Raw genomic sequence first — 144,179 nt, 5'->3', positions numbered from 1 at the left:
TTGAGCACCGAGGTCAGGTCGGACTTGGCCACCTCCATCTCCACCGACACCTGCCCGGCCTGCAGCGTGGCCAGCAACTCGGCCCAAAGCGACCTAGTGTCCAGCCACACTGGAGAGGAAGCAGTAACTGTCATCTCCAGAATGCCCAGACACCTACATTCTTAAGAACGTAACTAAGAACTAAAACACAACATATCCTCCTGTCTTCACATTAAGTAGCTAAGGCAGAATTTAAAACTGGAACACAAAGCAAAAGGAAAAACGAATTACAATTAAGAATACGGGTTACTTCATAACATAGTCCTCCAGGTAATTTGGACGTTTGCGTACCCTCACTGGTTGTTTACGTATGGTTGTCTCCACTTGAATTGCGCGTGCATCTTGTATCTCAGCCTCCCCAGCCTCTTCATGAGTTTCTCCATTTGCACCAAAAGTAGACGCTTGAGAAACAACATCCATCTTTCTCTTATCACCCAAAAAAAGGAACTAGAACACCCTTCCACCTCTTCACTTCTGGCACACTCACTATTTCTCTGCTACAGAGCCACATTTCTCACATTCCACTTCTCCCCTCCTTCAATCTCAATTTGAAACTTTCCCACCTTCTTCACACGAAAAGGTCCTCTAAATCTCGAAACACCCCCCTTGACTCTGCCCGACTTCACCTTGACCCAATCTCCCACATTCAATTTATGAGTATGCTGCGGGATCACAACCTTGTCACCACTTGAAACCTTGTCACCACCTGAAACAACCCACTCTTGAAGCCACGAGGGAATCAGTTTCGACCCTATTGATCGTCCCCTCATCACTTGAAAAGGAGACTTTCTTGTAACACTGTGAATTGTGGAACGATAGGCTCGCACCACATCAACCATCATTTTCCTCACACAACAATGATTGGCAAGAGCTAACTGTACTGTCCCTTTCATTAATCTGTTGATTCTTTCTACAATTCCATTACCTTGAGGATAATACAGGGATGTTCTGGAATGCCTCACCCCACAATTCTTTAAAAATGAACACATCTCATTTGAAGTTAACTGTGTACCACTATCAGTAATCAGAACCATGGGAATACCTTCCTCCAGAAAAATTTCCTCCAAAACCTTGACGGTCATGTTTGTGGTCACATCACGCACAAATCTAACCACCAACCATCTTGAATGCACATCCACTACAACTACCGCAAAACGCATCTGAAGCGGAAGTTCCAACAATGGACCAATAAAATCTAAACAAATAGTGTGCCAGGGCTTCCCAGGATCTTCAATGTGTCCTTCCACCTTGCCCACTCCAACTTCCAGCCTCTGTTCACTCTCCTTACACAGTCTACACTGTTCCACCCAACTCTTAACTTGACCATCTAAACCAGGCCACCAAAAAAACTCTTTCAACCTCCTGCTCGTCATCCCTTGACCCAAATGGTCCTCATGTGCCAGTGAAAATAATTTGAATCTTAACCCAACGGGTGGAACAAAACTTTTCCCTTGCATCAATACGCTGTCTCCACAACAAGACAATTCGTCCAACACACCAAGAAACGGTCTTACCGACAATGGAAGAGAACTCTCTCTTCTAGCCCCCAAAGATACTGGTATGAAGACATGCTTAAGACAATCGTCCGCAGCCATCTCACTCTTCCATTCTTCCTGCGTAAACATACCTAAACCCCACTCAACCACATCACAAATGGAGGCCACAGCATCATCAGTATCACTACTCTTTACCGATTGAGCATCAACTCTCTCCCAGTCAAGAGACAATCTTGACAGGCAATCAGCCTGGATATTTATCCAACCTTGGACATACTCAACGCGATACAAATACTCCTGTAACCTCGCAGAAAGTCTGGCCAACCTCGCTGACCCTTTACCCACACCTCCAGCAGACATTATCTTTATCAAAGGCTTGTGATCACTCCTCAATGTGAACTCCAATCCCCACAAATACGTTCTGAAATATTCTGTACCCCAGACAGCAGCTAAGGCCTTGCGTTCTATTACTGAATAATTGCATTCTGTCTGAGTCAAAGTTTGAGACGCAAATGCAACAGTTTTCTCCTGACTCCCATGCATTTGTGATAACACAGCTCATAAACCAGTACCACTGGCATCTACCGTCAAAATAGAACGCAGCTCACGGTCAAAAGCAGATAGAATACCTGCATCACAAATTTCATTTTTGATTTTGTCAAAGCAACTCATTTGCTTACTGGTCCAACAAAATTTACTTCCTTTCCTCAACAATTTCCGTAAATCTTCAATCTTACTTCGATCTTTATCAGCTGGTGCCAACCTAATGGCCTCTAATAGACTTCTTTTTGGTTTGATACTCCCCTTAGAAATAGAGTACCCTAAGTAGTCAATTTCCTCCACCAGAAAAGTGCATTTCTCTGTTTAAACTCAACCCTGCCTCACCAATGATCTTAAGAACTTTACTGAGTGAGATATTATGTTCATCAACCGTTTCACCCATAAACAAGTATATCATCCTGAAAGAATAATACATCTTTAACATCACCAAAAATCTTAGCCATCATACGTTGAAACACACTCGCAGTGGATGCCAGACCAAAAGGCATACAGGTAAATTGGAAGGTGCCTTCCGGAGTGACAAACACCGCAATGTGCTTGGATTCCGGATGAAGTCTAATCTGAGCGCACTCTCCCTGACGAACGGCCAAAGCGTCAACCGGTCTTGATCACCGGCACCGATCCGAACTGCTGGCATTGACGAGCTGCCAGTTCGGATTTTAATTGCCGGCATCGACAGGCGCACTCTCCTCGCGGAGAGGAGGACCCCGGAAGCATCAACCGGTCCTAGCTTCTGGCATCGTTTTGGTCAGTTGTTCATGGCTGTCTTCTCTCCCTAGGCTCAGCGGTGAGGAGGAGGCAGGTTACGTCAGAGCACTTTCATTGGATGTACAAGCCTTTTTTTTGGAGAGGTTGCGATACAAGATGTACGCGCAATTCAAGTGGAGACAGCCATACGTAAACAACCAGTGAGGGTATGCAAACGTCCAAATTACCTGGAGGACTATGTTATGAAGTAACCCGTATTCTTAATTGTAGTTTGTTTTTCCTTTGGCTTTATGTTCCAGTTTTCAATTCTGTCTTAGCTACTTAATGTGAAGACAGGAGGATATGTTGTGTTTTAGTTCTTAGTTACGTTCTTAAGAATGTAGGTGTCTGGGCATTCTGGAGATGAGTTACCGCTTCCCTCCAGTGTGGCTGGACGCTAGGTCGCTTTGTCGAATAAACTTGCATTTGAACCTTATACTGCAAAGGATATTTGTTTCTTACTCACCACAGGAAACCTACCAAACCTGTGCATTTTTAAAAACTGGACACCTAGGGGAATCCAGGATGAGGTGACTTGTTACCCAGAATCCTTTGCAAACCTCAAAATGTGGCCAAACAAACACTTTTTCAACACATTTCGGTGACAGAAAGTTCTGGAATCTGAGCGGAGCCACAAATTTCCTTCCACCCAGGGTTCCCCTAAGTCTCCCGATAAAAATGGTACCTCGCTTGTGTGGGTAGGCCTGGTGCCCGTGAAAGGAAATGCCCCAAAACACTATGTGGACACATCAAAATTATCAAATACAAAACTACCTGTTTTTGCGGGGTGGGGGGGACCTGCGTATTTGGTCCTGGGCTCAGCAGGACCTACCAAACCCAAACATTTCTGAAAACTAGACACCTGGGGCAGTGCTTAATTTGTAAATAAAAAGGTGCCGGTGCTCTAAGCCCTTCTCTTAAACACGCGACTGCTACAATCAAATGTGTGAACACAGAATACTGCGGCAGCGTAATCCTGAAGCCATCTCAGACCTCTTCAATCCATTTAAGTCACTCCCTGCCCCTTCAGCTCACACCTGCAGCTTTCTGCTTTCTCCCTTTTTGACGCTTTTTAGTTTTTTTCTTCCTTTGCCTTTTCCAAACGTGTCTTTTGCTCGCAGCAAATGCTTGAGGCAGAAGCCTATGCTCCGGCCCTCAAAAATAAGTGCCGGTGCTCAGCACCGGAAACAACAAGCACAAATTAAGCACTGACCTGGGGGACTCCAGGGAGGTATGACTTGCGTGGCTCCCCTAGTATTTTCTTAGCCAGAATCCTCAGCAAACTTAAAATGTAGCTTAAAAATCAATTTTTTTCCACTTTTCTGTGTGGGATCACCGCACCGGGACACATTTCCTATCACCAAACGTTCCCCTCAGTCTCCCAGTAAAAATTATACCTCACTTGTGTAGGTGGGCCAAGTGCCTGTGACAGGGAAGAGCCAAAAACATGTTGAAATTGACGGGGAACCAAAGCGGGTCCAAAAGGGCAGTTTGAAAAAAATAAATGTTTAGGCTTACAAGTGGAGCAGAATTTTTATTGGTATAGATGCGACAATGCTGGGTGGTAGGAATTTTGTGAGTTCCTGCAGATTCCGGAAGGTTCCATCACCAAAATGGGGGAGAATGTGTGATTTCCGGCAAAGTTGGAGGTTTGCAGGGCATTGTGGGTAAGAAAATGGTGTGGGGTGCATGTGAAGCACACCACTCTGGACTCACGCAGATGTTTAGTTTTCAGATGTGTCTAGGTCTTGTAGCTTTTTCTACATGGGAGCGTCCCAAAGTCCAAAAAGTGCAGCCCTCAATATTCCAACTGGGACGATTTTGAGAGTTAGACAAGCTCTCAAGGCCCAAATGTAAAACCAAAATCAAAAATAATCAAATGTCCTCTTGCTTGCCGTGGGATAAGATGTTTTAGTGTGCAGGGGAGAGCTGAAAGAGTGTTACCCCTTTAGTTGGGGTGAGGGTATAACCATACCCATACTGGTTGGTAGCCACCACCTCACTATGTTTTTTTTTTTACTTCCCTAGCATCTGGTAGGCTTTGCGCCACCCCCCTCCCCCTGGGAGTGAATCAGGGGTAATTGCCCCATATTACCACCGGTGGGCAAAACAACTTAGGCCCCATTTATTTGGGGTGGGGGATTCCTCACCTTATGAAGAGTCCCAAAGCAGTACCGCACTCGTAGGCGGGTGCCTGAATGGTCACACCAAGAAATCCTGCAGCACAGAAGGTGCTATCCCTCCTAACTTCCGAATCCAAGCAATAATGCTTTGCGGGGAGGGAAGCCCAAGTTGCGGCCTTACAGATCTCAGCAACCGGGACACCTCTTGCCAGGCTGAAGTGGCAGACTTAGCCCTGGTGGAATGGGCCCTAATACCAACAGGAGGAACCTTCTTTGCCAAAGAATAACAGAGTTTAATGCAAAGAATGACTCACCCGGGCAGTGTTCTCTTGTGGACTGCCATTCCTTTCCTCTTCCCTACATAGCCAATGAAGAGTTGATCGTCCACTCGAAACTCTCTGGTCCTTTCAATATAAAAGCTTAAAGCCCTCCTTGGGTCAAGTCGATGCAGTCTCTCCTCCTCTTTCGATGAATGGGGAGGAGAGTAAAAGGACGAGAGTGTTATGGATTGCCCCATATGAAATGGAGTAACTACCTTTAGTAGGAAAGCGGCCCTGGTTCTCAGCACCACCTTGTCTGCATGAAAGGATGTGAAAGGGGGTTTTACACTAAGAGCCTGTAGCTCACTCACACGCCTAGCAGACGTGAACCCATCAGAAATGTGAGAACTAAATTCAAATCCCACTGAGGCATAGCAAACGGAGTGGGAGGAAACTTGTTATTTAACCCTTTAAGGAACCTAAGAACTATAGGGGACTTAAATAAGGGAGGTTGATCAGGAAGGCAAAGAAAAGCCGACAGCGCTGATAAATAGCCTTTCACTGTTGCAACTGCGCAACCCTTCTGTGCCAATGAAAGTGCAAAAAGCTAAACATCAGATAAATGGGCCTTTAAGGGATCAATTTATCTCTCTCCACACCAAGTAACAAATTTCGCCCATCTACCGGCATAGACAGTCTTGGTGAAGTGCTGCCTGGCCGATAAAATAACGTCCACCACTTCTGGTGGGAGAGAAAATGAATTCAGATTGCCCCGTTCAATCGCAAAAAGAACAGATGATGGACGGAATGCAGAGCAAATCAAAAGAGGAAGACCTGGTCTGGCAGTTCGGGCTGGGCTGTTCCCATGGGGAACAGGGTCAAGACTGATTTGTATATGGCTGGGTCCAAACTGGAATGGCATGGGGGGCAAAAAAATTATGGATTTAGGCCCAGATCTCTGTACTGTGGGTGAATGTTTGACATTGTTCAGCATTCCGTCCATCACTTGTTCTTTTTGTATTTGTCGCCCTAGGTGGGAAGGGTATGCCCAGACGTGGGTCCCGTGCTTCCCATGCCACTGGATTCAAGCTAGCCTGGCTGATGAGGGGTGAAACCCCGAAACCGGTCCCAGGATGCTTGTTTCCTGTCCAGGGAAGACCTGGCCTGGCAGCTCGGGCTGGACTGTTCCCATGGGGAACAGGGTCAAGACTGATTTGTATATGGCTGGGTCCAAACTGGAATCGCATGGGCAGCAAAAAAACGATGGATTTAGGCCCAGATCTCTGTACTGGGGGTGAATGTATGACATTGTTCAGCATTCCGTCCATCACTTGTTCTTTTTGTATCCGTTCAATCTCCAGGCATGTAAGTGCAGGCTCTGGAGGTGGGGGTGTAGAACCTGCCCCTGCGATTGCGAGAGGAGGTCTTCCCTGTGAGGGAGACGGAGCGGGGGGCACAGAGAGAGTTGGAGAAGATCCGAATACCATACCCTCCTTGGCCAATCCGGAGCTATTAAGATGACTTTGGCTCGGTCTTGGCGAATTTTCCTCAGAACCCGAGGAATTAAAGGTATGGGGGGAAAAGCATAAAGCAACTGGTCGCACCAGGATATCTGAAACGCGTCCCCCAACGTTCCTTGCACCGGATACTGGAGGCTGCAGAACAACGGGCAGTGCGTATTCTCCCGAGTGGCAAAAAGATCTACCCGCGGGATTCCCCACATCTGGAAGATTTGGCGGACTAGATCTGGATGAAGACGCCACTCGTGATCGGTCGAGAAGTGCCGACTGAGACTGTCCGCACGCACATTCAAGACTCCGGCCAGATGGTTCGCTACCAAGCAAATCTGATGGTCCCTTGCCCAGGACCAAAGCCGCAGAGCTTCTCTGCAGAGAGGGTACGACCCTACTCCTCCCTGCTTGTTTATATACCACATTGCGGTAGTGTTGTCCGTCAGGACCTGAACCAACTGACCACGAAGGGAAGGGAGAAAGGCCTTGAGAGCCAGACATATCGCCCGCAATTCCAACAGATTTATGTGAAACATCTGTTCTACTGGAGACCAATGACCTTTGACCTCCAGGTCCCCCAGATGAGCTCCCCACCTAGAGTGGAAGCATCCGTTATCACTGTGGTCACTGGGGGAGGCAGCGAGAACGGGCTTCCCTGGGAAAGATTGCCGTCCGCAACCCACCATCTTAGATCCACTGCAGCGTCTCTGGAGATCTTTACCGATCCCTCGAGATCTCCTTTGTGCTGAGACCACTGCTTTTGGAGGCACCACTGAAGAGCCCTCATGTGCCAGCGAGCATGAGTGACCAACAGAATGCAAGAAGCGAACAGACCGAGCAGACGAAGGACCTTGAGGACTGGAATGACCGCTCCACTTTGAAACATTGGAACCAGCGCCTGAATGTCCTGGATCCGCTGAGGCGGAGGAAAGGCACGATTCAATGTTGTGTCCAGTACTGCCCCTATGAACAGGAGGCGCTGAGAGGACTCCAGGTGAGATTTGGGCACATTCACCGAAAAACCCAGGTCGAACAACAACTGGGTTGTCGACTGCAGGTGACACAGCACAAGCTCCGGAGACTTGGCTTTGATCAACCAATTGTCTAGGTAAGGAAATACCGCTATCCCCTTCCTTCTGAGCTCTGCTGCAACCACCGCCATCACCTTTGTGAAGACTCGAGGTGCTGAAGTAAGACCAAACGGAAGGTCCGCAAACTGATAGTGCTGCGATCCCACCACAAACCGGAGATACTTCCTGTGCGACTTGAGTATCGGGATATGAAAGTAAGCATCCTGCAAGTCGACAGACACCTTCCAATCTCCTTCGTTCAACGCCAAAAGCACCTGAGCTAGGGTCAGCATCTTGAACTTTTCCTGTTTGAGGTACCAATTCAAAATCCTCATGTCCAGGATCGGTCTCAACCGACCATGCTTTTTGGGGATCAGGAAGTATCTTGAGTAACAACCCTGACCCCTCTCCTGCTCTGGAACCAACTCCACTGCACCCTTTGAAAGGAGGATTAGAACCTCCTGTTCTAGTAACAGGAGGTGCTCTTCTGTACAGTAGGATGGGCGGGGCGGGATGGGGGGTGGAAACTCCCAAAAGGGAAGGGCATAGCCTTTCCCCACAATACTGGTGACCCAGGAGTCCGATGTTATTGCCTCTCACATGTGGAGAAAGTTCATTAACCTCCCCCCTACAGGAGTGGTATGTAAAGGAATTGGTGGATGACTAAGGCTGCTTCCCATGCTGCACCCCTCCAGAGGAAGAGGAAGAGGCAGAGTGCTGCTGGGTGGCTCCTCTGGTTCAGACCCTACCCCTCCCCCTGTATGACCTATAGGGGAGGGAAGTGGCAGCCTGCTGCTGAAATCTGCCCCGAAAGGAGGAGGATGAGCCACGACCAAACCCCCTAAATCTTCTGAACAGTCTAGAAGAAGCAGAAGAGGAGGCTTGCAAGCCTAACGATTTCGCTGTGGCTCTACTCTCCTTAAATCTTTCAAGGGCTGAGTCCGCCTTGGATCCAAAAAGTTTATCCCCTTCAAAGGGAAGATCCAGCAGGGCTGACTGGACATCAGATGAAAATCCAGAAGAACGAAGCCAAGCCTGTCTCCTTGTAGCAACAGCAGTGCCCATAGCTCTGGCCACAGAATCAGTCGTGTCCAGCCCTGACTGGATTACTTGTGTTGCCGCAGCCTGAGCATCTGAAACCAGGCTCAACACCTCCTGAGACACCTCCGAATGGGACGACTTTATCTCTTCCATAAGGGCGTAGATGTACCTGCCCAAAATGCATGTGGCATTAGTAGACTTGAGAGCCATACTGCAAGATGAAAATGCTTTCTTGGAAGACTGATCCATCTTTTTTGAGTCCCTGTCAGAAGGCACCCCCGGAAAAGAGTCTGGGGCAGTGCGAGATGAACATGAAGCCTGTACAACCAGGCTCTCTGGCGTCAGGTGCCTAGACAAAAAGCCTGGATCCGCAGGAGCCACACGATACCTGTGCCACTGTTCTATTAACGGCCGAAGATGACACCGGCTTTTTCCAGAGCTCTAAAATTGGGTCCAACAGAGCCTCATTAAATGGCAGAAGTGGCTCTGCAACTGTCGAAGCAGGATGTAACACCTCCGTCAATATATTGGGTTTAGATTCAGACACCGGCAAGGGAAGGTCCAAAAAGTCAGCTGCTTTTCTTATTACAGAGTGGAAAGAAGCAGCCTCCTCTGTATATTCTCCAGGAGATGTTAAGTCCCACTCTGGAGAGGTGTCTAAACCACTTGCCGTATCTAAACCCTGGAGATCTCCCAGAGGTTCTTCAATCTCCCCTTCCTCCAGGGTCTGCTTTCGATACTCCTGCTCCTCAAGGAGGCGAAGAGCAAGCTTCCTCGAATGAAGTCTGGCTTCAATCCTCGTCGTCGACAGGGCGTCAGCCGTCGTCGATGCTTGACGCCGATCCTCTGATCCATCTGACGCCAGATCTATCGGCGCCGTGGACTTCTTCGGCGCCGTGGACTTCTTTGGCGCTGACCGAGGCAAAGGATGAACAGGAGAAGAACTCTCCTGCGCCGGAACAGCAGATCTAATCGGCGTCGCAAATTGTGAAGTCGACGCCAAAGGTACCGGCGCCGAACCAGCACCTCCCAAAGGAAGGAAGGGCATGAAAGGTGCCGGACGTAAAGGAGCCGGAGCACCCATATTGAAGGCCAATGGCCCCGAAGGACCAGCCGGTCTACCACCTGGAGCCATTTGTTGGAAAATGGCAAACATTGCATTTAGAAATGCAGAACTGTCAGCCCCTGGAGCCGGGAAAGCCGGATACTGCGGAGCCTGAGCTCGAGGTGACAACGGCGCCGGCCCCGGCGTCTGAGAAGCAGGTGAGAACTCCTGGTGTTGAGGAACCTCAAAAACAGATGGTGGAGTCATAGGCGAAGTCGGCGAGGCTGGTGAAGTCGGTGATGCAGGAGGCGTCTGCGGCTGAGGAGTGATGGTGGGACTAACCACCCATGTCTTTCGGTGCCAACCGCTCCCTACTCGACCGGCACCGAGATTCACGACGGCGCGGGAGTCACGGTGATGCCGGTGGGACTTTGGTGAAGATGACTTGCGCCGATGCCGCTTCTCTTTCTTTTTGGATTTCGCCAAAAAGAGTTTCGCCTCGCGCTCCTTCAACGCCTTTGGGTTCATACGTTGACAGGAGTCACATTTCTCCACGTCGTGGTCGGAGCTGAGACACCACAAGCAGTCTACATGTGGGTCTGTCACCGACATCTTGCCTCCGCACTCCCTGCAGGGCTTAAATCCCGACTTTCGCTGAGACATCTTTTTTCCTTTTGAAAAAAGAAACAGTAACTGTAACTACGCAGAGTAGAAACAGTAGCCCCCTCGAAGAATAACCGTTGTTTGAAGGCACGGAAAAAAGGGAACTGACGTCAGCACGTCGGTGAGGACCTCTTATTGCCTGTATGACGTCAGACGGCGTCGCGTGGGCAATTGTGACGTCCTCGTCGACGTGCAGAAGCTAGGAAGAAAATTTCCGTCGAAAGCTGGCGCAAGGGGAAAATTCAATGAGTGAGGAATCCACAGGTAGTTGTATCCATCAGAACATGGCATTCAGAAATGCTGCCGGATCCGCTCCCGGAGTGGGGAAGGAAGGATACCGCTGTTCCTCCAGCGGTGTCGGTGCCAGATCCGGAACATCTGACTGCGCTCCAGGTGAGAAGTGAGGACTTCCCTGAGGCTCAACCACCTTGAAGACTGACGGCGCCGGAGAAGCCTGAGGACTCTGCAGTGGAGTCACCGTCAGACTCATCTCCCACGTCGCACGACGCCGACTGGATGGAGACCTCGACCGACCTCTATCCGAACGACGCCGGGAATGATGTCAACGCCGTTTCTTGTGCGATTCTGAGGATTTTCCGAAAGAAGGCCTCCGATGACTCCTGTCCTTCTTCGCCTTGGCCAAAAATAATTTGGCCTCCCTCTCCTTGAGCGCCTTTGGGTTCATTTTCTGGCAGGACCCGCACTCCTCCACGTCATGCTCAGAACTCAACCACCACAGGCCATCATTGTGTGGATCGGTCACAGACATGCGACTCCCGCACTCCCGACAAGGTTTAAAACCGGATTTCCTAGGGGAAGACATTGTAACAACAATCAACACCTTCGACAACAGTAGCCTTTCCCAAGAGCTAGGAGAAAACCGTTATGCTTCGAAGGCACGGAAAAAGGGAACTGACGTCAACACGCCGGCGAGGACCTTTTATTGCCACAATGATGACGGACGGAGTTGCATGGAGTCGGGCAATTGTGACACCTCGTCGACGTGCAGAGCTGGGAAGAAAATTTCCGTCAAATGCTGGCGCATTGGGAGAATTCATAAGGTGGGGAATCCACAGGTAGTTGTATCCATCAGAATGTAAGTTATGAAATGCAAGTATCAAAAAGATCTCTGCGACAAAAGCAGCAACTCTCTGAGCTGTAGTTCTGGGATCTGCATGGTACAGGTTCTTTGCAACAGCCATACTAACCCTCTGTGCTACATTTATGATGAGTTAAAACTGCCATTAGACAAAACTCTGTTCTCTCTCCAGCAGGAACGGTATTAACCAGGGTTATCTTGACATTTTTATTGTTGCCTGAAAACAGAAGGAACTTGTAGGTGCTTTTAAACGTTATTGCCAAGCAAAGTGCCAAGGGTCAATGACAGTTGCCCCGCAGTAGACCCAGCCACGGAAGTGGGATAGTATTTTTACAAGGACAAGTGGGGGAATGCTGGGTGGTAGACAATTTGTGGAGTCCTGTAGTTTCTAAAAGTCACATAAATGCAAGGAAAATGCACTAAATTAGGCAAAGTTTACGTTCTGCACAGCATTATGAGTACGAACATTATGCAGGATCTATGGGAGGGCACACCCTGGACTGCCCTGCATGTTTAGTTTTCACAAATGTCTTGGGTTGATAGGTCTCCCTGGGTGGCCTCCACGCCTGGGCAGAAATACCGCAGCTGCCCCCATTGCAAAATCAGGTCATTTTGTGACTGGTAATGGTGATATCATCACATTGTGGCAGATTTATAAGAAAGCGGCACTGCACCACCCATTTTTCTAGGACCCCCCCCAACGCCACCATGTGTGCGCCGTATTTAATATATGCGCACCATGGCAGTAGTTAGGGAACTAGCGTCATCATTTTTTACGCTACTTCAGCGCTTTGCAGGATTAGCGTAAAAAATGTGGATGCTAATCCTGCAAAATCCCATTCTAAACAATGGTGTGCCTCCTCTAAGCAGGTGTTATAAGTGCCGAAAAACAGCCAGTGGAACACCCCCTTTCCATAAATTATGCCTGGCGCAAGAATAATGTAGCACAAAGGGTTACAAAGTGGCGCAATGCAGGCAATGCCCCACTTTGTAAATATGGCACAGCATTTTGGGCCATCTAGTGCCACATTAGCATTAAAAACATGACGCTAATGTGGCGCAAGGAGGCGCTAGGTGCTCTTAAATCTGCCCCATTGTGTTTAGTGCCCTTTCATAGCCCATCTGCCGAAATATAAATCCATTATTTCCTATGGGATTTGGATGTTGGCAAATGGGATATCTGTCACCGTTGTGATGGAATAACTTGTCCACCATTATCTAAATCAGGCCACAAGAGTCTAAGGTATTTCCCCTCCCTCTCTCTTTGCACCCTCTTTCTTTATCATACTGCTGGCCTTCTTACTCTATCTTTTGCCTTCTCTCTTCTCCTTTTACCTCCCTCATTCCAGCCCCTTCCCTTCTCTTGCCCCTCATTCATTCACCTTCTTCCCTTGCCCTCCTTTTATGTTTTGCTGGTTCAAGCTCCCTTACATCCACCTTTTCCAACTTCCCCCACTGTGTCCTTCTGTTCAATTCTCAGACCTCCCAGTCTCTTGCCTTCTCTTGCTGGTTCTGTCAATCTTATACCCACCTCTTAACTTCCTCTTTCACTCTGCCCATTTCTTTCCTTGCTGGTTCTGCACTTCCTGCATTCACTTCTCCCCTTAGCCCTCCTCGCCTCCAAACGTTTACTTTCTCTCTTTGGTTCTGCCCCACTTACATCCACTTCCCCTTTCATGTACTCCTCCCACGCGGTTGTCACACGGCCAGTCTTTTACCAAAATGGTTGTATTTTTTAACACAAAGCTGGTAAAAAACAAATCTTGGAAACTTTAAAAAGCTGGTATTTTTTCCTCTTTAAAATATAAGGTTTAAATAGTAAGGTAAGCACAAGTCAGGACCAATTTATTTCCAAGCTACACTACAAATATAATGTATAGCTGATTATTAAAGCTAACAGAGGCAGAATTGGAATTTTTAAAGATGTACAGCTGATTTTTCACAAATTGTTATTCAAGTATTAGTTCATTGCTCGTATTTTTATCTAGAAATTGGGACAAACAGTTATACATCTATTATCCCTCCACTTTAAACTCAGCACTCTACTCTCAGTGAAGGTAGAGATGCCCAGTGTGATGCAAACCCATTCCCTTTCTGTTGTAAGTTCTTCGGGATACTACGTGGCTGCATTAACTTTACAACGGTGGACCTCTGAGGTCTCATTTTACAGGTAGGCCGCCCCAGCCCAGTGCAGCCCAGGGCACCTAAAACCTGAAGGAGGGGGACGGGGGAGTGAAGCCCTTTCAGGACAATGTTTGTTGTACACCTATGTGCTTGTGACTATAACGTGTGTTTTAGGACGCAGAATTTTGCCTCTCGCAATACCCTCACCTCCTATGCCCAGCGCTTAATTTGTGGCAGTGTTAGCCTGTGCTTGGCACCAGCACTTATTTGTAAACACAGCACGTATTCATGAGAATCCACCACATGATGGCGCTGTGTGTGTATTTGTAAGCAAAGTTAGACCTTTATCAATTATAAAACTCACCTGCAGTTTAAAAAGACATGTGGTTTGTGTCAGCTGCAGTGGATCCATGTGAAATGCCTTGGGCTCTGGTACTTACATTTTTACAAATTAAGCACTGCCAGCACTGCATGATACTATCTTGCCATCCAGGAGTCTCCTAATTCAGAACAACATAGAAGGAGATATTTCACAACATCCAGGCCACAATCAAAGTCCAAGAAATGGTAGGGCACACCATACTCGCACACTTCACCTGCATTTCCCAGATGAAAATATCACTAGTTGATGACATAACTTTCTTGGGTGTGCTGGCAAAAAAAGCAAAAAAAATAAACGGCCCAGTTTTAACTCAGACACTGGTTTCAGTCACACTAGACATTTTTCAACCTACAGCCTTTCTGATATCTTTGCTTTTTCTAGTTCTGGGACTCTTAGATTGCAAAAGATACGTTTCCAACTCCAGTCACTGCGAAAACAGTCATACCAAGACTTCGAGAGAAATATACATTGCCACAAGATCCTGACTTCCTCAGGTCTAACTTAAATTAGGTTTGGTGATTGCCACGTCAAATAGAGAGCTATGACCCTCCAGAAATATAGAGCAAAAGAATTGATATAACTGGTAGAAAAATGTGTGCCACTGCAGCAACCGCTCTAAAAATGTTAGTGTCACTGCCCACTTGAGATGATGGAACAGCAAAATATGGGTTAGGATGAGATCTTTTATGGATGATCTCTGTAAACACCAGTGGCAGGATTTCCTGGAAAGGCTTATTGAAGGTTCCTTGGTTGCCAGTCAGGTCAAAGGCACTGCTGTAAATGGCGCAGAGCTAGCAGCAACAAGATATTGGCATGGGGCTGTTCTGTGTAGATTATCATGGCTGAGACTAAGCATCAAAAAAGCAGATGCACAATAAAAAATAATGAATCTTCCTTTTTCTGGTGCAGCCCTATTTGGTCAACATATAGACCAAGAATTTTTGAGAATGAAGAATGATGAAGCCCTCAAAGCTATAGGGCCACAGGAGAGGCTTCTAGTGTAAGGTTCAGTCTCCTTTCTGGCCACACCAACAGCAGTAGCAAAGACTACATCAGCAAGGCAACATGTATTCTTATCAAAAGAAGTACTCAAAATTCAAACAAATACAGATGAGACAGTCCTCAAGGAAGAGGAAGAAAATAAGTTACTTACTTGTAACTGCAGTTATCCTGCATTGGTATCTTTCATAAGTTCACATGCTTGAATCATTCCCCGTCATCGAACTGGGATTCCCACTGTACTTTAGAAAAGAAGTATGTAAGATTCACATAGGCTGTAATGGCGGCAGCCATACACTGAATAGCCTATCTATGTGCTTTTGAAAAAAAGAACCAAACTTCACCCATGACCAATCAGGCATCAGCACCATTTAGAATACTCCCAGAGGGTTCTTCTCTTAGAATTTAAAGCACAAGAGTGGAGTACATACTGGGGTAAAAGGTGAGCCTCTAAGGCAAGGACAGTGGGTCAGATGTGAATCTATGAAATAGGCCAATACTGGATAACTGCAGTTAAAGGTAAGTAACTTAGGCCCAGATTTATGTTAAAGTGGCGCAGTGCAGTGCTCCTCCAAAAATAGCAGTGCAACGCTGTGCCACTTTAGAAACGCAGAGGGGCACCACATTTACTCGAATACGGCACACCCTGTGTATCCCCCTGCACTGGCACTGAATTAAGATACTTAGCACCAGCGCACGCATCCTTGCACCATAGTGCAAGGGTGTCTGCATTGAGGGGATAGATTGTTTATGTGCAGGAAGTTGTCCCTTCCTGCACTTAAACAATCTATAATGGCAATTTGGCACTTCTATGTGTGCTGTAAAATGCAGCACACAGAGAAGTACCAAAGCATCATTTTGAATGATTGTTTACATGCCGGGAGGTGTCTCGGCCTGCAAGTAAACAATCGTCCATGGCATTTTGCTTTTTCTATGTGTGCTGTAGAATCCAGAATGCAGAAAAAGCAAAAAACGAGAAGGAATAAAAAGCATTCCTCCTTGTTTTGCCATGCCAATACCACACCTGGGATGGTGTTAGTTTTTGGCCCTGCCTCAGGTTTACCACAACTCGTAAATCTGAGGCAGCGTCAAAAGCAATGGGTGTTGCGGTGGAATGCCCACCTCAACACCCGTTGCATGCCCCTCTGACGCAGAATACTGCATCTGAGGGGCGTACATTTACAAGGAAGCGTAATGCCACACAAATGTGGTGTTACACCTCCTTGTAGATATGGAGCAGTGCTTAGCGCCACCAGAGCACTACAAAAAGTGATGCTCCAGGTGTGCTAGGGCCACCCCCTCCGCAATCGAGAAAACATTATCGTAGCATGATCACAGCTTACCTTAAAAATAGGCTCACCTTACTGAAATAAATGGTGCAGCACCTCTTGTCCTACTGCCGAATTGTTGCGGTGTGCTGACTCAACACAGTAGTGCTGCATTTAGGAATGGATAGTCTTCCATGTTGCAGCCCTACATATCTTATCCAATGATATGCCTGTGAAAAGAGCAGTTGAGGTTGACATTTACCTCGTGGAATGTGCCTCAGAATTTTGTTCAGCAGTTTGCCTGCTTTAGAATGGTAGAACTGAATAGTTTGTGAAATCCATCTTGCCATCGTTGGTTTGCTTACAGGAGCTCCCTTAGCTCCTTGACTGTATGAGATTAACAATTGATCCGTTGTGCAAAACTGCTTTGTGCGGTGGAGATAAAATGTAAGACATTGTTTTATGTCTAGAGAATGCAGAGGTCTTTTCGCTGGGGTAGTTGGATTTGGATAGAATGTTTTTAGGATGATGGGTCCGTTGATATGAAAATGAGATGAAACTTTCAGTATGTACTTTGGATTTGTTCTGAGGAGTACAAAGTCCACGGTGAAATGTGGGAATGGTTCAGTTAAAGCTTGTATGTCACTGACTCTCCTGGTAGAGGTGAGAGAAAGGAGAATAGCGACCTTCCATGTGAGATATTGGAAGGTCACTATTCTCAAATGGAGATTTCATTAGCAGAGCAAGAACACGGTTGAGATTCCATTCTGAAGAAGGCCACACAGGAGGGAAAGTACGAAATAACCCTTTCGTAAACTGTTTGATGAGCCTGACAGAGCATAGCAAAGTCTTCTTAGCACCACGTCGGTACCTTGAGATCGCTGTCAGGTGGCCCGTTACAAATGATGCAAAGGCTAGTCTGGACTTGGCAACTGAGAGAAGATAAGGTATGACAATCAGGTGAAGGCTGGAAAGGATGCAGATTGTTTTTCTGCCACCAAACACAGAGGGGGTCATTCTGACCCTGGTGGTAAAATCCGCCAGGGCCAACGACCGCGGGAGCACCGCCAACAGGCTGGCGGTGCTCCCTTGGGCATTCTGACCGCGGCGGTACAGCCGCGGTCAGAAACGGAAAACCGGCGGTGTACCGCCGGTTTTCCGCTGCCCTGGGGAATCCTCCATGGCGGCGCAACTTGCTGCGCCGCCATGGGGATTCCGACCCCCATACCGCCATCCTGTTCCTGGCGGTTTTGGCCGCCAGGCACAGGATGGCGGTATGGGGTGTTGTGGGGCCCCCGTAACAGGGCCCCACCAAGATTTTCAGTGTCTGCCATGCAGACACTGAAAATCGCGACGGGTGCAACTGCACCGGTCGCACCCCTTCCACTCCGCCGGCTCCATTCGGAGCCGGCATCCTCATGGAAGGGTGTTTCCCGCTGGGCTGGCGGGCGGCCTTCTGGCAGTCGCCCGCCAGCCCAGCGGGAAACCCAGAATACCCGCGGCGGTCTTTTGACCGCGCAGCGGTATTCTGGCGGTCCCAGCCAGGCCGCCGGCTTCCGACGCCGGCCGGGGTCAGAATGACCCCCAGAATCTCTTCCTCTTCATTTTATAAGTCTTGTTAGTACTTTCGTCTCTAGCTCTAGAGAGTATCTCTACATTCTTGGTCGATATTCTCGTTTTTGAATTCAAAGAACTCATGAGCCAAGCGTGCAACTGGATAGAGCTGGTTCCAGATGTAATATCTGACCTTGGTTCCTCACCAGTAATGATCGCTTCTTGGGCAGTGGAATGGGCTTGGTCACAGATAAGAGAATCAGCTCCATGAACCAGAGTTGTCTGGGCAACCTTGGAGCTATTAAGAAGAGCTGACAGTCTTCCGTCTTCATTTTCCTGAGAACCCTGGGCATCAATGGAAAAGGGGAAGAAAGCATATGCAAAGATCCCAGACCATTGCAGCAAAAGGGCATTCCCCCACAAACCCGGGAGAGGGCATCAACTGGCATAAAACTGGCATTTGGTGTGCTCCCTTGTCGCAAAAAGATCTAAAGGTGGTCGACCCCAGGACGAGAAAATCTTGTTCTCCTCTTGCTGATCCAGCTCCCACTTGTGACAACTGTCTTTTATCCTGCTGAGAGTGTTTGCGAGAACATTGTTGACGCCAAACACGTATTCAACCCTAAGAGAAATGTTGTTCAATGTTAGCCAGACCCAGAGATGTAGAGCTTCCTGCAAAAGGGACACGGATCTTGTTCCTCCTTGTTTGTTTATATAATATATGCTGGTCCTGTTGTCCGTGCAAACCAGCACTGACGAACCCTCAGATTCGTGGAAGAAGGGCCTTCATTGTGAGAAAGACGGCTTTCAATTCCAAGAGATTGATGTGCAACGAAATTCATTTCTCAGGCCTCTTTCCTTGGATGCACGTGTCCTGTAAATGTCTGCCCCAGCCTTTGAGGGAAACATCTGTAGTAATGACGAAGTCCAGAACTGCAACTAGGAATATCAAACCCTCTGAAACGTGGTTACTGTGAACCGCTCCTGCAAATCCTCAATCATCCTTGGGGTAACAGTGATTAAGTCCTCGAAGGACCCTTGAGACTGGATCCACTGAAACTGGATTTCCTGCAGTGGTCTCAATCTCAGTCTTGCTAAAGGCACCAGCTATATTGCTGAAGAAATCATGCCCAGCAGTGACTTGAAGAGCCTCACAGAAACTGACTTTTTATGGAATATATTCAGAGCCATGCGGTTAATTTTAGCTGTCGGTCCTTTAAAAGATAGGCCTTGTTTTTAAATGTATTGATCATTTCACCTAAGAATATCATCTTGCGGGATGGGATGACAAATTACTTTTGGTAATTCACTGTTAGCCCCACATTGCGAAATAAGGTTAAACAGGCATTGGTCGCCAGAGACGTCAGCTGAAATGTTGGTGCTTTGAGCAGCCAATCGTCCAGATAAGGGAAGACTTGGAAGCCTCAGTTGCGCAGCTGCGCTGCCACCGGAGCAAGGTATTACGTAAAGATTCGTAAAGATCCAGCAATGTTATGTAATCTCCACTGTAGAGAAGGTGTAGGACGTCTGAGAGTGTTATCATCTGGAAAGACTGCTAGCACAGAAACTTGTTTAACTGCTGGGATCCAAAATTGGTCTCCATTCCCCAGCCTTTTTTCTCACCATGAAGAAGTGAAAGTAAAATCCTAGGCCTCTCTGATGAGCAGGAACTTTCTCTATTGCCCCTTTAGAAAGCATTAGAGCAACTTCTTGTTTCAATGAGTGAAGATGAGGTGGCTGCGCTTTATTCAGAGGGTACCTTGGGGATTTCTGCACAAACTACAAGATGTGAGCAGAAGATACTATGTCCAACACCCATTTGACTGATGTTATCTTCTTCCATTGATGTAAGTAATGGGAGATGTTTGCAGCAACTTGATTGCGCTGAGGGGAAGAAATTTAAGCCAGTACCCCATGGAAATCATTGTTTATGGCTGGTGTCCTGACCTCGGGAAGGGCGGTATCTGCCTGTCTCCTTGTTTGCTGTATGCAGCTTTAGGCAACTGCTGATAGGTTTGATAGCACGTAGACCTGAATTGTGATGGAGGCTGCTGTTCTCTCTTGTGGCAACCTCAGTAGGATATGGAACCTCTGCCCCTGACTCCTCAAAACATCACTCTTCTGTATTGCAGAGAACCAAGAGACTTAGTACTGTTAGTGTCTGTCTTGATAGCTAGTAAAGCATTGTAGATGTGCTTGCCAAATAAACTCTGTTGTAGGCCATCTCTAAAATTCTGGACTGAACCTCTGGTCTAAACGAGGTGGACTTCAGCCAGTTGCTTGTCTTCCAGGATGAGTTGAAGGTAAGCACTCATATCCAACCACATATGTCGGTCATAGCGACCTAAAATCGCTAAGGTATTCGCTGCCCGTACACTGACGGCTGACATAAGGAAGAATCTCTTTCCAATATTATCCAAACGTCTCTCCTCTCTGACCTTTGGGGTTGAGATCAGGGTGGACTGTTTCTTGGAGCACCTTTGAGCAGCTTGCGTGACCACCGAGTAAAGTTTGGATGACCAATCAAGCATTCTGGAGAGTACTCAGTAGCCTTATATTTTTTATCCAGACGAGGTGGTACTGGAGACACTGTTGCTGGATATTTCATAATTTCTAGTCCTTCATTGCACATGTCATCAATTATAGGAATGTATCTTTTGGATTTTCTGGCTTGTTATTTGAAGTCATGCAAAAAAAAATCTGTATGTGACACAGAGGTTCGCAAATGCAAACAAGTGGTGTAGGAAGCTGTCCTGGTGTGTGGTGAGCACCTAAGGTGTTATCACCCTACACCAGGTCCAGGTATCTACTATTAGTGAGGTGTAGTTAGTGTCTAGGAAGCCAGGCTCTCTAGGGGTATCTGTGGCTGAGCAGCCACAGCTTATTTAGCAGACATGCAAAGCTCATGCAATACCACTTATAGTCAGACAGCACTCACACACATGAAAGAACCATACAATGTTACAAAAATAAAGGTACTTTATTTTAGTGACGCAAATACTAAAATACTATGTAGGCAATACTCTAGTAACAGGTGAGTAAACACACTATTAAATACATATTAGTTGTCAGGAATGAGCATAGTAAGCAATAGAAAACAGTACAATAACAATAGACAATAGTGACCCTAGGGGGAGCCCAAACGATATACTAGAAAAAATGGAAAGTGAATAATGGACCCCCACCCAGGTAAGTGGAATCTATAAAGGGAAGCTGGAGGAACTAGGAACCCCAAAACGTAAGTGCCAGAGTGTCCCCCAACAACCAGGAGAGAAGACGTAACTACCTGTTTTTTCGCAAACCCACAGAGAAACTTTGTGAAAGGATTGTGCAAGACCCAAGCAAGACTGCAAGAAACAGAAGATGGATCCAGACAGAAGAAGACGTGCAAATGAAGGGGACGAAGTCCAGTTCCAGTTGGAGTGTCCGGGTGGGGCAGAAGCCACTACCCACCCTTCTGGAGTTGCAGGACCAGATCCTTGGTGAGGACCAGGAGTCGGCTACGCAGCACAGGAGCAGAGGAAGAGTTCCAGAAGAGATGCATTCGATGTCCCACGTCGAAAGAAGAGTTGCAGTCTGTCAGTGGTGTGGAAAAACCACCAACAAGCCTTGGCAAAGGCAAAAGTTCCAGAAGAGGATTTGCAGAGTTGCTGGGGACTAGGAAGGTCCAAGGGGACTCATCCCAAAGAGAGTCCCAGGCAGGCCCCAGCAGTAGTCGTGAATGCAGCCCCCACAGGCAACTCACAGGCTGCAGGCACAAGAGGTGCAGTGAAGCCCACTCAGCACACCTTGAAAGGAGTTCCACATCGCTGGAGCAGCCGGCAGGAGATCACGCGTTGCAGGGAAGAGTGCTGGAGGCCAGGGCTACATGGAGCCTGAAGATCCTGCAAGGAGAGGCAAAGACTCACCACCTCCAAAGGTGGACAGCTGGTAGAGTGAACTAAGGGTACCACTCAAGACCACCACCTGTGTTGCAGAACCCACACAGAGTTGCAGGAGAGAGGACCCATGCAGCCGGTCGTTGTTGCAGTTGGTGAGGGGGCCAGGAAACCTCCCCCGCATTTCTAAAAAAAAATGCCCCCAGGACTTGGCCCACCTGGGGGCTTTATAAGAACGAAACACGGAAGACTGCGCTTCTTTTTTTATTTTACAGCAGATCTGGCGATCTGAACGTAAAATCTAAAAAAATATATATTTTCAGCCCTGGAGCAGTCCCTTTAGGCCCCTACCACCAGAGCTAAGGGGTCAGGGTGTTTGTACCCTTGCCCCATTTTTATTTTTTAATATTTTTTTCTGCAGGCGAGTCCCAAGATGGCTGACAACACTTCTGTTGTTGAAGTGTTATCAGCCAATCAGATATCTGCACAAGATCAGGATAGTAACTAGGTCCTAACTGTAGCTACCTGGTGGTGAGGTGTTTTTTTAATAGGGAAGGAGTAGTGAAAACATGCTGCTAGATGACACGAAATGGGAGATGTAAACGTCAAGCGTGACGTGTAGGAGGGGTGGGAAGCGCACAGTGAGAGCCAATGACTTGTAGCAAAAGTCATTGATTTTGAGAGTCAGAAAGGCGGTGGGAAGATGACGGTGAGGACCGTATGGAGCAGAGACAGGCGCTGTTGCTGCAGTCAGAGGGTGTGAAGGCTGTCGCTGCACACGTAGGAGGGGTGAAAAGTTATATATCCAACGGCAGGGAGTGGGTATTTGCAGTGGTCCTGCAGAAGTTCCACAAATAGGTGCAGCAGGGGGGGTAGAGATTTGTACGTCTGAAGCAGTTAAGGATACAGGGGCAGAGAGGCAGAGGCGAGGGCAGGAGTTAAAAATACAAGGGCCGGCAGTATGTACATGTTTAACCTTTTACTGCTCTTGTGCGACCTATGCAGATCAAGCGGCAGAAAGTGCAGGTAGACGCTATCGCTGCTTCCTTGAAAACAATTACTCCAATTGACAAGAGGTATAGGCACACTATTTTAGTGCTCCCTTGGGAACTACAGACGAAGGGATAGGAAATTCTGATAAGCGCTATTATTGCTTCAGCAGGAGCTATAGTCAAAGCGGACGGTGCACGTCTTTCTGCCGAAGTAAAACAACTAGGGGCTAGCAGAAAGGGAGTGGCTATCGCCGCACCTGCTCGGCTGCAGAAAGCTTCAGGCGGAGGAGGATACCAAGAATATCGGAGGTACCGGGGCACCCGCTAACCTGCCCTTGCGAGTCCTGTGAGTATCTGCCTGTGGGGGAGGGGGGGGGGGGGGTTGGGGCTGGGGAGGGACTCACCCCATGAACCCTTGTCGTCGAGCTATTCACTCCCTTTCACACATTGTTTTGTTCTTTGTCCTACTGCTGTTGTTACCCCTGCCTCGTGTTATGAACCCGCTTTGGGTTCTGCGCCCTGTGTGCGTCATGTGTGCCATGTGATGTTTGCCAATCCCTGATTCAGTGCCATGGGTATGTTCTGATCACTGCTAGTGCTGTTTGTCCCCTTCGAGTGTTGTATATCCCCTGAACAATATGACAGTGTTTGCCTCTAGTAGTGGTGTTATCCGTGCCCGGTGCCAGGGTTGAGGATGCCCTCTCTGCTCTGTGCCAGGCTCCAGTCGTGTGTCCTGCGCCAGGGGCCCGTTCGTTACCCTGATGGGTTTATCCGTGCTCAGTCGAAGGGTTCAATTCTGTGCTCGGGGCAGTTATCTATGCTCTGTGCCCATGGGCGTAGGAAGTGTGGGGGACGCGGGGGATATGTCCCCCCCAGATTTTGGAGTGGGGGGGACACGGGGGACAAGGGTGGGGGGGGGGGAGGGGACAGAAGAATTTTCCCTTCTCTCCTGTATTTCGCAGGGCCATTAGCGCATGAAAGCGCTACCTATAATGGCCCTGCACTTGACCTGTGACCTGGCTCCAGGACACTTGCCCTCCTCCCTTTTGTTGTGCTGCAGCACACAAGGGATTCCTTCTCACCTTGCCACCACAGCCGCCTGCAGTCTGCACTTCTGAGAACAAAGGGAGAAGAGAGGCACTTTGTTGATTGCTGTCTGCATCCCGTCCCTCCTGAGCCCTACCCTTCCCTTCCCTTGAAAATCGAACCCTGAAGACAGCAGCAAGACTTCTGAAGATAAGGAGGTTTGGGTAATTAAATAAAGTATTGCCAAGTAACTCCCTTTCTTTTTAAATCCAGTGCTGTGTGGCAGAGTATCTCCCTTTCTAAAAACAGTATTGTTGAGTTACTGTGAGATGTGAGCAGGGCAGGCTTTAGCGCGCTAGTGGCACCCTGTGCGCAAAGGTTTGTTAGGGCCCCCCTTTCTGCTGCCTCTCTCTCACTCTCTTCTCTCCTCTGTCTCCAGCTTGCCTGCCCCAGTGCTAATTATTGTCCCCTAAGTTGACATCCTGCCCCCCCCCCCAACATTTCGGTCCCCTGTCTCTCCCTCAGCCTTCCTGGTATTTGTGAAAGCCTGCTCTGAAGGGCAAGGGCTGTCTGTAAATCTCATTTCCTGCCAATGGCCTGTGGATGCAAAGCCAGCACCGTGGCAGGTCACAGGCTTTACAGGACTTAACAGGCTGTGGTGGAACAGAGCCTGACACTGCTGGATAGACAGCGGAGAGACCAGCACACAGCATGGGTCCCAGGAAGAACCAGATGGCCTGAGAGATGGACAGGGCTAGGTAAGGCAGCAGGGCCAGCTCTAGGGCGATGCAACTGGTGCTGCTGCACTGGGTGCTGACTTAGGATGGGGGTGCTGTGTTTGCAAGTATATTGTGACTTTAAAAGCACCTGCTGGGTGTTCCTTGCCACCAACAGTTTCAGGCAACAATAAAAATCTCAAGATAATTCCGGTGATTAATGGTGTTCCTGGAGAGAGATTGAAGTTTTGTCTAGTCGGAGTTTTGACTCATCATAACGTACAGGGTTACTATGCCTGCTACAAAGAACGTCTACATGCAGATCACAAAGTGTATATAATGTGAATAGGTCAGTGAGTTACTGATTTTGTCCGATGCAGGAAAGTACCCTCTTTTTGGCATGGTTACCCCACTTTTTGCCTGTTGTCATTATGTTTTGACTGTGTTCACTGGGATCCTGCTAACCAGGACCCCAGTGCTCTCTCCCATTACATTTGGTTGTTTGGACCACACACACCCCACATTTGGCGTACTGGTGCCCCTTTTAATTCCCTAGTATATGGTACCCAGGTACCCAGGGCATTGGGGGATCAGGGGTGCCCCATGGGCTGCAGCATGCATTATGCCACCCATAGGAGCCCATGTAAACTGTGTCTGCAGGCCTGTCATTGTAGCCTGCTTGAAAAGGTGCTTGCACCCTTTCACTTCAGGCACTGCACCAAGTCACTGTAAGTCACCCCTATGGCAGGCCCTCCTAGCCCCAGAGGGCAGGGTGCAAGTACCTGTGTGTGAGGGCACCTCTGCAGGAGCAGAGGTGCCCCCACAAACTCAGCTCCATTTTCCTGGACCTCGTGAGCGCGGGGAAGCCATTTTACGCGTGTACTGGACATAGGTCAACACCAGCTCCATAATGGCAACTCCGAAACCTGGGTATGTTTGGTAACAAACATGTCAGAATCATACGCCAATCCTATTGTTAGTATTGATTGTATGATTCCATGCACTTTGGGGGCTCCTTAGAGGATCCCCAGCATTGCTCCTATCAGCTTTCTAGGATTTTCCGGGCAGCCCATGCTGCTGCCACCCCTCAGACAGCCCTCCTTCTGCTGCTTGAGCAGCTCATGCCCAGGAAGGCAGAACAAAGGATTTCCTTTGGAAGAGGGAGGCAACACCCTCTCCCTTTGGAAATAGGTGTTACAAGGCTTGGGAGGGGTAGCCTCGCCAAGCTACCGGTATGCTCTGGATTGCATATTTGGTGCCCTCCTTGCATAAACCAGTCTGTACCAGTTCAGGGACCTCAGCCCCTACTCTGGTGCCAAACTGGACAATGGAAATGGGCGTAACCACTCCCCTGTCCATCACCACCCCAGGGGTGGTGCCTGGAGCTCCTCCAGGTGGCCACTTGATTCTGCCATCTAGAACCCAAGGTGGGCAGAGGCCTCTGTGAGCATCTGAGTGGCCAGGTCAGGCAGGTGACATCACAGCCCCCTCCTAGGTGGTCACCCTGCTAGGTGACCAATCCCCCTTTCTGGGCCATTTAGGATTTCCCTCTTCGGTGGGTCCTCAGATTCAATGTGCAAGATTCCAGCAGGACTCCTCTGCAATGTTTAGTTTGACTTCTGGCCACTGGAACCGCAACTGGACTTCACAGGAACCTACAATCTGCAGCTCCAGCAACGACTTCGCCCTGCAACATTGTTTCTCTGGCTCCTTCCAGCAACTGCAACATTTGCCCGGCTGTGCTTCCTCTGATGGCAGCAAGTCTTCATTCTGCATGAGAAGAAAGAAGGAAAATTCCTTGGAGTGAAGGAGTCACTTAGCTGCATCCGCAGGCACCAACTGCAACAACGACAGGCTGCGTGGATCTCCTCTCCTCTTGAGCTGCGTGGATCCTGAATCAGGGGTGGTAGTCTGGAGTGGTCTCCTTGGTCATCTCTACCAGCTGTCCAACTTTGGAGTTGGTAGGTCCTTGCCTTACCATGCAGGACAGTACCCCCATGCACCGCGTCTCTTGCAGTTACCAAGGCCTGTTGTTATCTCCTCCAAGGGATCTTCAGGCTCCATGTGGCCCCAGCCCCCAGCACTCTTCTCTGTGAAGCACAGCCCTCAACGTGCTTCGCCTGCGACGTAGGACCTCTCTCCAGGTGTGCTGCGTGGGCCTCTCTGCAGCTCCTGGGCTCCTTGCCTGTAGGTCTTTTTTGGGGGCTGCCTCTCCTTCTCCAGACTCTCTGCCTTGCTGAGGGTCACCTGGGACTCCCCTCCATGGGTTGAGTCCCCCTGGACCTTGCTGGTCCCCGACAGCTCCACTTTTGTCCTACTGCGGCATTTGTCTTTGCCAAGGCTTGCTGGTGGGTTTTCCACACCACAGACACTGCAATTCTTCATTCGGCGTGGGACATCGACTGCATCACCTAGGAACTCTTCATCTGCTCCAGTGCTGCATTGCTGACCGTCTTCGTCTCCCCATCCACCAACTCCTGCATCCACAGATGGGCGGGTAGTGGCTCCTGTCACAACCTGACACTCCTACGTAAACTGGATTTGGTCCCCTTATTTCCCAGGTCTTCCTCTTCCAGGATCCACCTCTAGTTTTTTGCAGTCTTGCCTGCGTTTTGCAATATTCTTCTCTGAAGTCCTTTTGGTGGGTTGGGGAAAAACCAGTAACTTACCTCTTTTCTCATGGTCGCTGGGGGGCATTCTGTTACTTACCTTTGGGGTTTCCCAGTTCCCGCAGCTCTCCTCTACTGATTACACTTCCTTGCATGGGGACCCGGCTTTCGCATTCCACTTTTTAAGTATATGGTCTGGTCCCCTCTAGGCCTTCAGTGTTGCCTATTGCTTTTCACTGTTTTCTATTGCTTTTTATGCCAATTTCTGATTGCTACTGTACATATAACAGTGTGCTACTTACATCCTATTGGAGTATTGCCTATCTAGTTTTTTAGTGTTTGTGGTACTGTAATAAGGAACCTTTAATTTCGTAACACACGTTTCTTTCATGTGTGTAAGTGCTGTGTGACTACAGTGGTATTGCATGATCTTTGCATGTGTCGTAAATAAGTCTTGGCTGCTCATCCACAGCTACAGACACTGTCTACACTTCCCTAATAAGGGGATACCTGGACCTGGTATAAGGTGATAATACCATAGGTACTCACCACACACCAGGCCAGCTTCCTACATCAGAGAGCCCGCTCCTTTTTTGTCACCTGCAATTTATAAATTAAAACTGAATATAGAACAGTGAGCAATGAACTCATCAAAGAGCTGCATGCAAACATCAAGGTATAGATTAGAGCGCTATGATTTGCCCCCACTTTTTAATTAACTTAATGTTGCAAAACAAGTTAATTTGAGCGTAAATCAATTCTTAATATTAAAGAGAGTCCCCAACCATGGTGTTATGTTTTTAATTCAGAGTTTGCGCTTCTCTAGATAAAGCACTCAAACTATACCTGCTACCAGTATGGATGACCTATGACACCAACACCTTGTAGTCCTCTGTCTTATGTAACATTTCATATCCACTGATTTACACATATATGATGATTGTCTCTGCGTAATGTCTGTGTGATATAAAGTGCTTTGAAACCCTAGACTGGTATGAGGGCTGAATGATGGAACAACACATACGTATATCATGCATGCCTTAACATTGCGGTCTCAACAACGACCGCGTCTTTACTACTCATGCCCTTACAACAAATTGCTGTAAAAGAATGTTTGGTAAAGGAACATGCATGGTAAATTCTCCCCGCCCTGCCCCCTTACATCTGATACCATACTCCACCCTGCCCAATCACTTATAACTGCCCCTGCCCTAAACCCTAAACCTCCCGCCGTGAGCCCTAAAAGTAACCCTGCCCTGTCCTTAAAACTACCCAGCCCCCAGTATGAACCCTAAAACCTACCCTGAACTGCCCTAAAAACTACCTTGACGCCTCTGCCCCCCTGAACCCTAAAACCTACTCCGCTCTGTCCTAAATACTACATGACCCCCACCCTGTTCCCTAAAACCTACCCCACCATGCTAGCCCCATATCTGTGGTAATGGCAGCGTGGTCAATGCATTGCACTGCATTGATTGCCTTGTAAGGGATATTTCCCGGTATGAGTGGTGCTATAAAACGAATGAAATGCATCTGAGAGAGAGTTGTGATGGATTGTAGTGAGGGAATCCGTGGCGGAGGTGGTCACTGGGGGGCACCATCAAACAATGTCGCACAGGGCGCCACCAGCACTAAGGCCGGCCCTGTCAGACAGCACAGCAGTTCACAGGAAGGCGGCAGCACAGAGACTGCCACTTGACAATCAGACAAGGACCTAGCAGCAATCATAGGCCTTACTGACCTTCACAGGCAGGCGGGGGGCCAGAGACTGACACAGCCTGACTAGAAAGAAAGCTCCTAACAGGCAGCACAGTGCATTGCAGGCAGCACAGGAATCGACAGGAAGCACTGCGCCCATCAGGCAGTACATGCCTCTTAGGACTTCACACAGGCAAACAGCAGCACAGAGCTTGTTGCTGTCTAATAGGCAGCCAGGGGCCCAGCAGACAGGGAATTGATGGCCGCACAGGACTCGACCGGAGGCGACCGCCTCCTCCCAACGCCCCCCCCCCCCCACGGCAACCCTTCTGGGTGCAAACTTTGTGCAGGCGGCCCACCTGAAGGTTGTCCCTGTCCCCCCCAGAAATTTTGTGTCTCCTACGCCCCTGTCTGTGCCAATCTCCAGCCGTGGGTCGCGTGCCAGGGGGCCGTTCTGTGTCCTGCTGGTGATATCCGTGCCTTATGACTTGTGCCATGAGGCACTCCTGTGCCCGAGGATGTTATCTGTGCCAGACTCTTGCCGGGTCGCGTCCTGGGCCATGAATCTGTGCCCTGTGCCTTATCCCATGTGTAGGAGGGTGCCTGTTCCCTGAGGGCGTTATCTGCGCCCTGTGCTATTTGTCACCAATCGTTGGTCGCGATTCCTATGCCAGGAGTCAGTTGTATGCCCGATGAGTGTTTTCTGTTCCCTGTGCTGTTTGCCACCAAGCGTGTGTCCTGTTTTGGTTTCAGCGGTGTGCCCTACTGGTGTTATCTGTGCTTTGTTCTATTTACCAAAAACTTAGGGTCTCGTGTTAGAAGTCTATTGTGTGCTGACAGCATGATTATCAGTACCGTTCAGGTCTGTGTCCTGCTGGAGTCACCTGTGCCCTAAGCCTGGCTCCGGTCTTTTGACCTGGTCCAGAGGTCCGTTCTGTGTCCTGCTGATGATATCTGCCACTTAGCACTGATCCAGCTCCTTGGGACAGTTCTGTTTCTGGAGGTGTTTACCTGTGCCTTGTGCTATTTGCAAGTAATGCAGGATGCTGTGCCCCGAGAATGCTATCTGTACGAAGTGTCAGGCTTAAGTCCTGTGCATGGCTCATGTCTGTGTCCTGCTGGAGTCATCTGTCTTCTAAGCCTGGTTCCGGTCTTCAATAATGATCTAGAGGTCCGTTCTGTGTACTGCTGGTGCTATACATGCCCTGTGTCAGGCTTCAGTCCTGTGCGCCAGGGCTCAGGTCTGCCACCTGCTGGAGTTATCTGTCTCCTAAGCCTGGTTACAGTCTTGAAACCTGATGCAGAGGTCCGTTCTGTAGCCTGCAGGTGAAATCTGTACCCGGTGCGTGCCATTTGTCACTAATTCAGGGTCCTGTGCCAGGGGTCAGTTCTGTGCCCACGTGGTGCTAATGTGAATGTTACTGAACATCAGTCTTCGGTCTTGGCCGTTGTGCGAGGGCTCTGTGCTGTCGATGCTGTCTATGCCATGTTCTCATTGTCACCAGTCTTAGGTTCTCTGACTCTGTCTAGTATTTGTAGATTTTGTGAGGGGGGGGGGCAGAACATGCATTTACCCCTTCACTGCCAGGCCTTTTCCCCTCAGGTGCCAGGCCTTTTTTTGGCTATTTGGGGCAGTTCGCACTTAGGCCCTCAAAACTTTTTGTCCAGAAGAAGGCTTGTGGCTTTTTCCCTGAAAATGGCATCAACAAAGGGTTTGCAGTGCTAAAATCACCATCTTCCCAGAACAGAACAGGCAGACTTGAATCGGAAACCCCCATTTTTCAACACAATTTTGGCATTTTACTGGGACATACCCCATTTTTACTATTTTTTGTGCTTTCAGCCTCCTTCCAGTTAGTGACAGAAATGGGTATGAAACCAATGCTGGATCCCGGAAAGCTAAACATTTCTGAAAAGTAGACAAAATTCTGAATTCAGCAAGGGGTAATTTGTGTAGATCCTACAAGGGTTTCGTACAGAAAATAACAGCTGAAATGAAAAAATATTGAAATTGAGGTGAAAAAAACAGCCATTTTTCTCCACGTTTTAACTTTTTCCTGCAATGTCTGATTTTTGAAAGCAATATACTGTTATGTCTGCTGGACCCTTCTGGTTGCGGTGATATATAGGGCTTGTAGGTTCATCAAGAACCCTAGGTACCCAGAGCCAATAAATTAGCTGCACCTTGCAATGGGTTTTCATTCTATACCGGGTATACAGCAATTCATTTGCTGAAATATAAAGAGTGAAAAATAGGTATCAAGAAAACCTTTGTATTTCCAAAATGGGCACAAGATGAGGTGTTGAGAAGCAGTGGTTATTTGCACATCTCTGAATTCCGGGGTGCTCATACTAGCATGTGAATTACAGGGCATTTCTCAGATAGATGTCTTTTTTACACACTGTCTTACATTTGGAAGGGAAAAATGTAGCGAAAGACAAGGGGCAGTAACACTTGTTTTGCTATTCTGAGTTTCCCCCAAGTCTCCCGATAAAAATGGTACCTCACTTGCGTGGGTAGGCCTAATGCTTGCGACAGAAAACGCAACGTGGACACATCAAATTTTTACATTCAAATCTGAAGTGTTTTTTGCAAAGTGCCTAGCTGTAGATTTTGGCCTCCGCCTCAGCAGGCACCTAGGGAAATCTACCAAACCTGCACATTTTGGAAAGCTAGACACCTGGGGGAATCCAAGATGGGGTGGCTTGTGGGGCTCTCACCATGTTCTGTTACCCGGAAAACTTTGCAAACCTCAAAATTCTGCCAAAAAACACTTTTCCTCTCATTTCAGTGACAGAAAGTTCTGGAATCTAAGAGGAGCCACAAATTTCCTTCCACCCAGCGTTCCCCCAAGTCTCCTGATAAAAATGTTACCTCACTTGTGTGGGTAGGCCTAGCGCCCGCAACAGGAAATGCCCCAAAACACAACGTGGACACATCACATTTTCCCAAAGAAAACACAGCTGTTTTTTGCAAAGTGCCTAGCTGTGGATTATGGCCTCTAGCTCAGCCGGCGCCTAGGGAAACCTACCAAACCTGCGCTTTTTTGAAAACTAGACAACTAGGGGAATCCATGATGGGGTGACATGTGGGGCTCTCACCATGTTCTGTCACCCAGAATCCTTTGCAAACCTCAAATGTGGCCCAAAAACACTTTTTCCTCACATTTCGGTGATAGAAAGTTCTAGAATCTGAGAGGAGCCACAAATTTCCTTCCACCCAGCGTTCCCCCAAGTCTCCCGATAAAAATGGTACCTCACTTGTGTGGGTAGGCCTTGTGCTCACGACAGGAAATGCCCCAAAACACTATCTGGACACATCCAAATGATCAAATACTTAACTACCTGTTTTTACAGGGGGGCACCTGCGTTTTTTGGTCCTGGGCTCAACAGCCATCTAGGGAAACCTACCAAACCCAGACATTTCTGAAAACGAGACACCTGAGGGAGTCCAGGGAGGTGTGACTTGCGTGGATCCCCCAAGGATTTCTTACCCAGAATCCTCAGCAAACCTCAAATTTAGCTTTAAAAAATCACATTTTTCCCACATTTCTGTGTGGGATCACCGCACCAGGACACATTTCCTACCACCCAACGTTCCCCTCAGTCTCCTGGTAAAAATGATACCTCACTTGTGTATGTGGGCCAAGTGCCTATGACAGGGAAGAGGAAAAAACATGTCGAAATTGAGGGGGAACCAAAGCGGGTCCAAAAGGGCAGTTTGAAAAAAAACATTTTTAGGCTGACAAGTGCACCAGAATTTTTATCGATATAGATGAGACAATGTTGGGTGGTAGGAATTTTGTGGATTCCTGCAGATTCCGAAAGTTTCCATCACAAAAATGGGGAAAAATGCAAAGTTAGAGGTTTGCAGGGCATTGTGGGTAAGAAAATGGTGTAGGAAGCTAGCCTGGCTTGTAGTGGGTACCAGAGGTACTCACACCTTGTGCCAGGTCCAGTTATCCCTTATTAGTATATAAGAGGTGTTTCTAGCAGCTTAGGCTGATAGAAGGTAGCTATGGCAAAGCAGCTTAGGCTGAACTAGGAGACATGTAAAGCTCCTACTATACCACTGGTGTCATATGCACAATATCATAAGAAAACACAATACACAGAAGTACTAAAAATAAAGGTACTTTATTTTTATGACAATATGCCAAAAGTATCTCAGTGAGTACCCTCAGTATGAGGATAAGATATATACACAAGATATATGTACACAAACCAAAATTATGCAGATAATAGCCAAAGGAAGTAATGCAAGCAATGTAAAGTTACAGTAGATTGCAATAGGAGCACATAGGTATAGGGGCAACACAAACCATATACGCCAAAAGTGGAATGCGAACCACGAATGGACCCCAAACCTATGTGAGCTTGTAGAGGGTCGCTGGGACTGTAAGAAAACAGTGAGGGTTAGAAAAATAGCCCACCCCAAGACCCTGAAAGGTAGGTGTAAAGTGCACCTACTACCCCCAGAGAGCACAGAAGTCGTGATAGGGGGATTCTGCAAGGAGAACAAACACTAGCAATGCAACAACAGTGGATTTCCGGACATGAGTACCTGTAAGACAAGGGGACCAAGTCCAAGAGTCGCGACAGTGTCGAGAATGGGCAGGAGCCCAAGAAATGCCAGCTGAGGGTGCAAGGAAGCTGCCATCTGTTGGAAGAAGCTTGGTGTTCTGCAAGAACGAAGAGGACTAGGAACTTCCCCTTTGGAGGATGGATGTCCCACGTCGTGAAGAAGCTTGCAGAGGTGTTCCCACGCAGAAAGACCGCAAACAAGCCTTGCTAGCTGCAAGGGTCGCGGGTAGGGTTTTTGGATGCTGCTGTGGCCCAGGAGGGACCAGGATGTCGCCACTTGGATGAGGAGACAGAGGGGGTCCCAGCAAGTCAGGGAGCCCTCACAGAAGCAGGCAGCACCCGCAGAAGTACCTGAACAGGCACTTAGAAAAAAAGTGAACCAGAGTCCACCCGAAGTCACAAAAGGGAGTCCCACGACGCCGGAGGACAACTCAGAAGGTTGTGCACTGCAGGTTAGAGTGTCGGGGACCCAGGCTTGGCTGTGCACGAAGGAAATCCTGGAAGAGTGCACAGGAGCCGGAGCAGCTGCAAATCTCGCGGTACCCAGCAATGCAGTCTGACTTGAATCGGAAACCCCCATTTTTCAACACAATTTTGGCATTTTACTGGGACATACCCCATTTTTACTATTTTTTGTGCTTTCAGCCTCCTTCCAGTTAGTGACAGAAATGGGTGTGAAACCAATGCTGGATCCCGGAAAGCTAAACATTTCTGAAAAGTAGACAAAATTCTGAATTCAGCAAGGGGTAACTTGTATAGATCCTACAAGGGTTAAGTACAGAAAATAACAGCTGAAATGAAAAAATATTGAAATTGAGGTGAAAAAAACAGCCATTTTTCTACACGTTTTACTCTAACTTTTTCCTGCAATGTCCGATTTTTGAAAGCAATATACTGTTATGTCTGCTGGACCCTTCTGGTTGCGGTGATATATAGGGCTTGTAGGTTCATCAAGAACCCTAGGTACCCAGAGCCAATAAATTAGCTGCACCTTGTAATGGGTTTTCATTCTATACCGGGTATACAGCAATTCATTTGCTGAAATATAAAGAGTGAAAAATAGGTATCAAGAAAACCTTTGTATTTCCAAAATGGGCACAAGATCAGGTGTTGAGAAGCAGTGGTTATTTGCACATCTCTGAATTCCGGGGTGCTCATACTAGCATGTGAATTACAGGGCATTTCTCAGATAGATGTCTTTTTTACACACTGTCTTACATTTGGAAGGGAAAAATGTAGCGAAAGACAAGGGGCAGTAACACTTGTTTTGCTATTCTGAGTTTCCCCCAAGTCTCCCGATAAAAATGGTACCTCACTTGCGTGGGTAGGCATAATGCTCGCGACAGAAAACGCAACGTGGACACATCAAATTTTTACATTCAAATCTGAAGTGTTTTTTGCAAAGTGCCTAGCTGTAGATTTTGGCCTCCGCCTCAGCAGGCACCTAGGGAAATCTACCAAACCTGCACATTTTGGAAAGCTAGACACCTGGGGGAATCCAAGATGGGGTGGCTTGTGGGGCTCTCACCATGTTCTGTTACCCAGAATCCTTTGCAAACCTCAACATTCTGCCAAAAAACACTTTTCTTCTCATTTCAGTGACAGAAAGTTCTGGAATCTAAGAGGAGCCACAAATTTCCTTCCACCCAGCGTTCCCCCAAGTCTCCTGATAAAAATGTTACCTCACTTGTGTGGGTAGGCCTAGCGCCCGCAACAGGAAATGCCCCAAAACACAACGTGGACACATCACATTTTCCCAAAGAAAACACAGCTGTTTTTTGCAAAGTGCCTAGCTGTGGATTATGGCCTCTAGCTCAGCCGGCTCCTAGGGAAACCTACCAAACCTGCACATTTTTGAAAACTAGACAACTAGGGGAATCCATGATGGGGTGACTTGTGGGGCTCTCACCATGTTCTGTCACCCAGAATCCTTTGCAAACCTCAAATGTGGCCCAAAAACACTTTTTCCTCACATTTTCGTGATAGAAAGTTCTAGAGTCTGAGAGGAGCCACAAATTTCCATCCACCCAGCGTTCCCCCAAGTCTCCCGATAAAAATGGTACCTCACTTGTGTGGGTAGGCCTTGTGCACACGACAGGAAATGCCCCAAAACACTATCTGGACACATCCAAATTATCAAATACTTAACTACCTGTTTTTACAGGGGGGCACCTGCGTTTTTTGCTCCTAGGCTCAACAGCCATCTAGGGAAACCTACCAAACCCAGACATTTCTGAAAACGAGACACCTGAGGGAGTCCAGGGAGGTGTGACTTGCGTGGATACCCCAATGATTTCTTACCCAGAATCCTCAGCAAACCTCAAATTTAGCTTTAAAAAAATCACATTTTTCCCACATTTCTGTGTGGGATCACCGCACCAGGACAAATTTCCTACCACCCAACGTTCCCCTCAGTCTCCTGGTAAAAATGATACCTCACTTGTGTATGTGGGCCAAGTGCCTATGACAGGGAAGAGCAAAAAACATGTTGAAATTGAGGGGGAACCAAAGCGGGTCCAAAAGGGCAGTTTGAAAAAAAACATTTTTAGGCTGACAAGTGCACCAGAATTTTTATCGATATAGATGAGACAATGTTGGGTGGTAGGAATTTTGTGGATTCCTGCAGATTCCGAAAGTTTCAATCACAAAAATGGGGAAAAATGCAAAGTTAGAGGTTTGCAGGGCATTGTGGGTAAGAAAATGGTGTAGGAGGCTAGCCTGGCTTGTAGTGGGTACCAGAGGTACTTACACCTTGTGCCAGGTCCAGTTATCCCTTATTAGTGTATAAGAGGTGTTTCTAGCAGCTTAGGCTGATAGAAGGTAGCTATGGCAAAGCAGCTTAGGCTGAACTAGGAGACATGTAAAGCTCCTACTATACCACTGGTGTCATATGCACAATATCATAAGAAAACACAATACAAAGAAGTACTAAAAATAAAGGTACTTTATTTTTTTGACAATATGCCAAAAGTATCTCAGTGAGTACCCTCAGTATGAGGATAAGATATATACACAAGATATATGTACACAAACCAAAATTATGCAGATAATAGCAAAAGGAAGTAATGCAAGCAATGTAAAGTTACAGTAGATTGCAATAGGAGCACATAGGTATAGGGGCAACACAAACCATATACTCCAAAAGTGGAATGCGAACCACGAATGGACCCCAAACCTATGTGAGCTTGTAGAGGGTCGCTGGGACTGTAAGAAAACAGTGAGGGTTAGAAAAATAGCCCACCCCAAGACCCTGAAAGGTAGGTGTAAAGTGCACCTACTACCCCCAGAGAGCACAGAAGTCGTGATAGGGGGATTCTGCAAGGAGAACAAACACTAGCAATGCAACAACAGTGGATTTCCGGACCTGAGTACCTGTAAGACAAGGGGACCAAGTCCAAGAGTCGCGACAGTGTCGAGAATGGGCAGGAGCCCAAGAAATGCCAGCTGAGGGTGCAAGGAAGCTGCCACCTGTTGGAAGAAGCTTGGTGTTCTGCAAGAACGAAGAGGACTAGGAACTTCCCCTTTGGAGGATGGATGTCCCACGTCGTGAAGAAGCTTGCAGAGGTGTTCCCACACAGAAAGACTGCAAACAAGCCTTGCTAGCTGCAAGGGTCGCGGTTAGGGTTTTTGGATGCTGCTGTGGCCCAGGAGGGACCAGGATGTCGCCACTTGGATGAGGAGACAGAGGGGGTCCCAGCAAGTCAGGGAGCCCTCACAGAAGCAGGCAGCACCCGCAGAAGTACCTGAACAGGCACTTAGAAGAAAAGTGAACCAGAGTCCACCCGAAGTCACAAAAGGGAGTCCCACGACGCCGGAGGACAACTCAGAAGGTTGTGCACTGCAGGTTAGAGTGTCGGGGACCCAGGCTTGGCTGTGCACGAAGGAAATCCTGGAAGAGTGCACAGGAGCCGGAGCAGCTACAAATCTCGTGGTACCCAGCAATGCAGTCTAGCGTGGGGAGGCAAGGACCTACCTCCACCAAACTTGGACTGAAGAGTCACTGGACCGTGGGAGTCACTTGGACATAGTTGCTGAGATCCAGGGATCAAGCTTGTGGTGCTGAGAGGGGACCCAGAGGACCGGTGATGCAGTCTTGTGTTGCCTGCGGTTGCAGGGGGAAGATTCCGTCGACCCACGGGAGATTTCTTCAGAGCTCCTGGTGCAGAGAGGAGGCAGGCTACCCCCCAGAGCATGCACCACCTGGAAACAGTCGAGAAAGCCGTCAGGATGAAGCGATACAAGGTTGCTAGTAGTCGTCTCGCTACTTTGTTGCGGTTTTGCAGGCATCCTGAGCAGTCAGCGGTCGATCCTTTGGCAGAAGGTGAAGAGAGAGATGCAGAGGAACTCTGCTGAGCTCTTGCATTCGTTATCTGGTGAGATCCCCAAAGCAGAGACCCTAAATATCCAGGAAAGGAGGTTTGGCTACCTAGGAAGGAGGACTGGCTAGCAAGAGAGGTAAGAGCCTATCAGAAGGAGCCTCTGACGTCATCTGCTGGCACTGGCCACTCAGAGCAGTCCAGTGTGCCACAGACACCTCTGTTTTCAAGATGGCAGAGGTCTGGGACACACTAGAGGAGCTCTGGGCACCTCCCATGGGAGGTGCAGGTCAGGGGAGTGGTCACTCCCCTTTCCTTTGTCCAGTTTCGCGCCAGAGCAGCGCTTGGGGATCCCTGAACCGGTGTAGACTGGCTTATGCAGAGATGGGCACCATCTGTGCCCATCAAAGCATTTCCAGAGGCTGGGGGAGGCTACTCCTCCCCAGCCCTCACACCTATTTCCAAAGGGAGAGGGTGTTACACCCTCTCTCAGAGGAAGTCCTTTGTTCTGCCTTCCTGGGCCAGGGCTGCCTGGACCCCAGGAGGGCAGAAACCTGTCTGAGGGGCTGGCAGCAGCTGCAGTGGAGACCCCAGAAAGGCAGTTTGGCAGTACCCGGGTTCTGTGCTAGAGACCCAGGGGATCATGGAATTGTCCCTCCATGCCAGAATGGCATTGGGGTGACAATTCCATGATATTAGACATGTTACATGGCCATGTTCGGAGTTACCATTGTGACGCTGTACATAGGTAGTGACCTATGTACAGTGCACGCATGTAATGGTGTCCCTGAACTCACAAAGTCTGGGGAATTTGCCCTGAACGATGTGGGGGCTCCTTGGCTAGTGCCAGGATGCCCACACACTAAGTAACTTTGCACCCAACCTTCACCAGGTGAAGGTTAGACATATAGGTGACTTATAGGTTACTTAAGTGCAGTGGTAAATGGCTGTGAAATAACGTGGACGTTATTTCACTCAGGCTGCACTGGCAGGCCTGTGTAAGAATTGTCAGAGCTCCCTATGGGTGGCAAAAGAAATGCTGCAGCCCATAGGGATCTCCTGGAACCCCAATACCCTGGGTACCTCAGTACCATATACTAGGGAATTATATGGGTGTACCAGTATGCCAATGTGAATTGGTAAATTTAGTCACTAGCCTGTTAGTGACAAATTTGGAAAGCAGAGAGAGCATAACCACAGAGGTTCTGGTTAGCAGAGCCTCAGTGAGACAGTTAGGCATCACACAGGGACCCTGTCTGGCAGGGTCCCAGTGACACATAGACTAAAACAACATATATACAGTGAAATATGGGGGTAACATGCCAGGCAAGATGGTACTTTCCTACAATGGTGCGGGTGCATGTGAAGCACACCACCCTGGAATCAACCAGATGTTTAGTTTTCAGATGTGTCTAGGTCTTGTGGAGTTTTCTACATGGCAGGATCCCAAAGTCAAAAAAGTGCAGCCCTCACCATTCCAAGTGGGACGATTTTTAGAGTTACCAAGCTCTCATGGCCCAAATGTAAAACCAAAACCCCAAATTATCAAATGTCCTCTTGCTTGGGGTGGGGGCATAACCAGGCCCATACTGGTTGGTAGCCACCACCCAACATTTTTTTCCATTCCCTGCCATCTAATAGACTTTCTGCCCCCTCAGGGTGTGGATTGGGGGTAATTGCCCAATCTGCCCACTGGTGGGCAGAACAACTCTGGCCCCATTTGTCTGGGATGGGGGTATGGCCATTCCCCCACCGTCTTATTTTGAAAAAAAAATCTTCCTTGGGGGCAGATGGGCCTTCCAAAAATAGGCCGATCTGCCCCCAAGGGTGGCAGGTATGGCCAACAGTAATGTGACCCCATTGGGAGCGACCCTTGCCCAAGGGGCTGCCCCCCAAACAAAACACACACATACACTCACAGCAATCCCTGCTGTCTAGTGGTTTCTGCCCCCGTTGGGCCTAAAAATAATTTGAAAAAAACACTAAAGAGTATGAGGTTCACTTGTAATGAGGAGCTATCCCCAAGGGAGATTGTCCAGGGGCTCCTAGACCTCAATGGGTGTATGAATGAAGTGTGAGTGCTGTGGAGTGGTGATGGGGGGGGGGGTGTATTTCCTTTACGGACTAGGTGGTCTCACACACTATATAGTGTCATGCTTCATCATTTGACCATCTAGCCCCACCCAGGTAGAACAATGCCACCTGGGTGGACTCAACCTCACCGTTAAAGGAACGGGAGGGAGTGCGTAAATTATTATTATCTGGAATAAGCGGGATCCAGCTAAGCTAGTTAAAGATATAAAAACACCTAGGCAGTTAACGGTGTGCAGTCTACACTTTTAATAATGGTGTCTGCTGGTGTATTAAAAACAAGGATGGGACACCTGGGTGAGAACAAGGACTCACTGTGTCACCTATCTAAAAAATGGCCGACATGTTTCTGCCCTCTACAATGAGCCAAGGAAGGTCTGGGTGCATTCTTCAGGGCCTAGGATCCCTAAACGTCATGCAATGCAGAGACAAACATCCAACACTCAGTAAGAGAGTGGGTACAGAAAAGTGAGAAATGATGAGGCCTACCTGTGGCGAGGAACTACCTAACGTAGGCCCCAAGTCTAAAGGCTACTTGCCCCAGATTCCAGGAGGGGGAGTGTCCCCTTATAGTCACACTTACGTCAAAGGAGGCACTCAGGAACCGTGTGCCAGGATGATGCCAGCTCGCCCGCGGCACCGAACAGGTTAAAAAGTTGCGCAACGCAGCACAACAACTGAAGTTGTTGCACTGTGTTGCAGAAGGGAGAACACACAGGGCAGAACCATATCTCAAAGATATAATACTACTGCTTTCATCATCTGCAAAGAGACTCAACCAGGCTGCCTAGCACCATGCACACACCCTTGCACTATAGAGCTAAGGTGTGAGAGTGATGTCTAGCTAGCACAGGTTTTGTGCTCAAAGGGTACCCTTCTAGTACAAAAAAGTATCCTAAGACATACTTTAGATCTTTTCAAATAGTGTGGTTCTCATTATGACCATTGGCGGTCTACTGACCCCAAGGGCCACGGTGGCGGTATCACTGCAACAGGCTGGCGGTGACCGCTGCCACATTATGAGTGTGGCAGGTTGGCCTCTGCCAACCTGCTGCATCCCCGCTCAGACCGCCAGGGCGGTTAGACTTGCTGGGCCGAAGATGAGCATTCCCGACTCAGCGGTCCACAGAAGACCACCGGTGGTATTATGAGCCGCCTTTCCACTGGGGTTTTCGCAGCAGTAGCACCACCATGCTCAATAACTCCCCACCCACCCCTCCAGGTACAGCACCCCCCTCCCACCCTCCAGGAACAGAGCCTCCTCCCTGCATATATGCACACACACACAGACACCCACACGCATCCCGCATACACTCATTCATCAACACTTTCATACACACATTCACTCACATGCATCCATACTCGCTTTCACTTCAACACTCATACTCGCATTCACTTTAACATTCATACATGCAAACACACATGCAAACACGCATACACACACATTCATACACGCTTTCAAACACACATACACACTCGTATACACACATGCATACACACACTCTCACTTACATTCACACATGCAGACAACACCCACTCACACTCCCACCCCCTCCCCTATCAGATGCCTGACTTACTTTGTCCGGCAAGGAGGTCATCTGGCAGGGAAAGGGCGCTTCCACCTCCGGCAGCGCCGCACCATCAGGACACTGCCATGCCGTATTACTACTCTTAATATGGTGGGCGGAGTCCTACTGGCGCGGCGGGCCGGTGGTGAAAGCGCACATGTGCCTCCACCCACCAGCACGGCTACTGCTGGATTTCTGCCCGAAATGTGACAGAAATACAGCAGTACTCATAATGTGGTGGGCAGAAGACCACCAGCACTGGTGGTCTTCTGGCACCCGTGGCTTTGTCGGTCTTGCAAAAAGACTACCAAAGTCATAATTAGGGCCCATGTCTGCAAATTTGGAGAAATAAGTTGGCAATATACTATCAATCAAAAAGCTCTTTAATGCAAAGTACTTCCAAGCGCTAATTGCATTACTATATCGCTATTTTGCAGCCCAAATACAGTTCTGCCCTTCGCATGGCATTCAGGCCCCACTGTGTTGATACATCTGCCCCAAGGTGTTTTACCGTTCTACAGTATTGTCAACTGAATATATGTATTGTTTTTGGAAGTGACAACACTTAATAGACTGGTGGCAATCCTACCCTAGGGGCCTCTAACACCTCCTGTTGAACACACCAGAAATCTGGGGATCATGTTCGACTCCAAAGTCAGATTTAACAAACTGATAAAATCCCTCTCAATCCCTTGATCTGATAGAGATCTCTAGTTGCAGAGTCCTTGTAAAGAAATGGCTCCCTGTTGCAGTTACCCCCCACTTTTTGCCTGATACTGATGCTGACTTGACTGAGAAGTGTGCTGGGACCCTGTTAACCAGGCCCCACCACCAGTGTTCTTTCACCTAAAATGTACCATTGTCTCCACAATTGGCACAACCCTGGGACCCAGGTAAGTCCCTTGTAACTGGTACCCCTGGTACCAAGGGCCCTGATGCCAGGGAAGGTCTCTAAGGGCTGCAGCATGTCTTAAGCCACCCTAGGGACCCCTCACTCATCACAGACACACTGCTTGCCAGCTTGTGTGTGCTGGTGGGGAGAAAATGACTAAGTCGACATGGCACTCCCCTCAGGGTGCCATGCCAACCTCTCACTGCCTGTGGCATAGGTAAGTCACCCCTCTGGCAGGCCTTACAGCCCTAAGGCAGGGTGCACAATACCACAGGTGAGGGCATAGGTGCATGAGCACTATGCCCCTACAGTGTCTAAGCAAAACCTAAGACATTGTAAGTGCAGGGTAGCCATAAGAGTATATGGTCTGGGAGTCTGTCAAAAACTAACTTCACAGCTCCATAATGGCTACACTGAATACTGGGAAGTTTGGTATCAAACTTCTCAGAATAATAAACCCACACTGATGCCAGTGTTGGATTTATTAAAAAATGCACACAGAGGGCATCTTAGAGATGCCCCCTGTATTTTACCCAATTGTTCAGTGCAGGACTGACTGGTCTGTGCCAGCCTGCTGCTGAGAGACGAGTTTCTGACCCCATGTGGTGCGAGCCTTTGTGCTCTCTGGGGACAGAAACAAAGCCTGCTCTGGGTGGAGGTGCTTCACACCTCCCCCTGCAGGAACTGTAACACCTAGCAGTGAGCCTCAAAGGCTCAGGCTTCGTGTTACAATGCCCCAGGGCACTACAGCTAGTGGAGATGCCCACCCCCTGGACACAGCCCCCACTTTTGGCGGCAAGTCCAGGAGAGATAATGAGAAAAACAAGGAGGAGTCACTGGCCAGTCAGGACAGCCCCTAAGGTGTCCTGAGCTGAGGTGACTCTGACTTTTAGAAATCCTCCATCTTGCAGATGGAGGATTCCCCCAATAGGATTAGGGATGTCCCCCCTCCCCTCAGGGAGGAGGCACAAAGAGGGTGTAGCCACCCTCAGGGCTAGTAGCCATTGGCTACTAACCCCCCAGACCTAAACACACCCCTAAATCGAGTATTTACGGGCTCCCAGAACCCAGCAAGATAGATTCCTGCAACCTAAGAAGAAGAGGACTGCTGAACTGAAAAGCCTGCAGAGAAGACAGAGACACCAACTGCTTTGGCCCCAGCTCTACCGGCCTGTCTCCCCACTTCTAAAGACACTGCTCCAGCGACGCGTTCCCAGGGTCCAGGAACCTCTGAAGCCTCAGAGGACTACCCTGCATCTAGAAGGACCAAGAACTCCCGAGGACAGCGGCTCTGTTCCCCAAAGACTGCAACTTTGCAACAAAGAAGCAACTTTGAAACAACACACGTTTCCCGCCGGAAGCGTGAGACTTTGCACTCTGCACCCGACGCCCCCTGCTCGACTTTTGGAGAACAAACACCACATGGAGGACTCCCCGGCGACTACGAGACCGTGAGTAGCCAGAGTTGACCCCCCTGAGCCCCCACAGCGACGCCTGCAGAGGGAATCCCGAGGCTCCCCCTGACCGCGACTGCCTGCTTCAAAGACCCGACGCCTTGTAAAGACACTGCACCCGCAGCCCCCAGGGCCTGAAGGATCCGACCTCCAGTGCAGGAGCGACCCCCAGGTGGCCCTCTTCCTTGCCCAGGTGGTGGCTACCCCGAGGAGCCCCCCCCCCATTGTCTGCCTGCATCGCTGAAGAGACCCCTTGGTCTCCCATTGATTCCTATTGCGAACCCGACGCCTGTTTGCACACTGCACCTGGCCGCCCCCGTGCTGCTGAGGGTGTACTTTTTGTGTGGACCTGTGTCCCCCCCGGTGCCCTACAAAACCCTCTTGGTCTGCCCTCCGAAGACGCGGGTACTTACCTGCTGGCAGACTGGAACCAGGGCACCCCCTTCTCCATTGAAGCCTATGCGATTTGGGCACCACTTTGACCTCTACACCTGACCGGACTTGAGCTGCTGGTGTGGTAACTTTGGGGTTGCTCTGAACCCCCAACGGTGGGCTACCTTGGACCCAAACTTAAACCCCGTAGGTGGTTTACTTACCTGCAAAAACTAACAAACACTTACCTCCCCCAGGAACTGTTAAAATTGCTGTGTCTAGTTTTAAAATAGCTATATGTCATTTATGTGAAAACTGTATATGCTATTTTGCTCATTCAAACTTCCTAAAGTACCTACCTGAAATACCTTTCATTTAAAGTATTACTTGTAAATCTTGAACCTGTGGTTCTTAAAATAAACTAAGAAAATATATTTTTCTATACAAAAACCTATTGGCCTGGAATTGTCTCTGAGTGTGTGTTCCTCATTTATTGCCTGTGTGTGTACAACAAATGCTTAACACTACCCTCTGATAAGCCTACTGCTCGACCATACTACCACAAAATAAAGCATTAGAATTATCTCTTTTTGCCACTATCTTACCTCTAAGGGGAACCCTTGGACTCTGTGCATACAATTCCTTACTTTGAAATAGTGCATACAGAGCCAACTTCCTACATTGGTGGATCAGCGGTGGGGTACAAGACTTTGCATTTGCTGGACTACTCAGCCAATACCTGATCACACGACTAAATTCCAAAAATTGTCATTAGAAACTGATTTTTGAAATTTGAGCTATTTTTCTAAATTTTTAAAAGTCCTGCTAGGGCCTTGTGTTAGTCCCTGTTAGCATTTCTTTTAGAGTTTAAAAGTTTTGTAAAAGTTTGAATTAAGTTGTAGAGATAGTTTTAGATTCTTAAAAAGTATTCCAACTTTTAGAAACAAAGGGCCTCATTATGACCCTGGCGGGCGGCGGAGGCCGCCCGCCAGGATCCCGCCCTCCAAATTACCGCGCCGCGGTCAAAAGACCGCGGCGGGTATTACGAGTTTTCCCCTGGGCTGGCGGGCGGTTCCAGTTAAACCGCCCGCCAGCCCAGGGGAAAACGACCTTCCCACGAGGATGCCGGCTCGTAATCGAGCCGGCGGAGTGGGAAGGTGCGACGGGTGCTACTGCACCCGTCGCGTATTTCACTGTCTGCAAGGCAGACAGTGAAATACATTTTGGGGCCCTCTTACGGGGGCCCCTGCCGTGCCCATGCCATTGGCATGGGCACGGCAGGGGCCCCCAGGGGCCCCGCGACCCCCCCTACCGCCATCCTGTTCATGGCGGCTTTCCCGCCATGAACTGGATGGCGGTAGGGGGGGTCAGAATCCTCATGCCATGGAGGATTCCAATAAGCAGCGGAAAGTCAGCGGGAGACCGCTGACTTTCCGCTTCTGACCGCGGCTGAACCGCCGCGGTCAGAATGCTCATTGGAGCACCGCCAGCCTGTCGGCGGTGCTCCCGTGGTCGGTGGCCCTGGCGGCCACCGGCCGCCAGGGTCAGAATGACCCTCATAATGTCTACTGCAGAAGAGACAGTGGTGGAGCTCATCCTCACACCTTACCTGCGTCTTAGGATGTCAGAGTTAAGGACTCTCTGCAGAATCAAAAAAATAAAAACTGGATCAAACCCTACCAAAGAACAACTCCAGGAGCTTTTGGCAGAGTTTGCTAAAAACAACCCCTCTGATGATGCCCTTGCCCTCACAGAGGGGGAAGCTAGTTATGTGGAGGAGAATTTCCCCCCTCCAGTCCTAGTTAGGGAGAACAGGGTCCCTCAAACCCTGACTCCAAATGTGATAGTCAGAGATGCTGCTTCTCTCACAGGAGGGTCCAGCACCTCTGGAATCACTGAGGATAGTCTCAGTGAAGATGACCTACTGTTAGCCAGGATTGTCAAAAGATTGGCTTTAGAGAGACAGCTCCTAGCCATAGAAAGGGAAAGACAAGAGATGGGTTTTGGTCCCATCAATGGTGGCAGCAACATAAATAGGGTCAGAGATTCTCCTGACATGTTGAAAATCCCAAAAGGGATTGTAATTAAATATGAAGATGGTGATGACATCACCAAATGGTTCACAGCTTTTGAGAGGGCTTGTGCAACCAGAAAAGTGAACAGATCTCACTGGGGTGCTCTCCTTTGGGAAATGTTCACTGGAAAGTGTAGGGATAGACTCCTCACACTTACTGGAAAAGATGCAAAATCCTATGACCTCATGAAGGCTACCCTGATTGAGGGCTTTGGATTCTCCACTGAGGAGTACAGGATTAGGTTCAGGGGGGCTCAAAAATCCTCGAGCCAGACCTGGGTTGATTTTGTAGACTACTCAGTGAAAACAGTGGATGGTTGGGTAACTGGAAATGAAGTGCATGACTATGTTGGGCTTTATAATTTGTTTATGAAAGAACACATTTTAAGTAACTGCTTCAATGAAAAGTTGCATCAGTATCTGGTAGACCTAGGTCCAATTTCTCCCCAAGAATTGGGAAAGAAGGCAGACCACTGGGTCAAGACTAGGGTAAACAAAACTTCCACTGGGGGTGACCAAAAGAAAGGGGTTACAAAGCCTCCCTAGGAGAAAGTGGGTGACACTAGAAACAAAGAGAAAGAGTCCTCTGTAGGCCCCCAAAAACCAGATCAGGTGGGTGGGCCCCATGACACATCCCAAAACAAAGGTGGGTACCAGGGTAAGAACTGGGATGCCACTAAGGCATGGTGCCAAAACTGTAGACAGACAGGGCACCACACCAATGACACTTCTTGTCCCAAAAACAAACCCCCTAGCAAAATCCCAGGGGTGACCAGTGTAGCCAATGGGGATGACTCCTCAGATGAGGAGGTCTTCATAGCCTTCAACTGGAAAAAGGGCCCAACAGGTGAGTTGGAGATTCCAGAGGGAAGTAGACACTTCCACCACCTACTGGTGAATGGAATCCCAGCCACTGCCCTGAGAGACACTTGTGCCAGTCACACTATTGTGCATGACAGGCTGGTGTTCTCAAACCAGTACATCCCAGGTGAGATGGCCAGAGTAAGAGTTAGCCCAGACAGGGTCACTGATAGGCCTGTGGCTTTTGTGCCCATAGAAGTGGGTGGGACGTTTAGCTGGAGAAGGGTGGTAGTCAGTACAGACCTCCCCCTTGATTGTCTCCTTGAAAATGACTACCCAGAGGTTAGTCAGAGCCCAAAAGAGGAACTGGTCGAGTGCCAGTCCTCTCCCAAGGATTCTGGAGGTCCTGCCCCTGCAGTAGCTGCAAGCAGGCCCCAGAAGAAAAAGAAAAGAAAACGGTGTAGGAAGGGTGGACAACCTTTAGCCAAGGTTACAGCAAGCCAAGGAGATTCTGCTCCAGTAGGGGAGAACTCCAAAAGTGGCACTGGTAAAGTCCAACCTATCCCACAAGAAGTCCTGGCTAGTCAGGCAACTGTTAAGCCTGAGTGGGTGGCTCCTCAGCTAACAGAAGAAAGAGTGGAAGAAGGGTGTTTACTACAAGATGTGGTAACCCCCCACTCTAATACAGCAGACAGGCACCCTGAACCCAAAGAAGCCTGTAACTTAGCCCCTTCCCTTGTAGGTGAAGAGCTAAAGGTGTGGTTCTGGGCACTGACAGCTGTCAGTGGCCTCTGCTGGGTGTTAGCCTTTATGGCTGCACTATCCTTGGCATGGTGGTCTGACCCCATGCCAAATAGAAAGTTAGGCCCCCTGACCCTGTTGGTCATGGTGGGGTTACTCCAGCTCTGGGTAACCTCTTTGGGTAAGCTAGGGGTGACCCTGGCTAAGATAAGATTAGCAGAGGTGGATACCTCTAACCCCAAAATAGAGAGAATGGGTGGAGACATTAAAGACACAGACAAGAGGCAATTCAGCCTAGGTCCTATCACTGTGGAAGTGGGTCAGTTCCCCAGAGGGAATGACCTGAACAGGAGGATGTAAGGCAGAGTAGGCCCTGCAACAAACCAGCCTATTTCCTCTACTCTTCCTCGCCTGACAGACTAGGAAGACTCTCCCAGCTTTGGCTGAGTCTCCTGGCCTGTGGACTGGGGGGGGGGGGGGGGGCTTGTGTAAAGAAATGGCTCCCTGTTGCAGTTACCCCCCACTTTTTGCCTGATACTGATGCTGACTTGACTGAGAAGTGTGCTGGGACCCTGCTAACCAGGCCCCAGCACCAGTGTTCTTTCACCTAAAATGTACCATTGTCTCCACAATTGGCACAACCCTGGCACCCAGGTAAGTCCCTTGTAACTGGTACCCCTAGTACCAAGGGCCCTGATGCCAGGGAAGGTCTCTAAGGGCTGCAGCATGTCTTATGCCACCCTAGGGAATCCTCACTCAGCACAGACACACTGCTTGCCAGCTTGTGTGTGCTGGTGGGGAGAAAATGACTAAGTCGACATGGCACTCCCCTCAGGGTGCCATGCCAACCTAACACTGCCTGTGGCATAGGTAAGTCACCCCTCTAGCAGGCCTTACAGCCCTAAGGCAGGGTGCACTATACCACAGGTGAGGGCATAGGTGCATGAGCACTATGCCCCTACAGTGTCTAAGCAAAACCTTAGACATTGTAAGTGCAGGGTAGCCATAAGTGTATATGGTCTTGGAGTCTGTCAAAAACGAACTCCACAGCTCCATAATGGCTACACTGAATACTGGGAAGTTTGGTATCAAACGTCTCAGAATAATAAACCCACACTGATGCCAGTGTTGGATTTATAAAAAAATGCACACAGAGGGCATCTTAGAGATGCCCCCTGTATTTAACCCAATTGTTCAGTGCAGGACTGACTGGTCTGTGCCAGCCTGCTGCTGAGAGACGAGTTTCTGACCCCATGTGGTGAGAGCTTTTGTGCTCTCTGGGGACAGAAACAAAGCCTGCTCTGGGTGGAGGTGCTTCACACCTCCCCCCTGCAGGAACTGTAACACCTAGCAGTGAGCCTCAAAGGCTCAGGCTTCGTGTTACAATGCCCCAGGGCACTCCAGCTAGTGGAGATGCCCGCCCCCTGGACACAGCCCCCACTTTTGGAGGCAAGTCCAAGAGAGATAATGAGAAAAACAAGGAGGAGTCACTGGCCAGTCAGGACAGCCCCTAAGGTGTCCTGAGCTGAGGTGACTCTGACTTTTAGAAATCCGGTGACTCTGACTTTTAGAAATCCTCCATCTTGCAGATGGAGGATTCCCCCAATAGGATTAGGGATGTGCCCCCTCCCCTCAGGGAGGAGGCACAAAGAGGGTGTAGCCACCCTCAGGGCTAGTAGCCATTGGCTACTAACCCACCAGACCTAAACACCCCCCTAAATCGAGTATTTAGGGGCTCCCAGAACCCAGCAAGATAGATTCCTGCAACCTAAGAAGAAGAGGACTGCTGAACTGAAAAACCTGCAGAGAAGACGGAGACACCAACTGCTTTGGCCCCAGCTCTACCGGCCTGTCTCCCCACTTCTAAAGACACTGCTCCAGCGACGCGTTCCCAGGGTCCAGCAACCTCTGAAGCCTCAGAGGACTACCCTGCATCTAGAAGGACCAAGAGCTCCTGAGGACAGCGGCTCTGTTCCCCAAAGACTGCAACTTTGCAACAAAGAAGCAACTTTGAAACAACACACGTTTCCCGCTGGAAGCGTGAGACTTTGCACTCTGCACCCGACGCCCCCAGCTCGACTTGTGGAGAACAAACACCACAGGGAGGACTCCCCGGCGACTACGAGACCGTGAGTAGCCAGAGTTGACCCCCCTGAGCCCCCACAGCAACGCCTGCAGAGGGAATCCCGAGGCTCCCCCTGACCGCGACTGCCTGCTTCAAAGACCCGACGCCTGGTAAAGACACTGCACCCGCAGCCCCCAGGGCCTGAAGGATCCGACCTCCAGTGCAGGAGCGACCCCCAGGTGGCCCTCTCCCTTGCCCAGGTTGTGGCTACCCCGAGGAGCCCCCCTTCCCTGCCTGCATCGCTGAAGAGACCCCTTGGTCTCCCATTGATTCCTATTGCGAACCCGACTCCTGTTTGCACAATGCACCCGGCCGCCCCCGTGCTGCTGAGGGTGTACTTTTTGTGTGGACCTGTGTCTCCCCCCCCCCCGGTGCCCTACAAAACCCCCCTGGTCTGCCCTCCGAAGACGCGGGTACTTACCTGCTGGCAGACTGGAACCGGGGCACCCCCTTCTCCATTGAAGCCTATGCGTTTTGGGCACCACTTTGACCTCTGCACCTGACCGGCCCTGAGCTGCTGGTGTGGTAACTTTGGGGTTGCTCTGAACCCCCAAAGGTGGGCTACCTTGGACCCAAACTTGAACCCCGTAGGTGGTTTACTTACCTGCAAAAACTAACAAACACTTACCTCCCCCAGGAACTGTTGAAAATTGCAGTGTCTAGTTTTAAAATAGCTATATGTCATTTATGTGAAAACTTTATATGCTATTTTGCTAATTCAAAGTTCCTAAAGTACCTACCTGAAATACCTTTCATTTAAAGTATTACTTGTAAATCTTGAACCTGTGGTTCTTAAAATAAACTAAGAAAAGCTATTTTTCTATACAAAAACCTATTGGCCTGGAATTGTCTCTGAGTGTGTGTTCCTCATTTATTGCCTGTGTGTGTACAACAAATGCTTAACACTACCCTCTGATAAGCCTACTGCTCGACCACACTACCACAAAATAGAGCATTAGAATTATCTATTTTTGCCACTATCTTACCTCTAAGGGGAACCCTTGGACTCTGAGCATACTATTCCTTACTTTGAAATAGTGCATACAGAGCCAACTTCCTACAGTCCTTATCTTAGAATTTCCCCCAGGAGTCAGGTGGCACTGGTCAACTCCGCGTCCATCGTTGTCGCCATGATGACATCGCGGTTGTATATAGCCACCACCTCAGCACACTGATGTAAGTTATTTTCTTTCAGCACCAGCCTACAGCCAGATCCGGAGAAGAGCTACCCTCAGTCACTTTTTGACTGACTTTTCAAACTTTTTGTCGAAGTTTTGACTCTCTTGGTACATCAAGATGTCTTCCCGTAAGAGGGGTCTCAAGATGTGTGACTCCTGTCACTGCATGATGTCAGTGACGGATCTGCACCCTGTGTGCTTGTGGTGCCTGGAGTGCGACCACGACCCAAAGTGGTGCTCCAAGTGCTGGGCCATAAACCCGAAGGCTTTGAGGGAGCAGTACCTAAACCTCATGGCAACCCGGTGCTCGGCTCCGAGTCGCTCCCGGTCTCGTTCGACAGGAAGGTCACGAGACCGCTCGCAGAGCCACCACCACTTGTCTTCATCCCACTCCAAGTCCTCTGGACATTTAGTTCACAAGAAGAATAAGTCGAAGAAGAACAAACGTTCTTCGACTTCACCCAATCGCTCAGGCGAAGCGACGTGGGAGAAGCATCGATGCTCCAGGCCCCCGTCCTCGGAGCCTGCTTCTTAGTCGGCACCACACCTCCCCGAGTTTCCAGGTGCCGGAGCCACCCCTGCCCAATTCAGGGAGTTTTACGAGGCCATGGCCTCATTTTTGGGTAGAGCAACCCTCCTGTGATGCCCACGGAGTCAGTAGGCCTGATGGGGCCCCCCTCAGGTTCCGCGCCTGACGCTTCAGCCTCGGCTCCAAAAGGCACCACAGGATCGGTTATTGGATCTATGCCGACACCGGTCATGCCATCGCAAACGCCCATGGCGCCATCAAAGACGTTGATTCTTCCGACGCTGGTCGGGTCATCAACGTCGACCCAATTCTGATTCCTGGCTCTGACCTGGATCGACATTGCTCAACACCGATTCCGTCTCCGATGAGGACTGTGTTCCCCAGGTTATAACCTGACCATTATACTTATGGGTATCGATATGGTGAGAGTGTGGAGGATGGCTGGACCCTTTAGAATTCCAGCTAAATGATCCAGAAATGGACTGGGCTCAGGAACTGGGCGAAGCAGGTGGTCTGGACTCCTCTCTTGACGCTGGCATGTTTTCTCCCCTACTGTGGCTACAAAGGTGGGAGCCTCTTATTCCATGTTGGTGAGAAGAGCGGCTTAGATCCTGAGCCTTGAGCTGGCTTCTGTGGCAGTCAGGACGAAGCCCCTGACTGAGGTGCTTTAGCCCGGGGCTTATACGTTAGAACCCCTTTTGCCCTTTAGTGATGCCCTCACTGATGTTTTGCTGGGGACATGGTCCAAACCCAGCAAGGGGCTTCTGTTAACACGACGATCGCCCGCCGCAATAGGCCTGCGCCTAACGACCCATAATTCCTGGCTCAACACCCTACACCTGAGAGCTTAGTCATTCCGACTTCTTCCTCTTCTGGAGTATTCTAATCCGCACCTTTAATAGGAAATTAAAAAGACTGGACCAAATTGGGAATAAGTTGTTCTTTTCCTCTAGTCTGGCGTTGTGGTCTGTGAACAACGTATGTCTTTTGGGCCACTATACCCATACTTCATGGGATAAGGTCACACAGGTGCTGCCCCAGGTCCGGAGAAGGCCCGGGCCGTTCTTTCCCATGCTGCTGCAGACAGGAAAGATGCAGCCAAGTTCACAATACTTTGTGAGCTGGACACAACAGACTCACTAGGCAGATCAGTTGCGTCTACAGTGGCCTTAAGGCACCATGCTTGGTTGAAGATATCTGGCTTTTCGGGGGATGTCCAGCAATCGCTTTTGGAACCAGTCTGTTCAGAGACAAAGCGGACTCATCGCTCTATCCCTTTAAGTAGTCCGGAGCTACGGTTCAGTCTCTTGGCTTTGCAGCTGCTCCCCGCCTCAGCCTGCTTTTCGACCCCTTTCGTGGCTACGGAAGGGGCACCCAACTGCACCCATTTCCCTCCAGCCACTGTGCCGTGCATGCTGCCCAGCTTCTGTGCGGATGCAGGATCCAACATGCCATGGATCAGGGAGCCAGTGGTCAGCCCAGTCCACCACTGCCCCAGCTGCAGACTCCAAACCGCCCCACTGAGAATCCATCACAATAAACAAGTGGGTTTTGCAATTAGTCAGAAGGGGCTACTCCCTCCCTTTCAAGACTACCCCTCCTGCCATGCCACCATCATACAGTCAGGTGACAAAGGATCACTTGGCACTTCTCCAAGCTCAGGGCGATCAGGCTTGCACTGAAAGCATTCCTTCCCTCTCTCAAAAGAAAAGCGGTGCAGGTGTTTACAGACAACACCACCGCCATGTGGTACTGCAACAAGCAGGGTGGGGTTGTGAACCCTTTATCAAGAGGCTTTACACATCTGGACATGGCTGGAATGTCAGGGCTTATCACTGGTGTTTCAACATCTGGCGGCCTCTCTGAAAGCCAAAGTAGACAAACTTAGCCCTCAATGGAGGGTCAATCACAAAGAACAAGTTACTTACCTTCGGTAACGCCTTTTCTGGTGGATACATTAGCTACCTGTGGATTCCTCACCTAAAGAATTCTTCCCAATGCGCAGCATTCAATGGAAATTTTATTTCCAGCTCTGCACATCGGCGAGGACGTCACAATTGCGGGACTCCACGCGACTTCGTCTGATGTCATCGTGGCAATAAGAGGTCCTCGCCAGCGTGCTGATGTCCGTTTACAACATTTTTTACGTGCCTTTGAGGCTAACAGGTGATAACCGACATCACTCATTCACTACAATTGCATCAATGAAAACCTTTATACAAATTTTATTCAAAAATACACAACAAATAATATCAATATATATGGTTATAAGAATACACATTTAAAAATGCACACATATCTCTCTCTCTCTCTCTCTCTCTCTCTATATATATATATATATATATATATATATATATATAATTATTATATATACATATATACATACTCATATACATACAGAAATATACAAATATACAAATATATATACACCCAAGGAGATCTTGGTCTGAACAGACAGACAACGGGTGGCGGGTGGGACCGTGAGTAATCCTCAGGTAGCTAATGTATCCACCAGAAAAGGCGTAACTTGTTCTTCTGATGGATACAACTACCTGTGGATTCCTCACCTAATGAATAGAGTCCCAAAGCAGTACCGCCTCGGAGGTGGTTGTCTGACTGATCACACCAAGAAATCCTGTAGCACAGACTGCGCAAAATGGCCATCCCTCCTAACCTCCGAGTCCAAGCAATAATGCTTCGCGAAAGTTTGGAGGGAAGCCCAAGTCACGGCCTTACAAATGTCAGCCACCGGAACACCTCTAGTCAAGGCCGAAGTTGCCGACTTAGCCCTGGTGGAATGGGCCCTAATTCCAACAGGAGGAACCTTCTTTGCCAATGAATAGCATATCTTAATGCAAAGAATGACCCACCTGGCTAGTGTTTGTTTGTGGACGGCCTTGCCCTTCCTCTTCCCCACGTATCCGACAAAGAGTTGGTCGTCCAAGCAGAACTCTCTCGTTCTGTCTATGTAAAAACCCAAGGCTCTCCTTGGGTCCAGCCAATGTAGTCTCTCCTCGTCCTTAGATGGATGTGGAGGAGGATAAAAGGACAAGAGTGTGATAGACTGCCCCAAATGAAAAGGAGTGACTACTTTGGGGAGGAAAGCCGCCCTGGTCCTCAGCACCACCTTGTCCGCATGAAAGGTCGTAAAAGGGGGATGAACACAGAGAGCTTGAAGCTCACTCACACGCCTAGCAGACGTGATGGCCGTTAGAAAAACAGTCTTCACGACTAATAGTCTTGATAGACAAGAATGTAAAGGTTCAAAGGGTGAATCCATTAAAAAAGTGAAAACTAAATTTAAATCCCACTGGGGCATAAGAAACGGAGTGGGAGGAAACCTATTAGTAAGCCCCTTCAAAAACCCTAATACTAAAGGGGATTTGAATAAGGAGGGTTTATCAGGTAAGCTTAGAAAGGCTGAAAGAGCCGATAGATAGCCTTTGACAGTAGCGACTGTACAACCCTGCTGTGCCAAAGACAATGCAAACAACAATATGTCAGACAAATGAGCTTTTAAAGGGCTAATTTGCTTCTCTCCACACCAAGCAACACATTTTGCCTATCTGCCCGCATAGATAGATTTGGTGGAGTGTCGCCTGGCCGATATAATAATGTCCGCCACTTCCGGCGGGAGAGAAAAGGAACTCAGGTTGCCCCGTTCAATCTCCAGGCATGAAGGTGCAGGCTCTGGAGGTGAGGGTGTATAACCTGCCCCTGCGACTGCGAGAGGAGGTCTGCCCTGTGAGGGAGATGGAGCGGTGGGCACAGTGAAAGTTGGAGAAGGTCTGTGTACCACACCCTTCTCGGCCAATCCGGAGCTATTAAAATGACTTGAGCCCGGTCTTGGCGAATCTTCCTCAGAACCCGAGGAATCAAGGGTATGGGGGGAACGTGTAAACCAACTGACCTTTCCTGGACATCTGAAATGCCTCCCCCAACGCTCCTTGCACCGGATACTAGAGGCTGCAGAAAGACGGACAGTGCGTGTTCTCCCGAGTGACAAACAGATCTACCTGAGGAAACCCCCACATTCGGAAGATGTAAAGGACCTGGTCCGGATGGAGACGCCACTCGTGATCGGCTGAGAAGTGTCGACTGAAACTGTCCGCACGTATGTTTAAAACTCCGGCCAGATCATTCGCTACTACGCAAATCTGATGGTCCTGAGCCCAGGACCAGAGCCGCAGAGCCTCTCTGCAGAGGAGGTACGACCCTCCTCCTCCCTGCTTGTTGACATACCACATTGTGGTAGTGTTGTCCGTCAGGACTTGGACCGACTGACCGCGAAGGGAAGGGAGGAAGGCCTTGAGAGCCAAACGTATCGCCCGCAATTCCAGCAGATATGAAACATCTGCCCCACTGGAGACCAATGACCTTTGATCTCCAGGTCCCCTAGATGAGCTCCCCACCTTAGAGTGGAAGCATCCGTTATAACTGTGGCCACTGGTGGTGGGAGTGAAAACGGCCTTCCTTGGGAAAGGTTGCTGTCCACAGCCCACCATTGTAGATCCGCTGTAGTGTCTCTGGACATCTTTATCAACTCCTCGAGATCCCCTTTGTGCTGAAACCACTGCCTGCAGAGACACCACTGAAGAGCTCTCATGTGCCAGCGTGCATGAGTGACCAACAGAATGCATGAAGCGAACAGACCGAACAGACGAAGGACCTTAAGGGCTGGAACAACCGCTCCACCTTGAAACATTGGAATCAACGCCTGAATGTCCTGAATCCCCTGTGGCGGAGGAAAGGCCCGATCCAATGTCGTATCCAGTACTGCCCCTATGAACAGGAGGCGCTGAGTGGGCTCTAGGTGAGACTTGGGTACATTTATTGAAAAGCCCAGATCGAACAACAACAGGGTTGTCATATGCAGGTGATGCAGCACGAGCTCTGGAGACTTGGCTTTGATCAACTGTAGGAAGTTGGCTCTGTATGTACTATTTCAAAGTAAGAAATAGCATGCACAGAGTCCAAGGGTTCCCCTTAGAGGTAAGATAGTGGCAAAAAGAGATAATTCTAATGCTCTTTTTTGTGGTAGTGTGGTCGAGCAGTAGGCTTATCAGAGGGTAGTGTTAAGCATTTGTTGTACACACACAGGAAATAAATGAGTAACACACAAATATCTTTTCTTAGTTTATTTTAAGAACCACAGGTTCAAGATTTACAAACAATACTTTAAATTAAAGGTATTTCACTTAGGAACTTTAGGAACTTTGAATTAGCAAAATAGTATATACAGTTTTCACACAAATGGCAATAAGCTATTTTAAAACTGGGCACTTAGTGCAATTTTCAACAGTTCCTGGGGGAGGTAAGTGTTTGTTAGTTTTGCAGGTAAGTAAACCACCTACAGGGTTCAAAGTTGGGTCCAATGTAGCCCACCATTGGGGGTTCAGAGCAACCCCAAAGTTACCACACCAGCAGCTAAGGGCCGGTCAGGTGCAGAGGTCAAAGTGGTGCCCAAAACACGTAGGCTTCAATGGAGAAGGGGTTGCCCCGGTTCCAGTCTGCCAGCAGGTAAGTACCCGCGTCTTCGTAGGGCAGACCAGGGGGGTTTTGTAGGGCACCGGGGGGACACAAGTCAGCACAAAAAGTACACCCTCAGCGGCACGAGGGCGGCTGGGTGCAGTGTGCAAACAGGCGTCAGGTTTGCAATGTAGTTCAATGGGAGACCCAGGGGTCTCTTCAGCGATGCAGGCAGGCAAGGGGTGGGCTCCTCGGGGTAGCCACCACCTGGGCAAGGGAGAGGGCCACCTGGGGGTCGCTCCTGCACTGGAGGTCGGATCCTTCAGGTCCTGGGGGCTGTAAGGTGCAGTGTCTCTACCAGGTGTCGGGTTCATAGAAGCAGGCAGTAGCGGTCAGGGGGAGCCTCTGGATTCCGTCTGCAGGCGTCGCTGTGGGGGCTCAGGGGGGTCAACTCTGGTTACTCACGGGCTCGCAGTCACCGGGGAGTCCTCCCTGTAGTGTTGGTTCTCAACAAGTCGAGCCAGGGGCGTCGGGTGCAGAGTGCAAAGTCTCACGCTTCCGGCGGGAAACGTGTGTTCTTTCAAAGTTGCTTTTTTGTTGCAAAGATGTTTCTTCTTTGGAGCAGAGCCGCTGTCCTCTGGAGTTCTTGGTCCTTTTAGATACAGGGTAGTCCTCTGAGGCTTCAGAGGTCGCTGGACCCTGTGGAACGCGTCGACGTTGCAGTTTTTCTTGAAGTGGGGAGACAGGCCGGTAGAGCTGGGGCCAAAGCAGTTGGTGTCTCCGTCTTCTCTGCAGGATTTTCAGCTCAGCAGTCCTTCTTCGTCTTAGGTTGCAGGAATCTCTTTTCCTAGGTTCTGGGGGCCCCTAAATACTGAATTTAGGGGTGTGTTTAGGTCTGGGAGGGCAGTAGCCAATGCCTACTGTCCTTGAGGGTGGCTACACCCTCTTTGTGCCTCCTCCCTGAGGGGAGGGGGGCACATCCCTATTCCTATTGGGGGAATCCTCCAAAATCAAGATGGAGGATTTCTAAAGGCAGGGGTCACCTCAGCTCAGGACACCTTAGGGGCTGTCCTGACTGGTGGGTGACTCCGTGTTTTTTTCATTATCTCTCTTGGACTTGCTGCCAAAAGTGGGGTCTGTGTCCAGGGGGCGGTCATCTCCACTAGCTGGAATGCCCTGGAGCATTGTAACACGAAGCCTGAGCCTTTGAGGCTCACTGCTAGTTGTTACAGTTCCTGCAGGGGGGAGGTGTGAAGCACCTCCACCCAGAGCAGGCTTTTGTTTCTGTCCTCAGAGAGCACAAAGGCCCTCACCACATGGGGTCAGAAACTCGTCTCTCAGCAGCAGGCTGGCACAGACTAGTCAGTCCTGCACTGAACAATTGGGTAAAATACAGAGGGCATCTCTAAGATGCCCTCTGTGTGCATTTTTTAATAAATCCAGCACTGGCATCAGTGTGAGTTTATTATTCTGAGAAGTTTGATACCAAACTTCCCAGTATTCAGTGTAGCCATTATGGAGCTGTGTAGTTCGTTTTTGACAGACTCCCAGACCATATACTCTTATGGCTACCCTGCACTTACAATGTCTAAGGTTTTGCTTAGACACTTTAGGGGCTTAGTGCTCTTGCACCTATGCCCTCACCTGTGGTATAGTGCACCCTGCCTTAGGGCTGTAAGGCCCGCTAGAGGGGTGACTTACCTATGCCACAGGCAGTGTGAGGTTGGCATGGCACCCTGAGGGGAGTGCCATGTCGACTTAGTCATTTTCTCCCCACCAGCACACACAAGCTGGCAAGCAGTGTGTCTGTGCTGAGTGAGGGGTCCCTAGGGTGGCATAAGACATGCTGCAGCCCTTAGAGACCTTCCCTGGCATCAGGGCCCTTGGTACCAGGGGTACCAGTTACAAGGGACTTACCTGGGTGCCAGGGTTGTGCCAATTGTGGAGACAATGGTACATTTTAGGTGAAAGAACACTGGTGCTGGGGCCTGGTTAGCAGGGTCCCAGCACACTTCTCAGTCAAGTCAGCATCAGTATAAGGCAAAAAGTGGGGGGTAATTGCAACAGGGAGCCATTTCCTTACATCAACCAATCGTCCAGGTAAGGGAATACCGCAATTCCCTTCCTCCTGAGACTTGCTGCAACCACCGCCATCACCTTCGTGAAGACTCGAGGTGCTGAAGTAAGACCAAATGGCAGGATAGCAAACTGGTAGTGTTGCGACCCCACCGCAAACCGGAGATACTTTCTGTGCGACTTGAGAATGGGAATATGGAAATAAGCATCCTGCAAGTCGACAGACACCATCCAATCCTGCTTGTTCAGCGCCAAAAGTACCTGTGATAGAGTCAGCATTTTGAATTTCTCCTGTTTGAAGAACCAATTCAAAATCCTCAGGTCCAGGATAGGTCTGAACCGACGATCCATCTTGGGGATCAGGAAATACCTTGAATAACATCCCTGACTCCTTTCCTGCTCCGGAACCAACTCCACTGCACCTTTTGATAAGAGGGATAGAACCTCCTGTTCCAACAACAGAAGATGGTCTTCTGAACAAAAAGAAAGACAGTGAGGGAAGGGAGGAGGAGTCTCCCGAAAGGGAAGGGCATAGCCTTTCCTCACAATACTGATGACCCAAGAGTCTGATGTGATCGACTCCCACATGCGATGAAAAACAGATAATCTTCACCCTACAGGAGAGACATGGGATGCAATAGTGAGAGGACTAAGGTTGCTTCCCCTGCTGTGCCCCCCCTGAGGAAGAGGCAGGGTGCTGCTGTTGGGTGACCCCTCTAGTGCGGACTCTACCCCGCCCTCTAAAAGATCTGTAAGGCAGACTTGAGGGCTGCTGGCCTGCTTGCTGAGATCTTCCACGAAAGGACGCCCCTCGTCCAAATCCTCTAAATCGCCTAAACGACCTAAATAGGGTCAAACCAGTTTGCAGGCCCAAGGACTTCGCCGTTGACCTACAGTCCTTGAAGCGCTCCAGCGCAGCATCAGCTTTAGCGCCAAAAAGCTTATCACCATCAAAGGGCAGATCTAACAAAGTAGCTTGAACATCTGTAGAGAACCAAGACAATCGTAACCAAGCATGTCGTCTGGTGGCGACAGAGGTACCCATGGCTCTTGCAACCGAGTCCGTAGTGTCCAGTGCTGATTGTATGACCTGCGTTGCTGCAGCCTGGGCATCCGAGAGAAGTCCCTGCAAGTCCTGGGGCATTCCTGGCAGCACAGCATTAGCCGCGTCCATAAGAGCATAAATGTATCTACCCAGGATGCAGGTTGCGTTCGTCGACTTGAGAGCCATACTGCATGATGAAAACACCTTCTTTGCCGACTGCTGCATTCTTTTGGACTCTCTGTCAGAAGGCACACCAGGGAAAGAGCCAGGAGCAGACCTCGATGAATATGACACCTGCACTACAAGACTCTCCGGAGATGGAGGTTTAGCAAGAAACCCTAGGTCCCCTGGAGCTGCTCTATACCTCCGGGCAACCGATCTATTAACTGCCGGCGAAGAAACACACATCCAAAATTGGGTCAGTGAGAGCCTCATTAAAAGGCAGCAACGGCTCTGCAACAGCTGCGGCTGGAGGTAACACCTCTGTCAAAATATTGGTCTTGACCTCAGCTGAAGGAAGTGGGAGATCCAAGAAATCTGCAGCCTTCCTTACTACCGAATGAAACGAGGCTGCCTCCTCGGTAAACTCCCCTGGTGAGGCTAAGTCATATTCCGGGGAAGTGTCAAGCCCACTGGCAGAGTCTAACCCCTGAAAGTCACCTAGGGGTTCCACAATCTCCCCTTCCTCCAGGAGCTGTTCCCGGTACTCTCTTTCCTCCAATAGCCTTGGGGCCTTCCTTCGGGATTCCAATCTGGCCTCCAGCCTCGGAGCGATAAAGAGTTGACCAACGTTGAATTTCGGTGTGGAGTTGGTGACATAAATCGACCTCCCGAACCATCCGACGCCGGCACTGGATCCATCGGCGACATGGATAGCAGATCTTTCCCAACCGACGCTGTCCGACTCCGAGGTGACTCAATCGACACTCCCACCGCCATTGGGACATACATCGGCGTCGAAGGTCCTTCCACCAACGTCGACAGCACCTGCACAGCCGGCACCGGCGCCGGACTAGTGCCCCCTGCCGGACCGAATGGCATAAATGGTGTCTGTCTGTAAGGAGTCGGAGCGCCTAGAGAAAATGCCAAGGGACCAGTGGGGCCAGCCGGCGCACCACCTCCCGGTGCCATATTCTGAATTATGGCAAACATGGCATTAAGGAATGCCGCCGGATCCAATCCCGGAGTAGGGAAGGCAGGATACCCTTGTGGAGCCGGATCTTGGACATCCGACTTCCCCAGAGAAAAGCATGGACTCCGAGGCTCTGTCACTTTGAAGATCGACGGCGCCGGTGAAGTCTGTGGAGTCAGAGGTTGGGGAGTCACCATCGGGCTGACCTCCCACGACTTATGGCGTCGAGTAGAAGGAGACCTCAACCTCGAACGGCTTCTTCTGGAACGACGCCGGGAATCATGATGACGCCGCTTATGACTCTTCGCCAACTTCCCCGACGAAGATCTATGCCGACTCCTTTCCTTCTCCTTTTTAGCCTTCACTAAAAATAACTTGGCTTCCCGCTCCTTGGGAGCTTTTGGATTTATCTTCTGACACGACCCACACTCCTGTACGTCGTGGTCGGAACTCAGACACCAGAGGCAGTCATTATGCAGCTCAGTGACTGACATACGACCTCCACATTCTCTGCAAGGCTTGAATCAGGACTTCTTTGGAACAGACATTATCAGATAAACACAAAGTATCCCTTCAACAGCGATCAACACAAGAGCTGGTAGAAATAACCGTTATCAAAGGCACGGAAAAATGGGAACTGACGTCAGCACGCTGGCGAGGACCTCTTATTGCCACGATGACGTCAGACGAGTCGCGTGGAGTCGGGCAATTGTGACGTCCTTGCCGACGTGCAGAGCTGGAAAGAAAATTTCTGTTGAATGCTGCGCATTGGGGAGAATTAATTAGGTGAGAAATCCACAGGTAGTTGTATCCATCAGAATGGTGCCTCTATTTGGAGGGATCGCAAGGTCTCTTTCAGCAGTGGGGAGCGCCTTTGTTAGACATGTTAGCCTCCGCAGAGAACGTGCAATGTCAGCTGTTTTGAGCGCTAATCTTTCCAAGGCGGCACTTGCTCGTGAAACTTTTCGCCTTGAGTGGAACTCAGGCCTCCTGTACGCCTTCCGCCAATACCACTTATACTCAAAGTTTTCAAGAAGATCAAGAACGACTGGGCCCAGGTGATACTTGTGGCTCTGGGCTGGGCTAGAAGATTATGGTATCCCGAGCTTCAGAGCATGGCCATCGATCCTCCACTCAGAGTGCCTCCTTGGGAGGATCTTCTGTCGCAGCAGCAGGGGACGGTTCTCCAACCGAGCCTGTCCGGTCCGCGCCTTTTGTGTGGAGGTTGAGCAGTGGCAGTTGACAGTTTTGAACCTTACACCCAAAATCTATGATGTTATCTGGGCAGCCAGGCATCCCTCCACCAAAACAGTATACACCTGTTGTTGGAACAAATTAGTGGCATGGTGTTCCAAGTCTGTTGATCCCCTTTCTGCACCTCTGTCTGAGGTTCTTTTGTTTGTCCTCTCTCTAGCCAGCAGGGCTCTGCTTTGGGCACCCTTAAAGGTTATCTGCCATCTCTGCTTTCCTCAGGCTTCCAGATCGACCCTCCTTGATTCCCACTGTTGGGAGGTTTCTCAAGGGACCTACCCACATGCTCCCACCTACCCCGTTCATGATGCCCCAGTGGGACTTGAACTTTGTACTCACTTAACTTATGTGCGTTCCCTTTGAGCCCCTTCATAATGGTCCTCTGCAGCTTCTCCCCTGAAACACAGCCTTTCCTATTGCCATCACCTCTGCATGCAAAGTGAGTGAGCTGCAAGATCTTTCTTCGAAGGCACCCTTTCTCTCTGTCCATCCTGACAAAGTGGTGCTTCATACCAGGGACTCTTTCCTCCCTAAGGTGATCATGCCCTTCCATGTAGGCCAATCTATCACCTTGCCTACTTTTTACGCACCCCTACATCCTTCTCATGAAGAGGAGACGCTCCACTGCCTGGATTCAAAAAGAGAGTCGGCGTTCTACCTCAATCGGACCAAAGACTTTTGGGTGGATTATCAACTCTTTGTTGGTTATGTGGGTGTGAAAAAGAGGTGGGTGGTGCAAAAAAGGACCATCTCCAGAAGGGTCATACTCTGCATCAAAATGTGCTAAGCTCTGGCTAAGAAGCAACCTTGCGTGCTCACTTCACCAGAACACTGCTTCAACACCTGTGCTAGCAGACAGAGTTCCAATCCTGGACATCTTCCAGGCAGCAACGTAGGCATCCCTGCACACGTTCACTAAACACTACTGCCTGGACAGTCGTGTCTGCAGGGACATCTACTTTGGCTGTTTGGTCCTACAGGACTTGCTAGTATTCTCTTGGTTCGCAGACCCCCCTCTGGGGATGGTATTGCTTGGGTATCGATTCTAAGGTAAGGAATCTGCAACTAGAGGTCTCTATCACATGAACAAGTTACTTACCTTCGGTAACGAATGATCTGGTAGACATATTCTAGTTACAGATTCCTTACTGACCAACCCATCTTCCCCACTCTGTGAACCGATTTCTAAGGAGAGGGACTCCCTTCTAGAGCCCTAGTTCTGGCGCACCACTCTCAGTGTTCTTCATGGCTCTGCGCTTCTGGCGTGGAAAGTCGTGAAAAGAAACTGACGTCAGCGCGCCGGGGTACCACCGATATGCGACCATGACGCCAACAACAGACGCAGAGTCGACCAACACCACCTGACGGCATGCAAGGGTACTGCTCGAAGAAAAATCTCCAGCTCCAGACTGACGCCTGTGGAAAATTCTAAGGCAAGGAATCTGCAACTAAAATATAATTTGGTACTGAAGGTAAATAACTTGTTCTTTCATTCTCTTGTCAGTCTTCAGGAAAATTCCTCCATTTCTTCCAGCATTCTCTCAGAAGGACCTGGCCAAACCCTTATAATATTGAGGCTGGACAACTGGAATTCTCATGTGGTGAAAGTTCCTTTGCCCGCCTTACACACAAAGTACATATTATTATATAAAACACAGCAGCCCAAATCTTGCCATGGCTAAAAAGTAGTTCACCCCGCTCAAATCATGTGCATCAAATGCACTGGCTTCCCACTGCCAAGAGAAGCATATTTAAAGCACTCTAAGCCACAAAACACCATACAGAACACATCTGATTGTTATATGCCACCAGGTTCTCTTGTTACTCCTCCGCACATCCTTTAAGATCACACTTTCATGATTAGATCAATGTTCATAAATTCAAAAGAAATAAGGATGTCGATCCTTGCCCGTAATGACGGCAAAATCATGGAATGACGTGCCTAATTTGCTCTGTACTCATACTAGCTATGAAGAAAAGGCACACAATTAACCTGTTCACGTAAGAATTACACCTCATTGAAGGTTTTCCTGTCTTGCGATATTGTTGAAGAGTGGCTTGGAAGCCTCTAGATAAATCTTTATGAGATTTAGCGAGCATTATAAATGCACTATTGATTCATGTGATCAGCAAACTTCAGCATCTATGCTTGCATGACGGTCCCATTCCTCATTCATACCAAGGGGTATGGGCTGGATTCTATCTACCCAGTTACATTCACGATCTGTCAGCTGTGGTCAGGTCTCTATGTGCTGGATTTATAATAACTTGTTTGATAGCCTAGCTGTCAGAATACCGTCCACACAAATATAATCTGACAGAAATAGTGTCTTAAACAATGTTTACAAAATCATTGCCCAAATCAGGCGATATATTTGTAAACAATATAATATAACAATGCTCATTTAAAGGAATATATAGATAAATACCTTTCCAACTGTTTTATTAAGACAATCTTAAACTCCTGTGCATTCACCATTACTTTTTCTACCAAAATAAAATTGAGAACTGAGGGATAGATTATTGAGCCGTGAATCAGGTGGCAATCAAGAACACGTATGCACTGCCATTAATCGCAGCCTTAGTGGACGAGGTTAAAGAAGCTAAAATCCATGCCAAATTTGATTTACAAAAGGCATGTCACCTCATAAGAGTTGTTCAGGGTGAAATGTGGCAGACAGCATTCCAGACTAAGGGCCTGATTTAGATTTCTCCATCACAATGGTGTTGGACAGCCCGTCTGCCGAAATATAAATCCTATTATATCCCACTGGATTTATATTTCAGCAAACTGGCTATCCTTCACCATTGTGACGGAGGAACCCGTCCACTGAATCGAAATCAGGCCCTAAGTATGGACTTTTTGACCAACAAGCTATACCGTACAGCCTATGTAATGCTACTGCTGCTGTCCAACACTTTCTCAATGATGTGCTGAGGGAGTTTTTCAACAGAACTGCTATGGTGTGCATTGATGATATATTGATTGTTTTCTGAGAACAAGGAAGGCCACTTGAAATATGTGAGAGCTATCCTACAAGAAAATCATTTAAATGTAAAATTAGGTAAACATTCTTTCCAGTTTGAAACAGTGAAGTTCTGGGGATTAATAGATATAGCTTATCCTAGAGGGAGTTTAAATGGACTCTAGTAAGATAAAAGGTAGGAACAGAATTCCTCCCACCAACTAAGGTGTAATAAGTTTAGCATTCTATTGGCTTTGCCCATTTTTACATATGCTTTATCAAGGAGTTTTCTAAGAAATGAATTCCTATAACCCCCCTGCTGAAGAAAGGACCTAAATTTTACTGGCCAGAAGAAGCACAAAAAGCCTTTTACCACAGCATCCATTTTTTTGCAACGAAATACAAAAAGAACAATTATATGTTGCTCTATTCAGTAATGTATCATTCATGGAAAATGACTAAAGATTAGAAGAACTATGCAGTTGTTAATAAAGAGCTATACATCTCAAAAGATGCATTTAAAGAGTGGGCACTTGCTTGTTGGGGGCCTGACATGTGATAACGGAGTTTACAGGTCATACAAACATAGAGGTCTTAAAATCAGCAAGAACATTAAGCTTCACACCAACTTAGATGGCTCCTCTATTTAGCAGACTTTAATTTTGTTATGACCTTTTAATCAGGCTTTTCCAAACGAATAGCTGCTTCTCCTTCTAGAATTCACAATAAACACAATGCTCACATAATAGAAAAATAATTCATTAGTCTCACTGAGAAAATTCCTTACTCAACTATCTAGACTGATTTTGAAAAGGGAGTCCAACTGGCAATGACAGCAGAAAAGAAGAAGGGATTGGCAAAGAAGGAACCAGGATGAGAAATTAAAAGACATCTATCTTACAAAGGAGCACTATACTTGCCATCCAAGAGTTTACAAGAGCAAACATAATTAAATTACCATCCCGATTCATTAACAGGATATAAATTAATTCATAAAACCACAAATCTTGAAAAAAGGAATTTTCTGTGGCTGAACTTGTTACCCAATAAGACAATATATTCTCACTTGTGAAAAAATATATTATAGGTAAAGCTGGTAGAAAATAACCACAAGATGATTTACAACTACTACACATTGCACCATATCCTTGGCACAGTGTTACCTTGTATTTAATATTAGATCACCCATATAGCCAAGGCTGCCCTACTCTTTTTGCAGACGCACATACTTGGATGAGCCATTTTGTGCCCCCAAAAACAATTCAAACTGCTCCATAATCAGCATGTGTAAAAGCAGACAGCATCTGGGTAGTAGAGAGTTTGAATAGGACATCCCATTTCTGGCAAGCATTTGTGAAGGTTTTTTTAATAAATGCCCGGTACGCTACTAGTTACCATCCGGAAACTGATGAGAAAGCCAAAAGAACAGATCAGGGACTGGAGCAATACTTATGTTTATACTTGCTAGATCAGAAGCGAGAAAGGCCATAGTTACTTCACAAAGCAGAGTTTGCTTATAATAATGCTGTAACCAAATTTACTGTTACTGTCCCATTCTTTTTAAACTATGGCTGACATTCTAATATATTTACTGGTAAAGAAGATGAATCTGTGCCAGTGGTTGGAGAACTAGTACAAAATGTATAAGTGGCAGATCAGTCAGCTAGAAAAAAATTTAAGCCAGCCAAAAATCATATAAAAACAGCTAGATAAAAAGCAAAAAGGTAATTCAAGTTACACCGAAGGAGAGCTAATATGCTTATCCACTAAGTATCTTCCCTTAAAGGGAAATAGGAAACTTCAACCTAATTTTTGGGTCCCTTCAAAACTGAGAAGAGTGATTAACCCAGTAACAGTAAAAATAAAATGGCCTACAAGAGTTACAATGCATACAATGTTTAAAGTTTCCTTAGTTAAAAAAAAGTCCAGAGGATCACAGCCAAAAATCTCCACATCCTGAAATGGCAGGGAAGAAGAGATCAATGTCAAAAGGATTCTAGATTCCAAGAAGTTTAAGGTATTGTTTTATTGGCTATATTGGAAAGGTTTGGGTCAAGAAGAAAGGTCTCCTAAACTCTCTTCAGCTGTGTATGCATTGAGATTCATAAAACAGTTTCACAAATTGCATCGCCACAAATCTCAACCTGTGAACAGGTCTTTGGACGTGTGTACTGTCAGGAGTGCTGTGGCAGGAATAGGTTTATTTAGCTATTGTGAATCAGTGAAAATTAGCAAAAGATCCAACTTGAAAGATTTCATGAAATACCCTCAATGGTTCCACAAACTGCCTTACAGGAGAGTCAAAAATAAGCACTGGTCTGAGGAGAAATGCTATATCGACTTATGATTAGGTTTGGTCTGAAAGGTATTTTGATAGACTCATATTTTGGATCAAAGTTTTGATGTTTGAGCCCTCCAGTCAATAGGTACGTGGGCTGTATTGTCTTTATTTGTTTGCCATCAAAACACGTGCACTGTTCCATCACTTCACTACACGCTTCTGGTGGAAGATGATCCAGAAGTACCACAGCGCAAGAGTACTGATGATTACTGGTAAACAATGATTACTGGTAAGCAATTCATACATTTCCCCCATGCTAGAAGGCCCAGAGCAGGACTTCTAGTAGTGGGAAAACGGAAATGATGAACCGTCATTTAGGTGGCAGAATGTTAGAAATGGGGTTTCTTATTGACTAGGGTATGCACCTAAGCCAGGCAGAACCCACCCACTCTAGCCAGAGCAAGGGAGTTACACGTCCAAGAAAACCCCTGCTCACCCCTTTGGTAGCCTCACACGGGCATTCAGGCCTAACCCGGAGGCAATGTGTAAAGCGTTTGCACAACACACACAACACACGTGACGCACTATCCCCACCATAAAGGAAACACAACACCAAGTTATATGAAAATATTCTGTATTGTACACAACACAATTATTAGACCAAACATCACATATCAGTAATATCCTGGTACCTTAGCAGTTGTCAGAACGTTACATATTAGTTACTCTGCAAAACTAGCAGCAGTCACATATAACACACAGGTTACTTAGTATTCTGCAAGATAAGCAATAGTCAGGAAACATGTTATTACACCAAAGCACTTGTCATAAGTGTAGGAGGTTGGCCTGGTTTGTAGTGGGTACCTTGGGTATTCACACCTTACACCAGGCCCAGTTATCCCTTGTTAGTGAATGTAGTAGTGTTTCAGCAGCTTAGGCTGATATAGGTAGCTATAGCAGAGCAGCTTAGGCTGAACTAGGAGACAAGGAGACATGCAAAGCTCATGCAATACCACTTATAGTTACATAGTACTTATGCACAAGTAAAGACAATACTCAGTGTTACCAAAAATAAAGATATTTATTTGGGTGACTGTAGGAAGTTGGCTCTGTAAATACTATTTCAAAGTAAGAAATAGTGTGCACAGAGTCCAAGGGTTCCACTTAGAGGTAAGATAGTGGCAAAAGTAGATAATTCTAATGCTCTATTTTGTGGTAGTGTGGTCGAGCAGTAGGCTTATTAGAGGGTAGTGTTAAGCATTTGTTCTACATACACAGGCAATAAATGAGGAACACACCATCGAAGACTTACTACTGGCCAAAAGGTTTTTATATTGAAAAATATATTTTCTTAGTTTATTTTAAGAACCACAGATTCAAGATTTACATCAAACACTTTAAATGTAAGGTACTTCAGTACTTCACTTAGATACTTTAGGAACTTTGAATGAAAACAATATCATGTACAGTCTTTGTAAAAATGGCAATAAGCTATTTTCAAAGTGGACACAGTGCAAAAATCAACAGTTCCTGGGGGAGGTAAGTAAAGGATAGATTAGGAGGTAAGTAAAAAACCCTTACAAGTCTCAGTTCTGGGGCATAGGCAGCCCACCATTGGGGGTTCAAGGCAACCCCAAAGTTACCACACCAGCAGATCAGGGCCGGTCAGGTGCAGAGGTCAAAGAGGTGCCCAAAACACATAGGCGCCTATGGGGAACAGGTGTGCTCCGGTTCCAGTCTGCCAGCAGGTAAGTACCTGCGTCCTCGGGGAGCAGACCAGGGGGGTTTTGTAGAGCACTGGGGGGGGGACACAAGTAGGCACACAAAACACACCCTCAGCGGCACACGGGCGGCCGGGTGCAGGGTGCAAAGCAGGCGTCGGGTTTTGTATAGGTTTCAATGGAGGGACCCAGGGGTCACTCTAGCGCTGCATGCAGGCACGGGGGGGGGGCTTCTTGGCACAGCCACCACCTGGGCAAGGCAGAGGGTCGTCTGGGGGTCACTCCTGCGTCGAAGTTCGGTTCCTTTAGGTCCTGGGGGCTGCGGGTGCAGTGTTGGTTCCAGGCGTCGGGTCCCTTGTTACAGGCAGTCGTGGTCAGGGGGAGCCTCTGGATTCTCTCTGCAGGCGTCGCCGTGGGGGCTCAGGGGGGTCGTCTCTGGTTACTCACGGGCTCGCAGTCGCCCGGAAGTCCTCCCTGAGGTGTTGGTTTTCTGCAGGTCGAGCCCGGTGCGTCAGGTGCAGAGTGTAGAGTCTCACGCTTCCGGCGGGAAACGTGAAGTCTTTGGAAGTTGCTTCTTTGTTGCAAAGAAGTAGCTGGTTTTGAACAGGGCTGCTGTTCACAGGAGTTTCTTCGTCCTGTAGTCCAAGGCAGTCCTCTGAGGCTTCAGAGGTCGCTGGTCCCTGTCGGATGCATCGCTGGAGCAGGTTTTCAAAGTTGAAGACAGGCTGGTAGTGCTGGGGCCAAATCAGTTGTCGTCTTCCTACTTCTCTGCAGGCTTGTAGGTCAGCAGTCCTTCTTCTTTTTTGAGGTTGCAGGAATCTGATTTCCTGGGTTCTGGGGTGCCCCTAAATACTAAATTTAGGGGGATGTTTGGGTCTGGGGGGGCACTAGCCAATGGCTACTGTCCTTGAGGGTGGCTACACCCTCCTTGTGCCTCCTCCCTGAGGGGAGGGGGGCACATCCCTATTCCTATTGGGGGAAACCTCCAAAATCAAGATGGAGGATTTCTAAAGGCAGGGGTCACCTCAGCTCAGGACACCTTAGGAGCTGTCCTGACTGGTGGGTGACTCCTCCTTGTTTTTCTCATTATCATCACTGGACTTGCCGCCAAAAGTGGGGGCTGTGTCCAGGGGACGGCCAGCTCCACTAGCTGAAGTGCCCTGGGGCATTGTAACACGAAGCTTGAGCCTTTGAGGCTCACTGCTAGGTGTGACAGTTCCTGCAGCAGGAAGGTGTTAAGAATCTCCACCCAGTGCAGGCTTTGTTTCTGGCCTCAGAAAGCACAAAGGCTCTCACCCCAGGGGGTCAGAAACTCATCTCTCAGCAGCAGGCTAGCACAGACCAGTCAGTCCTGCACTGAAGGATCGGTTAAAATACAGGGGGCATCTCTAAGATGCCCTCTGTGTGCATTTTTTAATAAATCCAACACTGGCATCAGTGTGGGTTTATTATTCTGAGAAGTTTGATACCAAACTTCCCAGTATTCAGTGTAGCCATTATGGAGCTGTGGAGTTCGTTTTTGACAAACTCCCAGACCATATACTTAATATGGCCACACTGTACTTACAATGGCTAAGAATAGACTTAGACACTGTAGGGGCAAATTTCTCATGCAGCTATGCCCTCACCTGTGGTATAGTGCACCCTGCCTTAGGGCTGTAAGGCCTGCTAGAGGGGTGACTTATCTATGCCACAGGCAGTATTTTGTGTGCATAGCATCCTGAGGGGGATGCCATGTCGACTATGCCTTTTCTCCCCACCAACACACACAATCTGCACTGGCAGTGTGCATGTGTTAGGTGAGGGGTCCCTAAGGGTGGCACAACCCATGCTGCAGCCCTTAGAGACCTTCCCTGGTCACAAGGCTCTTGGTACCACTCGTAACTTTTACAAGGGACTTATCTGTGTGCCAGGGGTGTGCCAATTGTGGAAACAATGGTACATTTTAGGTTAAAGAACACCGGTGCTGGGGCCTGGTTAGCATGGTCCCAGCACACTTCTCAGTCAAGTCAGCATCAGTATCAGGCAAAAAGTGGGGGATAACTGCAACAGGGAGCCATTTTCCTACAGTGACACAGTACCACAAATATCTTAGAGACAATACTCCTTTTAGAGGTAAGTATTATACACAATATATACACTAGACACAAAAATTAGGCAAGTAAATAGTCATAGAATAATGCAAACAGTAGGAAATCCTATAGAATGCAATGGGAGAAAATAGGTCTAGGGGCAACACAAACCATATACTAAAAAAATGGAAGGTGAATCACAAATTTCCCCCTAAACAAGGATAGTGTGTGCAGAATTGCTGGGAGAGCAAGAATACAGTAAAGGTAACTAAATTACCCCACCCCAGAACCCCGAAAAGCAGGAGTAAAGTACTGCAAGTTTCTTTAGGACACACTATACCTCGTTTTGGGGATTTTGCAGCAGCCAACCAAGTCTGCAAAGAACAACTGCTGTATTATTGGACCTAAAGACCTGCAAAGGAAGGGGACCAAGTCCAGAAGTCAAAGAAGTTCCAGGAAGGACAGGAGCCCCTGCCAACCCAGAAGAGGGTGCAAAAGAATAGTCCCCAGTTAGTCGAAGTCTGCAGAAATGCACCCTAGGAAGATGCCAGCGGGATCCTGCGTGATGCAAAAGATGTCCCACAGCGTGAAGATCGTTGCAGATGAGATTTCATGTTGGAAGGCGCCAACAAGCCTTGGCTGCCGCAAAAGTGCGTTTTTCATCAAAATGGCGCTGGACGGACTCAGGAGGGACCTGAGGAAGACGAGGGGGCTCTCACCACTTTAGAGAGCACTTAGGATGCCAGCCAGCACCCCCAGAAGCCGCAGGATCCAGGTTCTAAGGAGGTGGAAAACACGGTTGATGCAGCACAACTAAAGAAGGTCCCACGCTGCCGGAGAACAACCCAGCGAGTTGTATGTCGCAGGGTAGAATGCTAGGGACCTGGGCCAGGCTGTGCACAAAGGAATTTTGCAAAGAGTGCACAGAGGCCTCAGGAGGGGAACAAGACACAATACACAGGAGTACCGTCGTTCTCGGGGGAAGGCAAAGTTTTACCTCCTCCAAATTGCGTCAGCAGGACCTCAGGCAGTCTATGTCGATGATGTCCACCCTCTGTGTCCTTAGGAGCACGCTCGTCACTGTGAGAGGAGTCCTAGGGTACCGGTCGTCACCTTGGAAGGTGCCTGCTTGGATCAGGGGAGTGATTCCGTCACTCCAAGGGAGAGTTCTTTGGTTCTTCTTGTGCAGAATGAAGACAGGGAGTCCCCAGAGCGTGCACACAGTGGAAACTGTTGCAGTTGCTGACTTGGAGCTGAGGTTGCTGAAGGAAAGTGTCTCTTGTAGACACTTTGGGGGTCATTACAACATTGGCGGTAAATGCCGCTTACTGCCGTGCAGAAGACCGCCAACACACCGCCACGGCTGCGGAATTCCGCCACAGCTATTACGACCCACAGCCCGGAATCTACCAAAATCCAGACACCCACACAAGTCCGCCACACCAAAAGTCAGTGATAAACTGGCGATAACAAAACCTCCACCGTCAAGCCAACAGGAATACGCCCACACTATCACGACCCACAAATCCACGCGGCGGTCTTTCAAGCCGCGCTCAAAATACACACAAACTTAAAAAACACAACCACATTGGACAATTACAAATACACACACCTGATACAAGTACACACACCACTCCCACACATCCAATACAATATAACACCCACAAACCATTACGACCACAATTGCATCTGAAGGCCAGAGAGAGACAACACCATCTACAAACTAGCATCCACAGGCACTCAACACCATCACTCACACAACATCAACGCACAAAACACCACACACCCCTAAACATCACCCCACACATCACAACACACACCACACCACACATCACCCATACCACCCCATGGCATCGCAAAGACACCCCAGGTTTTCTGAGGAGGAGCTCAGGGCCATGGTGGAGGAAATCATCCGGGTAGAGCCACAGCTATTCGGATCACAGGTGCAGCACACCACCATAGCTAGGAAGATAGAGCTATGGCGCAGAATCGTTGACAGGGTCAACGCAGTGGGACAGCACCCAAGAACACGGGATGACATGAGGAAGAGGTGGAACGACCTGCGGGGGAAGGAACGTTCCGTGGTCTCAAGACACCAGATTGCAGTTCAGAGGACTGGCGCCGGACCCCCACCTCCTCCCCAACAACTAACAACATGGGAGGAGCAGGCCTTGGCTATACTGCATCATGAGGGCCTCGCAGGAGTAGCTGGAGGAATGGACTCTGGTAAGGCAAATCTTTAAATACTTCATCCCTCACCCTACCTGCATGCTATCACATACCCCCTCCCTCGTCCTCACCCCATCACTCCAACTCCTCACACATGTCCCACTATCACAAACCACACATCCCAACACCAAGCCCTGCATGTATCAACAAAGCATGGACACCCATCACCAATGCATGGCCACTGCACATACCCACACACACCCCTAAACATTTAGCACACAAGGTCCTACACAAGAATGCAAGCACTGGGGTACAGGGTCACCCACCCATTGCACACCATGGCACACACAGATGCAATAATCATGACTTTACACCCCTGCAGGACCCCTACCCAACGTCACAGGACAGGAGGTTCCAGACATATCCACTCCGCCCACAGAAGAGGCCCACAGTGATGACAGCAGCTCTGTCCAACTGGATCTAGATGACCAGCCGGCCGATCTGGGACCTCAGGACAGTTGGTTCCTCTCACACTGGCACAAGCCACAACAGAGCCTCCCCTCTCTGGAAACACCAGCACAGCACCCACCCAGCGGGCCCATACCTCTGTCCCAGGACACGTCAAGCAGCAGTGTGTCCACCACTACAGGGAGCCCAGGCTAACCCACCACCCCAACAACACCAGGGACCTGGGGGCAGTGGCAGTGGGCACTCGGTTCAGGGGACAGAGGCACAGGAACACAGGGGAACTGGGAGGGCTGCTGTGCGGCAGGGGGAGGACAGGCCCAGGGAACCCACTCTACACGAGGCCCTCTCCAACATCATGGGAGCCTACCACCATTCCCTGGAGACTATGGCAACGGTAGTGGCCAAGTTTCAGGAGACCCAGCGGCTGCAAGAGGAACAGTATTTGGGGTTCAGAGAGGAACTAAAATCCATCAATACCACCCTGGGCACCATTGTAGGGGTGCTGAAGGAACTCGACAACACCAGGAGGGACACTGTGGCACAACAAGGGGCCCCTGACACTAGCCTGGACGATGAACTGCCCTCCGCCGGCACTAGTGGACAGGAGGCACCGCCACAGGACCACAACACCAGCACCCCACCCCCTGCAGATGGAGAACCACCCGCAAAACGGTCCCTGAGATCCAGGACAAAGACAGAGAACAATGCCAAGACCCCCACCAAAAAATGAGACCACCCTGATTGTCATCCTTCTGTCCCACTTTGTCACCCTGTCCATCCTTAAACTGCCCCAGCTCCACTTCCTATGCCCCTTTGGACAATGCACCTGTGAGACTAATAGACTGGACTCTGCCATGGACATTCCTCCACCATCACCCCTGACCACTTTACAACCCCCTCCACTATTTAGCACTTAAATAAACACCCTTAAATCACAAAACTATCTGGAGTCAGTCTGTGCTTTTGAAAATGTGTATTTGCAATAACTGTGGAAAACTGCTATATCCATTGTACTGTCAACATACCAATGTCACATAGCTCTAGTCCATGAGGAAACAAAGCAGATGTCACACAGTGATGAATCACCGTGTTTCTGTTGTTGATATCCTCTTCTTCTGCTTCCTCGTCTTCACTGTCCACAGGCTCTACAGCTGCCACAAGACCTCCATCTGGACCATCCTCCTGCAGAAAAGGCACCTGTCGTCGCAAAGCCAAGTTGTGAAGCATACAGCAGGCCACGATGATTTGGCACACCTTCTTTGGTGAGTAGAATAGGGAACCACCTGTCAGATGGAGGCCGAAGGTCCTCTCTATAACCCTCCTAGTTCACCCATGGGCCTCATTGTAGCTTTCCTCTGCCCTTGTCCTGGGATTCCTCACTGGGGTCAGTAGCCATGACAGGTTGGGGTAACCAGTCACCTGCAAATTATCAAGGGAAATCTGTTAGACACACACTAACTCTTAGGGATATCCCCAGACACCTAGTCACACTGTATAGGGTCCATGTCCTCACCTAATAGTCACACACGGTGCCTCTGGAGTTGCCCCATCACATAAGGGATGCTGCTTTTCCTCAGAATGTAAGCGTCATGCACTGAGCCAGGAAACTTGGCATTCACATGGGAAATGTACTGGTCGGCCAAACACACCATCTGCACATTCATTTAATGGTAACTCTTCCAGTTTCTGTACACGTGTTCACTCCTGAGGGGGGGACCAAGGCCACATGTGTCCCATCAATGGCACCAATGATGTTGGGGATATGTCCCAGGGCACAGAAGTCACCTTTCACTGTAGGCAAATCCTCCACCTGAGGGAAAACGATGTAGCTGCGCATGTGTTTCAGCAGGGCAGACAACACTCTGGACAACACGTTACAGAACACTGGCTGGGACATCCCTGATGCTATGGCCACTGTCGTCTGAAAAGACCCACTTGCCAGGAAATGGAGTACTGACAGGACCTGCACTAGAGGGGGGATTCCTGTGGGATGGCAGATAGCTGACATCAGGTCTGGCTCCAACTGGGCACAAAGTTCCTGGATTGTGGCACGATCAAGTCTGTAGGTGACAATTACATGTCGCTCTTCCATTGTCGACAGGTCCACCAGCGGTCTGTACACCGGAGGATGCCGCCATCTCCTCACCTGCCCCAGCGGGCGTGCTCTATGGAGGAGAACAGCGAGCAGAGAGTCAGCCAACACTGAGGTACGAAAACACAACTTTATTCCACACATTTTTTATTCCGCTATGTGCCTGTCTTAGTGTGTATGCAAGGCCTAGATATGTGTGACGCATTTAAAATTATGCCATGTGGCCCCCTGAAATGGCGGCTGCCTGACCTGTAATGTGGGACATGGGGATATGAGGTAACTGCGCTGGCGTTGTACATCGTCGCGGTAGACGGTCAAAGACCGCGGAGCAATCCTGCATTGGTTAACATTGGACCCTATGGGTCCCAGGTGCCAATGACGATGGATGCCGGCGGTGACGGTACGCACCGCTGCGGACGTATCTGGGGAAAGGGCCCCTGCCTTCAGCACGGAGGAGCTGGAGAAACTAGTGGATGGGGTCCTACCCCAGTACATGCTACTCTACGGTCCTCCAGACAAACAGGTAAGTACACTGTGAGCATGCTGTATGGGCAATGCCCGTGTGGAGTGGTGTGGAGGGAAGATGGGGGGGGGGAGAATGAGGCGTGCATGAAACCACGGTGAGTGGATGTGCATCATGGCAAGGGTAGGGATGCGGGCCAATGACTGTGATGGTGCGGGCGGTTATATCTTCTCCTTTTCCCCTGTACTATTCCTGTAGGTCAGCGCCCACCAGAAGAAGGATATTTGGCGTGCCATCTCTAAGGAAGTCCGGACCCTGGGGGCCCACCACAGACGGAGCACCCACTGCCGTAAAAGATGGGAGGACATTCGCCGCTGGAGCAAGAAGACGGCGGAGGCCCAGCTGGGTATGGCCTCCCAACGTGGGAGGGGTGCCCGTCGCACCATGACCTCCCTGATGTTCCGGATCCCGGCGACGGTGTATCCAGAGTTGGATGGGGGCTTGAGGGCATCACAGCAGCCACAAGGGGGTGAGTACACTTTCATTCAGCTGATTCAGTGCACATTGGAGGTGTCTGGGTGGGGGAGGTGGGCTATGGGTTCCCCTAGGCCAAGGTGTGTATAGTAGGCAAGGTCCCTTCGCAAGGCAGGCCATGTGCCCCCCCCCCCCCACCTGTGTTCAGAGGCAACTGCACCTAGTCAGGCTCCTGTGACTTCCATGTGTGCAGCAATCGATGATAGGCCTTGTAACCCATGTCCCTGTGATTAATTAGGGAACTCAAAGTGCACGGCGTAGTGCAGGGGGCTTCTGTGTCTGTAGTGTCCGCCAACGGTAGCGGTATTGCATGCGCTGAACATGTCTTTCTTCTGTCTTCCCCCCTTTTTGTGGTCTCCCTGTTCTTGTGTTCATTAGCATCATCAGGCGGAGGAGCTGTGCCACCAGAGCAGGAGGGAGCTGCATCCCACATGGCCCTGGAGGGCGACACAATGGAGTCTGAAGCCACCAGTGAGACGGAGGGCGAGGGGAGCTCCACGGCGGGGACGGGAGCTGAGACCAGTGCCACGGACTCCTCCTCTGATGGGAGCTCCCTTGCGCTGGCGGGCCCCTCTGTGCCCCCCGCATCTACAGGTATAGCTGCCACCCCCCCTGCCAGCACCGCCCTCCCAGCAGCCCCTCAGCGTGTGCCCTGTGGCCGCTCACCCAGGAGGGTGGGCATCTCCTTCGCCCCAGGCACCTCAGCCCCCACCCCTGTCAGCCTTGCTGCCCTCAGTGAGGAGGCCATTGACCTCCTCAGATCCCTCACTGTTGGGCAGTCTACCATTTTGAATGACATCCAGGGTGTAGAGAGGCAGTTGCAACTGACAAATGCATACCTGGAGGGCATTCATTCTGGTCAGGCAGCCCAACAGCGAGCTTTTCAGACTCTGGCCTCAGCACATATGGCAGCCATTGTCCCTGTGTCCAGCCTCCCCCCTCCAACTTCCTCCGCCCAGCCCCAATCCCCTGTACCTCAGCCTATCCCAAGCACACCATCAGACCAGCATGAACACACCCCAACACACAAGGGAAGCTCTGGCAAACATTAGCACCACACATCCCACAGGCACTCACACAAGCATCATACCCATGCACACATACCAACATCCACTGCCTCCACTGTGTACCCTTCCTCCTCGTCTCCCTCCTCCCTCCCTGTCTCGTCTCCAATCACACCTGCATGCACTACATCTTCAGCCACTACCTCCATCACCAGCACACCCATCACCACACCCCGCTCACGTGCACTCACGACCCCCACTACCATTCACACATCCCCTGTGTCCTCTCCCAGTGTGTCTGTGAGCCCACCTCCCAAGGTACACAAACGCAGCCACCACGGACAGTCCCCCACCTCAGAAGCATAAAAAGTTGGCCACTGCCCAGCGGGAGAAAGGCAACACATCTGGCACCAAAGGCTCTCCCAGGAGTACAGTTGGGAGTGGGAAGACAGCTGCGCCACCATCCAAGATGGGGAAGGGGCACAGAAAGAAAGGCAAGTCGCCGCAAACCTGCACGGCGGACAAGACCGCCACCAGCACCGCTGCCAAGGACACCGCTGCCACCAGCACCGCTTCACAGGACACCGCCGCCACCAGCACCGTTTCACAGGACACCGCCGCCACCAGCACCGCTGCCAAGGACACCGCCGCCACCAGCACCGCTTCACAGGACACCGCCGCCACCAGCTCCGCTGCCAAGAACACCGCCACCACCAGCACCGCTTCACAGGACACCGCCGCCACCAGCACCGCAGGCCAATGAGCGCAGAAAGCTCCGACGCTACTGAGTCTGCCACAAGCAGGTTGTAGCACTCTGGGCACAAAGCCCCTCCAGAACCAGTGGAGAAAGACATCCACTACCTCTGTCCTTGGCAGGATGAAGCACTCTGGGCACAAAGCCCCCGCCAGAACCAGTGGAGAAAGACATCTATTACCTCTGTCCTTGGCAGGATGAAGCACTCTGGGCACAAGGCCCCCTCCAGAACAAGTGGAGAAAGACATCCACTACCTCAGTCCTTGGCAGGATGAAGCACTCTGGGCACAAAGCCCCCTCCAGAACCAGTGAAGAAAGACATCCAGTACATCTTTCCTTGGCAGGATGAAGCACTCTGGGCACAAAGCCCCCTCCAGAACAAGTGGAGACTGTTATCCACTTGAGAGGCTGTGGCTTTGCACTCCCCAGGATAAAGCAGTGGGCAACCCACCCACTGAAAAGACTTGTGAGACTGTAGCTTTGCACTCCCCAGGATAAAGCAGTGGGTGACCCACCCACTGGAGAGACTTGTGAGACAGTGGTTTTGCACTCCCCAGGATACAGCAGTGGGCATGGAGCCCCCTCGGGGACCGGTGTCGTGCACTCATCCGGCTGAGGTGCCCCCCCTTACCTTCCCCCTGAGGTGCCTGTTGTATTTCTATCTGATGCCCCTGTAGTGTTCTCTACGTTTTGATCGGGTATTGAGTGTATGGGTATGGGCCTCGCCCATGCATTTTGGGCCCAGTGGTCCACGGACTTTAATGGTGCAATACCTGGACTTGTATTCTTGGTGTATATATTTGTTTGTAGGGTATATATATTTTTGAGTACTGGATTTTAATAGATTACAAACGTTCAAATCATTTTCTTTTGTCTTTGCATTCTTTCAGGGGGGTTGGGGGGTGTAACTGTAATGTATCAATATGTATTAGTGTGTGTGTTGTAGTGGGTGAGGGTGGGGGTGTGGGTGGGGGTGTTGCGTGTGTGTGTCACTCTTTTTCCCCTCCCCCCTCCCCTGTGTCGTAGGTGCAGTACTCACTGTAGTCGTCGCTGCCGGCGTTCGTGCTCCTAGTAGAGGAGCAGGAAGACAAAGGCAGGGAAAATCTGGAGTTCCGGTTCCATGGCGTCCTGGTTCCTTGTGGGGTGTGTAGAGGTGAGCGTTTTCCCTTCCAATTCCTGTTCCCGCCGTGTTTTTTGTTCGCGGTGAATCCGCCCCCGAAAAGGTGGCCGATTGGCCTGTTGTAATACTATAGGCGGTACACTGTGTTCCACCTGTCTGTTGGCGGTTACCGCCGCGGTGTTTGTTTGTGCCGCTGTGGCGGTCGGAATGTTAAAGTGGCTGTCTATGTTGGCGGTTTCCGCCACGGTCGTGATTCCATTTTTTTTTACCGCCGGCCTGTTGGCGGTTTTACCGCCGCTATCCCACAGACGCCAGGGTTCTAATGACCACCTTTGATGCAGTTACAGCGTTTCTTGGAGCAGGCTGCGGTTGATCCAAGGTCGTCAGAGTCTGAAGTTGTTGCAGAGGATTCCAGAAGGGAACTTGCAAGCAGAATCTGAAGAGAACCCAGAGGAGACACACAAATAGCCCTGAGAGGGGGATTGGCTAAGTTATCAGGTATGGACCTATCAGGAGGGGTCTCTGACTTCACCTGCTGGCACTGGCCACTCAGAGCCCTCCAGAGTGCCCCCACAATCCATCAGTTTATTTGTTGAGCGCACTACTCACCAGAAAGGGTCTCAAGGCGCTGGGGGGCTGTGGGGGGGTGGGGGGTGCTACTGCTCGAAGAGCCAGGTCTTGAGGCACTTTCTGAAGGTCAGGAGGTCATGGGTCTTACGTAGGTTGGCGGGGAGTGAGTTCCAGATTTTGGCTGCGAGGTGAAGCAAGATCGCTCAAGTCTGGGACACACTGGAGGAGTTCTGGGCACCACCCCTGGGGTGGTGATGGACAGGGGAGTGGTCACTCCCCTTTCCTTTGTCAAGTTTCCCGCCTGAGCAGGGGAGAAGGGGTCCCTGAATCGGTGTAGACTGGTTTATGCAAGGAGGGCACCATCTGTGCCCTTTAAAGCATTTCCAGAGGCTGGGGGAGGCTACCCCTCCCCAGCCTGTAAGACCTATTTCCAAAGGGAGAGGGTGTAACACCCTGCTCTCAGAGGAAATGCTTTGTTCTGCCTTCCTTGGACTGGGCTGCCCAGACCCCAGGGGGGCAAAACACTGTCTGTGAGGTGACAGCAGCTGTAGCTGCAGTGCAAGCCTCAGAGAGCTGGCTTGGCAGTACTGGGGGTCCATGGTGGAGCCCCCAGGATGCATGGAATTGGCTCCCCAATACCAGATGTGGAATGGGGGGACAATTCCATGATCTTAGATATTGGCCATATTCTGAGTTACCATTGTGAAGCTACATATAGGTATTGACCTATATGTAGTGCACGCGTGTAATGGTGTCCCCACACTAACAAAGTCCGGGGAAATGGCCCTGAACTATGTGGGGGCACCTTTGCTAGTACAAGGGTGACCTCACACTTAGTAACTTTGCACCTAACCTTCAGCAAGTGAAGGTTAGACATATGGGTGACTTATAAGTTACTTAAGTGCAGTGAAAATGGCTGTGAAATAGTGTGTGCACTATTTCACGCAGGCTGCAATGGCAAGGGGTTGTCTGAGCTCCCTATGGGTGGCGAAAGAAATGCTGCAGCCCAAATTGATCTCCTGGAACCCCAATGCCCTGGGTACCTAGGTACCATATACTAGGGACTTATAAGGGGGGGTCCAGTATGCCAATATAAATTGGTAAATTAGGTCACTCGCCTACAGTGATAAATTTAAAAGCAGAGAGAGCATAAGCACTGAGGTTCCGATTAGCAGAGCCTCAGTGACACAATTAGGCACTACACAGGCTTACACATTAGGCCACAAGTAGGATCCCAGTGACACAGTAAAAACACGCTGATACACATCACAAACAGGCCAAAAGTGGGGGTAACCATGCTAGAAAGAGGCTACTTTCCTACGATAAGAATATCATAAACACCCATATTAGGAACATCATAAAATGTATGGCAAGTCAGAAAAACATATTAGCATGTTATGCCCATAAAAGGAATAGTTGCATACACATATGAAAACATCATAAAAACAGGTAGGCAACATATACACCAATAAAGTCTCTACAAAGAACTTATATCATATACATTGTCTCTGAGTAGTACCTGGTTTCTATGATGAGGCACCTCCAGGGCCAGTGGAACAAAAATGGGGCCCCCGGTGCTCCTCTGTGCCAAACGGGGGCCTTGTAGGGGTTCCGAGGATGAGGGGGGCGGCACGCACCCCCTCTGCATTAATGACGGACGATCACTGGGCGCCCTTCCAGTCCTCAACCGGCCCTCACGAGGGGGGCCGAAGTCTGCCAATAATTCAGGAAGGAGGGGGGCGACACGCACCCCCTCCGCTTTAATAACAGGCCCCTCCTGGAGCCCGAGAACTCTGGAGGCCCCCTGGGCCTTCACTGGCCCTCCAACAAGGGGGGTGAGGGGGCCAACACAATGGCACCGGCCCACAAGGGGCCACAAAAATGGGACCGGTGGTGCAGGGGGCCTCCGGTGAGGCTTCTGCCCCGCCCACGGTCCTCAGAAATACCTTTGGGGTTCTGGTGGGGCAGGGGAAGGTTTCCTTCTCCAACTTGCCCTCCAAAATAAGTAAAAGGGGGCCCAGTGGGGCAGGGGAACCTCCGATGAGGCCTCCTTCCCTGCCCGACAGCCCCTGGAACCCAGGGCGGCCTGCCCAGCCGTCAGAGAGGGCAAGCACCAGAGTAGGTGCCTGTCTGTGCCCTGGGGGCGCTCCTCGGAGCGCACTTCACCCTGGGGGCAAGATAGGAGCTCGCTCGCTCCAATCTTCTTCCTGAGCAGTTTCCTCGTGTCCCAGGGGCAGAAAGAGTAGCGCGACTCCGGAGATTCAGATGAACAGTCCGCCGTGGCTGAGGTGGTGATTTTTCCCCGAAATCACGCTTACGAGCGCTTTATACTTTTGATGACCCTGGGTCGCGGCGGTGTTTCTGGGCTGCAAGGCGAGCTCTCAAAGCGCTTGAAGAATAGAAGGTGCAGCTCTTTCCCAAGCGCTAGTTTTGTCAAATATTGAAGAACTCCTTGTGCTTCACATGGTTGCAGGGGTCAGGGGCCACAGCATCCTGCCCCTGGGAGCAGAGTTGAAGAGAAAAGGCCCACTGGTGAAAGGGCCCAGAAACAGGCCAGCGTAATGGGGATGCAGGCAGTTCCTTACAGTGACCAAGCAGGTCACAGGTCAGCACAGCAGCAGCAGTCCATGGCGGTCCCTGGTGAGTCCTTCCAGCCTTCTGTCTCCAGTTCCAAAATGTCTCCAAGAGTCTCCAAATTGTGGGGAAAACTCCCCTGTACTTATACTCAGTTTTTACAGTGTTTTACACTGGAAGGGGAGAGGAGGTTCCAACCAGTTACAACTGGCCGGGGCACAACCTTTACTAATGTAGGTGTGCCCCGCCCCTCCCGTCTCTCAGCCCAGGAAGACTATTCAGTATGTAGATGCACCTCTGTGACACCTCCACCCTCCCTGTGTACAGGCTGTCTGAAAAGTATGCACAAAACCCAACTGTCACTCTGCCCAGAAGTGGATTGGAGTCAAGCTGCAAAACACCAGTGTCATAAGCACAGAGAAATGCTCAATTTCTAGAAGTGGCATTTCTGTAATAGTAATAAAAAATACACCTACACCAGTAAGCAGCATTTTGTACCACCATTACAACCATGCCAAACGTGCCTACGCTACCCCTCATAAATCAGACAATACCCCCTACATATACAGCAGGGCATTTCTAATGCAATCCTATGAGAAGGCAGCACTCACAGCAGTGAGACACCAAGTTAGGCTGTTTGTCACTACCAGGACAGGCCATGCAGCCTGGCACATGTGCTGCCTTCTACATACATGGCACCCTGCCCATAGGGCTAGCTAGGGCCTACCTTAGGGGGACTTACATGTAGTAAAAGGGGAGCTCTGGGCCTGGCAGGCACACTAGTATCATTTAATAATTTACAGGCCCTGAGTATAGAAATACGACTTATAGGTAAATTAAATATGGCAATTAGGTATAAGCCAATCATACCAACTTTAGATGGGAGAGCTCCTGCACTTTAGCACTGATCAGCAGTGATAAAGTGCCCAGAGTCCTAGAGCCAACAGCGAGAGGTCAGAATAAAATAGGAGGAATTTAGCAAAAAGTCAGGGGATGAACCTGCCACAGGGGCCAGGTCCAACACAGAGGGTAACACATTTCCTTGCAACCTGATGTTCAGTCCATGTTAAGTGGGGTATCCAGCTGCGGGGAATGAGTTCTGGTGGGTAAAAAGAAATTATCCTATGGGAGACGACAGGGAACGTCACAATATTTCTCAAGTAGGTGACTTAGGGCCTCATTTAGATCTTGGCGGTAAAAGTCCCTCCGTCGGTTTTCTGTCAGAAAACCCATCTGCAGACTTCTCGGTCCGCTCGCCTGATTTAGATGCATAAATAGCACCAACGGGAATAGTGGCAGGTAGCAGGACTTCAGCCACCCTTGCGGACGTCGAGCAGATTTCGATGTGCCTTGCCTCCAAGGCAATTGTGGCAGTGCTACTTCCACATCTCAGTTGGCAGATTGGAGGGGAAACGAGGTAAAAACCTTCCTTTTTTCATGAATCCACTTCCATTTCCAACTGAACATGACTGGATAAGATCTTCCATTGCTGCTGTCACTGGACCACGGAGACTACGTGATGTTGTTTTACCAGTTGTGTATGTGAGTCAGTATGTGTACGTGTGTGCACGCAATTGGATTGGTTGGTTGAGATGGAGCGAGCTGTAGTGGGTGATGCAGTTGTGTCAGTATTTGTGCTACTTGCAAACGGGCCTGCTGTTGTGTATGTTTGGCTGTTTATTGTAGTGATGTGTGTAACATTCATGCGAGTGTCATTGTATGGTGGTTGTTGTAGCAATGTGTGTAGTGATAATGTGTGAGTGTGTTTGTGTAGATGAATGTGTGGTTGTGTTGGCTGTCATGGTGTCATGTGTGGGTGTAGTGTCAACAGTGTGCGCATGTTGTGTCATGGATGTATGACAATGTTTATTCGGCATTGTGGTACAATGGATAATAAAGTGTTTGTGGTGTGTTGTGTAGTGGGTTGTGCAGGGGGACAAATATGGCTAAGGTACAGTATGTGCGTGACTTGCCTCTATTCAATAGCCAATGCCATTGTATGATGTCCATTAGGTCCTGCTACAGTCCTACTTCCGTCAGCAATCTGCAAGTGGAACTGTAACATCCAAATATAGTCGGCGGGAACCCGCCAGCCCGACGGCTTCGAAGAGCACTCCGTCATGGCGCTCGGTGGTTCAGCCACAATACATCTAAATACAGTGGTCGAACAATGTCAGATTGATGGAGTACTTGGGTCTGCCGCTGTGGCAGATTGCCGGTAATACCGTCAATATCTAAATCAGGCTCTTAGCTTCTTCCTCTTCTAACCATAACCATCACCAGTGGTTCATGTCTTCTGCTGAAATTATCATCTGCAGAGGGTTGGCTGGAATGAGTGATGGGCCATAGCCAATAGTGTCCCATCATTTCCCCAAAAGAGCTGTAACGGTTTATGGGAGTCAATACATCAAGGTAGAACCACAGCACTAAGTATTAGTCCACATAAATATTGTACACAATTGGAGTCACTAAGGTTCAAATCCAGTCGTTCTTAAAAGGTGAATTCTTCTTTATTACAAAGTCACTGTACCAATAATTTCAATCAAGTCGAGCCAGTCCCTCTGTGGTTCTACCTTGACGTATTGTCTTTCATGTACTTTGTTGAGTACAGTTCCATACCAGGGCATTGGTAACCATTCAGCACCATTGTTGAATCGTAATTGAATACGAATTACACACTTTAGCCTGTTGTTACTTTGGACACTTACAGGATTGTGCAGTTAAATTACGACTACTGATTTATGGTTTATGGGAGTGTAATGTAGGGGTGTTTCAAACATAGCAAAGTTTGCAAAGGTCATGAAGATTTGAAGGTTTAAAAATGTGATGCTAGAAATGACCCTTGCAAAAACACCAATTTTTAGCTAGATTATTTTTTCACAAAAACATTTTTGCTCAATGTTTTAACCACATGCAATATTTTGTCCAATGTGACATACTTAGTACTGGTGTTTGGTTGCAAAGTTTATTCAGAATTATAATTTTACACATCCCTGACTTATATAGATGCTGGACATGGATGGTGACTTTGAGTGCCAATGATGCCCAGTCCTCCTGCACCTACACTGAACCCTTCAATTTGACGTTGGTGTTGCTATACCATACTTATGTGCTACACGTCTAAAGGAATGCTGTTTTCTAGCACCAGAGCTACACTAACATTACTATGATAAACAGAGGTATGAGCTGTGGTCAGTGGGGACCAGGTCTGGCCACCTTATTCTCCTGGCAGTACACCTGCCACTGGTCTTTCATCTTACAGTCCCAGTCGCGGATGCATATCCAGGGGCAAGATGCCAGTAAAAGCGCGTCCCAAGATGGGCACATAATTATATAATGTTTTGAATCAGTGTTAACTTTTGATGCGTAGGGTGGGGCTGACATGTGTTAGTTTGACCCAGGGACAGTGGTTTGTAGCTGAAGTATGTGATAACTGGAGCTAGATCTGAGGCCCAGGTTAATTACTTTCACAGCAGATGCCAGGTGACAGTGTGGATTGCTTAAATAATGGTAGGTTCGTCATGATGACACATCCAGAAGTACAGTTCAGAGGAGCAGTTTGTCGTAGAAATATTGTATGAACTTGTCACAGAGCTCTATAGAGGTAAGAGAGGCTGATGAAGGCAGCTCTATGGCCATCAGCTCACTATAGACATTAACCATTTATTGGGTAATTCCCTGCTTCCGAGATCTTTACCATGCCATGTGCCCTGTCTGCCCTTGTAATTACAACAATGAATCTTGCTGGTTCCTGCGTCTTGTTCCATCTTCACACGTTTTCTGTTTTTAGAGATTTTTGTTTTATATATGTTTATAAAATTTCAGAAGCAAGATAGATATGGAAACATTTTGTGTTTATAGTTTCCTGGTCCAGTTTTGTGTTTTCTGCAGCTGAGTTTGTAATATATTAGGGCTGGATTATATTTTGGTGTCATAATCTGCCATATTCCTGTGGCCAAATTGACAGCACCTCAATTCCTTCTCTGCCTCCACCAAAGAAAAGGTATGACTCCTGTCATGCAATCACTCCACTAGCTACCTGTAGCTAAAAAGCAATGCACAAGGCATTCTGCTTCATGCACAGAGCTTCCTATGGAAAATTACTACTACTCCTAGCGTGTGTACTACATATTATCATACCACTTTATTATAAGAAATCTATTTTCGGGATACAAACCACAAAGCTCTGAACTAACTACTAGTCAAGATTTAAATCCTTCACTATCAATTACATTCCAGAAGAGAAGTGAAAATATGGTTATTTCCAAAAAACCTTTCGTTATCTCATAACCCTGACACAGAACCCGGAATGATAACTGCTCTATCAAGTACAATCTACAGTTTACTATCATGGATTAGCCCAGCCTGCTCACAATTTTGATATAGCAAGACACTGTCTGAGCATAAAAGTCATTACTGTATCTTTGGCTATTCTCCATACTTATTCTTGAAACTGAAACCATAACACATTGATGATACCAAATTCATCCTAAAAAATGGAGGATATACCATCATAACTTGAAGAATTGGCCTGATCACAAGACTATTCAGACTATTGACCCCTCTTGTAATATAATGTTTTTAATCAAGATTTCTATCAAACTACTGATGTCACAATTGCTTAGTCGTGAAGCACAGGTTGGGTTTTTGTTTGCTTCTAGTGCCAAATATTAAAACCGCTGATCAAAATAGAAGCTCACATTACTTGACATTTCTGTTGTTAATTCTTTTGGAATCAAATACATGATTTCAACTATTATTGAAAATTTAGATTTCAATACTACTGGGAAATCTCAGAAACTGACTTACTATATTGAAGTTTATGCAGCATTAGTGAGGGGACACTGTAATCTGAGGAGTTGATGACAGCCTACTATGCAGCCATTCGTACCCAGTTGTTGTCACAACTTTCTATGTTTCTATTAAGGTCCGTTTTGCGCATAGCTTGCATACTATACAGTAATGTCAATTGATAACTCACGGGCCTGCATTATTAATAACACCATAACACTCCCCAATCTGCTATAATAACTCCATTATACTGCTTGACCCCCTTACACTTACTTTAGACAGAATCCCTAGGGGTAATGTCCAGCCAGTAGTGTAACATTTCACAGTAATAAAGCACTTATCACCAACCCAAAAAAACATGGACTAACTGAAGCAATCTGCCACATACCACTGGTTAACAGAGGATTCTAATTTACTGCAGATCCTAACCAGCTACATACTACAACCACTTATTGACATTTCAATATGTCCATCATTACAGGATCACAGTAAAAAAAAGCCTATTCCAGCACATCACCACATCAGCTATGTCTCTATCTATGCCTGCTCAGGACCATAAACTGCAAACTAAAAATCTCACAATGGAGAGACAACCCGCGTAGTAACCAACGAAGTGGATGTGGCGAGAAGGTTGGAAAAAAGGCTCAGGAGGCTTTCCTTCCTTATGTATGGTGGCTTTTATAAAAACTTTCTTACTCAATGGAGTCCTGATCACAGCTCTCTTGTGTCTTCCTTTTTTTACTGAGTCAAATGCCACTGTCTTAAAAGGGGGGGATTACGAGCTGAATGGCTTGTACATATGCTTTTTCTATCACCATTAGTGCCTTTGCACTGTTTTCACCTTCCCTCCTCCAGTGTCCCCTTAAGTGCCTTAGCAAAGGTTTGGTGTATTTCTATACCTTGTCACTCTCCCTTCCAACATGCATCCCCTTCTACCTAAAGCAATGGCTAGGTTTGGTTCACTCACCGCCATAGCCACAACTCAGCATAGCCGCAACTCTCCTGAGTTGTGGCTGGCACGTCCACAGATGTCAGTGGCAACCACCACTCCTCCAACCATCTGTCATCTTCTTCTTCTTCCTCGCATGAAACGTTGGCCCAACACTCTGTACGCTCCATCCCACTCCAGAGCCCTGAGGTTGTTTCTGCACCGCCATCTCACCTCTTCATTGTTCGGACCTGCTCTTGCCTGTTCTCCTCATGGATCTTTCTGTCCGTCTTCATTCTCCCTTTCCAGTCCTCCAACCTCCTTTTCATCCACATAACACCTCCCTACTTTACCTGCAGCTGGTAATCCTTTGTCACTGTTGTTTACACGTTATCCCCTCCTCCTAACAGTGGTCTCTTCTTTCTTTATAGGTGTCAGCGCTGTCCAGTAGCTGTCATCCCGGGATCTCCGTCCGGAACAGGTAAGTGGGGTTTCCTATCCCTGGCCTTCTCCTTTACTTTCTCCTCCCCTACTTTCTTCTCTGGAAGAAATCTATCCTTATGGTACCAGGAGAAGAAATCCACACTGTTTTGTTCTCTTCATATTTTATGACGTGCAGAATCTGAAAGGTTGTAGGGCCAAAAACCAGCACAATACTCTTGCGTTATTTCCTTTTGTTTTGACCCATCCATTCTAGGCCTAATAAGTATACAAGTTGAACTATCTGCCCTTAAAAAATCCCAGGGCAGTTCTTTAAGTAGTATATTAACTCACACTCCTAATCTCAGTTCAGACCTTGGTCTATATACTGGAGGTCTTCGGGAAATAAATCCCCCCGTCCGAGAACAGAACTGGGATTGGTCCTTCCCATTTCTTCAGGATATTAACAGGATACATCTAAGATTCTCTTTTCACTGTATTGAACTCCAGTCTATACATTACAGGGTTTACTCATTTGAGCACTTTGTATGGACCCTGCCATTGGCTTAAAATCTTATGGTCTGTTGTAGGGACTGATAAGAAAACATAGCCCCAAAGGCAAATGTTTGAAGTTTGGACTTTTTATTGTACTGTTCCTTCTGGCCAGGATGATGGTGATCTAGTTAGTCTCATAATCTCTCTCATTTCTTGTAAGCGTGTTATCAGGTGACTTACATATTCAAGAATAGTTTTGGATTCATCGCTTTCTTTCTCCAATACTTCTCAAGCTATGTGTAATTAAGTACAAGGCTTTCCCTAAACAATAATTAAAAGGGAGCTAAAATAGGACTTTCTCTATAAAGCGTTCAGGAACTACGAGCTGTGTGGGTTGGTTCCTCTCCCAACTTCAATACAATAATCCCTTATTCTTAAAGAAGCATGGACCTACCTCTTAAAATCTTCGGATTCTGCTGCCCTAGCACAAGCCTCATGAAAGAGCGGGTCTTTATGTGATGCAGCTTTAAAATTCCTCACTGATTCACAGAACACTTTTTTATTGGCAGGCAGAGTCACCAGGTTTCTATATTTCACCACCCTCCTGCATTTGTTGCTTCTGGGAATAGGCCATTCTGTATCTTCCATTCCAAATAAAGGGGATCCATTCCACCAAAACTACCCCTCCTTCCAAGAGTCTTGCACCACTAATTCCAGTTTTGGGTAATCTGTCCCTACAACAACGGGTTCTGGTCATTTTGGGATTAGGCCAACTTGGAGGGGAACAGAAGCCTTTCCTTTATGTTGTATATCCACCAGAACAATTGGGTATGCTTTTTTCCTCTCCATGAACACACTGAATGGTCACAATTAACCGCTTAAGTGCCGACGTCCACACTACCTCCCTGGTGCGGGCCACGGCCAGTGGCTGACACCAGGGAGGGGGTTAATAAATAAAGGTGCGTCACACCCGAGGATTTTTTCTTTTTTCTTTTTATCCCTGGGAGACACGGAAGCTCTTCCGTGTCTCCCCCCGCCCCCCACCCGCCCCTTTGTGACGTCAGTGCACCGCTTCCTGCTCCGATGGGGAAAACGGCCACAAACGGCCTTCCCCACGTTCGGGAAGGCCTCGTAAGAAAGGGGAGAATCACCCCTTTCTTACGAGGTCTTCCTGAAAGTGTTTCCTGGCCCCCGATCGCAGCACATTCAGGAAGGCCTCATAAGAAAGGGGAGACTCTCCCCTTTCTTACGAGGCCTTCCTGAAAGTGTTTCCTGGCCCCTGATCGCAGCTTTAAAAAAAAAAAAAAAAAAAAAGAAATGGACAGGGGGTCTATGTAGATATATATATATATCACTTTTGTCAATATGTGTGTGCTTTCCCTGGGGGCTGCGATCGGAAAACCAGACCTACATATATTTATATATAGATTTGCCACCAGCGTCTTCAAAGCAATGCACATACTTCAACTGACGCTTTTCAACTGTAGCTTTTAGGCAGCAATAACAAAGTCAAGTAAGTATTGTGATTATGTTTCTGCTACAAAAGGGTCAGACTTGTCTAGTGGCAGTTTTAGTGCCATAAAGAAGCGCAGAAGGTTTATATGCCTACTGCAAAGAGCAAATCTGTATTTTATGTAAATAGCTGAGTACATTAGTAAAGTCAGCCATTACCTGCGCTATAATACAAATGAAATGTATGTGCGGGGTGGAGGGCGGCTATGGAGAGATGAAGGGCACTTTTGCTGGGTGGTAGTGAGGGAATCCGAGGAGTTTTTTTTAGTGTCTTGAAAGAACGTGCTGATTGAGGGAAGAAGCGCAGGTAAGGTGGCCTCTACTGCGGCACGTATCTCACACACACCATCGATTTTGTGACTGTCTACGTAGGCTAATGTTTTAGAGCAACAGTTTAGCCAATAGCAGAGATGGCATCTTGATGGATGCCGTCACTCGGGTTATAGAGGACAGCTCTGACATAGGATCAGAGACTGAGACATCAGATACTTAGACAGCATCTGAGGGATAGGACAATGGCGCAGACTCTGGGAGTGATTTTTCAGTCGGAGGAGTCCCATTCGATAACTCCTCTCCAGTACATTATGAGGGAGGTGATGAGGACAGTCCTGCTGTCCCTTCGCAAGCAATCTGTGCAACTGGGTAATAGTGGGTTAGCCCAACCCAGAGAGCAGGTGAATGCGGCAGCAAGCAGAGAGAGAGAGAGAGAGAGTGCTCTCTTGGGAGCTCCCCAATTTCGTTCAGCCCCAAATTCCACCGCCAAAATCGTATTGTGGAGACATCAAAATTATCTATCGGAAAAACAAACTGGTTTTGTAAGGCAGGCACCTGTGTTTTTGGTCCTGGGTTCAGTGGCCATATAGAGAAACACACTAAACCCAAACATTTCAGGAAACTAGACATTCGGGGGAGTCCACAGAGGTGTGACTTGTGTGGATTCCCCAAAGTTTTCTTACCCAGAATACCCTGCAAAGCTGAAATGTTGAATAAAAACTCTATTTTTCTCGCATTTCACACAAACTACAGGAATATGCTGGGATCCACAAAATTCCTACCACCCAGTGATTCCTCACCTGTCCTGATAAAAACACTACCCCACTTGAGTGCCTACACCTAGTGCCTGCGTCAGGAATGGATCACCCCAGGGTCAACAGCTGCCTCATGTAAGGACCAACAGTGACCGTTGTGTGATCTATTCCTGTCGCGGGCACCAGGCCTACCCACACAAGTGAGGTACCATTTTTATCGGGAGACTTGGGGGAATGCTGGGTGGAAGGAAATTTGTGGCTCCTCTCAGATTCCAGAACTTTCTGTCACCGAAATGAGAGGAAAAAGTGTTTTTTTGGCCAAAGTTTGATGTTTGCAAAGGATTCTGGGTAACAGAACCTGGTCAGAGCCCCACAAGTCACCCCATCTTGGATTCCCCTGGGTTTCTAGTTTTCAAAAATGCGCTGGTTTGCTAGGTTTCCCCAGGTGCCGGCTGAGCTAGAGGCCAAAATCTACAGGTAGGCACTGTTTTCAATGAAAAAATGTGATGTGTCCACGTTGTGTTTTGGGGCATTTCCTGTCGCGGGCGCTAGGCCTACCCACACAAGCGAGGTATCATTTTTTTCGGGAGACTTGGGGGAACGCTGGGTGGAAGGAACTTTGTGGCTCCTCTCAGATTCCAGAACTTTCTGTCACCGAAATGTGAGGAAAACGTGTTATTTTAGCCGCATTTTGAGGTTTGCAAAGGATTCTGGGTAACAGAACCTGGTCAGAGCCCCACAAGTCACCCCATTTTGGATTCCCCTAGGTCTCTAGTTTTCAAAACTGCACTGGTTTGGTAGGTTTCCCTAGGTGCCGGCTGAGCTAGAGGCCAAAATCTACAGGTAGGCACTTAGCAAAAAACAGCTCTGTTTTCAGTAAAAAAATGGGATGTGTCCACGTTGTGTTTTGGGGCATTTCCTGTCGCGGGCGCTAGGCCTACCCACACAAGTGAGGTATCATTTGTATCTGGAGACTTGGAGGAATGCTGGGTGGAAGGAAATTTGCGGCTCCTCTCAGATTCCAGAACTTTCTGTCACCGAAATGTGAGGAAAACGTGTTTTTTTATCCACATTTTGAGGTTTGCAAAGGATTCTGGGTAACAGAACCTGGTTAAAGCCCCACAAGTCACCCCATCCTGGATTCCCCTAGGTCTCTTGTTTTAAAAAATGCACAGGTTTGGTAGATTTCCCTAAGTGCCGGCTGAGCTAGAGGCCAAAATCTACAGGTAGGCACTTTGCAAAAAACAGCTCTGTTTTCTGTCAAAAAATGGGATGTGTCCATGTTGTGTTTTGGGGCATTTCCTGTCGCGGGCGCTAGGCCTACCCACACAAGTGAGGTATCGTTTTTATCGGGAGACTTGGGGGAACGCTGGGTGGAAGGAACTTTGTGGCTCCTCTCAGATTCCAGAACTTTCTGTCACCGAAATGTGAGGAAAACGTGTTTATTTAGCCACATTTTGAGGTTTGCAAAGGATTCTGGGTAACAGAACCTGGTCAGAGCCCCACAAGTCACCCCATCTTGGATTCCCCTAGGTCTCTAGTTTTCCAAAATGCACAGGGTTGATAGGTTTCCCTAAGTGCCGGCTGAGCTAGAGGCCAAACTCTATAGGTAGGCACTTTGCAAAAAACAGCTCTGTTTTCTGTCAAAAAATGGGATGTGTCCACGTTGTGTTTTGGGGCATTTCCTGTTGCGGGCGCTAGGCCTACCCACACAAGTGAGGTATCATTTTGTATCGGGAGACTTGGGGGAACGCTGGGTGGAAGGAAATTTGTGGCGCCTCTCAGATTCCAGAACTTTCTGTTACCGAAATGTGAGGAAAACGTGTTTTTTTTAGTCACATTTTGAGGTTTGCAAGGGATTCTGGGTAACAGGACCTGGTCAGAGCCACACAAGTCACCCCATCTTGGATTCCCCTAGGTCTCTAGTTTTAAAAAATGCACAGGGTTGGTGGGTTTCCCTAGGTGCCGGCTGAACTAGAGGCCAAAATCTACAGGTAGGCACTGTGCAAAAAACAGCTCTGTTTTCTGTCAAAAAATGGGATGTGTCCACGTTGTGTTTTGGGGCATTTCCTGTCGCGGGTGCTAGGCCTACCCACACAAGTGAGGTATCATTTTTAACGGGAGACTTGGGGGAACATAGAATAGCAAAACAAGTGTTATTGCCCCTTATCTTTCTCTACATTTTTTCCTTCCAAATATAAGAGAGTGTGTAAAAAAGTTGTCTATTTGAGAAATGCCCTGCAATTCACATGCTAGTATGGGCACCCCGGAATTCAGAGATGTGCAAATAACCACTGCTCCTCAAAACCTTATCTTGAGCCCATTTTGGAAATGCAAAGGTTTTCTTGATACCTATTTTTCACTCTTCATATTTCAGCAAATGAATTGCTGTATACCCAGTATAGAATGAAAACCAACTGCAGGGTGCAGCTCATTTATTGGCTCTGGGTACCTTGGGTTCTTGATGAACCTACAAGCCCTTTATATCGCCGCAACCAGAAGAGTCCAGCAGACATAACGGTATATTGCTTTAAAAAATCTGACATCACAGCTCAATTTCAATATTTGTTTATTTCAGCTGTTATTTTCTGTAGGAAACCCTTGTAGGATCTACACAAATGACCCCTTGCTGAATTCAGAATTTTGTCTAGTTTTCAGAAATGTTTAGCTTTCCGGGATCCAGCACTGGTTTCACACCCATTCCTGTCACTAACTGGAAAGAGGCTGAAAGCACCAAAAATAGTAAAAATGGGGTATGTCCCAGTAAAATGCCAAATTTGTGTTGAAAAATGTGGTTTTCTGATTCAAGTCTGCCCGTTCCTGAAAGGTGGGAAGATGGTGATTTTAGGACCAGAATCCCTTTGTTGATGCCATTTTCAGGGAAAAAAACACAAACCTTCTTCGGCAGCCCTTTTTTCCCATTTCATTGGAAAAAAATAAATTTTCACTGTATTTTGGCTAATTTCTTGGTCTCCACCAGGGGAAACCACAAACTCTGGGCACCATTAGAATCCCTAGGATGTTGGAAAAAAAGAACTCAAATTTGGCGCGGATAGCTTATGTGGACAAAAAGTTATGAAGGCCTAAGCGCGAACTACCCCAAATAGCCAAAAAAGGGCTCAGCACTGAGGGGGGGGAACGGCCCAGCAGCTAAGGGGTTAAAGCATTGCAACCCTGGTGGGATATGTATCTGACCTCCACCTGGGCTCAGGGATTCCTTTTAATTTGTGGATCTGGTAGGCTTCTGGCAATTCTCATGTGTAAACCCCACTCTTTTTTGATCCTCCTTCCTCACGTTCATCCCTACTTTCTTGTGCAGTTATATTTTCCGGCTAGTTCAACAGCAGTCTCCAGTATTTGTTTACTGTGTTGTTTTACCCACTTCTGAACAGGGAACTGGAGAGAGTTTAAAAACTGCCTCAGATAGATTTGTTTCGGTAGTTCATCTCTGTTTGTGGCTTACAGTTTTAACCACTTGTGTTTCATATCCTTTACTCTATAATACAGGTCTTGGGGAGTCTCATTGGGTCCCTCTTTAATCTGTCTTAATCAGATTTGATAGCTTTTCTCATCTACCGACAGTTGTTCGCGAATACCTTGTTTTATATCCACCTGAGAAGTAGTTCCCCTGGGGTTGGCTTCTTGGTAAGCGGTTTGTAAGTCCCTGGTCAGCAGGGGACCCAGATACAGTCCCTATCTATCTCCCAGCCATGATGTGGCTTAAGCTGTATGCTCGTAATTATTGAAAAAGAAATCAGGATCTTCCCCTCCTACATTCTTTTGTAGGACCACCGAAGGGAGGACTGTATGGCCTTGTTGCGGTCCCAAAACATCTGCTAATTGGCTAACCTTCGTATCCTGGGTTTGGGCCACCTTGTCTATCTTATCGGCCCGACTTAGGTTGGCTTTGTGGAAAGACTAACTATCTTCAGCAACCACTGTCTTCCCCCGTTTCCTCCGATCCCACTTCTGACACCACTTTGTGGAGGGACAGTCGGAAATAAGGCTAAGGAGGCTTCTTTTGCTTAGGTATTGTGGATTTTATTGAATAAACTAAAGTTATATTCAATGAGGGTGGGATGTGAATGTGGTCTCCCCCTACATTAATGTATGTCCTCTTTATTATCAGTAGGGTATTAGGATTTTCATTTAAGCTTTTTTATTTTTCTCCTCTCCGGGTCTGTGTCAGTTTCCAGCGATGCCCCTAAAAAAACTGGAGAATATCCAGGTAAGTGAAAAGAGAAAAAATCAAAAAAGGAAAATGGGAGCGAAGCTATGCACTTTAAACACATGCTCCCCTGCTCATCCTATTAAGTGCTTGTGGGCTTCCTGGTGTGAGACACCCTTTGTTAGTCAGGGAGGGCTCCCATCACTTTTACAGTGTTGTGTTTGTGAGTTCTCTGTTCCACAATGGAGTCCCGATCAAGACTCTCTTGTCTTTTTCCCTTTTACTGAGTCACGTACCTCTCAGTTAATTGGGGTGGGGATGTATTAATAATGGAAAGGCTTGTCTATATCTTTTTTTTATCACTATTGCCCTTACACCGTGTCTACACCTTCCCTCTTCCAGGGTCTGCTTAAATGCCATATCGAAGGTTCCATGTATTTCTAAATTTCGCCTCTTGTGGTCCTTTCTATCCGTCTCCATTCTCCCCTCCAGTCCACAGTCCTCCTTTTCCTCCACGTAGTTCCTCCCCTTTCCCTGTAAGTGATAGCCTTTTGTCACTGTTTTTTTGTTTACATGTTATTCCCTTCCCTTCTCCTACATAGTGGTCTTTCCTTTTTTTTAAGTATTGGTGCTGTCAAGTAGCTGTTGTTCTGGGATCCCCATCCAAAACAACAGATAAGTGGGATTTCCTATCCCTGGCCTCCACACAGTGGACTACATTCAAAAGAATTACCTCAAAGTGACCTGCAGAGCTGTTCAAACGGCAGCTGAAAATCATAAACTGCATCCCTATCTCACACTTCGTTGTCCATCACACTGCTAAGCACTGCGCCCCCTTACAAGATAACTACACCTTGGTGGACATCAAGCATGTCATGGAAACACTTCCTACGTAGGAGCAAAACAATGAATACTTCATGCCACATACTTTGCCCTGTATAGCATGCTACCCATGTAGGCAAGCATTTCAATTCTCTGCATTCTGGTAGTAAGCATAATATAAATGAAAATGCTACTGTAAAAAATTCCCAGTTTTGTATGGTCACCCCAACACTTTTTAGGGCCGAGCCTGTGTCGCATGCGCTTGCGCATGCGTTTAGCTAGGGAGGCGCTTTAGTAGATAGAAAAGGGCTCAGAACCCCGTCCATGTTACGTCAGTGTCTTTCATTGGGTCCTGAGCTTGCCTTTCAAAATCTGCTTGCTTTCATTAGTGGAAGGCACGCCTTTTCCGTTGGTTAGCCCTCCTCGAGCGCAGCGACCAAGTACTGAAAACATGCGAGGCTCGATGTTTCCCATCAGGTTTGTGGACTACTTTTTATCTTTTTATCGCAGCGCGATCTCACTTGTTGTCGCCTGCTTTCTCCTTTCCAGGACAACAGCATTCTCATTAGATTTGTTTAACCTGGGTAAACAACACCAGCACATAAAAGAAAACTCGCAGCCATAACTGGTGCCAATGACAACGGATCAGTGCTGAAGAGATAAATCAGTCATTAATTAAAAATAACATATCACTGCATAGTTTTATTTTTTGTGTAACACTAATTAAATCTCTCTTTGGTTAACCCCCCGGGACCAATCAACTAGAAACTAAACCAACTAATAACCTCCTTGTCAAAAGAATTAAATTGAACTGTTTATGGGGCAGCAGTAGGTCAGCAGGCGCATTTATTTGGTTTTAGCCACTTCTCAATCCCACTCGAAGGAAGAGGGCAACGGTCAATCCAGCAGTGTGGCAATCATTGCAGGGCTGCAGCCAAGCATAAAAAGGCTGTAATAAACAGGCCCGCTGCCTCCTATCACTCCATTCATCCTGCGCCTGAAAGTGCCCAGGCCTTCTGGCCTTGCTGAGTGGTGAATCTCCGTGCAGCTGTTTCCCCCTATTATGAGAACATGATAGGCACCCCTGCCACTCGAAATGTCTACAACAGTTGGATGCACTGAATCTATCTTATCTTGGATAATTATTTTTATGTGGTTTCCGAGCCTATTGACAGCCTTCAGATGGTGTAGACAACTCCAACTGTGTTTTCAGGCAGAAGGGTTTCATTGCCTTGGCGCCATTGTTAATGAGCAGCTGCTGAAAGAAGGCTGCCGTAATGTTGATTGGTCACCTCTAGCACACAATCCCTTTATATGACCTCCATGCCATAAAGCCGTAATGCAGCCTCAGCATATGCATCATTAAAATCAAAGTCCAATACTGTAAGCAGTAAATCTCCCGGATTCTCGCTTTGACAGGCCTCCCTTCAATATCATTCACTTAAAACTACCTAGGGATAACTTCCTTTGTCAGATTTAAATATATAGACTGCGGAATAATAATGGACATTTCACATTAATTTGATAAATACAATTTCATTCCTCAGAAATGTTGCATTAAACTAATTGTAGCGAGCAGGGTTTCCAGTCTATTAAAATGTTAAAATTTGGCGTGGGATGTTCATTCTCACTCCAGTCCACCTTATTTTCGGATTTTAAAACAAGGTTTTAATTGGTAAAGGGGTGAAAAAGTTTTTCAACTCTGCTGCCCGGTGCTATGGACATGAGCTCTATGCTTCGGATAGAAAGAGTTTAAAAATTGGTTAAATACAACCTTTGCGTGCCTCCAGAGCAGGGTGCCCTGAGAGCAAATGACTTCCAAGTCACCCTCTTGATTGGTGTTTGACCCGCTTTACAATGTGTGCCATTTAAAGCCCGCGGAATCCAATCAATGTGTAAGGTAAATGGCAGCTCATCTGTCGAGATTAAGTGCTCGACAAAGTCTCAGACACTGGCACATTTCGCTGAAGCCATTAGTAACACCTGGAATCATTCACATTAGTTTAAAATCTGGCCCCATAAAGTCCCAGCCATTAATGATTATTCTGACTCCTCAGAATAAATGGCTTAAAGTTTTTGATAATGAAAATATACATTCTGCAGTAGTTCTTTCTTAAACCCACATTACCTTTCTAATGTACTTCATGGCTGATAGGAACAGGCGGTGTCACAACTCTCGCTGGGTTTTTTATTGTGCTGTAAAGTATTTAAGATCTGTTGTAGTGTTACTTTCTCCAAAATGCTATGCTGTACTTATTTCGCTGTTTACAAAACAGCATTGAGGTCTGGGCATTAATTGGATTTATTCCAATCAAGGTGTTATTATGCGTAACTAGTATTATGTGCTTTACCATGGAAGCTGCTCAATTTGGTAATCTATGCGCTTAAAGGAACAGCAGTCCTGGTCACTGAGGTATTCTGCACAGGATAAAATAATAACAGAAAACACTGGGCTGTGAGTGGTGTGCGTCAGATTAGTTATAGCTAAGAGGAATTATTTAAATGTCTCAAATAAATCTTTTCATTCACACATCCATATCTTTTAAGTGCTCATTAAGGTGGGGTGTGACAGACCTGGAAAATTAAACACTAAGGCCCTCATTCTGACCCTGGCGGTCGGCGGAGAGACGGCGGTCGGACCGCGAACAGACCGGCGGTATTAAAAATGGCATTCTGACCGCGGCGGTCCCCGCCGCGACCGACCGCCACTTCTCCACTCCGACCGCCACGGCGGTCATGACCGCGGGGCTGGAGTTTGCGCACTCCGGCCCGGCGGTCGTCCCAAAACCGCCAAGGGTATTATGACCCTGCCTACCGCCGCGGTTTCTTGCGGGCGGGAACCGCCGTGCGAACCATGGCGGTAAGCACTATCGGGGCCAGGGAATTCCTTCCCTGGCACTGATAGGGGTCTCCCCCACCCCCCACTACCCACCCGAGTCCTCCCCCCACACCCTCCACCCCCCTGCCACCCCCCAGAGGTGGTACGAACCCCCTCCCCACCCCCACCCCGACATGCACATACATGCACCCCGACATGCACACACCCCCAACATGCACATATACACACCCCCTACACACACATACACAACGGGGACACATACCCGCACACATACATGCAGACATGCGCACCTGCCGAACAGCACACATTACCCATAGACACAGCAGCACCCCCCGCCCGCATACACGCACTCACACACCCCCTCTACACACTCACACGCACACCCCCATGCACGCCCACATCACACAACACCCCCCCACCCCCTCCCCTCACGGACGGTCAACTTACCTTGTGCGTTGGTCCTCCGGGAGGCGACGGGAGCCATGGGGAGGTGACCGCCAACAGAAGACCGCCAACAGAAGACCGCCACACAGAAATGTGGGTCGTAATTCTGTGGGCGGTGTTCTGCTGGCGTGGCGGTGGAGGTTGACCAGTCTCCACTTTCCCGCCGACCGCCAGTGTGGCTGCTGGCGGTTTTCCGGCGGAACGCTCCCAGCGGTCAGAATGCGCACAGCGGCATACCGCCGCGGTCGGCGGTCTTCACCGCGGCGGTAACTCGGCGGTCTTGCGAAAAGACCGCCAAGGTCAGAATGAGGGCCTAATTCTCTTCTCTGAAGCCTGAGTGAAACCTCCCAAGGGCAGCTAGTGTAGGTGTGCTACAATTCTGGGGCGGCCTACAAACAAATACTAGCTCAGATATGCCAAGCAAAACACTCTTGAAAATAGTAAATTTAATAAAGGTGCCACACATAACATTTGGCCACTTGTCTGCTGTGCATAATTAGGGTTGAGCGCGTAAGCGCTCCGTCCCTGTTGTAATCTCTCTTTGGGCTTTTAACCACGTCCATGTCACGCCTGTCACTTTCATTGGTTCGTGGGCTTGCCTTTTAGAATCCCCATGCTTTCATTAGTGAAAGGCATGCATACGTCATGCTTTTTCCCGTGTTTAGTCCTCCTCGTGCGCACCGGCCAACTACTGAAAACATACGAGGCTCCATGTTTTCAACCTGGTTTCTGAACTACTTTATTTTTTTATTTTCCATGCAGCTAGATCATGCTCGGTTATACATAGCACAATTGAATTCGTTTTTTTTTCTTTCAATTTATAGTGCAAGAAAAGTCTGGTAAGGAGTTTACAACGCTAATAGCTCTAACTCGAACAAATGCGAGAACCGTTGCATTGCAAATGCTTGTTTCCTTAATGCTGATGGTTATGAGGCTGAAAGTGCACAGGCTCCTGCTAACCAAGCCCTAGTACCAGTGCTCACTTCCTAAATATGATGCATGTGAATGGGTATCCCCAACTTGCAAGGACTTTAACTGCCTTATAATTCCCTTGTAAACTGTACCAGCGTTATCCAGGGCTTGGGAGTTAAAGGGGTCACCTGGGCCTGAACCACTGCTTGTGCCACCCAGAAAGACCCAACTTAACTGATGACAACATGCCTGTCATTGCAGACTGTAGGAGCAGTGCAAACTGCTCCACTCAACTTTGACTTCACCATGTGTGGCAAGGTGAAAGCAGTACTTTTAATATACGCCAGTCACCCCTAAGATAGGCCTCTTAAGCTCAGGAGGCAGGGCGGATTATATTAAAGGTGTGGATATATAAGTGCAAGCATAGTGTTCTTTTTCCACTGAGGGATACTCTAAGCATTCAGTGGACATGGGTAACATGGGCTAGTACATGGGCATCCGAGCTCGCCAACTCTATTATGGCCAGATGAAGTATGCCATGTTTGGTATCAAACGACTTGTCTGGCTAAACCTGACTTTTTTCTAAGGTCAGAATTAATGTAACATTTGCCACAGTGGCTACCTTTGAGATTGCGCCAGCCTTTCCTGTGCCCTGTCTGGTAGCCTGCAGCTGCTGCAGTCAAGACAGGAATCTGTCCCCTGCCAGAAGGTGTAAACACTCTAAGGAGTCAAGGTCAAAGGCCTGCCGGGTGGGAGGTGCCACCTCCCTTCGGGTGAAGGGGAACATCAAGGACTTGGGCTTCAAAGCTCACACTGCCTCTGATATGCAGTCAGACTGACTCCCCAAGGAAGACTATGCCACCCCTTCACTCTCAGGCACATTTGCGCCCAGGCAGGTGGGAAAATTAAGTAGTCAGGTAGCGTACACCCCCAGAAGGCTAGCCAAACTCCTGGGGTGGGCTACCTGATCTGTACAGCCAAAGATGGGTTCTGCCATTTTGGAAAGAGCCAAAATAGAAGGTTCAGGGTACAAATGGTGACACCCACCCCTGGATGTAGTCACATCAAGGGGGATTAGCTACCAGAGCTAGTAACCCATTGGCAACCTGCACTGAAACCCAAGCACCCCTAAATCTGGTATTTAAGGGTCACCTCTGGAACTCGAACCTCAGATATGATTCGATTTGAAACCAAGGATAAAGAATAGACCAGAGTCTGTGACGGAGGAACTGCACAAAGCAAAGTTGCGATAGCCTGCACCTGTGGCAAATGCGACTCGTCCTGGACCAGAGACCAGTTCCAAAGGCAAGAGGAACTTCTCTGAGCACCAAAGGCAAATCCATAACTCCCTCGGACTAGTGGTACTAGCTCCCTGCAGTCCGTAAGTAAAAGCACGTTCCCAGAACCAAAGATTCAGTGGTGGAAGGGCCTACAGAGGGATCACCAAAAAGTAAATGTTCTTGTGCATTATGGGAAACACAGTCCTGCCATCTAGCGAGTTTCAGGTAGTTACTGTTTCCCCACAAACTACAGGATGTTGAAGTAACTGTACGCTGTGTTTGCCACTGCCAAGGCTTAGTGGTGGCCAGTCCAGCTATCACTGCCTTTGTTCAACGCTGCACCTCGAGGGAACCCCACAACACCTTCAACCACCCACTGCAGTGGCACTTTTGTAGGTTTTTACATCTGTTTCCTCACCAGCAGCATCTAAGAGGTGAAACCAGCACCTGCAGAGCCCATGTTCGGCATCAACGACAGCCAGGACCACTTTGCACCCAGACCATATGAGCCCGATGAAGTGGTACTCCCTGGTGGACCTTGGGCAAGGGACCTGCACCAGCTTTACCTCCGCTGAGGCCCTGAACTCGACCTGCAAGTGACCGTGTGTCACTAGTGTATTTTTCCAGCAATCGTGCCTCTCGCTTTCAGCACTAAGGACAGCCAGGACAACTCTGCACCCAGGCCCTACGAGCCAGGTACAATTGTACTGACTGCTGATCCCTGGTCCTGACACCCACCTCGTCGTAACCCCCAAGGGTTTCCAATGGACTCGACCTGACTGATTGTCCCTCGTAACCCCCAGGGGTTTCCAATGGACTCGACCTGACTGATTGTCCCTAGTTGTTTTCTCCATTGACCACAATGCTAAAGTTTGACAGTAGTGAAATGCACTGATTTATTTTTCCTTCCAAAATCGATAACTCCAGTTATACTGATCTGATTGGGTTTGTTTTGGTGACTAAATTTATATAAAAATCTGCTCTAATTTTATATATTGGTATTGGATTTCTTTCGAGTTTAATCTTTAAACCATTGTCCATGTTGGTACTCTGAAATGCTTAGCATAAGTTCCTCTATTAAAGCCTCACTGCTCTGTGCCACACTACCAGGACCGAGCTAGGGATTTCTTATTGTGAATCCAAAGTACCCAGTCTGGGGTATTGTGAGAATATTGCATAGTGAAGCCTAACCACCCTTACTGCATCATACTCCACTTTCCTACAACTACAATAAAATGCAATGCATTACAATACAAATATAAGAGTAATTGTATATAGAATTACAGTGGGTGAGTTCATGGGATAGAAGCTCTCACTTAAACAATAGACACTATTGCCCTCATTGTGACTTTGGCGGTCAGCTGACCGACATACCGGCGAACGCGGTAGTACCGCCACCAGGCTGGCAGTGAAGACCGCCATATTATGATCATGGAGGTGATCCCTCCCATATACAGCCAATGCACCGCCTGAACCACCAGTGAGGTCCGGCCACCAACCACGGCGGTTGCCAACTTCAGCCCATAGGAACACCATTCACTGCCCACCTTATTACGACATAGCAGACCACCAGGATTCCCAGGGCGGAAACGACCCATATAAAAGGAGATTCTCACCTCCAGGGACACAGAGGAGTCCGTGGCTGCCATGGAACCCAAACTGGAAGTACTGCCGATGCCGTACCACACGATGGGAGTCCAGGAGCGAGGACATCGATGAAGACGACGACTGTGAGTACAGCCGCCTAGTACACAAGGGAGGGAGGGGAGAGTGACACACCCACACGCACAACACACACCATAAACACATACCACGCAATTCGAGAACAATCCACTGGATTGGAACACAACAATTACAGAAGCCGGAAGCAAAGAAAGCCAGGACAAATAACTGTGATTCAACCACTGTATTCCAGTTGGAACGGCCCCCACAACAAAATAAGAACCATGTACAAAGGGCCGCTGGCCAGTCCAATTGTCAATGGCAACTCACAGTGCAACAAAATAGGCCCAACTTGACTCCTGACAGCCTAAGTGACTCCAGTGGGCAGGGACATCAATGTGGAAGGCAGGCACCTCATGGGGTGGGGGACAGGGTTCTTGGAAGAGGGGTCCTTGGACTTAGGTTTGGGAGGGGGTGGAGTCTTGGTATGCTGTTTAGGGAGCGGGGAGTGGGCCTTGAGCAGGGGGTGGGAGTGGCTTCCCTATGCTCCGTAGTGGAAGTTTGTTTAGCGGGGAGAGAGACACTTGCAACACTAGGATGGCCATGGGAGGACTGGGAACTGGAGGTCCTGTGCTGGGGGAGCACAACCTTACATTTCTGGACAACACAGGGTGGGTCAGGAGGAGGGAAGAGGTCAAGGCGGGCAAGGAAATTTTTTTAGGTACAGTGGTGCGGAGTGTTGGAGGATGTTTGGGAGTGGAGGTAGAGTGAGTGGTTGTAGGAGGTGTAGGTGTGCTGGACTGGGTTATAGGTGTATGTAAGGTGTCCGTGTGTGAGGTGAATGGCTGTTGAGTGTCTGAGTGGGAGCGTTTGTGTGTTTTGGGAAGAGGGGGGTAGAGGGGGAGGGAAATGGCAAACAGGTTGTGTGAATGTATGATGGGGTGGTGCCTGCAACTAAGGTGGGTGTGCTGCATGAGGTTGTGATTGTGTTGGTGGTGACTGTGCATGTGGTGAATGGGGTGCTAGTCTACATGTCTGCTGTTGTGGTGTCTGTGGGCAAGGCTAACAGGTGGCAGGATCTGGAACTGAGGATGCAGAGCTTGCAGGTGTCCTTGTGAGTCCTGTTTGTTGTCTTGGGCGCATGCTCATCTGATTGTGTGCTTGGGATGGGTGGGGGAGAGGGCTCTGGGCAAGGGGTACAGGTATTCGGAGGGGGGACAGAAGAATTAGGGACACTGGCTGCCGTCAATCAGGAGGCCAGAGCCAGAAACGATCTCCATAGGCCATCCAAGCCAACGAGAATGCCCTTAAGGAGGGCATTGCATTGCTGCATCTGAGATGCTGGCCCCTGGATGGCATTTACTATGGTTGACTGCCCCACAGAGATGGATCTCAGGAGGTCAATAGCATCCTCAGTGAGGGCAGCAGGGCTGAATGGGGCAGGGGCTGAGGTGCCTGCGGCGAAGGAGACGCTCACCCTCCTGGGTGAGCAGGCACAGGCAACTAGGTGGTGGGGGGGAGGGGGGAGTGCTGGGAGGGTGGTGCTGGAACGGGGGTGGCGGAAGATGACTATGCCAGGGTGGTCCAAGAGGGGTCCACCACAACCAGGGAGCTTCTATCGGAGGAAGAATTAGAGTCAGTTGTAGCAGATCCTGTCTCCCGTGGTCCCCTCTCCCTCCAACCCACTGGGCCCCTCAGCGTCCTGGGTCCTGTGGGCTGCAGCTCCTCCACTCACCGGTGTCCCTGCTCCTTCGCCAGATGATGCTAATGCACACAAGGACAGGAGAAGAAAAGGAGGAAGGGTGGGGGGGAGAAAGGGAGCACAGGGTCAATAACAGCACATATAGCATACACAGCACAATGATTCACTGATCATCTACACTATGCAGTAACAACCACAATACCACACTATTGCCTGGGAACAACAGCTGAAATGAACTCTGAAGACACTACAATCTGCACACCTTCTGAGACTCAGTAATCCATGTCTGCCTGTTGACAAAGGCACAGCTACACTTATTCCATCACAGTGACTGCACAACGTGCAATTGCCAGGTCACACCACCTAGGCAGTGGACATCAGTGCATCACTTCAACACTGGTGAGTCAGGATGTAGGCCTTTACTGAAGCAGAAATACCAGCAAATTACTAATACCAATTGTACATACCACTCACCAAAGCTATGCAGAACTATACAACATAACCTACAAGGGCATACTGAGGCATATACTGACTATTACCTTGGCATCCAAAGACCATGCTAGGCAGTAGGAAACGAATATACACATTGTGTACTCACCCCCTTGTGGCTGCTGTGCTGCCCTCAAGCACCCATCCAACTCTGGGTTGGCCACCGCCAGTATGCGGGCCATTTCAGGGGGTCAGGGTCTGAAGGACACCCCTCTGTTTTTGGGAGGACGTCCCGAGCTGGGTCTTCATGGTCTCCCGGGCCCAGCGTCTAAGTTCCTCCCACCTCTTTCTGCAGTGGGTGCTCCACCGGCTATGGACCCCCAGGGTCCGCACGTCCTTGGCTATGGCACGCCATAATCCTTTCTTCTGATGGGCGCTGACCTGCATAGGAAACAGAGACAGAAGGACACCATTAACTACACACTACATTCTGTTACAGCAGCAGACTACATACTACATTGATCCCACATTCATCTTACACATCACTCGTACCTCTGTATATACTGCGTGCAGCACACAACACTCCTTAAAGGACACACTGCGTGCACAAACATACTATGCAGCCATGTCGCATCCATAATACCTGTTGATCTGGAGGCCCATACAACTGTCCATAAAAGGGTAGGGCCCCATCCACTAGCTTCTCCAGTTATAAGGATATGATGGCTGGGGCCTTATCCTCTGTAGCACAGGCCATTGTGGGTTCCAGACACAGGACACAGCAGCTCACGTAGTGGGGGTCTTGATAGGGTGAAGTCAGAAGTCAAGTGACATGAGCTTCTGAAAATGGCGGTCACATCTGCGCCGGTAATCACCGTCACCGCCAGCAGTGATCATCGTTGGCCCCTGTGCTCCATAGACTGCAATGTTAAACAATGAGGAGTTGCACGGCGGTTCAGACCGCCCTCCGCCATGACGTCAAACGCTGGCAGAGTGAGGTCACTTCCAGCCGTCCTCTGCATGCAGGGCAGGTGGGTGCCCTTTCCTGATGATTGTAATCATGGTAGTCAATATAATGTGCGCCAGAGGTACATATGGTACACACCAAGGCAATTCCAACAAGTCTAGATCATACATTTGGTGGGAGAATCTGACTTCTTCAATGAGAGCTCATACCATTGCTCTGTTTGCAGAAGAGTAGTTGACAAAACATGTTAAATGTGATAGTACAAATCATGTCTCACAACTTCGACTACATCAGTGAAGCAGTATGACAAATTAATGACAATGTATGGTTTCAGAAGTCTGTTTGCACGTAGAGTTCACCAGAGCAGATTCCAATCATTGGTTGCCTGAAATGTATGTGACAGTTCTGTTTACTGTGATGTTGTCTGTTTCAATTCTTCCTGCTATCACACACTTGTGATGTTTTGCCTGTTCAGATACAAACCACTGCAAAGGAGGAATGCACCCATGTACAGACCCCTAGTTGACTTGGCTACACTGAAGGAACGCCATATAATGCTCACCTATCGTCTGGACAGGGCCCAATCACTGAACTGTCAACAATTGGTGCCAGATCTCACGCCTGCTCTTCGTAGTGCTACTGCAATACCACTAACAGTACAGTTGCTCTCAGTGCTCTACTTTATGGCCAGTGGATTATTTCAGGTGACAATGGGCTTGGCTGCAGGTATGTCACAGCCAATGTTTTCTAATGGGTTGAGTAGATTTTTGACTGCCTTGCTGAAACACATGAGCAGCTATATCATGTTCCCCCAAAGTGATGATTTGCCCTCTGTTAAGACTGCTTTCTATACAATGGGACACATTCCTCATGTGATTAGGGCCACTGATGGGACCCATATTGCTTTGGTCCCTCCCAGGATAAATAAGCAGGTGTACCGAAATAGGAAGAATTACCATTCTATAAGTGTGCAGCTGCTGTGCCTTTTTGATCAGTATATTTCTCATATTAATGTCAAGTTTCCAGGCTCTGTGCATGATGCCTACGTAATGAGGAGCAGCAGTGTCCCACAGATGATGGCACAACTACAGAGAGAGAGAGAGAGAGAGAGAGAGAGAGAGAGAGAGAGAGAGAGAGAGAGAGAGAGTCTGGCTCATTGGCGAGCATGATGTTTCACACACTGTATGTCACTGTATGTTACCTGGAGTTGTCCTCTGTGCTATTGTACACATGTAATGTGAGTCTCTCACTATTTACAGGTGACTGGCTACTAAAACCTATCCTGGCTGTTGGCACCAGTGAGGAATTTGAGGACAGGGGCAGAGAATCGATACAATGAGGCACATGGACAGAACAGAAGAGTCATCAAAAGAACATTTGGGCTACTGAAAACCAGGTTCAGGTGCCTCCATAATTCTGGTGGATCCCTACTCTACTCCCCTGGAAAGGTCTGCCAGATAGTGGTGGCCTGCTGCATGCTTCACAATTTGGCCCTCAGACGGCATGTGCCATTCCTACAGGAGGAGGGGGGAGACAATGTACCTGTGGCGGCATAGGAAATTGAAGACAGTGATGGAGATGCGGAGAATGATGTGGACAACAGGACACATCTGATTCATCAGTACTTCCAATGACACTCGGGGAAGCCTGTAGTTCTATTCACACCATCATTTCAATGTAGCGCTGTGTGGCAGCTATGATGTAATAAACACAAATATGTGCATTCTGAAACCTGACACTGTTCCATCTGTGGTCAGTCGTGCCAGTGGTATGATGACTGAGAAAAAGCTTATTTTGCCAATGTAATGTATCAGCAGTTTTGCAGTTTCAAATACTTGCCTACATCACACTGTGTCCTCATTCCATACTGTACTTAGCATTTGTTGCTGGGAATGTAGTGTGCGTTTAAATCTGCTTACACAACCGCCCTGTGTCTTCATTGTCCCTGACAGTTTGGCCTGGACTAGGTGTTCCAAAGGAGGGATTGCCATACTGACAACATGGCATAGCTAAAGCAGTGGTATATTGTGTGAGGCCATACAGAAGTTGTTTCTCGTCACTACTGGTGTTTAGAATTAATTGCAGTGCAAAATTTTAGGTTGATGTGATAAGGTTAATGTAGACTGTCATGTTACAGGGGCTCATGTTGCTTTACTTCCCTTCTCATTCGAATGTCACTAATGGTTTCCCCTTTTTCAGATGTTGATGTGGTCACTGGGAACTCATAGAATGCCTATAGACTGCTTTTACACAGTTTGGGGGATTACTTGTGGCAAGCTCTTACACTGGTAATGTGTACCCCAAGCTGAATGTACATTGGATGGATTCACACTTTACACCACATTTCCACAGGAAGATAAAGGTCATCAATAGACATTCTGTATTGATAACATATAAGCACCAATCTTTCAATTGTGTTTAAGTGTGTTCATTGAAATTACAAAAAGAAAAGGATAGTGAAATAGAGTGGGGTGATGGTGGATAAATTCTTCAGTGTAGTGGCCCAGTTAGTTTATAGCAAAGGTCCAGTATCCATGGGGCCATGGGACAAAGGAGCAGTGGCAGTCCAAAGTGTACAGGGTGTCTCACTGGCACACACGTTAGACATGTTGGTGAGGCACACTTCTACAGTCTCTGGAGGATGTCTTGTTCGCAGGGAATGTTTGCGGGATGGTTCTTCTGCTACAGAGGGAGGGGTGCTGGTGGTCTATAATTCCTGTGGCAGGTCCTCCAGTCCACTAGCTGCAGCATATGTGGAGGGCTGGTCAGTACACTGGCTAGTGGAAAGGGCCCACTGGTGTGTTGTTCACTCACGCATGATGGTGGAATTTTCACTGAGCACCCCTGCAATGGAGGCTGTGGTGGCATTGTGGGCCTGCAACTGCTGCATGGCCTCCTGGTGGTGTTCCCTCTGCAGTCTCTTGTTCTCCTGCAAGATATTAAGTACCTGGCCCCCCTGGGTGCACAGATAGCCTTCCACTGGCCACCTGTGCCTGTGCCCTCTAAACTGTGTCCCCACTCCCATTGACACCAGGACCTTCTTCGTCTTGCCTGTGAGGTGTTGACTCGGGTCCCTGTACAAGTGGGCACACTGGGATTGACGTGTCCTAGGGACAGAGGTTTGGGGATGTAGGGTGGCTGCCGTTGTCGTGGAGTCCGACGTGGGGTGCTCTGGGGTGGACTGGGTGTTACCTGTGATGTCTGACTGACCAGTGGTGCCAGATGGCCTAGTGAGATCTTCCAGATCCAGACATCCAGAGTAGCTGTCATCACTGGGGCCTTGTACTGGTGAAGGACTGGGTTGACATGGCACATGCTGCCGGCTGACATTGGCTGGGGTACCTGTGGACATGTATGATAGTTGTTAATTTCATTCTCAGATATATGTTCAGCATTTATGGGTTTCCCTATCAGATGGGTGTTGTTTTTCCACCTTTGGTTTGTGTATGGTAATGCATTGTGGGACTGGTAGTGCTTAATGCTGACCATGCATTACCCATGTGTGTGAATGATGACCATGGAGAGGTATGCTTTACGTGGGTTGGGCATGCAGGGGAAAATTGTTGAGGTTGGTTATGGGGGTGGTTCTAAGTTTGGGATGGAGTGGGTTGAAGGGAGATAGGGTGACGGGGAGACATGCCATGCAGATGTACGTGGTGATACAGACGTAATGGTGGCTTACCAGTGTTCAGCCCTCTAGTGAATCCAGTGAGGCCCTCAGGATGCAGGATAGCCAAGACCTTCTCCTCCCATGTTGTCAACTGTGGGGGAGGTAGTGGGGGTCCACCTCCAGTCTTCATGACGGCAATGTGGTGCCTGGATGCCATTGCAAGCACCTTCCCCCATAGGTCGTTCCACCTCTTTCTTATGTCGTACCTTGTGTGTGGATAGGTTCCCACAGAGTTCATCATGTTCACGATTCTCCGCCATAGCTCCATCTTTCTGGCAATGAATATCTGCTGGACCTGTGCACCAAACAGCTGTGGCTCTACCCTGGCGATTTCCTCTACCAAGACCCGCTACTCCTCATCAGTGAAACAGGGGTTCTTCTGTGGGGACATGCTGATTGTGTAGTGGATGTACTGTGTGTGTTGTGCAGGTGGTGAAATGTTTGGTAGGGGTGCAGGTTGTGTATGTGGGATGCTGTGAAGTAGTGATTGAGTGCAGTGTTGTGTGTGTTTGGTGTAGAGGTATGATGTGTGGTGTGTGATGCGTGAAGGGTGTATAAGTGGCTGTGGTTTGTGTGTGCAGTTCTAGAGATTTGTGGGCTGGCAACATTTGGATTTTGCAAAGAATCGTGGGTTGTGTGGGGGTGTGTTTTATAGTGCTCTTGGTGGGTGTATGCAGTGTGTGTATGTGTATCAGGTGTGGGTTTTTCAATCTGGCAAATGTTGGCTTCTGTGGTTGTGGAGTGGCGAAATCGACCACGGCTGTCCACACCGCTGATGGGTTACCGCCGTTGAGTGACCGCTGAGGTGATTCGTGGGTCGTAATCTGGAGGGTGGTTTGTTGTAGGCATGGTGGTGAGGGTGGTGGGACCGGCTCTCTCCCACCTTCGTTAGCTCTGGCGGGGTTGTACTTATGCCTGCTTAATGGCGGTTTTGTTTTTGTGACTCATGGTATGGACGACGGACTGCCGCCTCCGCAGTGGTCTTTTGGCGACTGTCACCACGGCAGTCTTTGGTAAAGACCGCCCAAGTCATAATGAGGGCCTATATCGGAGAAACACTTTTGCAGTGCTCAAGAGGGAGGATGTCCACCGTACATACTCTTACAAAACCAGAAATTGCCTTCAGAGAGGATTTCTAGATCTGGGGAATCTCTAATAGATTTAAAGCTTTACTTCTGGCTCTGATTAAATAAATTATTGATAATAAAAAAGCATTACTACAGATAAGAAGCATTTTGTTCGTTATTTGGAGAAATGGCCATACTCTAAACCAATTATATATTGGTTTTGCATGATATTGGATGAGTGAAGAAGTTATTTTCAACCCTGATGAAGTTGAGTATAACAAAACACGTGTTGGCTAACTGGGAATCTTAGGAATAATAAATGTATGTGTACTTCTAAGATTGAAATTATGACTATTACTGTTTGTTTAAAAAACTTTGTATTTGATGGGGCGTGTGCTTGAGGCTATGGATGTAAGAGTAATTGTAGCTGGTACTTACCATAAACCCGGAAGATCACAGGCTCCATTCACAAGGGCACTGGTGAAAGGTTGCAACTTACTAAATTTCAACCGAATGCTACCCTTTTCAGAAGTTGGCTGTTAATTTTCAAAAGAATCCATAGAATCAGTTCCATGCATCCGTAACCACCTCCGATGTTAATAACCACAAGAAGACTTTTGGTAGGAAAACTGTTTTTTTCCAGTGTCTATGTAAATTAAGAAACTGAACAGGTCATTATAGGTTGTGCTCTGTCAGGCATTTGTACCATGCCCTACAATAGTGTGGTACTGCACGCCGGAGAAGCAGCTCTACAATATTCCTACATTATCATATCATTCTGACACAAATCAATACAACTTAAGAGAGCAGTGATATAAGTATGTGTTGCAAGCAGAAAAAAGAGAATACCCTGTGACAATTGTTAGTTTACCTTATGTCATCATAGTTACCATTTGCCACAACAACAAAAAAGCAAAAAATATTTAGTTTCTTTGCTTCTTATCCTATTTGTATTTCCTATTCTGTAGAACCACTGTCCCTAGTGAGTGCAATGTTGGTGTTGCGCATAATAGTAGATCAACCTGGCTTATTTGTCCATTTTACTCATGTTTGCAGGTTGTTTGTTTACTGTGTCAATGCCACTGAAATCTTTGTAATCGAATCCAAACTGTTATAACTGTGCTCCAATATTTGTGAGCACACTAGTTTATTTGATTACAGTTTCTGTCACATAAAGCCTGTCATCCTACTAAAATAGCACCTTCCTATGCACATCTGATGAATTTAAAATTCACTAGCGCACTTCACCTCACTGTGTATTCCATTTACATCACATCCATTTCCACATATGTCGGCTGTTATCACAAGTGTTGCACGTGCAAATCAAGCCTTTTGTAAACGCCCCTTACCTATATAATTTTATAGGCATTCACAAACTTAGTGTCACAAGTCCTTGACACTTCTGTGAGTCCCCTTATTAGGTCGCTCTCAAAAGTCACATGCCCTGAGCTGCAAGATGTATTAATTACAATTCACTGGACTTACAACCGACCATCAGTCATGCCATTAATTGGTTTTGTTGTCACTCTCATTTGAAATCTTATGATTCGTATCATAAATTCACGTTTGAATCATTCCCTTTTAGGCTGGGAAACGCCAATACTTTTTAAAAATAGCAATGAACAATGTTAATAGGCAACAGGCCCAACAACAGTGTTTGTTTAGCAACACTTCCATCTCATTTGAAACAACCTATTACTAACCTCTATTACTTGTCCTTTTAGTTCTGCATGGTAGATTTCTTTGTTGAAGTCATAATCACGTTAGAGTTTGCACTGTCCCACTTATAGATATATATTCATTTTTTCCTATATGCAGTGGTTAACACAGACGCAAGATCACATTTAAAGTGCTCCTAGTTTTGGCATATAAGGAATCGGAATCAGTGTGAAAAAAGTGATTTTCTAAAAGCTCTCACAACTTAGTCAAGCAGGCAACCTGGGATTTGTAGACAGGTCTCCAGTTTCCACAAATGATAACGTAATCACATATGCCACTTTTCTCCCCAACGCATCAAAGCTAGAGAACTGACTTTCTTCTTAAAACGAGCTATGTAGTTCAATTGTAAAATCATGGTTACTGTAATCGACTGAACCTTAGACAAGGCAGGGAAAAAACAGGTTAAATCCTCTGTGACACTGACATACATGCACCTTCTTGACACGAGTTCCTGGACAGGAAATGTGAGTGCTCTCTTGGGTGAAGATTAACCCTGACTACACGAGTGTGTCCAGCAGTTGGAATAACTACACCCAATATATGATAATTACGAGGAATGGAAGGATGGTTCAGGAAATATGGTTGAACACATTACAGAACTATTTATTTATGTATCAGGAGCATTGAGAATTATAGGCTTCATCAATGTGTTCTATTGAAATTTCAAAGGAGATTTGGAATTATGTGGCTTTACGACAAACATTTCTTTAACTGGGTATCTTCTGGTTTTATCCATTCCTAGGCCTTCACCATCAGTGTGTTTTCTGCAGAAAGAACTGCAAGTTCAGAAGGCTTTACAGCTCAAACAATATGAAGCAGATGGAACCGAAATGACATAAAAAAACTAGGATTCCTCGGCTCACCCATCACTACTTATGTATGTATGTTATGAATGTTTTATCAGCATATATCCCAATAAACATACTCCTATTCTTATGAGTTTAAATCAACCGGAAATAGAGGGTGAGCTTATAAAACACGAAGGACAGAAATTAACCTGTCTTATACTTTGGATTGTGTGTGATGAATTAAGCTCTAAGCTCTCTGGCTGATCATGCCCCAGCAACTTACAGATGGCTAGAGCACCACAACACGTTCCAACTAATTGAGAGACTAACTGGAAAACTAACAGAAAGTTTTGAAATTCTTCCTCACCAGAATGTGTTTCACAGATGATAAGATTGTTAACACAGCTGAAGAGCTCAAGGTCGCCTCCTTTTTCTGCTCTGAAGATCGTGGCAACACCTCTCTCCACAAAGATGTGACCTTCTACTCCTTCCCCTTCCCTGGCCTGTGTGTTGTCACTGTCGTTTGTATCTTGCTCTTTGTTGTTGGGATAGTAGGCAACATCATGACCATCCTCATCATCTCCAAGTCGCGTAACATGAGGACTACCACCAACTTGTACCTTTCTAGCATTGCTCTGTCAGACGTATTAATTTTGCTCTGTATGCCGCTGGACCTGTACAAGATGTGGAACTTCCGGCCCTGGAGGCTGGGAGATATGGTTTGTAAGCTGTCCCAGTATGTGAGTGAGGCCTGCACATACTCCACTGTACTGCATATCACAGCCCTCAGTATGGAGCGCTACCTGGCTGTCTGCTACCCACTCCAGGTCAAAGTCATCATCACTCGCACCAAGATAAAGTGGCTTATTGTGATGCTTTGGGCGGTGGCTCTGTCTAGTGCTGGCCCCGTCTTTGTACTGGTAGGTGTGGAATTTGAGAATGGGACTGACCCAGCGGAGACTGGAGAGTGCAAGTGCACCAGCTACGCTGTCACATCAGGGCTTCTTAACATCATGATGTGGGTGTCTAGTCTCTATTTCTTTGTTCCTGTCTGCTGCCTCAGCCTGCTGTACAGCCTGATTGGGAAGAAGTTGTGGAGACGAAGGAGAAGGCACCGCAACCGGAGCAATACGCAAACAGTCAAAATGCTTGGTAAGTGCACTCCACAAAGGGGTTGGGATTATTTGCATTAATGCTTTGTGATACAGTCACATTTTTGCACTGTTCATAGGCATGGCAACCTAGTATGCCGAATAAAATCCAACCCACACATGTCCTAGCCTGGCCTGCTGCACCCTTTGCTACTGAAGTTAAGACCTGGGTAATACAAATATGACACTAAGATGGGGGGAATGATTTGAGTGTGCTTAAAAATATATTAAATCTTCCATCAGTCCCACTTATTAAAGGATATTATAAATCATATAAAAGAATACAGCACACTTTCACGCATTAACTTTGTTGCATAGCATATTTGTAAAAATAAAGGGTTGTTTTCAATACACTGCAATTTGCCAGTTTACATTTTCTAGCAGAATTGCAGAGGGCGTTATTAAAAAAACTATCTACAGAGCATGCTTCAATTTCCTGAAGAAAGTCCAAACTCCAGAGTAATCTTCTGCATATACATTTCATCAATCCAAATAGATGCGGCATCAGGAAAAAATATTCTCCAGGCACTCCTGGTAGGGTCTCATGTGGAGGCGAGCATTGGAAGTGAGGTAGATGCAAGAAGCCATCGATACTAGAAGAGATTAGACTATTCTTGCCGTTGAATGAGGTGCTTTCTGGAGAGCTTGACATTTTATGAGGATCGATAAATGTTGCTCCTCCAAAGGAACCACCTTTCTTTGGATGGTGTCGATGGTGGCTCCTAAGTAGTGTAACCTCTGGACAGGTGATGACGCTGACTTGTTAAGGTTAGCCCGGAGGCCCAATTGTTGAAGGAGTTGGTAAGTCCAATTGAAATGGAGTTGGGCTTCTTGGGATGTGGATGGCTTTATGAGCCAATCGTCTAGATAGGGATAGACGAAGATTTGGTGCATTCTTAGATGGGCTGCCACCACAGCTATGGATATGGAGAACGTTATGGGCGCTGATTTGAGGCCAAACGAGAGCACTGCAAATTGGTAATGGTCTTGTACTACAAGAAACCTTAGGACTTTCAATGCTTCCTGGCAATGCGAATGTGGAAGTGTGCATGGTGAAGGTCGATGGAGCAGAGCCAATTTCCCTGATGAAGTTAGGGATATATCTGATGTAACACCAGCATTCTGAATTTCTTTTTGCAAATCCATTTGTTGCCAATTCCTAGATCGAGAATGGGTCTGAATTTGTGCTTGCCTTTCTTTGGTTCTAGGAAATACCTTGAGTAAATCCCTTTTCACTTTAACCAGTAGGAACTGGTTCTATCGCGTTCTTTTCCAATAAGGTGTTGACCTCTGCCCTAGGAGAATCGAGATGTGACATGGAGGGCTTCGGTGGAGTAGAAGGCAATGGGTTGGTAAACTTGAGACAATAACCATTTTGTACAATATTCAGAACCCATGTGTCTGATGTGATGCGTTGCCACTCTGTCAGGTAATGCAAGATACTTCCCCCTACTGGAGGGGGTAACGGAAGAGGGGGAAGTAAAGACTCAGGGCTTAGACACAGATGGTTGGCGTCCTCCTTGAGTGGTTTGTAGAGTGGAACGACCGCACATTTGTTTGCGTTGAGTATAGTATGATCTCTGAAGTTGTTGCTGTTGTTGAGATCTTGGTGGTACCCAATGCGGTGTTTGCACTCTCTGTGAGAAGAACCTGCGGTTGTAAGGACGGAGCAACTTATGCTGCTCTCTTGGTTTTCAATGCCTACAACTTTAGGAGTATCTAGTTCTGATTTCATTCTAGACATCTAATCATCAGCGTGAGAGCCAAACAGAGTACAGCCTGTAAATGGTAGGTTCTGTATTCTCTGCTGTGCTTCTGGCCCACAAGGGTGTTCTCAAAGATATTCCATGGCATTATCCATGTGGAGCCAGAATCGAAGAATCCGGCGCTGTGCTTATAATTTGGTAGGAAACCATAGCCCCCTCACTATTGATTGCACGGAAATCTTTTTTATCTTTGGGAAGGTGGTCTGCAAATTGGAGGATGGAGTCCCAGAGAGCACAGTCATATCTGACCAAGAGAGCTGTGGCACTCTCTGTCTTCATCATTGGGGGATGTTGAGCAGACTTTCCGACCTGCCGCGTCTATGTTTTTGCTCTCCTTATCCGGTGGAAAAGAGGATGAAGAAGGGGAAGAATGTAATTTCTTGGCGGCTACAATAACAACCAAATCCGGTGCTGTGTCTGCCCTCAGAAATGAAGGATCTTGGTCAGGAGGACAATATTTCTTTTGAATCCTAAAAAGTGTGGGCTTCGTTGTGGCTACAGGAAGGAATAAGTCCATTGCTGGTACCAGCTGAAGCAAGGGCCTTGCTGATGATCGCTGATGTAAGGTCTCAAAAATTACTGATGTTGTCGGCATAGGTACTGCCTTAGGGATATTAAGGGGCATATTTATACTTGTTTTGCGCTGAATCTGCCTCATGTTTTTTTATACGCAAATCTGATGCAAAACTAACTCCATATTTAAAGTTATGGAGTTAAAGTCATTTTTTGGAAGTGGAAACCTACCTTGCGTCAATGAGATGCAAGGGAGGCATTCCTGTGCAAAAAATGACTCTGGCCTTAGTGCCATTTTCATTCCATGTGTTAAAATCATGCACGGGGAGGGGTAATTTACCTTTCTACATCGCACTGAGTAACTGTTTTAGAGTTTGGATTTCCTATGTAGGGCAAGGCTGAAGGCTGGATCCAAAGAGGTCTAGGCGTCGAAAGATTCCAGTGTCAAAAGAAGAATGTAGTGTGACCTACAGTGAAATCAGGTAGACAGACTGGTCTTGGTCTCCCGGTGGTTCTTCAGGTAAAAAGTTAGAATTTTTTTTTAAGCCCCACGTTTTAGGGTCAGTCAGAAAGGGATACACTTTGATCACAGACAAGGGTCCAGGACCTTAGGGTCAGCACTTGGGGGTCAATACTGACTCCAGCAGAGGTCAGCAGCACAGTCCAGGATAGATCTAATTGGAACTGGTCAGCTCGTAATGGAGGAAGAAGGCCTAAGTTTATTGTGTCCCTGTAGGACAAGCAAGAGGAATCCTTATGATCCTTGGAGTCCACCTCTTTGTTCTGGCACCACGAAGGAGTGCAGGTCCAGGCTTCAAGGTTCTTCTCAGGTATCAAACAGCAGGTCCTTACCGCCTCTGTTTTTCAACAGGTTGAGAAGAGATCTGAGGATGGTATTGAGGGTGTCACATTTATGCCCAGTGCCTCTCTGTTGGTGGGGAAAATCCTGGCCACTCCCTAGCCAATGGAATGAAAGTTCCCAGAGATGACCCCATCCACTTATTAAGCACTTCCTGTGTATTTTACTGTAAACTATCCCACAGTGCACGTCTCTACCGAAATCCAACATGGCAAAATCGTTGTTTCCCTGGTAAGAGCTTCCTGTGCCCACCCAGAGGGTTGGCTATGGAAATGGGCAAACCCTTCTATTTGGTCAAACCAGTTATGGGATAGCTGTCCCTTCTCACTGGGCTTGGAGGCAAACTGACTAGGAAGATAAAAGGAGGAAGGCCTAGGTGTGAGTTACATCTGCCAGTGAGAGGGTAGACATCGTTTGAAGCTCAAGAAGAGGCTAGGCACAGCCCCCAGTCCATCCTGCTTTTATTCACTGTTGGGAAGTAATCCACAGCTCACAACAGGGGAGCAATTCACCAGTAAAGTGACTCAGGACACTGGCACAGAGGCACATTTGGCTTAGGTAGGAAAATGGCAACTTTGGATTTTAAAATACCATTAAAATTAGTTTTTGAAGCATTTTACTAGCTATCCCCAAACCGAAATTAAATATAAGTTGACATAATATAACTCAGTGTTTTCCTATGAGACAGCCAGCCTTGCTTCCGTGAGAAACAACCACAGAGGTTTTTTCACTGTCAGGACATGTAAAACATTAAATATACATGTCCTGCTTTTTAAACACACTGCACCCTGCCCTATTGGAATTTGGGGCCACACGTATGAAAAATAGGAACTGAGATTTCCTAATGTACAAAAGAATGGTCTCCTAAATAGCATTCATAATGGGTTTGCAAATCAACCATCCTCATGAATATTAATAAGGTAGATCTCAATTTGTGACTCATTTGCAAATACAGGCATCATAGGGGGGTGGCTCGATGGGGTCAGGAGACCACTGTCGGGTTGCTTTAATAAAACAATATTTTTCTTAAAATGTAGCCCATTAGACCACTGTCTGCCCTTAAAAATATTTCTTTCCATTTTCAAAATGGAAGGGTCTCAATGGGTCCTTACCATTTGCAGATGGGTTACTACCTCATTCAAGGAGTTAGTAAATTAATAATGTCTTGCGAATGGAATTCAGTCGTGAAACATTAGTACACCCCATTCAGATTCAGTATTTGGAAGAGACGCCCAAAACACGTCCCTTCCACATACCGAATCACAAACAAATTGGAATTCGGTAATGTGCTACCAAATCATAATTTTTGCTTTGAACACAAGTAAAAGTTTTTTTGAAGTCTGAAATAGCCCGATCGGACCAAATGCTTTGTACATGAGTATTAAAAAGGAAAGTTTATGCCTGTAAAAAGGCTTATTTTGGTAGGTTGAAATGTCAGTGTAAAAGTGCACACATAGGCTGCAAGGACAGGCCTGACACATGTTTTACAATGAGTGTTGCAGCCCACTTCTAGCATTTAGGGCCATATTTATACTTTTTGACGCAAAACTGCGCTAACGCAGTTTTGCGCCAAAAAAATTAGCGCCGGCTAACGCCATTCTGAAGCGCCATGCGGGCGCCGTATTTATTGAATGGCGTTAGCCGGCGTTAGTCGACCGGCGCTGCCTGGTGTGCGTGAAAAAAAACCACGTACACCAGGCAGCGCCGGCGTATGGAAAAATGGCGTTTGGGCGTCCAAAGATGGGGCAAGTCAGGCTGAGGCAAAAAAATCGTCTTAACCCGATTTGCGCCATTTTTTTTGGGCGCCCAGACGCCATTAACATGACTCCTGTCTTAGCAAAGACAGGAGTCATGCCCCCTTGCCCAATGGCCATGCCCAGGGGACTTCTGTCCCCTGGACATGGACATTGGGCATAGTGGCATGTAGGGGGGCACAAATCAGGCCCCCCTATGCCACAATTTTTTTTTTTTTTTTAAACTTACCACAACTTACCTTTTCTTCACTGGGATGGGTCCCTCCAGCCTTGGGTGTCCTCCTGGGGTGGGCAAGGGTGGCAGGGGGTGTTCCTGGGGGCTTGGGAGGGCACCTCTGGGCTCATTCTGAGCCCACAGGTCCCTTAACGCCTGCCCTGACCCAGGCGCTAAAATCCGGCGCAAATGCGGGTTTTTTAGTCCCGCCCACTCCCGGGCGTCATTTTTGCCCGGGAGTATAAATCCGACGCAATAGCATCGGAGTAATTTTTTAAGACGGGAACGCCTACCTTGCATATCATTAACGCAAGGAAGGTGTTCACGCAAAAAAATGACGCTAACTCCATGAACTTTGGCGCTAGACGCGTCTAACGCCAAAGTATAAATATGGAGTTAGTTTTGCGTCAAATTTGCGTCGAAAAAAACAACGCAAATTCGGCGCAAACGGAGTATAAATATGCCCCTTAATGTACAGGCCCTATATACATTCTAGCCCAGATTTAAGAGGGCCTAGTGCCATCATAACAGCACATTAGTGTCACTTTTTTACGCTAATGTAGCGTTAGATAACCAAAAATGCCATGCAATATTTACAAAGTGGTGCAACGCATGCATTGCACCACTTTGTAACCCTTTGCACCACATTATGTCTGCGCCAGGCAAAATGTATGCAAAGGAGGCGTTTCCCCCATTTAGGGGGGCGGGGAAAAAAAAAATGTTGTAAAAAAATGTAAGAGATCTCTTTGTGTCATTTTTGTCATCACTTTTAAAGCCTGCTCAGAGCAGGCGCTAAAAGGAGGCTCCCATTGTTTACAATGGGCCTCTGGGTGCTTTGCAGGATTAGGGTCAACATTTTCCTGCAAAGCACTGAACTAGCGTAAACAATTCTGACACTAGTTTCCTAACTACCGCCATGGTGCCCCGTATATTAAATAACCTGCACACATGGTGGCATTTGGGGGGGGGAGCAAGAAATCAATGTACTAGGTTCAGCACCACTTTTACTAAATATGCTCCTTAGTTCTATACTAGGTGCCCACAAGTAAATTAAATGTGCCAATTAAGTGTATGCCAGTTTTACCACGTTTAGAAAGGAGAGCCCATCACCTCACTACTGGTTAGCAGGAGTAAAGTGTGCAAATTCCTTTGGCCAACAAAAATAGGTTCAGGTAAAGAAGGAAAAAATCTGGGGGAATCTGGGGAAATACCACATACACTATGGTAATTTTCATTGCAAAGCCAGTAAATAACCACAGGAACAGACTTTTCATATCAATCTGTTGGAATTGCGGGTGATACGTCTGGCTCTCAAGGCCTTCCTCCCGTCCCTTCGCGGTCAGTCAGTTCAGGGTCTGATGGACAACACTACTGCAATGTGTTATATAAACAAGCAGGGAGGAGTAGGGTCGTATCTTCTCTGCAGAGAAGCTCTGCGTCTCTGGTCCTGGCTTCAGGACCATCAGATTTGCTTGATAGCAAGTCATCTGGCCGGGGTGCTCAACGTGCATGCGGACTCTCTCAGTCGGCATCTTTCGGCTGATCACGAGTGGCGTCTCCATCCAGATCTGATCCTGCACGTCTTTCACATGTGGGGTTCTCCGGGATAGATCTACTTGCCACTCGGGAGAACGCGCACTGCCCGTTATTCTGCAGCCTCCAGTATCCAGTGCAAGGAACTTTGGGGGACGTGTTTCAGGACTCTTGGTGCAACCAGTTGCTTTACACGTTTCCCCCCCATACCCTTGATTCTTCGAGTTCTGAGGAAGATTCGCCAAGATCGGGCTCAGGTTATTTTAATAGCCCCGGATTGGCCAAGAAGGGTGTGGTACACGGACCTTCTCCAACTATCGGTGTGCCCTCTGCTCCTTCTCCCTCTCAGGGCAGGCCTCCTCTCGCAGTAGCAGGGGCAGGTTCAACACCCCCAGCTCCAGAGCCTGCACCTACATGCCTGGAGATTGAACGGGGCAACCTGAGTTCCTTTTCTCTCCCACCAGATGTAGTGGATGTTATTTTATCGGCCAGGCGACACTCCACTAAGTCAGTTTATGCCGGCAGGTGGGAAAAATTTGTGGCTTGGTGTGGATAAAAGCGAATTGATCTTTTGAAGGCTCACCTTTCTGATATTGTATTATTTACTTTGGACTTAGCAAAGAAGGGTCAGCCCTCATTGTTTAGATCATCTATTGTGGTTAGGTTTCTTAAGGGATTACTTAATAAGTTTCCTTCCTCTCCTTTTCATGTGCCTCAGTGGGACCTAAATCTTGTTTTAACCTTTTTAATGGGGTCACCATTTGAGCCCAGGCACTCTTGCCCGTTAAGGTTTTTAGTGCTTAAAACAGTTTTTCTTGTTGCCATAACCTCGGCTAGGCGGGGTAGTGAGCTTCAAGCTCTGTCTGTTAAACCCCCCTTTACCTTGTTTTTCCCAGATAAAGTGGTGTTGAAAACCAGGGCGGCTTTCCTGCCAAAAGTTGTCACACTTTTTCACATATGGCAGACTATTACCCTTCCATCTTTCTACCCTCCTCCTCACCCCTCGAAGGAGGAAGAAAGGCTCCACCACTTGGACTCTAAAAGGGCGCTTCGTTTTTACACTGAAAGGACGAAAGACTTTTGCCTGGAAGATCAGCTGTTCGTGGGTATATTGGACAGAGGAAGGGCAGAGCAGTCCATAAAAGAACAATCTCCAGGTGGGTTATCCTTGGTATCAAGATCTGCTACTCGTTGGCGAAAAAGGTTCGCCCTGAGGGTATCAGAGCCCATTCCACCAAGGCTAAGTCTGCTACTTCGGCCCTGGCAAGGGGGGTTCCGGTGGTGGATATTTGCAAGGCAGCAACTTGGGCGCCCCTCCACACCTTCGCAAAGCATTTTTGTTTGGACTCTGAGGTTCAGAGGGACGGCCATTTTGCACAATCTGTGTTGCATGATTTCTTGGTGTAATCAGACAGGCACCCACCTCCGAGTGCACTACTGCTTTGGGACTCTATTCATAAGGTGAGGAATCCACAGGTAGTTGTATCCATCAGAAGAACAAGTTACTTACCTTCGGTAACACTTTTTCTAGTGGATACAATAGCTACCTGTGGATTCCTCACAGTCCCACCTGCCTCCCCGTTGCCTGTCTGGTTGCACTAGGATATGTGGTTGATTAGATATATGTATATATTGATATTTTTCCTGTATATATATAAATGATGGTTTTGATTTTGTTGTATCATGAAGATTTTGTGTATATATGTACTTATTGGAGTTATTTTGGAGTTGGTTTTCACCTGTTTGCCTCAAAGGCACATAAAAAGTGGGTGAAACTGATATCAGCATGCCGGCGAGGACCTCTTATTGGCACGGTGATGTCCGACGGAGTCGGGTGGAGCCGTGCAACTGTGACATCCTCGTCGACGTGGAGAGCTGGGAAGAAGACTTTCCATCGGATGCTGTCGCAAGGGTGAATTCATAAGGTGAGGAATCCACAGGTAGTTGTATTCATCAGAATGCACTTATCAGGAAGCTAAACCAAACACCAAACCATCATACAAGCCTACCAATCACCACACTGAAGTACAACAGCAACCTAGCTCCAACAAAGACAGCTGCACTATTCAGCAGAGTGGAAACTGCCACCCTACAAAGCAGCTGAAACTCAAGCAGAATCATCCTCTCCAAAAGCTTTCCTGGGATCAGAAAACAACCATCCCTCTGTGCCCCCACTGCAGATCATGCCACTTGCATCATCACAGTGCAAGACAAGCCCGCAGCAGAGTACCTAAGTGCACAACCCTAATTCACACTACCTCCAAAGTAGAGAAGTAGAACATAAAATCAACCTAGACATACCACAAGACTAGTGAACAAACACAATAAAAATGAACAGAACATTCACAAAAGTCAAAAAAAGAAAAGCAGATTAGGCTCTATGACACTACACAGGAGTACAAAAGACCTATATCTCCCATTCAGGATAAATGGAAGGTAAGATGGATTTGTGGAGCACTGCTTCTTTCCCACAAGGGTATCTGGGCGCTGATAACACACACAAAGCACCATACAAAAGAAAATTACATATACTCACTAAACCTTCTAATGTTACCTACCATGACAAAATTCTGATCACACTAGATTTATCATTGCAACAAGCACTATCAGACTGAAAGTAAACATAAAATGCCAATCACAATAAAAATACAATCTATATTGTATCAGTACAGAACAGCACACATGCAGTCAGGAAAGAAAGGAGAAATGAAAATATTGATCCTTTTAATGCCTGCTTTCAATTGGCATTCATTTGTGATGCAAAACTCTGTCAACTAAAATTAGTAAATGAGGTTTTGTGTTAAAAAGCAAAGGTGGTTGCATTTGAAAGCCCATGTCCCTCCCAGGTAATGCCCCCTTGATGCAGAGTAATGCAAAGTAGTGCTTTACGATGCTTTGCATACATTTTTGGCAACTTTCCAATGCAAAACTTTGCACTAGTTTGCGTCACTTTTGTGACGCAAACACATCACAAATGTTTGTAAATCTAGCCACATGTCTCTACAGAAAAAGTGCAGTTTTGTATTAGGAAGCAAGAGGGCCAGATCTCCAGAGGGCTCGTGCCAACACCCATATCCATAGGGGACTTGAACATTAAGAAGGCGGTGCTATCTGGCTGCACAACTTATACTCCTTCAAGTTTGGTTCTCCCTTAAGGCAGATACAAAATCAGTGTTCTTGAACAGGGTGGTGTTGTGCAGGTCCTTATGTGATGTACTGTGGCTACAAATTCGATGCCAGGCTAAAAACGCATACATAGGAGCCATACGGCCTCATTACGAGTGTGGGGGTCTTCAGACCGCCACGCTTGTGGTGACGGTCTGGCTGCCACATTAAAACCCTGACGGTCAGACTGCCAGGATTTCGCCGCCACCGTTAGGGTCTGTGATCCAGGCGGTGCGGATTATGACCTTGTTCTCCACCAGACTTTTCATGGCGGTAACACTGCCATGCAAAGGGTGGTGGAGAACAGGTGCAAGGAGCCACAGGGAGGCCCCTGCACTTGGCATGGCCACTGCAAGGGACTCCCTGCAAAGCAGACAGTGAACATTGCAACGGTGCTGGTGCACCCTGCGGTCTGCAGCATTGCAGCTAGCTCGATTACGATCCTGAGACAATGCTGTAGCCTATTTCCCACTAGTACATCAGGTGGAAGATGAGGTTTCTGCCCGCAGAACTAGCAGGAAACTCTTACTAACTCTGGCGGATTGGTCGCCAGGAAGGCGGCGGCCACCCTGTCAGGAGTTTGCCGGACCGGCTCTCCCGTCCACCAAACACTTATTTAGGCCCATGGTATGTACATAAAAGAGGACCTTAGGAAAGGTGTATAGAGAACTAGTCCTCACTACTTAATCTTTAATTTCACCAATTCATCAGAACCCCAAATTTACCACAGCCCTATAGAAAAAGGCCTTTTAAAGATGGAGGAAGAGTGGCTGCTATATATTGAGTGGGTTATTTCACAAGGGAGAGATCAAATATTCCCAACAGCGCAAGACAGATTTTGACTTCCCAGTAAACAACAGATTAACCTATGTTCAGGTAAGGCACTATGTCATGCACCCCAATATAAAACCTATGCTGATGAAAGATCTTACTGACTTTGAGGCATTTATTAAAAAATAGATTACTTAAATGAAGTGGAAATTTACAGAAAACATTGGAATTAATTCACAGAGAACCACAGATGACAAAGAATGGGGCAAGCTGTGAGGAGATTTAATTGCCAATCACATAAACATCAAACTAAGGGTAGCACTTACAAATTGACGCACCACTAGTATCTCACCCCATAACGTTTAAAATAAATAAATTGCAATGTCAAAGATGAATGCTGGTGATGCAGTAATTTAGAGGTCTCAACTTTGCACATTTGGTAGTTATGTACTAAACAGAGACACTTCTTAAAAAGAGGTTCTTAGCAAAAACAACAAATAGTTGGCGTTTGGACACTAGATACTCCAGATGTGATCTTGCTTGGCCTAAGAGACAAAAGAGACATATTCAGAGGCCCAGAGAATACTGGTCAGTCATTTTCTTACTGCAGCAAAAACTAAAAGCCTCTCACTAGAAACCGACACCAATGCCCTGATTTATACTTTTTGACGCAAACCTGCATTACCGCAGGTATGCCTCAAAAAGTATACCGACAGCTAGCGCCATTCCTGGACGCCAGCCGGGCATCATATTTAAGAAATTACACTAGCTGGCGGTAAGTCCCAATTAGCGTCAAAATAAATTACGCTAACCGGGTGGGGGAGGTGTAGGAGAAACAGGAGGTTGTGCGTCTAAGAATGGCGCTAGTCAGGTTTTAGTAAAGACAGGAGTCATGCCCCGCCAGCCCAACGGCCATGCCCAGGGGACTTATGTCCCCTGGGCATGGCCATTGGGCACAGTGCCATGTAGGGGGGTTCAAGTTAGGACCCCCTATTGTACTTCCATTTTATTTCTTCTAAAAACGTACCTGGGATGGGTGTCCTCCAGGTGTGGGTGGGGCTGGGTGGGGGTGTCCCTGGGTGCAGGGAAGGGCACCTGTGGGCTGTTTCCATGGTCTCATGGAAATGACCCCACAGGTCCCCTAACGCTTGCCCTGGTCCATGCGTTAAATAATGGCGCTAAGCAGGCTTAGCGACATTATTTAAGGCCCTCCTTCTCCCGTGCGTGATTTTGGCACGGGATGATAAATTAGGCGCAAGGGCCTTAGAGTCATTTTTTGCCCAGGAACGCCTACCTTGCATCTCATTGACACATGGTAGTTTTCCACAGGCAAAAAATGACGTTAACCCCAATATTTCGACGCTAAACGGGTGCAGCATCAAAAAACAAATACTTACCTTCGGTAACGCTATTTCTGGTGGATACAATAGCTACCTGTGGATTCCTCACCTTATGAATTCGTCCTTGCGCCAGCATCCGACGGAAAGTCTTCTTTCCAGCTCTCCACGTCGACGAGTATGTCACAATTGCACAGCTCCACGGGACTCCGTCTGACGTCACCGTGCCAATAAGAGGTCCTCGCCGGCGTGCTGACCTCAGTTTCACCCATTTTTTACGTGCCTTTGAGGCGAACAGGTGAGAACCGACTTCCACAATAACTCCAATAAATACATATATACATAAAACCTTCATGATGCAACATAATCAAAAACCATCATTTATAATTACAGGAAAAAAAATATCAATATACACATATATCTATACAGCCACATATCCTAGTGCAATCAGACAGGCACCGGGGAGGCGGGTGGGACTGTGAGGAATCCACAGGTAGCTATTGTATCCACCAGAAAAACCGTTACCGAAGGTAAGTAACTTGTTCTTCTGATGGATACAAACTACCTGTGGATTCCTCACCTTATGAATAGAGTCCCAAAGCAGTACCGCACTCGGAGATGGGTGCCCATCTGAATACACCAAGAAATTCTGTAAGACAGATCGTGCAAAATGGCCGTCCCTCCGAACCTCAGAATCCAAGCATTAATGCTTTGCAAAGGTATGGAGGGACGCCCAAGTTGCCGCCTTGCAAATGTCCACCACCGGGGCCCCCCTTGCCAGGGCCGAAGTGGCCGACTTAGCCCTGGTGGAGTGGGCACTGATACCCTCAGGAAGAACTTTCTTTGCCAGTGAGTAGCAAACCTTTATACAAAGAATGACCCACATTGGAGATTGTTCTTTTATGGACTGCTCTGCCCTTCCGCTGACCAGCATACCCCACGAACAGCAGATCCTCCAGGCGAAAGTCTTTTGTCCTCTTAATATAAAAACTCAGAGCCCTTCTAGGGTCCAATCGATGGAGTCTCGCTTCCTCTTTAGAGGGGTGGGGAGGAGGGTAGAAAGAGGGAAGGGTAATAGTTTGCCCCATATGAAAAGGATTGACAACTTTCGGCATTAAAGCCACCCTGGGAAAAACAAGGTAAAGGGGGGCTTTACTGAAAGGGCTTGAAGCTCCCAAACCCTACTAGCAGAAGTTATAGCGATTAGGAAAACAGTCTTAAGGACCAAATACCTTAAAGGACATGAATGCATGGGCTCAAACGGTGAACCCATCAGAAATGTTAAAACAAGATTTAAATCCCACTGAGGCATATGAAATGGTGTGGGAGGAAACTTATTAAGCAAGCCCTTAATAAATCTATTTACAATCGAAGATTTAAATAAAGAGGGCTGGTCCGGGAGGCAAAGAAAAGCCGACAGAGCAGCCAGATAACCTTTAACTGTAGCCACTGAACAGCCTTTCTTTGCTAAATCAAGAGCAAATAACAAAACATCTGAAAGGTGGGCATTCAAGGGATCTTTCTGTTTCTGTCCACACCAACTCACAAATTTTGCCCACCTGCCGGCATAAACTGACTTAGTGGAGTGTCGCCTGGCCGATAAAATAACATCCACTACATCTGGTGGGAGAGAAAAGGAACTCAGGTTGCCCCGTTCAATCTCCAGGCATGTAGGTGCAGGCTCTGGAGGTGGGGGTGTAGAACCTACCCCTGCGACTGCAAGAGGAGGTCTGCCCTGAGCGGGAGACGGAGCGGAGGGCACTATGAGAGTTGCAGAAGGTCTGTGTACCACACTATTCTCGGCCAATCCGGTGCCACCAAGATGACTTGGGCCCTGTCTTGGCGAATCTTCCTCAGGACCAGAGGAATCAAGGGTATGGGGGGGAAACGCGTAAAGCAACTGGCTGTCTCAGAGTATTTGAAACGCGCCCCCCAACGCTCTTTGCATCGGATACTGGAGGCTGCAGAACGACGGGCAGTGCGCGTTCTCCCGAGTAGCGAATAGATCTACCTGCGGAGATCCCCACATTCCGAAGATGTACTGGACCAGGTCTGGATGGAGACGCCACTCGTGATCAGCCGAGAAGAGCCGACTGAGACTCTCCGCACGTACGTTCAGAACCCCGGCCAAATGATTTCCTATCAAGCAAATCTGATGGTCCTGAGCCCAGGAGCAGCGCCGCAGAGCTTCTCTGCAGAGAAGGTACGACACTACTCCTCCCTACTTGTTTACATACCACATCGCTGTAGTGTTGTCCGTGAGGACTTGAACCGACTGACCGCAAAGGGAAGGGAGGAAGGCCTTGAGAGCCAGACGTATCGCCCGCAGTTCCAACAGATTGATATGAAACATCTGTTCCACCGGAGACCAATGACCCTTGATCTCCAGATCCCCCAGATGAGCACCCCACCCTAGAGTGGAGGCATCCGTAACAACTGTGGCACTGGAGGTGGTAGTGAGAACGGCCTTCCTTGGGAAAGGTTGCCGTCCACTGCCCACCATTGGAGATCCGCTGCAGTGTCCCTGGAGATCCTTATCGATTCCTCGAGATCTCCTTTGTGCTGAAACCACTGACTGCGGAGGCACCACTGAAGAGCCCTCATATGCCAGTGCGCATGAGTGACCAACAGAATGCAAGAAGCAAACAGACCAAGCAGGCGTAAGACCTTGAGGACTGGAATAACTGCTCCATTTCGAAACATTGGAATCATCGCCTAAATGTCCTGAATCCGCTGAGGTGGGGGTAGGCCCGATACAATGTTGTGCCCAGTACTGCCCCTATGAACAGGAGGTGTTGAGAGGGCTGCAGGTGAGTCTTGGGCACGTTTACCGAAAACCCCAGATCAAACAACATCTGGGTTGTCACCTGCAGGTGATGCAGCACCAGCTCTGGAGACTTGGCTTTGACCAACCAATCGTCCAGGTAGGGGAATACCGCTATTCCCTTCCGCCTGAGATGTGCTACAACCACCGCCATCACCTTTGTGAAGACTCGAGGTGCTGAAGTAAGCCCAAACGGAAGGACCGCAAACTGGTAGTGTTGCGACCCCACCACAAACCGGAGATACTTCCTCTGCGACTTGAGTATAGGGATATGAAAGTACACATCCTGCAAGTCGACAGACACCATCCAATCCTCTTTGTTCAACTCCGTAAGTACCTGCGCCACAGTCAGCATTTTGAATTTCTCCTGCCTGAGGAACCAATTCAAAATTCTCAGGTCTAGGATCGGCCTCAGACGTCCGTCCTTCTTGGGGATCAGGAAATATCTTGAATAACAACCCTGAGCCCTTTCCTGCTCTGGAATCAACTCTACTGCACCCTTTGATAACATGGCCAGAACCTCCTGTTGCAACAACAGGAGATGGTCTTCTAAACAAAACGAGGGGCGGGGGGGCAGGGGGGGAGGAGAGGAGGGAACTCCTGAAAGGGGAGAGCATATCCTTTTTCCACAATATTCAACACCCAGGAGTCTGTTGTTATCAACTCCCACTCGCGGAGAAAAAGACGAAGCCTTCCCCCTACAGGAGAGGCGTGTTCGATAAAGTGGGGAAAACTAGGGCTGCTTCCCCTGCTGTTGTCCACCAGAGTAAGAGGATGATAATGAAGGGTGCTACTGGGCTGCCCCTCTAGCTCTAGCCCTCCCTCGCCCTCTAAAGGATCGATAAGATGGATTGGCAGGTTGTTAGGCCGAGTACTGGGGCCTCTGAAAAACTGCCCCACGACCAAACCCTCTGAACCTGCGAAAAGGCCTATAAGGGGCAGCAGGGGTAGCCTGTAAGCCTAAGGACTTTGCTGTAGTCCGACTGTCCTTAAAACGTTTAAGGGCAGAGTCTGGTTTCTCCCCAAACAGCCTTTCACCAAAGAGCAAGTCTAGTAAGGTGGTCTGTACATACGAGGAGAATCCGGAGGACCCCAGCCAAGCGTACCTCCTTGTAGAAACAGATGTCCCCATTGCCCTGACAACTGAGTCCATTGTATCAAGGCCAGATTGTATAATCTGCTGCGCCGCAGCCTGTGCATCCGAAAAGAGTGTTCCAAAAGGCCTCTGTGCATCCTGTGGCAGATCCCTGACCATAGCCTTGGCCGAGCCCATAAGGGCATGGACATACCTGCCCAGCACACAGGTAGCGTTTGCAGCCTTGAGCGCCATGCTGCAAGACGAAAAGATCTTTTTCGAAGACCGTTCCATTAGTTTGGACTCTCTATCAGACGGGACTACAGGGAATGAACCAGGAGCAGTCTTTGTGGAGCAAGACGCTTGAACCACTAAACTGTCCGGGGTTGGATGGCGTGAAAAAAAACCAGGATCCCCGGGTGCTCCCCTATGCCTCCTTGCTACAGCTCTATTCACAGCTGGAGACGAAACTGGTTATCCATAATACTTCTGGACTTTGGGGCTGCACAGTCACAGTAGGGCTCACCTCCCAATTACATCGACGTCTAGCAGATGGAGACCTCGAACTCTATCGGCTCCGTGTCGATCGGCACCGTGAGTCATGGCTACGACGCTTCTTGTGCCTCTTTGAAGAAGCATGAGATGAAGCCATCTTATGGCCTTTCTTCTTAGCCTTCACTAAGAAAAGCTTGGCCTTTCTTTCTTTTAGTGCCTTAGGGTTCGTGCTCTGGCACGAACCACACCCCTCGACATCGTGCTGAGAGCTAAGACACCAAAGGCAGTCCCCAAGCGGATCAGTGACCAACATCCGACCACCAAATTCATTACAAGGCTTGAAACCCGATTTTCTCAGGGGAGACATTGTAACTACTAAAGCTACACTCTATCCAACGAGCCAGGAAAAAAACGTTAGCGTTGAAGGCACGGAAAAAAGGAAACTGACGTCAGCACGCCGGCGAGGACCTCTTATTGGCACAGTGACATCAGACGGAGTCGCGTGAAGCCATACACTTGTGACATCTTGGTCGACGTGGAGAGCTGGGAGGAAGTCTTTCCGTCAGATGCTGGCGCAAGGACGAATTCATAAGGTGAGGAATCCACAGGTAGTTTGTATCCATCAGAAATATAAATATGGAGTTAAGTTTGCGCCAGATTTGCGTCAAGAAAAATGGCTCAAATCCGGGGCAAACAGAGTATAAATATGTCCCCAAGATGGTACACTAAATTGAGGCTAGGGCTAGCAATGGAAAAGATAATGTATGACATAGCTCAACAACGCAAAAAGTTCTAATCAATATGGCAATCACTGATAGATCTTCTCACAAGCACTGCATGCATTACAACTAGACCACACAACAATTGAGGGCACTGGGCACTGGCACTGGATCTTAATTACTGAAGTGGAGCTAATACTCAAGGTCAGATATGGGAGACGGGGCTATACTCATATTCACTTTTCTGACATTATGAGAAATGTGGGTGGTGGAGAGGGCTTGAAATTGGGAGGTTTAATGAAATTAAATGAGTTGTGCTATGAAATATAAATATGACGAAATGTGACGAGTCTGCTATGCTATGTAATTGTCTTACCTCACTAATAATTGTTTTCAAACTAAAAAATGTACGTGGATTAAGAGTATTTTTAATTGTCTTGGATGCATGCTTACGGGTATCTAGAAAAATGTATTGTTATAATAAAAGCTGTTTAAGGAGGCTAAATCACTGGCTGCAAAAAATAGCCTATTTATTCCTTATGGAAAGAGAAAATAGACAAGGGTGACTTTTTAAATTACTTTTGTTTGGGTAGGCGCTGGATGTCCTGGCTGCAACAGTCTGTTGCAATAAGTAAGTTATTAACATTATTGAGTGTGGGTAGCGGCCGTGACTCCTGAAAGGCGATGTCTTCAGTGGGTCATGCTGCCTCTCCCCTCTCTCCTCAATGGTTGTGGAGAGCGTATTACTCTTTGCATATCTGCATTTATGGTGTATGCCAAACTGTTCTGGTATGTGTCGTACATATAAACAAAGATGTTTAACCAGATCAGGATAGAAGCATATTTTATTGAGACACATTGACACAGAATAGGTCGTGTGACCAGTAACAGTGTTGTTTGCTGCGGTCTAGTCAGTGTAACATGCATTCTGTGGGATAGTAAACTTTGTTTTCTCATTTTATGTACACTTATTATGGCAACAGTATGGAATTTGGTCTTGCCACAGCAGTAAGAAACAAGGGCCCATATTTATACTTTTTGACGCAAACCAGCGCTGGTGCTGGTTTGCGTCAAAAAATGTACCGCCGGCTAACGCCCCAGACAGGCGCCTTATTTATGCATTGACGTTAGCCGGCGCTGCGGCCTGGTTAGAGTGGGAAAAAAAATGACTCTAACCGGGCATGGTCTTTGGGCACAGTGGCATGTAGGGTGGCCCAAGTTAGCCCCACCTATGCCTCCAGGGGTGGGCAAGGGTGGCAGGGGGTGTCCCTGGGGGCAGGGAAGGGCACCTGTGGACTGCTTCCATGGTCAGAGACCATGGAAATGAGCCTACAGGTCCCTTAACGCCTGCCCTCACCCAGGTGTTAAAAAACGGCGCAAATCAGGCTGTGCGCCATTTTTTAAGGCCCGCCCCCTCCTGTGCTTCAAAATGACGTCGGAGAATAAATAAGGCGCACATGCTTAAAGTCATTTTTTGGACGGGAATGCCTACCTTGCATGTCATTAACGCAAGGCCGTTTCACGCAACCAGAAAATGACGCACACTGCTGAATTTTGACGTTCGTGGGGTCGGGCGTCAAAGTATAAATATGGTGTTAGGTTTGCGCCGAATTTGCGTCAAACATTTTGACGCAAATTTGGCGCAAACAGAGTATAAATATGCCCCAAGGTTCATTAGTACTCATGTTTTATGTAACATCTGTTATTGGGCTACATTTATTTTTATTGGCATGGCTTAGACGTTTTAAAAAACAAATTTATCCACTTCTTCTCCTTTGCGGAAATATCACTCTGGTCTGTCAAGCAAGGGCTAAAATTTAAATTCACAAAACATTCCCATTTTAAGTCCCATCGGAAAGTTTTCTCTGCAATACAGAAAAGTTGGCTGAATAGAACTAAAACAAATTTAGTAGAAAGTTAGAACTTAATTCAGAAAACTTGTTTTTCATTAGTTTGTGTAAATCTGTTCAGTAGTTTTTTGAGAAATTAGCATTTATAAAGTTACTTCGATGGGCATGAGGGGTTAAACATCAGAAAAATGTTTAGGATATCTGGACCGTTCTGTCCAGATATGCATTGATTCATGTGGATTAGTCAACCTTTTAACAATATAATGTAGCAACTACAACTGATATGTTGTAGCAGCTGTTACAGGACTTACATACACAGCCCCGCATTCTGAGAATGAATAAGAAAACATCAGAGGTAGAGTAAACACATTGGCCCATATTTATACTTTTTGACGCAAAACTGCGCTAACGCAGTTTTGCGTCAAAAGAATTAGCGCCGGCTAACGCCATTCTGAAGCGCCATGCGGGTGCCGTATTTATTGAATGACGTTAGCCGGTGTTAGCCGCCGGCGCCGTCTGGTGTGCGTTAAAAAAAACGACGTACACCAGGCAGCGCCGGCGTAGGGGAAAATGGAGCTTGGGCGTCAAGAAATGGGGCCAAGTCAGGTTGAGGCAATTTTTTCGCCTCAACCCGATTTGCGCCATTTTTTACGACTCCCAACCCCCATAGAAATGACTCCTGTCTTAGCAAAGACAGGAGTCATGCCCCCTTGCCCAATGGCCATGCCCAGGGGACTTATGTCCCATGGGCATGGTCATTGGGCATAGTGGCATGTAGGGGGGCACAAATCAGGCCCCCCTATGCCACAATTTTTTTTAAAAAAAATACTTACCTGAACTTACCTTAATGTCCCTGGGATGGGTCCCTCCAGCCTTGGGTGTCCTCCTGGGGTGGGCAAGGGTGATAGGGGGTGTCCCTGGGGGCATGGGAGGGCACCTCTGGGCTCCTTCAGAGCCCACAGGTCCCTTAACGCCTGCCTTTTGCAGGTGCTAAAAAACGGCGCAAAAGCGGCCGTACGTCATTTTTTTTGACCCGCACACTCCCGGGTGTGATTTTTGTCCGGGAGTATAAATCCGACGCACATGCCTTGGAGTCGATTTTTTAGACGGGAACGCCTACCTTGCATATAATTAACGCAAAGTAGGTGTCCACGCTAAAAAATTACGCTAACTCCATGGACTTTGGCGCTAGATGCGTCTAACGCCAAAGTATAAATATGGAGTTAGTTTTGCGTCGAAATTGCGTTAAAAAAAACGACGCAATTCCGGCGCAAACGGAGTATAAATATGCCCCATTGTGATTCCCAGGGGAATATGAGGGCAGCTGCCATTACAGGACTCAGGAACGTTTCCCACTCAAATGCATTGTAGTGAAAGCCCGTCTTTGAGAGTCTCAAAAGGCAAAACATATGAAGAGTGATAACAGATTTTTGTTACTATGTAAAATTTGTTGTCATACCATACTAATTTTATATATTGTGGAATGTTTCAAAGTAATTTTACCCTGTGAAAAATGTGGACACTCTGCTGAGTTTTGATGAACCATATTTGAGAGAAAACGTTTTTCTCTCATGATTTTTTCATAGATGTTGCGGAAAGTAATCCATACATTAAAATGGGAGCACATATCTACAAACTCACACCATCCTCCTCAGTCTTTAGGGTTGCTGTATGTCTGTTTTTCATCAGTGTAGCTGATATTTTAATGTCTCAGCAAATACAAACATTACTAAAATTGCCTAAAGCTGCTTCTTAATCCCTTTCACTTTAAATACTTTAAATATTAAATAGATGTAAGCACTTTGTAATGTGTTCTAGAGCTATTCTAATGGTTCCTGTCATATATTTAAAGTAAACAGGCCATGTAAAAAATTAATACAGATGAACTTTATAAAGTTATGTTTAAGTATCATGTCTTAGACTTTGCAGAATCCTAAAATGTCAACAAATGGACAGTATTTTTCTCTGGGGAAGGTACTAACCCTATCAGCCATGTGAGAATAATATTCTGAGAAAAAATGTACTTCCAACAGCAGCAGCAGTCTGTCAGTTATTTCCCCAGTGTTCTAGTGCAGAGCCACTACTACCGTGTTCTACTGAGTAACTACAGCACTAACACTCTCTGTTAATGACAAAAGTGTAAAACGCTGGATTGGCATCTTTATGGAATCAAAGTCGTAAAACTGAAACCATTTTTCCACAGAGAAACTGCAGTAAACTGAGAAATGACAGGTTTATTTTTGTCACATAGTTCATAGTTAGTGCTCCAGAAAGCTAAAATCAGAACACATTTTCTATGCATTCTCAAACATATTCCTCATCTATGCCAGTAAAAACTCTGAAATACAGACTAAAACTTCCAATACTAGCATCAGTCTGTAACTTAGTGCCCTGCTAATCAACAGCAGGTTCACCACAGACTTATAAAGAACTAGAGCGCTAACTTTTTAGATTCGAGACAAACGTGAGGCACTTTGGACCACCATTTTGATCGACTACGATTTCAGGCTGAAGTGAATGAGATGTGTTAGTGCAGATATGAAACAAGTAAGTTAAAAATGTAAGAGGAAGAATGGGTTTTAAGTGATTTTATGTATAATGTATTTTGAAATGGGCAAAAAACAGTTAAAAGGGAGACATCTGTGTCAGTACAGCATCCCTTTTGCACATCTGTTTATTCACCCTACCCTTCTTCTCAGTTACTTAACAGCTCCCTAACTTTAAAATATTAAAACGTTTGATAGACAAACTTTATGGGCAGCGGTGTTTGGGTGCCCACAGCACAATCCTTCATCAACAAATGTCAATGTACCCAAGACAGAAAAATACAATTCAAATCCAGGAAGAATATTTCACAGGCATTTATACTGACAGATGCAACATGTATTACCTTAATTAATGTACACCATAAACTTTCACACACATACAAGAGAGGAAAACGTTTTAGGTATCAACTCCAGGTGTGTGCAACAACCATTTATAATCGTTAACAGGAGAGAAAGATTGACAGATCGACACACATCACTGCCCTCCAAGTGTTTTTCCTGAGAATGGTACTCTCACATCTGGCATTCAACGAAGTCTAGCCAACCTTCGTACTCAGCACAAACCTTGTTGCCTTCAAATGGGTGAATTGGAAATACTGACCACCTGCTACACAAATGTAATTTGCCCTATGTAATTAGGTACAACAGATGACTTCTAATTACTGTTTTATCAAACGTCAAACTATGTTCATGTAATCTGCACATGGCGGCAAGTAATGGTTCCTTCTATGTAAAAAGATGTGCTACCTCCTGTGATTAGGTCCATGATCATTAATATTTCCAAATGGAAAAATAAATATTTGCATATATGCCCTAGAGCCTAAATGGGAGGAATGGTATATATGAGGATCGAGGTGCTTTGTGAAGTACTCTTTGTGTTTCTGTTGGCAGAGGAAATGCAGGTTAGTGTTCAGATACATTAGCAATCAGGATGTGAGAAAGAGTCTTATCCTCCTGTAATAAAAAGCAGCTATGGTTTGACAGGACCAGTAACTTGTCCTACCCTTTGTCTTCACAGCTGTTATAGTGCTTGCCTTCGTTTTATGCTGGCTGCCCTTCCATGTGGGCCGAAACCTCTTGTCCATAGCTTCGGGAACATCTGAGATGTATGTGGTGGCCGAGTACTTCAGCCTCCTCTCCTGTGTGCTCTTCTACCTCAGCGCAGCCATCAACCCAGTCCTGTACAACACAATGTCAGCACGTTATCGGGCCTCAGTCTGCAGGATGCTACGGATTAGGCACTGCAGAACCATGTCCCGCCACAGAGAGTGGTGCACTGTATCCAGTTGGCATCAAAGCGTCAACAATAGGCAGAGACAGCATATCGAGCTGTAGGCCTTATTCCTTCCACTGAAAATTGGACTGCTTGCCTAGTCACTGTTCCCTCTTCGCTATTTCAGATTCAGCGAATTTTTGAAAATCAATGTTGGTAGGAATGTTGGTGTGGTGCATGACCCCTGCAGGAACCCTTGGTGCATTACAGAGATTGTATATAGTGTCTAAGTAAGATGCAGTTATTGAAATCAATTTGAATTGAAATTAAGATGGAAATCGGGCTAATTGCGAGTGATGAATCGCAATCATTTGCTTTTATATCACCCTATACAAATTCTAGGCTCATGGGTAGAAGTTAGATTTTTTGGCAATGTTCAGAAAATTACTTCATTTGGGAGGCATGGAGCAGAGCACGGGCACTATCCAGATACAAGAGTATGATGGAATGAACAGCAGTTCTGAAGTCATTCTCTGGGGGAAATGGTTTCACTTTCTTGTGGAGAGAGAGAGCTGGTAACTGGGCAGTGTTGGGTGTTGTTAGTAATGTGTTCCTTGAGTTAACACTGGTGTCAATGGTGAGTCAGAGTTACTTGACATTGAGTAAAAGTTGGGGTTCAAATCCATCAAGGTTTGTGATGATGTTCCAGGTTTGGCCTAGATGTTGCTTGTTGTTCTTGGAAAATAACAGCAATTTTGTTATAGTAGGTTTAAGCTTTAGGTAGATACTGGAACTCCAGGTTTATTTAAGGTACAGGGGATGTTCAATTATAGCTTTGTGTTGAATTTGAATGTTGTTATGATATTGTAATCTGTGGGAAGAGCCCTACGGGTCTCCATTTACATTTGCTGAAAGTGATTGCTAGCAATGATTAAAAAAAACAAGAAGCTTGTTTAACATTTGGGCTCATCTTCTAAAGATAGTGATGCACTTATGAAAGCATATAAAAATAAAGGTATTGATCTGAAAATAGAAAAGCATGGTAAATTGTTTTAAAAACTTGAAAATTATGAGCTGTGTTTCTTCTTGTTTGTAAAAACTTTGCACTGTCACCAAACTGATAGGATCTATCAACACATCACGAATATAGGGATTATTTTTATTATTTAAAACTATTAGAAGGGAGGGTTTATTGCAACTATAATTGAACAACAGATGCTCCCTTTAACTTATCTAAAGTTGAACAGCCGGATGACATAACCTCAAGTCCCTAGACATGCATTGCAGATTCTTCCAATTAATTCTGCTCATAACCTTTCACCGGAAAGCTGCAGACATTTCACATAACCATGTCATGTTTAGAAGACTAGTACATGCTTTCCCATATAACTGTTATGAACCTTTACTATCTAATACGGCCTAAGCTTACCAGTATACAATTTCCCTTTGATATTAGGTCAGGCTTTAATTAAGGCTTGTCAAAAATATATTTTGCCACTAATCATTGCCCAACCTTTTGTATGACTAATCTTGGACAAACGAAGTATCATCCACATATTGTGCATTTAATGGTGCCTGTAGACAATTAAAATGCAGCTGCAGATGTGAAATCAAGACATCAGAACTCACTTTCAGACAGCTCATCTTCTGTGATCAGAAGTAATCTCCTCAAACTCTTTAACATATAAGGAGTTTGTTTTTATTGAAGGCAGTGCAATAGCCCCATTGACTGCACAGGCTGAATCAAACATTGGGTTGTGGATTACAAATTAGAAGCTCTTTTCTGAATACAGGAATAATGAAATAAGTGGTGTGTCTTTTGAAATATAGCAAACCCAAGATTACGAGATCCTTTGATCTGGGCTCTCTCCGGGGTGCATACCAGTAGAACCGTGATTCCAATTATCTGAGGAATCTTGATGAACATCTCTATATATCAGTCTCTGTGGCCTCAATACAACTCTCGCAGCAATAGGGATCGGAGTGGATTTTTCTCAAAGTAGGGGGCATATGAATATAATATGGGGCTCCAATAACTCCTTTAATTACATGAGTCTGTGTTTTGTGTAATCTTGCGACAAAATTTAGTTTGTGGTCCACAAAAAAACTAAATTATAATTATCCAAGCAAGAGCAAAAAATGTCTCTAGTCACAGGGGCCCTGTATGTTCCCTCCAGAAAAGGCCACAACGTAGAAAAAATCTCACACCATGGAAAGAAAATCTCAGATAAAAGTTCACTAAATAATTTATAGGTTTGCTCCTCTGATCAGCAAAGGGATAAACATGACAACTAGTCTAGTGACTTTCAGAGCTATCGCACCTTCAATGTCGTCAACTATAAACTGTATATGAGAGATTTTAACTGGTAAATATTGACTATAGATAAAGCTCAGTCATAACTTTATTTTCTTTATTTAGGGCCAGTCAATTACGGGCCGTCTGTAACAGAGTTGAATTAACCACAATTCAGATTTTTAGCATGTCAATATCATTAAAACAGGCACAATTAATAGCCTTTCAGTCAGATGAGACTTATCCCCAGCCAGAAAAGTTTTGCTGTCATGTGGTTGTTACAGACACTTTCACATCTTCAATTACTGCAAAAGATTGGTAGCCTTTTAAAGGATATGGGCAGCTTTAAAAATGTTCTCATTGAAAGAATACAGACAAAGGGATAGGTGTCTTCTGGCTCTTGCCTACCTCACTCCTTTCGATGGTAGGCATTTTCAGGGGTTTCAAAATGGGTCTGGCTTCTTTAACACTCATAAGGCAGGAGTTTTTTTGACCTACTGTGAATATATGTTTGGCGAGTCAACTGATTAGTAAATCAAGTGCCTTGCAATACAAGACCAGTATGCAAAGTATTTGGCTTACAATTTGAGCATCCTAATTTGCAACCTGCCCTTAGTACAACTAGACATTGGATCAGTAGTTTAAAACAGATTTTGAGAAAGGCAGTGTTGCATGCATTTTAATAATACATTTAGGATCATCCCTGTTGTAAGTAACTCGGGGTCTCATGTTTCGCTTCCTGAGTGGGGATCAGGAGCAAGGTAGTTAGGTGTGTGCCTCCTATGAGGACCAGGGGAGGATTTGTGTGATCTTCTGTGTTAGTGGCAAAGATTTTTAGCCTTCTTTGGAGCAAGTTTCCTATGAGACAAATAGGGGCATATTTATACTCCGTTTGCGCCGGAATTGCGTCGTTTTTTTTGACGCAATTTCGACGCAAAACTAACTCCATATTTATACTTTGGCGTTAGACGCGTCTAGCGCCAAAGTCCATGGAGTTTGCGTCATTTTTTAGCGTGGACACCTATTCTGCGTTAATTATATGCAAGGTAGGCGTTCCCGTCTAAAAAATCGACTCCGAGGCATGTGCGTCGGATTTATACTCCCGGGCAAAAATCACGCCCGGGAGTGGGCGGGTCAAAAAAAATGACGTACGGCCGCTTTTGCGCCGTTTTTTAGCGCCTGCGGGCTCTGAAGGAGCCCAGAGGTGCCCTCCCATGCCCCCGGGGACACCCCCTGTCACCCTTGCCCACCCTAGGAGGACACCCAAGGCTGGAGGGACCCATCCCAGGGACATTAAGGTAAGTTCAGGTAAGTATTTATTTTTTATTTTTTTGTGGCATAGGGGGGCCTGATTTGTGCCCCCCTACATGCCACTATGCCCAATGACCATGCCCAGGAGACATAAGTCCTCCGGCCATGGCCATGGGGCAAGGGGGCATGACTCCTGTCTTTGCTAAGACATGAGTAATTTCTATGGGGGTTGGGAGTCGTAAAAAAATGGCGCAAATCGGGTTGAGGCGAAAAAATTGCCTCAACCTGACTTGCCCCCTTTCTTGAGGCCCAAGTCGTTTTTTTTAACGCACACCAGACGGCGCCGCGGCTAACGCCGGCTAACGTCATTCAATAAATACGGCGCCCGCATGGCGCTTCAGAATGGCGTTAGCCGGCGCTAATTTGTTTGACGCAAAACTGCGTTAGCGCAGTTTTACGTCAAAAAGTATAAATACGGGCCATAATGTCTTATAAGGGGGATTTGTCTGGGAGCACAACAGCTAAACGATTTCCTTTTCAGAGTCCTAAACTTCACAGAAGGCTGAGTGGTATGGACTGAAGTAGCCACTGAAGGCAAAGGAGCCATTGGAAGAATCAGACAAACAGAGAGGCCAACACAATGTTTGCTGGTTGAGACTGCTGCAAAACCGGTGCTGAGACGGAATCAGTTTAACCTTTGTACACACCTGACTCGATGGTGAACAGGCACATACACTTTCTGAATCAGAAGTTGAAAGAAAGCTTCTAGAATATGTATTTTATTATTTAGTTTATGTTTATAGATGTTTTCACTGTCAAAGGGAGTATACATAACAAATGTCTTTGTATTCTACGGACTGTCGACATCGAGGGTATTGTGGCTTTGAATGCCTTTTTAGCATCACATTTGTCCTCAACAGCAAGCATGTTGCACAAATGCCAAGCATTAAAGTGCTCGATATTGAACAGTGTCAAGTTTCCGCCTCAAAGTGTCTCTTTTTGGATTTCCCACAGCAGGGTCCATGGAGGGGTCAAGTAGCTCATGGTTGAAAGAGCTCATTTCCCAGATCATCTAGACGTGTAAACACTCATCTTCAACATTTCGCATTTCATGGCATTCTCCTAGCATCCATGAAGGCAACTTTTCTCACTGCCAGACGACTTTTCTCTCTGCCCTTCAATGTCTTTGGAAGCATTCTTTGGCTGGAAGGGCATGCTTCAGCTGACTGTTAATCAGGGAGGCAAATAAATACACACATCAGGGGAGTCCAGCCCCACTTCGTTACTCCCACATAAGAAAAGAAGACATGGATTAAAATTACAGGAAAATGGGTGACTGCGTATGGCATGCAGCCCTCCAGTAAGTAAAGATGCCTGGAAAAGCAAAAAAGATGACCACTTGAAAAATGTTGTCTGTGAAACGAGAGAAAAATAGAAAAAGCCAATGCTCAGAGATCTTCAGTAGGGAAATCAGAAAAATGAACTAAAGTAATGGTTACTGTGCCAGCCACAAGAAAAATCAGACCAGGACACTATGACCCTCCCGATATCGACTAAGCCCTACTTCTCACCTAGACAGATAATGCATTTTTTTTTATCACGACTACTGCTGTATGCAACGTACGTTCCTGCTATATGTTCTCTGAATGTAATTTACTATGCGGTACTGAAATGTATACTATATGACTTGGCTAGGGATATGCTCTCATATGACCTTGTGTTGTTGATGTGTTTCTAATATATGTATGAATGTCAAAAAAAGGGTTCTGAGATCATACACTTGGGCAAGACTAATATGTGCTTATAAATTTCAAGAGAGA

At 47.6% G+C, this 144,179-nt stretch overlaps 2 protein-coding genes and 1 long non-coding RNA gene across 3 annotated transcripts in view; 2 read left to right on the top strand and 1 right to left on the bottom strand.

Annotated features, from left to right (window-relative positions):
• Window positions 1–134, bottom strand: part of LOC138267276 (alpha-internexin-like) — a 627-nt gene extending 493 nt beyond the window's left edge. The window contains exon 1 of the mRNA XM_069216132.1: window positions 1–134. This exon is cut by the window's left edge and continues 493 nt beyond it. Within this exon, the coding sequence (XP_069072233.1) occupies window positions 1–134 (134 nt within the window).
• A 22,890-nt stretch (window positions 135–23,024) lies between these two features.
• On the top strand, window positions 23,025–115,151 carry LOC138267838 (uncharacterized). The gene is made up of 3 exons (XR_011199876.1): window positions 23,025–23,198; window positions 89,538–89,587; window positions 114,985–115,151. It is a non-coding gene; the product is annotated as an uncharacterized lncRNA (long non-coding RNA).
• A 250-nt stretch (window positions 115,152–115,401) lies between these two features.
• Window positions 115,402–139,783, top strand: LOC138267275 (growth hormone secretagogue receptor type 1-like). The gene is made up of 2 exons (XM_069216131.1): window positions 115,402–116,182; window positions 138,621–139,783. The coding sequence occupies exons 1-2, from the start codon at window positions 115,402–115,404 to the stop codon at window positions 138,935–138,937; spliced, it is 1,098 nt and encodes a 365-aa protein (XP_069072232.1). The 3' UTR covers window positions 138,938–139,783.
• Window positions 139,784–144,179: the final 4,396 nt, after the last annotated feature.

This window comes from Pleurodeles waltl, chromosome 12 (genome assembly GCF_031143425.1).
Source record: "Pleurodeles waltl isolate 20211129_DDA chromosome 12, aPleWal1.hap1.20221129, whole genome shotgun sequence".
Taxonomy (NCBI): Eukaryota; Metazoa; Chordata; class Amphibia; order Caudata; family Salamandridae; genus Pleurodeles; species Pleurodeles waltl.
Note: the sequence above shows the minus strand (reverse complement) of the source record. Positions and strands in the feature narration are given on the sequence as shown.

Excerpts from the sequence above, each read along its gene's own strand:
- LOC138267275 (XM_069216131.1), top strand. The coding sequence starts at position 115,402 with ATGTGTTTCACAGATGATAAGATTGTTAACACAGCTGAAGAGCTCAAG. Across the intron at positions 116,183-138,620 it reads GCAAACAGTCAAAATGCTTG|CTGTTATAGTGCTTGCCTTC; the intron begins GTAAGTGCACTC and ends TTGTCTTCACAG.